This window comes from Rhinolophus sinicus, chromosome 1, assembly GCF_057876585.1.
Source record: "Rhinolophus sinicus isolate RSI-liver-muscle chromosome 1, RSI-T2T, whole genome shotgun sequence".
Taxonomy (NCBI): domain Eukaryota; kingdom Metazoa; phylum Chordata; class Mammalia; order Chiroptera; family Rhinolophidae; genus Rhinolophus; species Rhinolophus sinicus.
Genome location: NC_142501.1, coordinates 60,489,130 through 60,633,308, shown reverse-complemented (window position 1 = coordinate 60,633,308; position 144,179 = coordinate 60,489,130). Strand labels below are relative to the sequence as shown.

Sequence of the window (144,179 nt, the reverse complement as noted above, 5' to 3'; positions counted from 1 at the left end):
TCTTTGTGGGGGCTCATTTGGGTTCATCTTGTTTGGGACTCTGTGTTTTCTAGGCTTGAATATCCATTTCCTTCACCAGGTTACAAAAGTTTTCTGTCCTTATTTCTTCAAATAGGTTTCCAATTCCTTGTTCTCTCTCTTCTCCTTCTGGTACCCCTATAATAAGAATGCTGGTATGCTTGATATTGTTCCATAGGTCCCTTAAATTGTCCTCATTTTTTGGATTCGTTTTACTTTTTGCTGTTCTGTTTGGGTGTTTTCTGCTACCTTATCTTCTAAATTGCTGATTTGATCCTCTGCTTCATCTAATCTACCGTTGATTCCTCTAATATATTCTTCATTTCAGTTATTGTAATCTTCATTTCTGACTGGTTCTTTTTTATATTTTCTATCTCCATTTTTATGTTTCCTGCCTCTTTTTTGAAGTTTACTAAGTTCCTTCAGCATCCGTATAACCAGTGTTTTGAACTTTGCATTTAGTAGATTGCTTGTATTCATTGTGTTATGTCCTTTTTTTGGATCTTTGTTTTGTTCTATTTGGAACATGTTTCTTCGTTACCCCATTTTGGTTGCCTCCCTGTGTTTCTTTCTTTCTTTTTTTAAATTAAAGTTTATTGGGGTGACGATAGTTAGTAAAATTACATAGGTTTCAAGTATACAATTCTGTAATACATCATCTATATATCACATTGTATGTTCACCACCCAGAGTCAGTTACCAGAAGGTAAGGAAGAAGGGGGATGGCAGAAGAGGGTAAACAGGGTTAAATATATGGTGATTGATGGAGAATCTCTGTTTGTTTCTGTGTATTAGGTATGTCTCCTGGTCTTAGTAGAGTGGCCTTATGTAGTAGGTGTCCTGTGGTGACTAGTAGTGCAGTCTCCCTGATCACCAGAGCCCGGTGCTCCAGGTGTGTCCCTTGTGTGGTTTGTGTGTCCTCCTGTTATAGTTAAGCCCCAGTTGCTGTTTGCACATCAATGGGAGAGACTGACCCTCACTGTGATTGGTTTTGATGATTGGCCATGTTTACAGTGGAGGAACTGTTGTGAAGGGGCTTACCGTATGGAGCAGAATTTGCTTTATCAGGGTCCTGGTGCCTTCCCAGTGTACCCTTTGGGCGTGCCATCCTTGGATGTAGCCGGGTGATTCGCCAGCTCAGTTTGAAATGGCAACTCATCATGCTAGCCCTGGGGCCTCCTGGGAGAGGATCCGCTGCAGGCCAACTTCAGCTGCAGCCTGTGCCCTGCCCAGGGCCACCTGGCCTGAGCCAGAAAGCAATCCACAGATGGCCACCACCTGTGCTGGGCTTGTAGGTACCTTGAGAGGCTAAGCTGTGAACCAAGTTCGGCTGCCAGTAGTTCTGGGCTTAAGCCTGCTCAGCCAGAGGTACAGAACATGTCAAAGCCAGATGCTGATTGTTTGGGTTATGTGAACATTTAAGAGACTTTAGGAAAGTCTGCAGCATGAGCCAAGGCAGGTACTTTGTACAAAAAAGCTACTGGAAGTGCCTTGGGTGGGCCCAAAAGTTGGGTGAGGCAGGGTCTTAGAGTCACCAGGGTGGGGAGAATGAAAAGCATTAGCCAGGCTGAGACTCAGACATGGCGGCTGCCTCTGTCTACACTCTCAGAATGGGGAGGGCTCAACAAAGAAACAATGGCTTCTGCTAGCTCTTCCATCTGGAAGAAAGCTACCCCTCCAGCCCTCACTCTGAAGCTAGAAAACTCAGTTCCTCCCTGTATGTCTCTGGCACCTTTCGAGTGGCTGCTCCAGCACTGGAACTGAGTGAGTAAGACCCTCAGTGAGTAAGTGTGTGCATGGGCCCTCCAAAAGGAGTGCCTGAAAGTGTTGCTGCTCTCTGTTCCATTCAACCACAATCTTTGCTGGTTCTGACAACCAGAAATTGTGAGGATTTCTTTCCCACTGGAACCCTGGGAGCCTACTGTGGGATGCCTTGTCCTTGTGGGGTGGACCTCAGCAACTGAGATATCCCTCCCAATTTTTAATGGTCACACATGACCCTAAGACTGACCCTAAGACTGTTTTGTTTAGCCAAAAAAATATTTGAATGTGAATGTCTTGTGGCTGGGCATATATTTTCCAGATCCACAGCTCTTAAATTTCCCAAATATCTTTTGCTATTTAGATTTGTACATGTACGTTACTTGCTGGGCTTGTACGGGCAATAGACTTTGTGACTTCTTAATTAATTATATAAACCAGAGTTTCCTTAGCTAAGCATTTACTGGTCCAGGAGGTAGTCAGTCTCTGAAGTCACACTGCTTGAGTTTAAATCCTGAGTTCAAATCATGATAGACAAATTTACCGTATAGCTATAATAATTTTGTTTGTCAATACTGTGACCTTGGGTAAGTAACTGAATCTTTTTTTTTCAATCTCTTATCAAACAAGTGGGATGATAATGTTACTTACTACAACTGTCACAATGTTATTGATATTTTGCTGCCAAGGAGCTTAACACAGTCCTTGGTCCACAGTAAGTGTTCATTAGACAGCAATTATAATTATTTATTTTTCTATCTTCCCATTTTCAAAGTGGTAAAACTAATCTCTACCCCTTAATCGTTGCAAACACCTTGTGTTCTACCAACACCAGAACACCATTCCTCACACACAAGGATATTTTTCTGCTTATGTTATTCTTGTATCATCATCTGAAATTGCCTTTCCTGCCTTTTCTTTTTGGCGTTCTCTTTACTCTCTAAGTCCCAGATTAAATGTCATCTCTTCTCTGTAGCTTTACCTGAGTCTTCTAGAGAGAATAACTTATCCCATATTCTCATAATATTTTTTGCACATGTCTTATGTCCATTTATCACATTGAAATACAATTAATTATTTATAATAATAAGTGACATTTGTTGAACACTTACAAGGTGCCAAATATTATGCTAAGTACTTTACATGTACTATTTCAATTTAAGTTTCAAAGTAATCCTCAATGACATTTATTTTTGTCCTCATTTCTCAGTTTCATACATTTAATTCAATCACATTTTTATTACATGTGACAGAAAGAAATAAATTTCTCAAGGACATACTCTTTGTAAGTGGCTGACCTGGGATTTAACTTGGGATCATATGACACCAGAGTGCATCTCTTAATCACTATAATATATGATTAGTATGCATCACATTTATCCCAAAACCCCAGAGCAAGGATCATGTCTTATTCACCACGTTTAAACTTCAGCATCTAGATGAGCTTCTGATCAGACTAGGCACTCAAATATGTGGTAGATGTGTGAATCACTTGATTATCTTGTCCTTAGAGAAGTTGAAGAACCAGAAAATTTAATACAAGATTTAGCATATGAAGGATGTTCAGCATCCCTGGAAGAAACTTGCTAAAACCCAGCGAGATAGGCGATTATCAAAGAGACCGAAGTTTCAGCTCTGAGTACTCTTTGTCTCTAATAGAAATAACTTGGGATGCCAAAGACAGAATGTCAAGAGAAATAGTCCTGAGGGTATACTATGGTAACTTTCGGGACACATGAAATAAAACCAATTTGACTCATTAGAATGAATAGAGCTTATAAAGGCAATCAACTGCTATAGCAGTTAGCTGTTATTGGAAACGAAGCCATCACAAAATCTTACATCTTAAATCAATAACCATTTGTTTTTTCTCATTTGTCTATAAATTAGCTGAGTGGTTTGGCTGACCTGTATTGGACTCTGATAATCTTGGTTGGGCTAATTCATGCATATGTTAACAGCTGGTGAGTTGGGTAGAGGCTGGTTTAAGATGGCTTTGGCTAAGACAAGGTATGAAGGTGCAAACATCTGCCTTCAAAGAACTTACCAAATAGTAGAATATATACTATGTAAAGAACCAATTCTAGTTCAATACATTATATGATATATGGTTCAAAAGTATACATGATGTTATTGGAATTAGAACCAATATTTTTATTACGATGATTAGAGATGATTTCATGAAAGTCAGATTACTATTGGGGCTTAAAGAAAAGGCGCGAGTCTTGGCAAATGATATTTTAATGGAATGACAATTATAAGTATGTTGAGGTTACATAGTGCAAGATACGTTCAGGTAATGACAAACTGCCCAAAGAGAGCAGAACATAGACAGGTAATGGAGAGAGCTCAGCGGGGAGTAAGTTAGGGATTTATTTTCTGCTGAGTTTATGCTGAGTTATTGTGGATACATTTTATATCCTTTATGTAGTCTCTTCCTCAGGTATTTTATATTTACTTTTGTAGCAAAAAAAAAAAAGTTAAAGGAAGAAACAATTACTCTTTTGCTAGTAGAGAGACTCCTCATTAGCAGAATCATGCATAATAAATGAGGCCAAATTTCAAAGTAACAGTAAAACTGTGCCTAACCTTTTTAAAGTTCTGGATAAAAATGTCTGAACCAAACAAAGCTAAGACTGCTAAGCACTAACATACATATAAGTGCTCTTTTTTCATGATTTGTCCCTGGTACAAAACATGGGTAATAATATTATAAAAATGCCATGTACTTTCTCCTTTCAGCTTTTCCTTACTGCTGCAAAGTGATTAGTGTTGGCATGTCAGGAACAAGGACTTCTTGCTGATGGAGCAATTAAATGATGTGGAGCCTGTTTCCACTAGCGAAGGTGATAATTGCCTGGAGGAGAGTGACAAAAGCATTAGAACATGTCCATGGAACTCTCTCCAGAATAAAAACATGACAGGCAGGGTGCTTTCATAGACACTAGATTTCTCTTCATTACTGCCCCATCAGACTTCTGAAATTAATCCCTTTCATCAACTATAATGAAATGTAACAACAGAGAATAAAAGTTGTCTGGGAATTTTAATGTAACTGACTCATTGCAGTCTTGCCTTATCTCGCAGTGTTGAAATTAGCCACTTGAGGTACCATTAAATTCAGCTAATATTTGAATATAAATATTTTTATTCCAAAAACTTCCAATAAGAAGGTATGCTCTATATTTATTTTATATTTGATTTATATTTTATGAGGTAGATTCAAACCCACTTCAATGAATGTGACATACTAAAAGACTGTGTGTTATTATATCTAAAATACATATTACTTTTTAATTTTAGGGGGGGTTCACTAATCATAACTTGACCTTAACTTTGTTCTTCATTTAAACAAACTGAGGAAGATTTAACAAAGTCCCTGGCTATACATAACTATTCAAAGCAGAAACATTTAATGTACTCTTTATATTTTCTTCTAAATTTTTTTCAATTTTACTTACAGAAAAGAAAATAAAGATATTCTTCTTATCCCATTTTACATATTAAGGCACCATTATAATATTTACTTTAGCCCAGCTGACAGTATTTTGAGGCCTATAAGCTTTTTCCAATGGTTAGATTATCAATGAGCTTTGTCTGAATGACAATCAGAAATTCTGAATATCGTCAGTAAAACAGTTTTACTATTTCAGCATTTCTTCCCTTCCAGGGACCATTGCCTAAGTACTACAACCTGATTCCCACACTAGACTTTTGTGATTACATTCTTCTAGGCTTTCAACATCTTTAGAAATGTGTATGTTTACATATATATACATTGCTTGAGCTTTTGTCATTGCAAATTTGAATAAATCTAATTACTGATTTCAGTAGCATAAACGGTTGTTAAACAAAAATTATTATCTTGCGTTTCAGGTTTATCATCCTTATGCAACACAGTGCTAATCAGGCATTTCTCCTATATTATACACACATATCTATTTACATAAACATTTCCTAATTATGTGCCAGTGAATAATGAATTCTACATCCTCATGATGTTTAACTAGAGTTTTAAGAACCAAATAAATGCTAAAAAAATTCCCAGTATTTCAAACTATAAATATATTTCTGTTTGTTGCTAGCACTAAAAATTACATTAATGCACTTAACTCATCTGTGTTTGGTTCAAAAAATTTCTGCATGGCAGAAAGATATAATTTGTGTGAATTTTGATAACTTAATGTATTTGTCAAATAGCACTTGCAATCTGTTTGTATTGTGAATATGTTAATCTCATATGATGGAAATGGTCCAGAACCATTCTTTTGTAAAAGAAAAATAACCTAGTTAAAATCATAGACACTAGAACCAGATTTCCTGGGTGTGTTTCCTTGCTCTGCCACTTATTAGTTGTGTGACGTAAGACAAGTTATTTTAACCTCTCTGTCCTTCAACATATACTATTTGTGTAAAAAAATATCTTGTTACGTTGTGAGAATTAAATGAATATGTGTGTATGTATGGTGTGTGTATCTGTGTGTGTTTATAAACAGTGATATCTAGAATATCTAGTTTCTTAAGCCATAGTTTCAATGATTATTATTATTCATGATTGTTTTTCTTTCCTGCTTTAACCCAAAATCAAAGACCAATCAGAAGTACTACTAATTCCACAAAGAGCCCACATTAGAGCTCTGGGGAGAAATCTCTGAAAATTTTAAACTTTGACATAATTATTTGAACAAAAAAATTGTTCTATCTAGATGTGAATTAATGATTGTTGGATCGTTGATAAAAATAATTTTCTTTGGGGCTTGGAGTCCAGGGTTGGGTATTAAGAGAGCAGTGTACTGAGAGGTCTTTCAACCAAGGCAATGGGAAGCAACTCTTACTCAAACCTTAGAGGTATGCATTATGTCTTCTGAGACTTACATGAAGAGAATAAGGCTTAGTATATATATATATATATATATATATATATATATATATATATATATATATATATGTTTTTCATGACAATACATTGCATTTCCTTTTCTGCAATAAGAATCACAAAATTAAAACTTAAACTCTTGGCTATAGTGTTATTTTCCATTTCCAAAGATGCTGTCATTTCTAATGTACCTCTGCTCAGCTCTGCATCTCTTTTCCACAACAATATTTGAAAGTTTCTCTACTCTTCTCAAAACACTGAATCACCTTCTTCTCACTCAGACTCCATGGTTGGCCTTATAATCTACCTCACAAGGAAATGGAAAGGTAACAAATAATCCTTATCTTAGCTTTCCAACACCAAATCCTACCCAAACCCTCTTTTATAGATAGAAATGTAACTTCTCTTTCCTGGAACATAGACATGTGTTCTAGATTGATTTCTATTCATTTACCACTTAAGCCTGTTTAAAAATTAAGCAAAACAAAATTACAACACAACGAAAAAAATTAATACCCTCAAACTACTACTTGATCCCACTCTCCTTCCATCATTTGTTTTTTCTTGCATAATAAACTACTCAGAAACTACTTAGTGGCCTAAAGGGGTAAACACTTATTATTTTCATAATTCTATATGTGGGCTGGGTAGCTTTTCTTATCTGGGTTGGCTTCTCTGTGGCTGGATGATCTAGGATGACCTCACCCAAATGTCTGAAAGCTTGCATCCTGATTGGTCTGATGGTTGAGTAGCTCAGTTGACATGGCTTATATATGTTCTCTCATCTTCCATTAGCTTTGCAGGACTCTTATAAACTATTCATAGAACTATCTTGGGGCCTTGATTTCTGCCCTCTCCAAGAGATATTTGATAGGAAGTACTGTATCATTTTGTGGTTATGTCAGAGTCATAATGCAATACTGGTATTTGCACAAATAAAATTTAAACACTCGTGCATGATTTTACACCAGATCTCACTCTCAAGAAAGACATATGACAAACCAAAAGTTAAACTTCACAAAAAAAAGTTAGACAAAGGGTAGAGAATTGAACCTAACATTGAGCCACAGGATAGCTACTACTGAACATTCCAAGACCTAGAAATATTTATGACTGATTAACATTTTTACAACTTAAGATAAACTCTTTATGGTAGAAAAATTAATGCCAGTTATAGAATACCTTAAGAAAGACTTTGCTTTAATTTCTGAAACAAATAAAAGCATTAATAATATCTGAGGTATAGTAATCCCAAATGTACACATAATGCCTAAATCATACAGTCCGATCACAAGCATAATTTAGGAAGTTCAGTTAAATGCAACTAATGCTTTGGGAGATACAGGTCAATTAATTTTTCTCAAATAGATTGGCTAAAGTTTAGCAATCCAGAGAGAATAGCTTTTCCCTTTAAAATTAGCATAAAAATCTGTGATCCTCGGGTATACAGAGAAATATAATGGCAATATAGTATTTTTATTACAATAGAAAGTAATACCAAGGGAGAAAAATAGAATTGCTAAAATATACATCCATTTTCTCCTGTTTTTAAACATTCCTCTTATGACTTCTTTCTGGGACCCGAATCCCTACTAAGTCATTCTCTTTGGTGGGCCTGCCTCTCAAGAAATGCATTCTTGTAATTTGAATCTCTCCTTACCTATCCCTATCTAAACCTCTCCATTCCTCTTAGCTCAGTGTTAATCTGGAACGTAGATATATAATCATATTTAAAGCAATGATGGAATTGTCAAATAGAAATCCAACATTTTGCAGTAGAAAAGAAGCTTAGAAGTATGAATTGTACACTTCCAAGTTAAGACCAAATCAAGACTTACAGACTAGTGTTCTTCCCATTCAATCACACATAAACTTTGCTCAAGTCCTAATACAACCACTGAAATGTACTTCTCTTCTGGATCTTTGGGCTATTTTTATCCCACAAAGGTCCTCTGGAGTCTTGCACATTTTTAGCAAAAAGCATCTGTTGTTCATATCATACCTCACCAGGCTTTGCTTACTCCAACCATACATAACAGCAGTAGTGGCCACGTGAAGTCTATAAAAGTATCCTCAGAAAATAATTTTAAATACATAAAATATTATAAATTTGGCTGAAAATACAATAAATTATATTGAAATGCAGTAATCAAAATATTAAAAAATGTGATATGGTGAAATTGCTGTTATATGAACTAAGAAGAAAATATGTTTAAAATATTGGCTAAGTGTGAAGTCTGTTGGTTAGTTTGAATTGGAATATCATACTGTGGAAGAATCTTTGACTTCCCTTCTTCCACATATTGGTCAAACAACAATGGAAGTTAAGGAACACTAGAAAGCTACATAAGAAAATGAGATTTTATTTCAAGTTTGGGGACTGAATAGCGACTCGGTACAGAGTTACTCATTGTTGGCCAGCTATGTCACATGAGTCCTACAGACAAGAAGATTGTGATCATGTAATTAATTTCAAAGTAGAAATGAGAGTAAATGTTCTTTTGAGATAGCTACAACAAATGCGTTTTTGGGATTTATGTTGATAGCAAGTTTGCAAGATTTCTATTATTACTGTAGTTTGCTGCCCACATTCACATAAAAGTAAATGCTAAACTGTAGTTGAAACATTAAAAATAATGTGTAATTTATTTTCCATTTCACATTTATAGTCTTCCTGAATTCTGATATAATTCTAGATGCAAGATGTAGAATAATAGAATCTGGAAATACAATGTACAAGGGTAGTGACTACACATTAAGAATATATTTTTAAAACAGAAGATTAAGAGAACTAAGAAATTGGGTCCTTTTAATAAATCAAAGGATCATTCCAGGCTTAAGAGCTAGGGTGGCACTTTGAATAACACCAGAGTGTTATTATGTTATTTTATGAGTTAAATTGAGGCAGGAGGGAATGAAAAAATGATTTAGAATCAAAACTACATATTAAAATTTCAAAGAATGTAATAACATACTTTTTGTGTTTTGAATCTAGTTGGCCCTTTTAAAATTTGTCTCTTCTACTTGCTTGTGCATGAGCCATTTCTTCACCTAATTCCCCTGCTCAATTCATAATTGCTCTTCTTCCGATTTACAAATAATGTCAGAACAGTGTTGCCTGTCACACTTTGCGGCATCCTTTCAACTGACTGCAATTGCAACAGCATACATGTTCCACTCCACACGTTTACTCTTTTTGCCCCAGTCTGATTCAGGAACCTATTGCCTCTAACCTGCTCTAATGAAATCATCTCTTGATTTATTGTCATCCTCTAATTAGACACTTAGTAATTAGAATGAATTCTAATTTCTCCCCATTTCAATATAGCCTACAAGGTGCTTATAAATCCTCCTAAAACACAAATAAGGCTATGTTACTTACTATAAACTAACAAAAGCTAAGCACTTCCAATCCTCAAGTAAAATTCCTTCATTATATGGCTTGAATTTAGTTCCCCTAATTTCTTGAAGCACCATATAATTCCCCCAACTGATGTTTTCTCTATTTTGATAATGTTCTATGCTTTCTTCAGTTAAAACTTTTCAGTATGATGACTGCACTGGTTCAAAACCAGTTTACTTATAATCACTTGAAACAAATGACCAGATGGTACAAAATCCAATTGTCTTTGAATATTTTTTACATACATGTAGCAGTCCAAAACGAAGATATTTAAATTTAATTGCTTCAAATTTTTTTAGACAAACTTAAATTTCACTTAAATCGTTCTATCTAATAATCAATTTGATGGCTGCTTTTCCTAAAAACATCTACCTTTTAAATGTTTGGAACTTAAAAAAAAAATCATCATTCATTAGAAAATATTTTTAGAAAACAACTAAAATTTAAATAATTAAACTTTCACTACAATATCATATAAATTGCACACACATACTTAATGATTAAAAGCAAATACAAGTCGGCAAAACATAACTCTCCTCCAAGTACATAATAATCTTCTTATTCTTAAACTAGTAAAATATTTGAAATATATAAAAAATGTTTCAAATTATTCTCAAAACAGTTTTTACAAAAGGTCCCAAAGGATAGCTGAACAGATATTAAAACACTAAAAGTTGACTGTGATTGAATATAGGTGAAATGTCAGGAGGTATCCTAGTCAAACAAACATGTCAGCAGGATAAATAATAGTTGAGTACCTCAGTATCAGGTGACCATTTTCTGTCAGCTGGCTTTGGGTGATTATACTACAAATAATTTATGGACTATGATACCTTGGTTTTCTCTGTTAACATCTAAATTCTACTTCAACTTCTTGGTCAGGTGCATCTCCTGTATACAAGTGGCCCTGATTCCATCAGGCTGAAGTAATGACTTTTTCCTTCCTCTGCAGTCAATTTCACTTTAGATATATAAGGTTGTCAGATAAATCGTATTAAATAAGTGAGATACTGTCTAGTATATAAATATGTGTATATGTGAAGGTCTCTCAATTTGTGAATCAACAGATTTTAATCTTTCAAAGTGTATCTAATTTGAATGAAGCTGTGACACAATTACAAATTATCAACTACATTGTTAGGAGGAGGAAGAGGATGATGACACTTTGAATTTCATTCTGATGATGTCACCGTGATCCTTTCTTTCAATCCTATTCTATACCTGTAATATACAGTGCATGCTATAAAACACTAAAAAGAAAAGACTGCAGCAGTGTTCATGATTATTGCCATAGATCAGTTTACCCATTTACCATTTACAAAAAACTTAACTATCATTTTAGGCAATTCCTTCTGTTGGTAATTCTTAAATGTAGGCATTTATCCAGATGATGAATTCTGCTCTATAAATGACTTGGGGACAGCTGGATAGCACTGTTAAATGATAATTAATGCCTAGCTTTTAAGAATCTTTCTTTCCTATACATGTCAATGGGCTATTGATGTGTCTGGAAATAAAATCAACATAAATCATTAGATTTCATCTATAGACAATATTGTCAACTTGCTTCAGAATCTTTAGAAATATCTCTTCTCCCATGCATGGAAAGCACTAGGAACACCTAGTTCTAAGATTTGAAACTCAAGCTACTATGATATTTTCACTTACAGGCCAAAGACCAGCATTTTTGATCTAATAAATCTTCCATTTATTAATTCTTCAAGCAATTTGAAGAATGCTGGTCTTTGGCCTGTAAGTGAAAACATTATAGTAGCTTGAGTTTCAAATCTTAGAACTAGGGGTTCCTAATGCTTTCCATGCATGGGAGAAGAGATATTTCCTAATGCTTTCCATGCATGGGAGAAGAGATATTTCCTAATGCTTTCCATGCATGGGAGAAGAGATATTTCCTAATGCTTTCCATGCATGGGAGAAGAGATATTTCTAAAGATTCTGAAGCAAGTTGACAATATTGTTCTATTTGAACCACCCATATGCCTGTTCTTTTTGTTTACTTAATGTCTTGCATTTGTAAACTTTCTTGAAGTTTTGTGGTAGGTATAATTCTAAGACTTTTAATATTCTGCTGACCTTTAAATAAAGATCAGTGTTTAGAGAATAAGTTTCTTTAGCTAAAAACCACCAAAAAAGGGAGAAGATTTTTCTATTACTAAATATGATTGAAATAAAGATAGCTGAGGAAAGGACATTGGCTAACAGATTGATTTACATCTCAAACACAAGTGGAGCAACCACTAAACTTTTTGACTCTCTCTTTAAAATGAGGATGTCAACTCAAATAACCTTTAAATTTCTTGTCAAATTTAACATTTTACCAGGACCTTCATGAAAGAGAAATTCTATCTGTGACTATATCTGAAAGAATTTATGAGATCTAAATAAAATAAATTTATTCAAGTTTTTATACACATTTCCTACTCTTCTCCTCATTGAATGTCTCTCTTGATCATTGGCATCAGTGACCCAAATAAAAAGATCTTTGTTAGTTGCATTTTGATGAACAAACTGCTTTTTAATTGTAATGATCACTGCTTTCTGGTCAAATAATTTTTAATCATCTCTTTTCATTGATGTTTGCAGTATACCAAATTAAGAACGTATACATACTTACACACATATATACACACATATATACACATATATTTCTTTGGAACTTTAATATAAAGGCATATCTCTACTTTATCCCTTCTCCTTCATGGGGCAGTCATTGAAATTTGGCGTCTGTAACTTGCTGTAAATGCCTGTTAACCTTGCCTGTGAAGTATTCAATAGGAAAAAGGTACAGTGGCTCCCAATAGAGAAACTTGGGAAATCCACCAGCAATACATTTTTTACTCAGATCTCAACTAAAACAACAATAGTCAGCACTTAATAAATTGATATCACATTTTATGTCTTTCCAGACATCACTTGATATTTCTTTGTTTGCTCATGCTTTTAAAGATTTCCCTCATTGATAATGTTTTTGTGTTCCTACCAAGCCTAATTTGGCTTTTAGCAGAGCCTTTGAATTTTTTATAATAAAGCCCTTTACAGATGCCAGTAGAAAAATTAACACCACAAATGCAGCTAAATTGCATAATAGCACCAATTGATTTTGTGTTAGCCTTCAAGATGTATTGATACCTGGTGGCATCTCTGTCAAAGGAAGGCAGTTAAAGCCAAAGCCCTTCAATTCCCAGAAAACAGGGAAAAACATACCAAGGGACCAGAGAAAAACACAGTTCTCCAAATGAAATTCCTGTTTACAGATTCTCAACAGAATCTTATCACTTTGACATAGCATTTACCATATGTGAAGGCACACACACACACACACACACACACACACACACCAAAACACACATTCTTTTTTTTTTTTTAATTTTTTTTTTAAATTTATTGGGGTGACAATTGTTAGTAAAATTACATAGATTTCAGGTGTACAATTCTGTATTACATCATCTATAACAAACACACATTCTGAAGAGACTACTTAACTGTACAAGATTCTACTACTTGCCATAATTGACCATGACTTCTTTGTCTTTTAATTATCAGGGTAAAAATTAATTTATATTATAATTACTTCTTTTTTTCTCTCCCCAAAAGATCTATGCTTCTCGGTATAAATAGAATATTAGGGAATTAATATTGTAGACTCTCCTCAAATGAAGTAAAAGTAAACAGTGATTTTTCTTTTTCATTTTATATCTTGATTCCAGACACCTGGGCAACTCTATACTATATACTATCAGATTGTACCTGTGGAATGGTTTGGCTGGCCATTGGAAATGATCACATTTGAAATCTCTCGAGAATAAAGAAAAATCAAATTCATGGTCCCTGGTATATAGGGAAAATCACATTATTAGATATCATTAGTACATCTCATATTGGCTTGCCTTTGGGACTACCTGCACCAAATAATCCTAAAGTGCTTTTGAATATAGCTGCAAGAGTGCTTTTAAGTCAAAATCACTTTCCCTCAGACTAAAATGAAACTGTTTATAAAATTAAAGTGTCATTTGTTCAGAAATGAATACCACAGAAAGATGATGTAGATGGAAATAAACTAAAAAATAAGCTCTATACTTAATGTTTAAATATATAATTTTGTCATCAAATCCCTCTTAAAGTTAATTTAATTCCTCACTAGTCTGGAAATAGCAAATTTAGAAATAGCATAGAGGAAAGATCAAAAGCTTGGGAGTCACATCAACTTAGGTTTGATTTCTAGCTCTAATATTTTCTTGCTAGCTTTCCTTTCAGAATCTCAATTTTCTCATCTATAATAATGTGATAAGAATACTCACCTCATATGATTTTTGTTAGAATTAGAGTCACAAGTGATTTAGCATAGTTTGAACAAATAAGCACATACAAGTGGTGCCATTTTTCTATTATTCTATTCCTAATCAAACAATGCATGTGTAGTTGACTCTGTGCTGTCCTTCTTAGGTCCCTTTCAGGACTGAAAGATTTAGTATCCTTGCTATTAGATGTGCTCCTGATGGGCATTCCTCAACTTTCAGCCTTTGTCTAAGCAAGCCGCCTCACCCAGTGTCAAGCTCCCTTCCCAATGACAGCCTACATTCAGTGATTAGTTGATGAAAGTTTGTAAAGATTTAGCCACCTTAGTCTAAATCCAGCAACTCTAAAAAGTTTTCTCAGCTTCATTCCACATACAGAGTTGCCTGAGTCCTCATTCTAACTGTGGTGCCCCTTCCCCATGTCTGTTTTTATCCTGCCTACATGTGCTCATCCCAAGAGTATTCCCCTCAAAAACTCCTGCAGCTAATTTCCATCTGAGTCAGCTGTCCAGAGAATGTAAAATCTACATCTTCTTGAAAAGTCTACTTCTTATTTTATATTAGATTTCATCTGGCTAGAGTTTTCATGGTATTTTTTTTATAACTTTACATTTAATCTTTCTATATTATTATATTTAACAAGTGTCTCTTATAAATAGCATATAATTATTTTTTGTTTTTATCCAGTCTGACAATCTTTGTTTATCCATTAATTAGTCAGTCCATTGATATTTAAGGTAATTATTGACATATTTATTTTGAGAACTATTCTTTTACTATTTGTTTTTATTTAGTTATTATTTATTTGTTTTTTATTTTAATTAAAGTTTATTGGAGTGGCAATTCTTAGTAAAGTTAGATAGATTTCAAGTGTATGAGTCTGTAACACATCATCTATATATATCACATTGTGTGTTTGGTTCTTCCAAATTTTGTTTGTTTTTGTAATTTATTTTTTTCTGTTAAGTACTATTTACTATTTATTTTTCTACTGTGAACTTATTAAGTAAATATTGTTTTCTTATTTTTACATTTCTGACTTTTAATCATATAAATTAGTCTTTTACCACATCCTATGCAATGCAAGGCACTTACAATATTTTAACTAATCATCAGAGAAATGCAAATAACAACCATAATGAGATATCACCTCACAACTGTCAGAATGACCATTATTAATAAGTTAACAAACAACAATTATTGGTGAAGATGTGGAGAAAAGGAAACCCTTGTTGGTGGAATTGCTTGCTAATTGGTGCAGCCACTACGGAAAATTGTATGGCGGTTCCTCAAAAAATTAAAAATAGAACTACCTTATGACCCAGCAATTCCACTCCTGGGTATCTATCCAAAGAAATCCAAAACACTAATTTGAAAAAATATATGCACCCCTATGTTTATGCAGTGCTATTCACAATAGCCAAGATACGGAATTAAACGAAATGCCCATTAATAGATTTTTGGATAAAGAAGAAGTGGTACATATATACTATAGATTATTACTCTGCCATACAAAAAGAAAAAGAATGAAATCTTATCATTTAGAACAACATAGATGGACCTAAAGGATATTATGCTCAATGAAATAAGTCAGACTGAGAAAGACGTATACCATATAATCTCATTTATATGTGGAATCTAAAGAACTAAATAAATGAACAAACAAAAATAGACTCAGAGATACAGAGAACAAACAGATAGTTACAAGATGGAAGGGAGGTTAGAGTAATGAATGAGAAAGATGAAGGGGTTAGGAAGAAGGGATTAGGAAGTACAAATTGGTAGTTATCAAATAGTCACAGGGATGTGAAATACAATATGGAAAATATAGTCGATAATATTGTAAAAACGATGTATTGTGTCAGATGGGTACTAGACTTATCAGGGGAATCACTTCATAAATTGTATAAATGTCTAACCAATACACTGTACCCCTGAAACTAACATAAAATCATATTGAATGTCAAATATAATTTAAAATGTATATTCACATATATATATATATATATATATATATATATATATATATATATATATCAAATATAATTATATATATGGTTACAGGTTGTAAAGCACAGCATAGGGAATATAATCAATGATATTGTAATAGCTATGTATGTTGTCAGATGGGTAGATTGGGGGGCGATTATCAGTTTGTGAGGTGTGTAAATGTCTAACCACTATGTTGTTATGGACACATGAAACTAACAAAAAAATGTATGAAAGAGAAAAATCTTTCTCTTTAAAATTTATGTCCTTCAGCTGTACAAAAAATTATGCCGATTACTGTGACATTGCAGAGATGTTCTTTGGAGCATTTGAGACTTTTTGTGGGTTTATGCATGTTTGTGTTCTTATTCACTAGACTGTCACTTAAGACAGTATGGGCTTAATTTTTCTTTGAATAACACAAATAAAGCTAACAGTTTAGTCTCTGGGTCAAATAGACTTTGGATTAAATCCTGTATCAGCCATTGCCTAGTTATTAATCCTAGTGAAATCACTCAACTCTGAAGCTTAGTTTCTTCTACTCTAAAAGGGGAATAACAGTATCTATCTAAGAGGTTTGTGTAAAAATGGAGAAAATACTGAAAGTAAATTAGTTGTATTCAATTAAGTCCATAATTACTTTATTAGGACTTTCCTTTTTTAAAATTTTCATTCTTCTCTACGTGTTCCATATATGTGTCTATTTCTCGGAACATTGGTGATTCCTTTGGTCAATGTCTTAAGGAAAACAGGAGAAATACCTGCTCAGTGTTGTTAAAAGATAGTATTTCTGACCAAATTTATAGCTTTGGTTAAGGCCAAAATAGGAAGGAGATGCACTTTATTTTCCTGTAAGTAAATAATCTTTCACCTTCTTGATTTTCATGCCCAGCTCAATCATTAATTACCTAGCCCATGACTTCTCGTAGCTGCTTTAGTTTAGCCATCTTTGGATACTGAATACAAAAGACTTTATTTAAGCCACACATTCAAGTACGACTACACTGGCCACCTCTACTGAAGAGTGAGAAGGAGTTTTCCTCAACAGGTGCATTCAAACACATATAACATGTATGGGCTCCTGAACACTTAAGGGCAGCCCATGGGAGGGAGTGCTTTGATTTTACCTTTTCTGTGCTCTAGATTACTCTTAGTTTTTGCACTGAAGAGAGGTTTCAGTGGGACTATCAAGGAGTAGATACCAAAACACTTCTCTAAACCATAAATTCATTAAGAGGGTAGCTAGATCTTGATAATCTCTGTAAAATTCAAGAAGTGATTGTTGAATAAACATGTGGATGTGGTATCTCCTGTGGGGAGTGCTCAGCCTTAAGGATTTCCATGTATCAGAAAAATTATTAAAGAGTATGTGATAATATTAAATAACTAACCATTTAATAAAAATCAGGGCTATCCATCATATCAGATTTAGATCTCTTTCAGGGAGTGTCTTGATCTTCAAATATTCCCACACACATTTTATTTCTTTCTTTCTGACCCAGATATGGGGATTCTCTGGAACTTCTTGGCTTTGTGAGGTTTCAGGGTTCATATGCCAAAATGATTTATTCTGTCATATGGGGAAGCTCTTGGATGCTTGTGTTAAATCCTCCAGGTTACAGTCACTTGGTAAAGAGATTTTTAGTATTAAGTGAAAAGAGTGAATTATCTAGAACTTTCAGATACCTTTTCAAATTGTAGGGGAAGGAGGTTTTTAAAGTCTTTCAAAACGTAGACTATAAATAATAACCAAATAGTAATATAACTATTGCTAAAGGGCTTCATAAATAAATACATTGAAATAATGACGAACATTTATACATTTAGAGTATTAAAGCCTAGAAAATTTAAAAAATATTAACACTAAAAAATAGCTAAAGACACCTTTTACTGTAAAATCATCTGTCCATTCATTTATTTACACATTCTTACATTCAATAAACTTTGTTTTCTAGTGAGGAAATGCAAGAAATTAGACCACTTCTCTTCATAAGAAGCTTGTAGTATAGCTTCAGAGATTGCCTATAAACAAATAGATGTGATTAATTATTAAAAGCAATAAAATAATACTGTATAGGAAGTTCTCTGAGGCCATTGGAAAAGGAAGTGTTGACACATGAATATTTGAATTAAATTAAGGCTATTTTAAGAGCATTAAGAATATCTGAGTGTCTGGGACCTAGATAAAAAGTCTGAATGGCAAGGAATGAGATTGTAAAAATTGCTTGATACCACGTAATGAATTTTGCTAGTAGACAATGAGTAACCATTGTGAATCTTAAACTATCACTGTGGTGAACACACTTGAAGGTGGCCCCCAGGGTCCCCACATCTTGATATTCACAGCCTTGTATGATCCCCGCCCTTTGAGAATGGGTAGAATTAGTGACTTGCTTCTAACCAGAATATGGCAAATAAAACAGGATGTGATTGATTATGTTATATAAGATGACAATGCCTGTCTTGGGAAAAGCCTCTCCCTTACAGGCTTTAAAGAAGCAAGCTGCCATGTACTAAAGAACAGGGCCATGTGGCAAAGGCAGGAAGGCAGCCTGCAGCCCCAGCTTCTAGACAGCAAGAAACTGACGTATTTGGTTCAACGGTTCACGAGGAACTGAATGTAACCAGCAACCATGTGAGCTTGGAAGCAAATCCTTCCCCATTTGAGCCTTTAGATGAGAAGTACAGCCTGGTCAACACCTTGATTGATGCCTCGCACAGAACAAAATTATGATTCCTTATCTACAGTAATTGTGAGACACTGTTGTTTTAAGCCTCTAAAATTGTGGTAATTTGCTACATTCTGTATTTCCCTGAAAATAAGACCTAACCGGAAAATAAGGCCTAGCATGATTTTTCAGGGTGATCTAATATAAGCCCTACCCCCAAAATAAGCCCCAGTTAAGATTGTCAGCCAGTATGTCCGTTGTGACACATGACGTACATATTGAATTATAAAATAATAATATTAATACATAATTAAATATAAATAAATAATATAATTGACATTAATACTTAAAATAAATGATAACATAAATTATAATTAAGTATTTTTAGACATCCAAGCGGGTGACTTTGGATGAGAGGTTAACACCTATGTAAACAGATGTACTCGAGACTTATTGATGAATGACCAATCGGAGTATAGACACAATGCACAAATAATGTGCTCACTTGATAACGAACTGATGTGGTTGTGTCTAACAGGAATCTGCATAATTCAATACGTTGTGTGTTATAACGGATGTACTTAATGCACTCATGTGAAATAAAGAAACGTTTTCTGAATATTGGTGCCTGCAATTTTTCCTGACTTTTGTGTGGACCTTCATTCTTAACTGTCATCATTTTTGATGCCACTCCTGTCTCATAAGTCTTCAATTCACACTTGATTTAATGGTAGATTTAAAGGGAATAATATTTTGACCCCCCAGACAAGATGAGTGCAAAAAGAAAGAGCTATTCTGTCGAGTACAAGAAAGGAATCGTGAAGGACTCCTGGGGCAAGAATCTTACAGCTTTCTGCAAAAAGAGGTTGGATCTCCGAAAGGTCCGAAAATGGCGAGCAGAGTATGATAACCTCAGTCAACCGGTGGACGAGGGAAATACTAAGAAACGCTAGTGTATATCAGGTCAGTAACCTTTATTTCTTGAGCTGGAAGACATTGTCTGTGAATGGGTTGCTGACAGGAGAGCAAAGGCTTTGGTTGTACGCAGGGCTGATATTCAAGTATTTGCCCTTGTGATGGCACCGCAGTTAGAAATATCCCCAGAAGAATTCAAAGCCTCACAACACTGGCTGGATGGCTTCCTTGAGGGATATGAACTGTCTCTAAGATCGACAACACTGTTCAAGCTGGAAGATACTGAAGTTATTAAGCGCTCACTTTCATTCAAGTCCTTTGTTGTTGGCATCAACTGTTCTAAATACCAGCTATCCAACATGATTGCTGTGGATGAAACTGCAGTGTTTATGGGCCAAGGATCTCAAACGACAATTGATCCAAGGGGTGCCTCGTCAATCTACATTCCCTCCACTAGTTATGAAAAGGCACATTACCTTTATTTTGGCAATTCATATAGATGGAAAGAAAGCCCCACCTCTAATCATCACTAAGGGCAAGAAAGATAGTGTTGAACATGTTTCAGGAATTTATGTTCTTGAAACTGAAAAAGCCTGGTGCACATAAGCAGTTATAAGGAAGTGGGTCGATTTATAATGATTCCCACAGGAATGACTGCCTATCTCCAGACTCTTGATATTGCAATAAACAAGCCATTCAAGGACCATTTGTGCATGGAAATCAATGACTACATTGAAAATAGAATGGAGAGAAATCAGTGTGGAAACTTTGTGAAGCCTAGCCTACAAGAGGTCGTGACTTGGGTGAAGAATTCATGGGATAAAACCACTGACAGCTGTGCTGCCAATGCACTACGAGCAGGCTACATGGACAAGAAGTGCTCATTTAAGGAGAGCTCTATTGCTGGACATGAGAGATTGGGGCCAATGGTTCTATAGGAAATGGAGATGTGAGAAATTCAAGCCAGAATTCAGGGTTTGGAGAGTTATGACAATGTTCTAGAAGAAGATGACATGACTGTATTTGAGTAAATGTAGGTTTTTGTATATGAATAAATGAATAAATGTGGATTGTTGTACACGAATAAATGTAGATTAGTGTACACGAAGAAATAAGACATCCCCTGAAAATAAGCCCTAATGCGTCTTTTGGAGCAGAAATTAATATAAGACCCAGTCTTATTTTCAGGGAAATACAGTAGTAATAGATAATTCTTCTAGGATGTCAGTCTATTTTGATTTTTGTAGGAACATATATGACAGCAGTAAAGTAGATGCCCTAGTGCTCATCAAATTTAAACACGTTAGTTCTCCTTTCGTATCTAGTGTCTGTTCTTTAGCTTAGTTTGAAATATTCGCCAGTGAATTATATATAATTTAGGTCAAATAGAGCCAAATAACATTTTAACGGTTAGCCACAAAACTGAGAAAAATCATTGAGTATTGGAAGGGAAATACTATATTTATGAGGCAATATTTTACTAAATGTCATGGGTTTTTGAAAAATATTAGTTAAACATTGTCAGTTAGTAATCGTGCGTGATATTACTATGTACCATTGTGCTTGTTACTGTGCTATATTTATGGGAAATTCTTGTAGAACATTCAAGGCAAAATGCTCTTTGTTTTCACCTGAGCATTTTATTAAATTAGTTTTTCTTTCTCATGTTTGATTTATGTTTAAATATGTCTGGGATGCTGGCAGGAAAAGCAAGAGTTTTGTGGCAGTATATTATAAGCAGTACATGTTTGACAGCATACGTCATGCTTCATCTGAAATGAAAGTTATTAGATTCTTGTAGTCAGTAATCAAAGTTCAATTGTATTTTTCCTAGGAAAAACTCCCAGTAATAATACAAATTGTTTAGAAATAAACATATCAAAGAAATAAATTCTTTATTTAAACATAGTTTGGAAATACAGTCCATATTATGATAGCATTATTAAACTCTGAAGTTTAATCATTTTATTGTTCAAGCCAGTTAACACTTGCGTCTTGAAGTCATACTATTAAATTATTTTTTCCCAACTTAGGGAAATGTAATTTAAAAAATACAACAAAGGAAGCAAGGCATTTTCTAGAGTCATACATATGTTTGTATGAAGCTAATTTTAATAATCTCCTTAACTGTCATAGAAAACTGCTTCCCCACCTTCCACTTTGGAGGTTTAATTCCAGAGGTCCAGCAGTGGTCTGTTTCATCTTTCTCTTTTGAAAAGTTCTGGTGTTCAAGCCCTCAGAAAACTATTTCTTACTGAAATAATGTTTAATGCTGAATAGAAATGTTATAAGTCTTTAATGATATAATTTTAAGTAATTAATACTCAAAATTAAATACTAAGTTATGGTTCTGAATTTTTATTTTAATACAAGCATTATAATGCTCCTTTAAGAAAAGTTTGAAACTTTAAAAGCTTTCTTCTTATGACATGAATAAATACTCTTGGAAAACTTACTTCATGAACCTCAACTGAAGTGTGTCCTCTTTTCCCTGAATATGATTTCCTCTCCCTAACTTAACCATTTCTTCCCCACCCCCATATTCTATTCCTTCTAAAACTCCACTCTTAGGAAAAAGTCTAAATTGCTTTCCCTCTCTGAGAGAGAAGCTGGAAATCTGATCCTAACTTCTCCGAACTGCTCTCTTTTCTAGCTGTGATAATCTCCAGGGCAATCTTGGTTCTACACATTGAAACACAAATTTATCTAGCCCTACTTAAGAACAAACAAGTCCTCAAAGCAAATGTATTTTTCCTGATTATAACATCTGAGAAGCTTAAGGGTCTTTCCTTTCACTCTAATTTATCGTTTGAACAAGACTTAGTACAGAGAGAGAGAGAGAGAGAGAGAGAGAGAGAGAGAGAGAGAGAGAGAGAGAGAGAGAAAGATAATTGATTGCCTTCATTTTTAGTAAATTTCCTGAGAAATCCTTGGTCTCTTTTTTCGTTCACCTCTTTGAATGTATAATAATTTATGTCCATAATTCCTCTCTAACCCAAACTCTTTTCCTTTACGCATGGAGAATTAGTCTTATAGATTATATTCCTAGACATATAAATGTGTTAGCTATCCATATTATACTTGTAATAATTTTTACATGAAATGTAAAAAGATTTTCCCCTCATAAAAAAAAAAAAATGATACTCTTAACATAACCCCTGGAAGATGAAATTAGAATAAAAGTCTTATTTTTCTTCTACCACCTAAAACTATATACTATATTCTGGATCCCCCCACCATGTTTCTCTTTCCAAGTAAAGAATAAACTAAGTGTAAATGTGTGATAGTTGAGAGTTTCCACTTCTAAAACTCTAATTTTCTTGACAGAGATGTCCTATAGTCAGAAACTTGTTTGCAATATATTTAATAAATTGAAATAGCAATTGCTTTCTTCTTGATGTTCTGCCCAAAGCTTAACATGTAGATATACATAATTCACTGCTAGCAGGAGCTAAATTTTGGAACTACAAGAATAAGATGAGCAAACCTAAATGTCTAACTGTAGTGAACAGGAAGATTGTTTTGGAAGAAAACATAGTAAGGAAAAATAAAACTCAAGCAAATATATTGCAAAAAAATACGTATGCTGGCTAAGTTTTGATAAATTGTTTTGTTTTTTTACCTCTATAGAGTTTTTATCCTTTCCTCCTGCATATGAGGACATAGTTGTAAATTTTAAAGTTTCCTTATTTGTTAAGAAATAAATTTTTCATCCTTTTCTTCCTTCGCTTAATCTCTTTGAAATAGTTTCAACCTTCATAAACATTGACCAGCCATAATAGCTCATAAGTCTCCTCTTTATATGTGTTAAACTTCATACTTCTTTCTTTAGTCATTTTACTCTTTTAATATGGACATGCACATATGTACACATGAACACACATAGAAACACATACATTTATCCATAGGGGGAAAGAGTGCTACTAATATAACTTTAAACATAAATGGTCATGATGAAGGATAAAAGTCCTTGAAATCTTCAAAGACCTATGATCTTCCAGAGTTGTTGCCATAAGAATGATAATGTTGTCTTTCCCAGAATGTTTAGATAGTTTTAAGCCTTGCCTATATATGCTAATTACATGACCAGTAGGGACTGTCAAATGCCCCTAGACAATGCTGCAAATTAATATAAAGGGCCACGCCATACTTTTTTCTATTTTTTTACTTATTTTAAAGTTGGAAAACATAAAAGACAGAAAGATGTTAGAAAGGAAGCCTAGACTAAAATCTTGATGAGGAAATAAGAAAAAGGAAGAGAACGTGTATCTCTGACTATGATTTTGTTCACTTTATCATATTACATACCTTTCCTCTAAGTTGGAAAGCTTGCTGTCCTCAGGTAATGAAGCAGGCAGATCTGTAAGTGGTCCATCAGGATATGGGAAGAAAGCTTAAGCTGATCATAGCGATGGGAGCATTCTAAAGTTTTATAACTATGCTGTCAATGTGATACCACTGGCCACATGTAGCTATTTAAAACTAAATTTAATCAAGTCAAATCAAATAAAAAATCCAGTTATCCTGTCACACAAGACAAATTTCAAGCGCTCAATAATACTCTCTGTGACTACTGGCTATGCTATTGGAGAATGCAGATACAAAAATTTTCCATCGTTGAATAATGTTCTATTAATCAGCATTGATTTAGAGACATAATCTGTATGTAACTGGATGCAAGTAGTGGTGATTTATAAATGCATGCAGAGAAACCAAGCTATCTCCCTATGGATTGTCGGTTGGTATGGTAAAAACTGTTAGCTGTCCCTAATATCTATTTTTCATTTTCCAACAATTTTTAGCTGGGTGTATAATTGTCCCGAATGAAGGCCACATCTCCCAACCTCACTTAGAGCTAATCAAAGATAGATATAAATGGAAGTGTTTATATGATGTCAAATTCTTGGAGCTTTCCCTGAAAGAGTGGACACTCATTTTTGTTCATTTTCCTAGGCTTTTTCTGTCAATCTGCTACCTGAATGTGGATAATGTGTTCCAAACCCTAATTGCCATATTCAACCAACAGAACAATGCTACCCACTAGGGTTGATGAAGCAATAAATGGAGCAAAGCCTGTATTTCTGGGAACCTCATGGAGCGGGGCCACAATACTAGCCTGGAATTGCCTACATTCTGACTTTTATATAGAAAAAGAAATGCATTTTATTTGATTTAAGCTTTTGTATATGTATGTCACCAGCAGTTAAATCCAAACCTAAGAAATAACTCTGATTGCATTGCCAATTACTGACAAATTAGTTTTTGTTTTTGAACTTTTTTATTCCTTTTTTTATTTTTTGCATGGATGGGAAACCTTTTTTGAAATGGTCTTTTTGCAGAGTTAATAGAAAAATAGACAATAGAAAATAGACATAAACCATTGTATTTTCTTCTTTTTATAAAGTAATCTTTCTGGATAGCCTTTTAATATTTTCCTCTTTGGTATGCTGGGGTAATGTACAGCAAATTCTTTTGTGTAGCCTTTCTCTATGTTGTATATTTTTCTATCATTGAACTTTCTGACTTCAATGTACCTCCTCTTAGCAGATTGTAAGCTTCAAAAGGATAGGTCTAACATTTACTTGTCTTATTTTCTGCTTTATGGTAGCTATAATACTTGTTGCCTGTAGTCAGGCAAGAAGGAAGGAAGAAAGGAAGGCAGAGAGGGGGGGAGGGAGAGAAAGACGGAGGGAGGGAGGACAAGATGCAATGAGAGGAGTGGGTCATGATCTGCCATGAGGAAATATGGTTATGAACAAATCTGTGGATTATGATGTCTTAAATGAAGTAGAAATCAGACAGTAACTAGATAGAACTTACATGGGGAATTACTAAAAATGCCCTTATCCTTCAGAATCACAGTTTGATAAGATCACACATGAGAATTTTTCATTTGGTTTTCACACAACTACTCATAAGAAGATAGTCTTAGAGTAGTTTTTAAATAACATAATGAGAATTCCTGGCCCTTTACAGTTCATGCACATAGCTCTTTAAATATTGGTATGAGTTCCAAGTAAGCACAGTCATGTAATTGACAGCCTCAGAGAACTCCCATGAGGACTTGGAACAGGTACAGGGATAAAAAATTTATATATATATATATATATATATATATATATATATATATGAATTCTCATTATATATACATATATATATATATATATATATATATATATATATATATATATATATATATATTCAAAATATAAAGTAAGTATCCATAAGTCCATAATAATTTTAAGTAAACGTTTGTTTTAAAAAGTTAAATATTTAAAAAATAATTTTAAATAAAGTTTTTATTTAAGAACAATTTTAAATTTACAGAAGTATAGAAAGTTCTCATATATGCCACATCCAATTTCTCTTATTATTAACAGCTTATGATATAATGGTATATTTGTCACAATTAATGAACCAATATTGGTGCATTACCATTAAGGTTCATAGTTCTTTCAGATTTCCTTAGGTTCTACCTAATGTCTTTTTGTTCCAGGATACATCCAGAACATCACATTACATTTAGGAGTCATGTCACTTTCTGCTCCTTCTGGCTATGACAGTTTTTCAGATTGTTCTTGTTTTTGATGAATTTGACAATTTTGAAGAGTACTGCTCAGGTATTTTTAGGATATATATTTATTGGGATTATTATCTTTTTCTTATGATTAGACTGAGGTTATGTGTTTTTGGAAGAATACATAGAGTTAGCATGCCATTTTTATCACATCATATCAAGTGTATACACTACAATTTTAACTTGTCACTGTTGATGTTGATTGTGGTCACATGGCTGAGGTAGTGATTGTCAGGTTTCTACATTGTAAAGCTAAACTTCTTCCCACATTTCCATACTGTGCTCTTTGGAAGGAAGTCACTATGAGCAGACTGTACTTAAGGAGTATGAATTTATGCTCCTGATCCTGGAGGGCAGAGTACCTCCTTAAACTGCTTGAAATTATTCTGCATAGGAGGTTTGTCTCTTCTCTCCCATTTATTTATTATTCAATCATTCATTTATATCACTGTAGACTCATGGATAATTATTTTATATTTTGGGCTATCATCTATAACTACTTTAGATTTTGTTCAAATTTTCTAGTTGTGGACATTGTGAGCTCTTGCAGTTGGCTTCTGTGGTCTTTAGACATATCCCCATCATTGTGGCTATTTGTTGTTGTTGTTGTTGTTGCTGTTGTTTCTTTGAGCACTTCCCTACTTTCTGGAACTATAAGAGGCTTATCTTGTATATTCCCTATATATTACCTGTCCCAGTCCTAAAAACAGCTATATCTCCTTTCACTAGTTTCTTTATTAGAAATCAGTATGAGTGCTAAATATAATCATCGTTACTGGGGTAGACTTGTTTCTAGCTCCTCTCAACTGACAGAGTAAGGAAATATGTGTGTGTATTCACTTGTGTATACACACATGACTATGAATATTTCTATTGGTAAGCCTCTCTATGTATATTAAACTAAACATGAGCGGGAGACTCATGTCTTCATCTCTAATTCATTACCACAAGGATCATCACAGTTTCTTCCCCTTGCTTATCTCTAATCTCTCACTCTAACAGTGAAAACAAGTGGCTCCCATCAGCCATCAGCCATTTACTTAAATGTTTAATTCCAGTATATATGTATAGCAGTATAAAAATTGTTAATCTGTACTCTCTTGGGAAATAATTTTATCAACTAGAGTAAAATGTGTATATATAGTTCCTTTCCCCTTTAGTCTTACAGACTTCACTCATTTCCAAAGTTACTACAGTAATCAGCTTTTCTCCCCATGCCACATCAGTGAGGCTATCTCGTGTATTTGCAATACTTTAAAATTTTTTATCATATTCTTCATTTCATTCGGGAATCCCCCAGCCTCCTAAATATATTTTTTAAATTTCTATACATTAAGGGTCACGCTTCATGCTATAAAGTTCTATGGCTTTTGACAAATGCATAGTATCATGCGTACACTATTACAACATTGAACAGATAGTTTCATTGCCCTAAAAAATTCCAATGTGCTCCTATCTATTCAGTCCTCAACCTTCCTATTGAACCCCTGGCAGCCACTAATCAATTTACTATAGCTATAGTAGTGCCTTTTCCAAATTTCCAATAACTGGAATAACACAGTATATAGTCTTTTTATAGTCATTTTCACTTATTAATATGTATTCAGCATTCATCAATGCCTTTTCTTGACTTGATAGCTCATTTTCTGACAATATTAAATAGTATTCTATTTATTTGTTTACCCCCTGAAGGACTACATGTTGCTTCCAGTTGTTAGAGATTATAAGTAAAGCTGCTTTAAACATCTGAGTGCAAGTTTTTATGTGCACATAATTTTCCAATCAGTTGGGTAAATATCCAGGATTGTGATTGCTAGATCTCATTGTAATGTTGCATTTAGCTAAGAAACTCCCAAACTGTGGTCAAAATGGTTGTACCATTTCGCATTCCCAACCACAGTGAATGGTAGTTCATATTGTTCTTCACTTTCACCAACAATTGGTATTGCCAGGTTTCTGTTTTTTTTTTTAATTTTAGCCACTCTAATAGATGTGTAGTGGTATTTAATCACTATCTTAATATATAACTCACTAATGAAAAATAATGTTAAGCATCAACATTATATTTATTTTCAATCTGTAATGTAACATCTTCTTTGGTGAGGTGTCTCTTTAGATATTTTGCTCATTTTTAAATCGAATTTTTTTTTATAGATTCTTTAAATATTTAAGAATTATTTAAATATTTAAAGATTGTGCTTTTGGTGCTTTACTTGTAAACTCTTTACCAAACCTAAAATCAAATATATTTTCTTTTATATATTCTTCTAGAAATTTTACAGTTTTGCATTTATCATGTCTGTCTGTAATCAACTTAGAGTAAGTGTTACATCATTTAGAATGGCTTGAATCTAAACTTTTTTTTTTTTGCATATGGATGTCCAGTTATTCCATTACCATTTGTAGAAAAGACTATCCTTTCTCTACTGAATTGTCTTTGCTCCTTTATCAAAGATCACTTGAATATATTCGCATTGGTCTATTTCTGGACTCTACTATATTCCATTGATTATCTGTCTATTGTTACATCAGTAATACACTGTCTTTATTACTGTAACTTTATAGTATATCTTGGTGCATAATCTTTTTATACAGTTTATACATTGTAGGATTGATTTGCTAATATACTCATATATTTGGGAAATTTTTCATCTATGTTCAAAAGCAATATTTGTGTTTTTCCTTTCTTGTAATGTCTTCATCTGTTTTTTCAAAAACATTTTTATTATGGTAAAATATACATAATATTTATCACTTTAACTACATGTAAGTGTACAATTCAGTGGCATTAAATACATTCACAATGTTGTGTAATCATCACCACTATATCCAAAACTTTTTCATCATCCCCTACATAAACTCTGTTTATGACAACTCTCTCTTCCCCCATTTCCAGGCCCTGGTAACCTCTACTCTGCTTTGTGTTTCTAAGAATATGCCTATTCTACCTATTTCATGTAAGTGGAGCCACACAATACTTATCTTTTTGTGTTTTGGCATATCTCACTAAGCATAATGTTTTAAGGTCCATCATGTTGAAGCATATATCAAAATGTCATTCCTTTTTTATGGCTGAACACTATGTACAGGCCACATTTGTTTAATCTATTCATCTGTCAATGGACACTTGGTATTTTTTAAAAATTATATCATCCTAGTAGATGTGAAGTGATATCTCATTGTGATTTTGATTTTCATTTCTATAATGATTAATGATGTTCAATATCTTTTCATGATCTTATTGGCCATTTGTATCTCACTTGGAGAAATCCCTATTCAAGTCCTGTGCCATTTTTGAATTGAATTTTTGTTGTTGAGTTATAGGAGTTCTTTTTATATTCTGGATATAAATTTCTTTTCGAATATGTGATTTGCAAGTATTTTCTATCATTGTGTGTGTTGTCTTTTTGCTTTCTTTTGTGCCTTTGGTGCACAAAAGTTCTTAATTTTGGTGAAGTACAATTTTTTTTTCTTTAATTGTCTGTGCTTTTGAGTCTTGTTCAAGAAATCATAGCCAAATCCAATGTCATGGACTTTCCCTAATATTTTCTTGTAAGAATTTTATAGTTTTAGCTCTATGTTTAGCTCAAATGGTCTTTGACCCATTTTTAGTTAACTTTTGCATTTAATGTAAGGTAAAGGTCCAACTTCATTCTCCTGTATGTGGATATCCAGGTTTCCCATCACCATTTGTTGCAAGTACTGTCCTTTCCCTATTGAATGATCTTGACATTTTGTTAAAAATCATTTGACCATATATGTGAGTTTATTTCTGGACTCTCCACTCTACTCCGTTGATTTATGTCTGTCCGTATGCCAGTACCATACTGTTTAATTACTATAGCTTTGTAGTAATTTTTTTATCTGATATTTTTATTTTTATTTATTTTTATTAAATTTATTGGGGTGATATTGGTTAATAAAATTATACAGGATTCAAGTGTACAATTCTGCAACACATCATCTATGCATTGCGTTGTGTGTTCACCACCCAAACTCAAATCTCCTTTTGTCACTATATGTTGGACCCCTTTACCCTCTTCCACCTACCGCCATTCCCGTTACACTCTGGTAACCACTAAACTGTTGTCTGTGTGTTTCATCTGGTTTTAATATTAGGAAAATGTTTGCTTAAAGAATGAGTTTGGAAGTGGTCCCTCTATTTATACTTTCTAGAAGAGATTACAGAGAATTAGTACAATTTCTTCCTTAAATATTGGGTAAATTTTGCCACTGAGACAAACTGGTAATTTTTTTTTGGAAGTTTTTTTCATTTTTTAAAAATATTCTATAATAGATGTACACATTTTTATATTATATATTTCTCCTAAATGGGTTTTGGTAACTTTTGTTTTTCAAAGAAACAGTACACTTTATCTAAGATAAATTTTTGGGCATATACTTTTATAGTATTTCTTTATTATCATAAATGTCTATTGGATTTGTAATAAAAACTCCTACTTTATATCTGATATTGGTAATTTCTGGTTCTTTTTTCCCTCTTGGTTAGTGGTGTTAGAGGTTTATCAATCTTACTGAACTGTACAAATAACCAGTTTTTCATTTCACTGATTTTTCTCTATTTTTTTCCTCTTTTTAAACTAATTATTTTCTACTCTGAATTTAGTATTTTCTCTTCTTCTACTTCTTTTAGGCTTTCATTGCTTTTCATTCTTTACTTTCCTAAGGGGGAAGCTTAGATTATCAATTTTAGATCTTTCTTTGTTTCTAACATGCTTATTCAATGTTATAAATGTCCCTCTAAGTATACCACAAATTTTGATAAGCTGCATTTTTATTTTTATTTATTTAAAAATATTTTACAATTTCTGTTGAGACGTCTTCTTTGACCTTGTGTAATTAAGATTAGACTTTTTAATCTCTAAATATTTGAGGATTTTTCAGTTATTAAGTTCTCTTTTAACTCCATTGTTTTCTGAAAATATACTTTATATGTCCTTTCTTCCTTTAAATTTGTTGAGACATCTTTCTGCCCCGAATCTTAACAACTATTACGCAAATACTCCTTCTGCTCTATTTTCTCTTTCTGCTGGTATTCTAATTATGCATGTTACATTGGTAGTTTGCTTGGCAACTTCAAATATGTGTGGGTCCACAGAAAACTTTAGATGTCACAATTCTGTAAGAATCAGAACTAATCTTTAGAATCAGAAGTAATCACTGATCTCCTTTGGGAATGATGAGCTAGCACACATCTTTTTATTAATGTAGCAAGTGAGCCCAAAAATCTCCAACCAATTAGGTTGTTTCATTGACAGAGACTTTCTTGAAGGCTTTTAGAGAGCATTTGGTTATATTTTATCCCATTACAAGTATGTGTTAAATCACCTTCTAATGAACAATGACTGACTCACTGGTCTCATTTGAGAGGGAGTGTTCTGAAGCATGGTTCATCTAGTTGAGAGATGTTTGTTATTAGACAACTGTGTTTTCTTCAAGACTAATGGTAGGTAAGATAAGGGGTTTAAAATTCCAGGAATCATTGGTATCTAAGCCTAGATCTGACTTCCTTAGACAAGCCCTCATGTAACCCCAAACTAAATCAGGATCCTGAGTTATAATCTCTATTGCACCTTTCACTTTCCTTTCTACCAGTTATCACAGCTTGCAATTATGTCACAAGATCAGGTTTTTAATTCTCTTATAGATTAAATACAGTGCATACTCCCACCACTTTAAGACCTAATCTTGTAAGGGGTAGAGAAAAGTAGTTACACAAGTAGACACCAAAATATTAGCTGCTTTGGTAAGGCTTTAGTGAGTTTATGACTTTCTTGTAAGCAATAGGAGTGGCAGAAATTATGCTGTGTGACTTTTGAGGCTACTTCAGAAATGGTGATGCAGTTTCCATCTTAGTTTACACAAACACTCACAGCTGGAGCTCTGAGCATCCTGTGGCCACCATACTATAAGGAAGCCAACCACACAGAAAAGCCACAGATAGGTCCTCTAGTCAGCATACCTGGTTTTTAGCTTCTGAACTTAGGAGTCAAACATGTAAGTGGATGAGACTTGAGGCTTCCAGCCCCCAGTCATGCGAGTCACCCCCAGCCTTGGAGTCTTTGCAGTCAAGGATACAGATATTGTGGAACAGAGTTAAGCTGTCCCTACTATATCCTTTCTCAATTCTTGATTCTCAGAATCCATGAACATAATATGGTTGTTGTTTGAAGTCACTAAGTTTGGAGATAATTTGTTATACAGCAAGAGTAACTGGAAGATAATGGAGATATCATGAGAACCCTTACAATAGAGTATACAGATGGCTTACTATGAAGTTGTATACCTGAAATATATGTAAGGTTATTAACCAATGTTACCCCATTGATTTAATGAAAGAAAATCTTTAAGATAAAATTTGGACAATGAAATAATTCCATAGGAATTTAGGATGTAAATGATGGACTTTGAATACAGAACCTAATTATATACAATAGGAATCATGTAATAAGTGCTTACTATACCCCCTAAGCATTATAGTAAAGACTTTATATGTATAATATCATATAATTCTCATAACTCTATATTTATGTACTAAAACTATATTAAAAGGAAACAAAACAAAGCAGAAGCTCAGAAAGGTAACTATCACAGACACAACAAGGCCTTACAGGTGCCTGCCAGTGAAATGTTCTGAAGCTGGAATGGCCCTTCAGAATAGTCCAAATGTGAGCAGGGAGGGAGTTTAGCCTTTTATATCCTGTGTCAACCAGTCATTGGATGCAGGGTGCTCCAAAGATTCCCTTTGATTCATATGAAGTCCAAAAATTACATATAATATGATATGGAGATAGCAATCAAGAGAGGGCTTCCAATTAGTGAACATAATGACTAGAAGGGGAGACTAAGAATACTTCTGGGGGAGTTTATACTGGTCTGTTTAGTAATCTGGGTTTTGGCTACAGGACTATGTTTGGTTTTTGAATATTCACTGAGCTATATACACTAACAACTTTTAATGCTTTTCTATGTATATTGGACCTCAAAATTAAATATATATATATTATATATATATGCATATATATATATATGCATATATATATATATATTCCCACCACTTTAAGACCTACTCTAATATGCTATACCAATCTTGATTACCCATCAAGACAAAGTTGACTTACTCCAAGAATGCAAGGTTAGTTTAAAATCTAAAAATGAAGGGTAGCAGAATGGAAAAAAAAACCTGTATGTTCATTTGAAAAAGAATTAGATAAGTACTATTAATTGGGGAAAAAAGGCATTTGGTAAGTATTATCTTCTCACTAATAAGAACTCGTGGGACATCTCTTAGATATATCTTTCTGCAAGACATATCTTTGCCTTTCACCCCTGTTTGTCTTCAGTCAAGATGCAAAACCCCCAAAAGAAAAATCTGATTGGCCTTATATTGGTTATGCTCACTCTCCTCCAATGAGGGTAAGGTAATTACTCTGGTTCCTGCTGTACAAAAAGTAGTACTAAACATAAAAAAGTAGTCAAAAATAAGAAATGATCACTTTGATATTTAATAAATGTTTATTTGAGTAAACCAAAGGGCCACCAGTTTCAGAGGCACAGATACAGTAAATTTCATGTAGTCTGAGTTATAAATGGTTCATTATGATTGGAAAGAAGAATATAAGTGAGAAAATTACTGGATATAAAACAGCAGAGGTAGATAAGAACCAGATCTCAAATGACCTGTTAGCCCATGTAATATGAATTTAATTATAAAGCAATAGGAAATTGTTAAAGCATTTAAAGCAGAATGGACATGAGGTAATGTGTGCTTTAGTTAAGGAAGAGCATGCTGGCATCTGTGATGAGAATGAATATGAGGAGAGTGAACCTCAAGCACAGAGATTAATTGTAATAATCCAGATAAGAAATGAAGAACTGAATTAATTTATAATGGAATAAAGAGAAAGGAATAGACTTAATTGCAACTTATAAGGCACCATCTGTACAGCTTAATATATAGCTGAGTACACAGAAGGGAGGTAGGGAGAAAGAAGAATCAAGGTTGAAGGGTGACAGTGTGGAGGGTAAAGCTAATTACCAATATAGGGGATATAAGAGAAGGACCAGTGAATGGGAAAAGATAGTGAATCCATTTGATCTATTTTGGCTTTAAGTTGCCTGTTGGTCATCCTGCTGGAGATGTCCCATAGGCATTTGGATATAAAGGTCTGAATTTAGGTATAAACTATCAGAAAGTGATGAACAACTATTGAAACTGTTCCTTTAGTTTAGATCTCCTTTCCCTAATTCTCTTCTCTTTGAATACACCTATTCCTTCTTAAAGAATATATTCAAGTGTCACTTCTAAGAAGCTTTATCTATCACGATTTCCCATATCATTAGAGAAAAAAGAGTGATTTCTATTATTTTCTACTGTATTTTCCTTAGTATATCCAGAGCTGTCCATCTGTAAAATGGGACTTAGTACAATGATTATTCATCTAGAGTTTAAATTCTATAAGGGTAAGAATTTGGTATATCTTCTCCAAACTATATCTTTAAGGCTTAGAACTCTTCTTCATAGATGATGAGTATATGGTTAATATTTGGTGAAACAAATAATACAACAATGAATGAATGAATCTACAAACAAAAACAGGAACTCTATAGTAACCCCATTATCCCTAGTATTTCTAGTGCCTGGTCTATGATAGATATACATAAAATAATTTTAATTATGAAAGTCCAAAGAACTACAAAATGCCTCACACCCCATAATAAATTCATAAATATCTGTAAACTACATAGATTTTATTTTATTATTATTTCCAACATTGTCTCTTTTGCTAGAAACACTATGTATATTTATGTTTTAAATAGATGAATACACTGAAGTTTGTGCATCATATTTTAATAATACACATTATATTAGGAGTATGTTTATGTAATTTCTACTTTTATGTGTAACTTGACCCTTCTTTCAGGGTACTATAATTTTGCAACATTCTTTTGCATTCATCACTGCAACACTGACCACTAATAGATACTCTACTCTTTTCTTCATTATTTTACACATTAGCAATCAATAATATTGAGAAAAAAAATAATATTGAGAAATAATGACAAGTAAAAAGCTAAATGACATTCTAATTCACTCTGGAAGTGGCTTTTTAAACACTCATATCTGGCTAATGCACCGTAAGAGGAAATGTGCAGCAGGTGTTGTATTTCCTAGACATCATCTAGCCATTTAATCTTGCTATATTTACTTGAACAATCCTGATTTTATATTCCAAATTCTAGCTGTGGTTGAAGACTGTTCACATATAGGATTATATGAGAGTATGTGTGTATTTGTGGGTATAGCAATGCTGAGAAAAAATATACTGAGCATAAGGAATTTTCCAAGTAAAATAAAGCTAAGTTCTAGCAGTAATACTTTTGAAATGGTAATTCATTGTGATTTTCATCAAATGCATTCTAAATGTAATGGTCTTTAAAAGTAGAGGACACTGCATTCACATTTTTTTTTTTTTTTTTTTTTTTTTTTTTTTGCTTTAATGCCTGAACTAATGTTGGGCATATTTTGTACCACATGTTTCTTCATGAATTTGATTTTTTCTAAATTTTCATGTTCTTTGTGTCAATCATTGAAAATTCAACAGTAATGAAACTTATTTCAAATAACCTTTATACCTTTTCTGTTGTCTTTAGTCTGTTGGTGGTTAGTACAGTATATATCAAAGCTTCTTATGCATTATATTTTATGTAAGAATCAGTATAGCTCAAAATGAAGCCATATGGATAGAATTCAAGGCTTTAGTTGAGGAGTTTTAAATTAAAAATAAAATTGTTCCTAAACATTTTTTTTCATGTATTTTCAGAATCATGTAATTTGTTCTGTGGAACTGATATTTGTAGAAATCAATCTCTGTAAAAATGTGGTATTTCTCCATTGAAGAGAAGATTTGCATGGGAATCATTATATCCAATTATTCTGTGGCTGAAATTTTGTTTCTTTTCCTTAAATAGGAGCAAAAATAATCTAATGATATTGTACCTGCTTTGGAATCAGAAATATGAATTTAAACCACAGAAGAGATACTTTATTAATTATGTTAATTTATGGAAGTTAATTAACATGTGAACCTCAATTACTTATCTATGAAATGGGGCGCGATTACTTATGTCACATTGTAAGAATTCAGTGAAATATCAGTTTTAAAAATGCTACTATGGAACCACCTGAGCCACCATGTTGGCCCCCTGTTTTCATCTTCATGTCCCATTCTGTGGCATTTCCAGGTCCAGGGGCAGATGATTCCCTTTTGGGCTCAGTTCCCTCCCTTGTCTCTGCTCACTGTTTGGTCAGTCACTACTCAGCCACTGATTGATTCATTAGATCATTCAGTATTTTTGAGCATCTGCTATGTGCCAGGCACTATTCTAAGCTCTGAAATATAGCAGTGAATAAAACAGACAAAATCCCTGTGCTAGTGGGATGGAGTAAATATGAAAAATAAGTAAACGATGTATGTTCGGGTGTTATATGTCTTGTGGAAAAACATAAAAGTAGGGCAGAGGACTCAGCATGGGTCCCACTGAGGTGACATGGGAGCAAAGACTTGATCCCTGTCCATAAAAAAAAAAAAATGCTACTATAGTGCTTATTATGTGACAGGGTATGTTCTAAACTCTTTACACGTATTAATTTATGTAAATCATATATATATATATATATATATATATATATACACACACATATATATATACATATACACACACATATATATATAATACATTTATATGATTTTTAGGACAATCTGGTATACATAATCAGGATCTATCCAGTTAGACTAATAATGAAATTTTATGACATTTTGAGAATGCAAATCACATGAGAAGGAAAAATCACCAATAGTGTTTGGAACACCAAATCAAATAGTTCTTTTTCAATATTAGGAAGGTATATAACACATAGTTCTTGTTATTCATAATCCTTAGGTAACATGAAAATCAATAATTATTGATTCTTGGACATAAAGTTCATCTAGAGAGCCAAAAAATCCCAGAATGACTCAGAATGCCCAGGACTGGGCAAAATTATTAATGCTGGATGAGGTCTGCAAGTAATTTTAAGGTAAATTTCCCAAAGACCTCTAATATTCACCCTGTGCATAGCCATGAAAAGCCAGAATGTATCTGCAAGAACAAAACAAACCAAAAAGCTAGCAGGTTTGTGAACAGTGTCTGGAAAAAGAAAGATTCCTATCATAATTCCAAGATGGGACCAGAGAAGATAATGGTACAATTGTGAAAAGTTCAGAATATCATCTTTTTTTTTCTGAGAGATAGACCCAAAAAATATATGTGAGCTTGGAAAATGTTGCACCCAAATATTAAAAAACAGGGTTTGGTTATCAAAATGTCACAACTGTAAGAATTAGAAATCATCTTTTACTCTTCTCTTCCTGAAGAATTTCAAGATCTATCTAACACAATAAGAATTGTTCTAATATCATTTTTATACAGCCTATACCTTATTCATTATTAGAGATTTATATCGGCCCTTGGCTCCTGTTTGAGAATTTCTTTGAATACTTGTTAAACAATTACCTTCTTTAGCAGTGGAGAATAAATGATAGGAATGAGAGGTATAACATTATTTTTCCTTTTTACTAATTTTTAACACTTTCAACAATTTCTGTTACTAAATGGCCTGAGATTCCATTTAATGCTGCAAATGAGTGCTATCTAGTAAAAGTTAACAGAGATGGTAACAGTGAAACTAATGTAAATATAATGTTTCCATGTGCCCAGAATCTTATTCCTGTATAAATTGTATAAAGCATATAAAGGGAGGAGCAGTTTTTTTTTCTATTTTCAAATAGAATGGAAGCATAGAATTTTAAGATTGAAGAATGAAGGTCCTAGTCCAACTTGATGTGCCAGCGCTGTGGAACCTGAAGGTGGTGTTGTGGGAAGTATGAGCAATCCACTCGAGGTGACCAGTGATTCTGTGCACTTCCTGTGCACAGTGATCGCTTTCCAAAATGTCTTGCTACTTCCAACACAGAAGAGACCATGAATTGACAGGTAAAAGCAATAATCCTAGGAGGTGATGAGAAAAATAACTAAAATTATCCTAGGTTGAGTCAGAATCAAACTATTGTCAAGAACTTTAACTAGAGAAATGTAACAGAGAAAAACAAGCAAACAAAAACTCTGCAGCTTGGTAGTTATCCAATGCAATAAGATTTAGCCTTTTGGTGGAAACTTATCAACTCCCTGACTAAGCATCAGTAAAAGAGAATGAAGCATATGTGCAGATGACAAAACGCAAGAGGAAATCTGTAATAATTCCGAGGAGGCTGTACCTCCCTGAGATTGTGAGGTAGGTGAACGTTTAGGTAGTACAGAGAGAGAGTCTTACCTGAATAAACTTTAGATAATTTGGATAGAAAGTATCTGTCTGGTGTATATATTCTAGTTTTTTTAACTTTAGTTTCTTCACCTGTAAAATGGTGTAGATAACAACACATATTCCCTTAATTTTTGTGTGTAATGGACAACTTAGATCATACATAAGAAACAACACCAAAAAAAAAAAAAAAAAGAGGCAGCAGTTATGGGATGGGGGCAGATGTATAGTGTCTGTTTTAGTGAGAATGATATGTAATGAGATATATAATGTCTATGTTCTAGTGAGAATGTTGTAATGTAGGAAAACACAATTAAATCCCAATACAACTAAATCATAATAAAATGAAATACTATAAAATATTGCCCTAAATTTTGTTTTTCATTTACTGAAATTGTGAATAAAATCTGATTATTAAATCTCTACTATTTTATTGATCTGTAAGCAAACATGTTTTTATATTTCAAATTTTTTACTAAAATATGAAAACATCATCACTACTTAAAAAAAAAAAAAAATTCTAATGGTAAAGCCGGATCTACCGTTATTGAAGGATGCCACATATTTACTACTAAAAAGAAAACTAAACATGGATGAATAAACAACACTAAAATTAACTGCCAATTAAACAGCTAAAGTCATCACAAAATCAAGGATTTCACCCATACTTTTTTTGTATTTAACAGTCCTGTGTGTGTGTGTGTGTGTGTGTGTGTGTGTGTGTGTGTGTGTGTGTGTGTGACAGAGAGAGGGGGGGTAGAGAGAGGAGAGAGCAGGCTTGGCTTCCTTACTCAGTTGCAACCAACTGCTTTCCATCTGTCATGCCCCAGTTTATTTTTTATGAGCTGAATCAGTCAATTAGTTCATAGAACAGTATTTAATGCCTAGCATAGTTTTATTTCTTTACACACCCTCTTGAAAGGAATATTATTTTACATGAACAAACCCCATTTCCTAAGCAAATACCAAAATGTACACTTTTGTTTTTAACAATGTAGGGAAAAAGCACACACACAGCACACCATTACTTATTTGTGTTTGGTGTTTTGTTTGCCACAAAGCAGCCATCATAAATAATAGCCGGTAGAGGACAGAGACTCAGCCTTTAATAACATTGTTTTGAAAATACATCACCTAACTCTGAAAATGTCATATAAAATTCATATCCATTGCTGTTTACAGAGGGGAAAAAAAAAACACCAAAAACAGTTGCGCTTTGCAATGCTAGCACAATTCTCCAAAACACTGAGAAAGATGCTGCGTGCTCTCTCTTTTTTCACACTTATTTTTGGTATACAGAGCTATGTTTAAGGGTTATATTGATTTTCATTCCGGCTGTGGTTGATTAATGTTTCAGGAAGCATTCACGTGCATTAGTGCAGAGCCGAATACAAATATCTGTGCATTTTCTTAAGTCAGAGTGGGGTGAGGTGAGACAAAACCAATCCCCCTACTGGTTTTATCTGGTAATGTGTACACACAATAAAATGAATCTCTGAAATTGACAGCCACATGGACTGCCTAACAAGAAGCTTGACACTCTTCTCTATACTTGCTATTGTTATTAATGACCTGTCAGTAACTTCTGGCAACCAATAAAATGTTAGTGTTTTGTGAGAACTTAGTGATCTTTTGATTTTTTTTTTTTTAAGATTTAATCTCTAGGTTAAGTGTGTTCACCTTATAAATTTGCTTCCCAGAAGGTGTATTCTTTAGTAATTGCTTTTCCTTGATAAGGATTTCTCACTCATTACAGGAAAACTGCAAATGTAACAGTTAAGGGACAATTCTATTCCATAGTAATGGAATTTGTCATCCTGACCCTATTCTGAAGGTTGAGACATTACTCATAAGTTTAATGTTTTCTATTTGCTTCTTTGCCAGCTGAGTTTTTCTATTTTAATGGCTCATTTCCACGATCCACAATTCCCTTCTTCATATCAGCTTGGCTTTTTCATTATATGACTGTTACATGATGCTCACAGATTTCTCTGAACCTATTGAAATGTCCAACATATTGTCATCCAGATAAGCAATCACAATTAATGTGACTTGCAAGCTCCCATTCATTTCTAAGAAATAAATACATTTTGTAGAAATAACACATAACCATTTAGACACACTGGCTATTACTGGGTTTTAAATATTGCATTTTATTTAAGGAAATGTTAATGATTACAGTGAATGAAAATATGTTTAATAAAACAGACTTTTAGTAATTCTATTTAGCTATAAGCAGTTATCTTAATTAGAACTTTGGAAGAAATCAACACTTTTGTTATGTTTTTTCTCACAATTACTAAAATTATACAGCTTATAGAGAACATGATTAAAAATTCAACTTAAAGATGTCTTTAATACTGTCAAAGATGAAGAAACTTCAGAAAGCTCAGCATCCATATAAGGAGGAACTGATTATGAATGAAAAACTCTGCTTGGAATAATGTCCCTATCATCAAGGTTAAATGCATTAGCTTATGGTACACTTCAGTTCTTTAGATAAAATAATAACAGACATTAGTTTGCTTCAAATGTGAACCAGGTTTTTTGTTTTCCTGAATTACTGAAAAAGTTTCATTTCTTAATGTTTACGCCTTTGCAAAAACAAACAAAAAAAAACAAGCAATGTAAGTTTTTATTCAAGTTATTTTTATCCAGCCTTAAAATTATATTTCTTATTGCATGAAGTTCACTTATTTTCATTGAAATATCTCTTCTGGGGCCTTCAAGTTTTCATCTGGTCTGATTGCTTTCTTGACATGTTCCCAATTTCTTCACTTGAATGTGTTTTGGGTTTACTGGAATCTCAATTTCCTCTTTTTTTTAGCATCGCTTTGTTGTGCTTTGTTGTCAACTATCTTTCTCTGAAAACGATTGAAGAAAGAAAAAGCTGGAGTTCTTGTATGTCTGAAGTTATATTTCTTTTGACATCGTGCTTGATGATTATTTGGACAAGAATAAAATAAGTAACTTATTTTAATAAATAACTTTATTAAAAAGTCATTTAATCTCAGAGATTTGAGTGGTGTCTCTTGTGTTCCATTGGTCTTTTTTTAGTGGTTCTAGATTTTCTATTACTATTTTATTGAGATAATTAGAGAGTCACATGAGGTTGTAAGAAATAATGCATAGAAACCCTCTGTGAACTTTACCTAGTTTCCCCAATTGTAACATTTTGCAAAACTATGCTGTAATATTGCAACCAGAATATGGACATTGATAGATTCCAGTAATATTCAGGTTTCTCTAGTTTTTACTTGTACTAATGCTTGTGTGTGTGTTTGTGTGTGTGTGTGTGTGTGTGTGCATGTGTGTATACCTGTGTCACCTGTGTAAGTTCTTCCTTCTCCCACCACAGTCAACATACTGAATAATTCCAATATCACAAGTATCCCTCCTGTTGTGATTTTATAACCACAACCAGCTTTCTCTTATCTCCTAATCCTCCCCTCCCCAATTTCTGGACACTACTAATCTGTATTACACTTCTAAAATTTCATCATTACAAAAACATTGTGTAAATAGCATGTATATAGAATTATACAGCATATAACATTTTAGGATTGACTTTTTCACTAAACACAGAAAATTCCCTGAAGATTTATCCGAGTTATTTGTGTATCAATAGATTGTTCGTTTATATTGCTGAATAGCATTCCATGATGTATATGTAGCACAGTGTGTTTAACTATTCACTTGCTGAAGGTCATTGGAACTGGTTCCTTTCTTGCCATTACAAATCAAGCTGCTTTTAACATTTGCATACAGATTTTTTGTGTGAGCATCAGTTTTTATTCTCTGAGATAAATGCCTCTGGATGCAAGTGCTGGGTCTTACAGTAGCTGCATGCTTAGTTTTTTCAGACTCTACAAAACTGTGTTCAATAGTTGCTATCCCATTTTGCATTTGCACTAGCCATGTATGAGCAATTCAGTGTTCACATCCTCACCAGCATTTGGTGGTGTCATTTTCTGACTATGGCCACCCCAATAGATATGTGATGTCTCATCGTGGTTTTTATTTGCATTTCCAAAATGAAGTATTGATTGGGAGCATCTTTTCACATGCTATTTGTCATTTATATATTGTCTTCAATAACATGTTCATTTCTTTTGTCAATCTTCATACCGGATTTTTTTATGTTGAGTTCTGGGATTTTATATATTCTAGATACTAGTGCTCAGTGAGACACATTGTTTGTAAATATATTTTCCCAGTCTGAAGCTTTTCTTTTCACTCTCTTCACATGGGCATTCACAGAACAATTTTTTTTTTTTTAAATTTTGATGATGCCTAATTTTTTTAATCAATTTTTCTTTTATGGATTATGCTTTTATTATGAAACCTAAAAATTATTTGCCAACCCCCAGACCACAAAGATTTTTCATTTTTTAAAAGATCTATATTGTTCTATTTTATGATTAAATCTGTGTTATGTTTTGAGATGCTTTTTGTATAAATATGAGGTTTTAGTTGAGGTTTATTCTTTTGTTTATGGATATCCAATTGTTCCAGAACAATTTGTTTAAAAGGCTATCTTTCCTCAAATGATTTTGTCAAAAACCAGCTGGCTATATAATGTGGGTTTATCTCTTTTCCAATGATCTATGTGACCACCCCTCCACCGATAATTAATACTGCCTTAATTATCACAATTATATATTAAGTCTATATATTGTGTGGCATAATTCTTCTGACTTTCTTCTTCATCATAACATGTTTAAGCTACCCTTCGGCCTGTGCTTTTTCATTTAAATTTTAGAATGAAATTTTCTGTATCTACAAAAATGCTTGCTGGGATTTAGATAGGTGGTGCATTAAATCTATAGGTCCACTAGGGGAGAATTGATATTTTTAGTGTGTTCCATCTTCCAGTTCATGAAGACTAATTACCTTTCCATTCACTTGGGTCTTCTTTGATTTTTTTAACAGCATTTTGTAATTTTCTGCATATGTAACTTGTACACATTTTGTTAAATGAATATCTAAGTGTTTAATTTTTTGGAGTGATTGTAAATGGTATACTGTTTTTAATTTCTGTTTCCACATATCCATTGTTAGTATATAGAAATGTAATTCATATTTGTGTGTTTATCTTTCTTCCTGCAGCCTTGTTAAATTGACTTCTTGGTGGATTGGTCATTAAAATGGTGGCGTGAGGTGAGCCTCTGTAAAGCTCCCCTGGAATTTACAACTAATCGAACAACAATAACTCCACAAAAGACTCCCTGCACAGCAGACAGGCAAGACGAAGAGGCTCATTACTGAATTCACCTAAAGGTAAGAGAATCGCGTGAGCTGGGGAGGAGGGAAGGAAGAAGTGCTGAGACGGAGCTGCGTGAGCACAGGACGCAGGACGTAGACCTAGCTCAGTGCTCCAAGCTCGCTGCATCCCAGAACTACCACAGATACAGGAGAGGGAAGAACTCGGACTGCTAGGACTCCACTTATGGCCCACAGGGCTGAGGGGGCAGCATATAACACGGCTGAATCCAACACTCACAGCAGAGACCTTGGAGCAAAGACTGAGAGAAGAAGGCTGAAAACAGTGGTTTAAGTCCTCACTGCCAAGCAGAGAATGAAAGCATTAGGCACTGAGACTAGCCGCTCCCTCCCTACCCTCCCAAAGCTCTCCCTGCCCCCACCTGCCCGGTGTTAGAAGCAGAACAGTAGCAGTGTCACATCAAAAGAACAGAATATTTGCTATTCTGAGAACTGTGGACCGCAGACACAGATTCGCAGCCCAACTAGTGCCGGTAAAGGGGAGGGAGCTGTGGAAGCAGGACCAGCTATGGTGGTGGTCGCCACCATTGCTCTGGGCCACCTCTCACAAATCACCCCGCCCCTGGCCCCACGTATCTGGGCAGAGCCCTACAGGAGTAAACAGAACTGCTGAGATATATGGCTCTGAATCTGGTGCAGGAAGAGCTTTGGAACTTCAAAAGCTCTCCGCATACCCATACGGATTCTGCACCCTGTGACCCAGGCAAACTATTAACAGAGGAGAAGCCTGTCTTCCAGGGAATCCCCCCATTGTGTGAGAAGCTGGAATAGTGCAGAGAAAACATAGCACTACCGTGTGAGAGAGAGAAAAAAGGCTACAGTCGGAGAGAAAATAAAGCATTCTACCAACAAGTACTGGAAAACAAAAGAAAGAACTCTTCCTATCAACCTGTTGCAGAAGCCACTCCTGTAGATGTCTAGGAAGAGAAATAATAAATCAGTAATTGCCATGAATAACCAAGGCAACAAGACAACTCAGAAAGAAAGTGAAAAGTCTCCAGAAAAGGAACTTAAATATATGGAAATATGTGACTTAAATGACAGAGAATTCAAGATTGCAGTTCTGAAAAAACTCAACAAGATTCAAGAAAACACAGAAAGGCAGTTTAATGAGCTCAGAAACAGAATCAAAGAACAACATGAGCATTTTACAAAAGAGATTGAAATTTTAAAAAAGAACCAAACAGAATTTCTGGAGATTAAGAACTCAATAGAAGAAATTAAGAATGAAATAACCAGCTTAAGTAGTAGAGTTGACCAGATGAAGGAAAGAATCAGTGACATCGAAGATAGAAACCTGGAATTCACACGGATAGAAGAAGAAAGAGACTTGAGACTTAAAAGAAATGAAAGAACTCTACAAGAACTTTCTGACTCCATCAGAAAGAGCAATATATGAATAATGGGCATACCAGAAGGAGAAGAAAGAGAGAAGGGAACAGAGAATATATTCAAACAAATTGTCGATGAGAACTTCCCAAACTTGTGGACAGAACTGGATCCTCAAATCCAAGAAGCAAATAGAACACCTAGTTACCTCAATCCCAACAGGCCTTCTCCAAGGCACATTGTATTGAAGCTGTCTAAAATCAATGACAAAGAAAGAATCCTCAAGGCAGCCAGGGAAAAGAAGACGGTAATTTACAAAGGAAAGCCCATTAGATTATCATCAGATTTTTCAGCAGAAACTCTACAAGCCAGTAGGGAGTGGAACCAAATATTCAAACTATTGAAAGAGATAAATTATGAGCCAAGAATAATATATCCAGCAAAGATATCTTTTAGATACGAGGAGGAATAAAGACCTTTCCAGATATACAGAAGCTGAGGGAATTTTTAAATACACGACCTGCACTACGAGAAATACTAAAGGAAGCTATTCGACCACCATCAACAGGGACAATTTGTGACAACCAAAACATAAAAAGGGGGAGAGTAAAGGCCTGAACCGGAATATGGGAATGGAGAAAGTAAGTGTGCTGAGGAAAATGGAATACTCTAAATATCAAACTTTCTTTTACATAAAGTTAAGGGTAACCACTCAAAAAAAAAAACAACAAAAAATCCAGAACTGAAATATATACTGTAATAAAAGAAGAAACAGAGGGAAACATCATAGAATGCCACCACACAGAAATAATAGACAACAAAAAGGCAAAGAAATGATGGAGACACAGCTTTACCAGAAAACTAAAGACAGAATGACGGGAAATCCTCACATATCAATAATCACCCTAAAAGTAAAATGACTGAACTCACCAATAAAAAGGCACAGAGTAGCAGATTGGATCAAAAAACTAAACCCAACCATATGCTGTCTCCAAGAGACACATCTCAGCTACAAGGACAAGCATAGACTCAAAGTGAAAGGGTGGAAATTGACACTCCATGCAAATGCTACCCAGAGAAAATCAAGTGTAGCCATAATGATATCAGATGAAACAGACTTCAGGGTGAAAAAGATAACAAGAGACAAAAATGAACATTTCATAATGGTAAAGGGGACTATACAACAAGAAGACATAACAGTCATCAATATTTATGCCCCCAATCAGGAAGCTCCGAAGTACACCAAGCAACTACTAACAGAACTAAAGGGAGAAATTGAGCAAAACACAATTATACTAGGGGACTTAAATACATCATTGACAGCTATGGATAGATCATCCAAACAGAAAATAAATAATGAAATAGCAGCCCTAAATGACACATTATATGAAATGGACATAATTGACATATATAGAGCACTTCATCCTAAAACATCGGACTATACATTCTTTTCTAGTGTACATGGAACATTCTCAAGGATAGACCCCATATTGGGACATAAAATAAGCCTCAGCAAATTTAAGAAGATTGAAAATTCAGAGGTTCTAAAATGTGTTGGTGTGGCTGTGTTCATCCTGGAGACTTAAGGGTGGACTCTAGGAAAGAAACTGTTGCCTCGTATTTCCAACTTCTACAGACCGCCTACATTTCTTAGCTCATGGCCTTTTCTGTCTTCAAAATCAGTAGGATAATATCTTTAAACTTCTCTCTCTCTGTCTCTCTGTCTCTCTGTCTCTGTCTCTCTCTGTCTCTGACTCTCTCTCTCTCTCTCTCCTTCTCTCACCTTTGTGTCCACTATCATATCTCATTCTGCAACTCTCACCTTCTTGCTTCCATCTCCTAAAAACTCACGCAATTACTTCGGGCTACCCAATGATCCAGGATAAACTCCCTATCTCAAAAGTATTAACTTAATCACGTCCTCAAAGTCCCTTTGTCATATAAGTAGATATTCACAAGTTTGGGAATTAGGACATGGATATCTTTGTGGGAGGAGGAATTATTCTGTCTAATGCAGATGGTATAATTCCTTTCCCGGAGGTCATTGATATAGTGGATTACACAAACGGATTTCAATTTTCAAATTGATTTTCATTGATTTTCAAAAGGTTGAACTGGCCTTGTATGCCTAGGATAAATCTCACTTGGTCAGTTTGTGTAACTCTTTACAATTGATTGGGTTCTATTTGCATATATATATATATATATATATTTATTAATAAATATATATATATTTATTTTTTTTTTTTCTATTTTGCAAAGGCTTCCTTTCACACTGGAAAAAGTGGAGTTTGGTATTAAGTAAACTGGAGGCCTCTGACAGTAAAATGATTAGAAAGCAATTTGCTCAGATTTTTTTTATTATTAAAATTTATTGGGGTGACAATGGTTAGTAAAATTACACAGGTTTCAAGTGTACAATTCTGTAATACATCATCTATATATCATCTTGTGTGTAAATATTTGGTTGAGGGTTTTTAAGTCTAAGTTCACTAGAGTTATTGGACTATGCTCTGTGTGAGTTGTCTTGGTCTGGTTTTGATATCAGGATAATAATGCCTCATAAAATATACTGGAAAGTGTTTCCTACTTTTCTATTTTTTAAGATATTGTGAAGAATTGGCATTAATTCTTTTAAAGGTCAGTTGAAATCTCCAGTGATACCAAGTTCAAATTACAAAATCAAAGCTTTTGATCGTTATAGGCTGCTCAAGTTTTTAATTAGTCTTGCTTGAAGTTTGGTGGTGTGTGGTTTTTGAGGAATTTGTCTGGTATTTTGGAGGAGGTTTTTTTTGTTTTGTTTTGTTTTGTTTGTTTTTAGTTTCACCTGTACAAAAAAATGTAATAGTTAGACATTTATTATTTATATCCTTCACAAAATGATAACCTCCTCCCCCAATCTACTATAACTCTTACATCGCATACCACCATTACATTTCCACTGTCTCTATTCCTAATGCTGTATTCCACTTCTTGTAACTATATATAAAATTATAGTTGACATTCATTATTGTTCAGCTTTAGTTTCAGGTGTACAGTGCAGTGATCAGGCATCAACATCATCCCTGAGGTGGTCTCCCTAATAAGACAAGTGTCCATTGGATACCCTACAAAATCTTTACGACATTATTGATTACATTCCCCAAATTGACTTTCGTATCTCTGTGGCAATCTTGTGGTTACCGATTGTGCTTTCTAATCCTCTCAACTTCTCCCTTATCCCCACCCTCTCCTCCCATCTAGCAACCCTTAATTTTTCCTCTATGTCTCTGAGACTGTTTCTGATTAGTTCGCTCATTTATTCTTTTCTTTAGATTCCACATATAAGTGAGATCATATGTTATTTGTCTTTCTCTGTCTGACTTATTTTACTTAGCATAATGTTCTCTAGGTCCACTCATATTGTTGCAAATGGTAAGATTTCATTCTTTTTGATGGCTGTGTAATACTCCATTGTATAAATGTACCACAGTTTCTTAATCCAATCATCTACCGATGGGCATTTCGGTTGTTTCCATGTTGGCTATTGTGTATAGTGCTGCAATAAACATAGGGTGCATAAATTTTTTCGAATTAGTGTTTTGGATTTCTCCAGATAGTTACCTAGGAGTGGAATTGCTGGGTCATAAGGTAGTTACATTTTTTTTTGAGATACCTCCATACTGTTTTCCATAGTGCCTGCACCAATCTGCAATCCCACGAACAGTGCATAAGGGTTCCCTTTTTTCCACATCCTCACCAGCACTTGTGTTTGTTGATTTATTGATGATAGCCATTTTGACTGGTGGTATCTTATGGTTTTTATTTGCATTTCTCTAATGATTATTGAGGTTGAGAATTTTTTCATATGTCTGTTTGCCATCCGTATGTCCTCTTTAGAAAAATGTCCCTTCATGTCCTCTGCCCATTTTTTAATTGGGTTGTTTGTCTTTTTGGAGTTGAGTGAGTTCTTTATAAATTTTGGATATTAATCCCTCATTTGATATATCAATAGCAAATATCTTCTCCCTTTCACTAGGATCCCGTTTTGTTTTATTGATGGTTTCCTTTGCTGTGAAAAAATGTAGTTTGATGTAATCCGACATGTTTATTTTTTCTCTTACTCCCCTTGTCCAAGGGGATATATCAGTAAAACTCTTACTCTGGGTAATGTCTGTAAACTGTCTTCCTGTATTTTCTTCTAGGAGTTCTATGGTTTCAAATCTTACATTTAAGTCTTTAATCCATTTTGAATTTAGTCTTGTATATGGTGTAAGGAGGTGGTCCAGCTTCATTTTTTGCATGTGTCTGTCCAAGTTTCACAGCACTGTTTATTGAATAGACTGTCTTTACCCCACCGTAAATTCTTGCTTCCATTGTCATAGATTAAATGACCATATAGGAATGGATTTATTTGGGGCTGTCTATTCTTTTCCATTGATCTATGTGTCTGTTTTTATGCCAGCACCATGCTGTTTTGATTACTGTAGTCTTGTAGTATAACTTGATGTCAGGTATCATTATACCTCCCACTTTGTTCTATTTCTCAAGATTGCTGAGGCTATACAGGATCTTTTACAGTTCCATATAAATTTTAGGATTATATGTTCTATTTTTATGAAAAATGTCCTTGGTAGTTTAATAGGAATTGTGTTGAATCGGTATATTGCCTTAGGCAGTATGGATATTTTAACAACATTAATTCTTCCTATCCATGAGCATGGTATGAGTTTCCATCTATTTGTATCTTCTTTAATTTCTCTCTTCAGTGTCTTATAATTTTCTGAGTACAGATCTTTTACTTCTTTGGTTAAATTTCTTCCTAGATATTTTATAGTCTTTGAAGCAATTGTAAATGGGATTGTTTTCTTAATTTCTCCTTCTGATATTTTATTATTGGTATATACAAATGTAACTGATTTCTGAATATTAATTTTGTATGCTGCTACTTTACTAAATTATCAGTTCTAATAGTTTTTTCGTGGAATCTTTAAGATCTCTATATATAGTATCATGTCATCTGCATATAATGACAATTTTACTTCCTCCTTATCAATTTGGATGCCTTTTATTTCTTTTTCTTCTCTGATTGCTGTGGCTAGAACTTCCAGAACTATGTTGAATAGACGTGGAGAAAGTGGGCATATTTACCTTATTCCTGATCTTAAGGGGAATGGTTTTAGCTTTTCCCCATTGAGTATGATGTTAGCTGTGGGTTTATCATATATGTCCTTTATTATGTTGCAATATGGACCCTCTATTCCCACTTTCTTAAGAGTTTTTATCATAAATGGCTGCTGGATTTTGTCAAATAGATGCTTTTTCTGCATCTATCGATATGATCATGTGATTTTTATTTTTCATTTTGTTAATGTGGTGTATCACATTGATAGATTTGCAGATGTTGAACCACCCTTGCATACCAGGAATGAATCCTACTTGATCATGGTGTATGATGTTTTTCATGTATTGCTGAATTCTGTTCATTAATATTTTGTTGAGGATTTTTGCATCTATGTTTATTAGGGATATTGACCTGCAGTTTTCTTTTTTTGTAATGTCTTTGTCTCATTTTGGGATTGGGGTGATAGTGACCTTGTAAAAAGGGTTTGGAAGCTTTCCTTCCTTCTGGATTTCTTGGACTAGTTTGAGGAGAGTAAGCGATAATTCTTTTTTGAATGTTTGTAAAATTCACCTGTAAAGCCATCTGGTATAGGGCTTTTGTTTGTTGGGAGCTTATTGATTACTGATTCAATTTCCCTGGTAGTAATCAGTCTATTCAGGTTTTCCATTTCTTCTTGAGTTAGCCTTGGAAGGTTGTAGAAAATTGTTCTAGAAAATTGTAGAAACTTCTAGAAAATTGTCCATTTCATCCAGATTGTCTAATTTGTTGGCATATAGTTGCTTATAGTAGTTTCTTAAAATTTTTTGTATTTCTGTGTTGCCCATTGTCACTTCTCTTTCATTTCTGATTTTACTAATTTGGGTCCTCTTGGGAGAGTTTTTAAATTATGAATTTAATTTACTTAATAGTTTTAGGTTAAGCAAAATCATTTATTTGTCGTTAGTGAGTTATAGTTTGTTTTTTTTTTCAGGAATTGATCAATTTCATCTATATTTTCAAATTTATATAGAGAGAGCTGTTTTCATTATCCCCTTGGAATTTTTTTGATGACCGCAGATTCTCCAGAGATATACCTCATTTCATTCCTAATATTTGTGCTTTGTGTCTTCCCTCCTTTTTAAACTTGTTTTGCAAGAAGTTTGTCAATTTCATTGATCTTCTAAAAAAATCAGCCTTTGTCTCTTTGACTTTTTTGTCTATTATTTTAATGTTCTCCATTTCACTGATTTCTGTTGCTTGTTATTTCCTTCCTTCTGCTTCCAATCTTCTCAAACTCCTCCAAAAATTGAACAATAGGGGACACTTCCAAATTTATTTTATGAGGTTAACATTACCTGATACCAACAGGGGCACTGTAACGGGAAAAAATAAAACTAACAAAACAAAACTACAGTCCAATAGCTTTGCTCAACATAGATACAAAAATCCTCAACAAAATACTAGCAAACTGAATTCAGCAACACTTAAATATGATTGTACCTCGTGATCAAGTGAGATTTATCCCTGGGATGCAAGAATGGTTCAAATGACAGAAATCAATAAATGTAATACATCACATTAACAGACTGAAGCACAAAATTATACGATAATTTCTATAGATGCAGAAAAAGCATCTGACAAAATTCAACATCCTTTCATGATAACAGTCCCCAATACATTGGGAGTAACATAGTTCAGCATAATAAAGGTCTTACATGAGAAGTCCGCAGCTAACATCATAATCATGATGAAAAGCTGAAAGCTTGTAATGACGAGCGGGGAAAAGAAGGAGGAGGAACATACTAGAGAGGGGCTAATGAATTTATTTATTTAGTATCTAATCTATTTATTTAGCAATAGGCAATAGCAAAAGACAAAGGCAATTAATAGAATATGATAATGTCAGAAAGTATAGGTGGTTAAGACTAAACTATATACATTGATAACAATGTCATGTCAAAGGAGTGCACATACATATAAGTTTAAGAGATCCCAACATATGTTTACTATTGATCAAAAATCACTGGGCTTAATACACAAATAACATCAGTGAGGGCTATCCAAAAACAGTAATAAATTCTATAGGCTAGTAACTATTATACTAGATGTCAAAAGCTCACCAAACCAGGGGAGAAATACACTGGAAAAGTCATAAATCAAAACCTTGCCAAGTCTGTAGCTGAGAGAAACTCAGGTGTCTCCCACACTGCTGCTTGTTAGTTCCCAAGAATGCTGCTGCTGTTGTCTTTGCTGTTGTTTGTTGTTGTTGTTGTTGTTGTTGTTGTTAGAAGTCAAGGTGTCTTCTGACGCTTTAAGCTAGAAGCTGCATACAAGTTTTCAAGGTGTTAATCTGAAGAATGTTGTTGTTGACGTTGTTGTTGCTGTTAGAAGTTAAGATGTCTTCTGATGTTGTAAGCTGCAAGCTGCATGCAAGTTTTCTAGATGCTAACAAGTTCTCAAGAAGGCTAACCATGGGGAACAACACCGCAGAGGTCAAGAACCAGCCAGCCCTCACCAGATTCACGGCTGAAAGTCATGACATCCCCTGGTGGTGTAAGCTGCATGTTGCTGGAAGTCTTCAAAATGTTACAGTGATGAGAAATCACCAATGACAAATGACCAAATGACAAAATAATATTAATTATTACACTGCAACTGAGGTCTGTCTTATATATTTTTTCAGATGTACCTTAGAGCCAAGTTACTTTGTTCTTGCCTCCCGATCCGGGAATAGCCAGTTCCGGGAGGGTCCAACAGTTACTGATATAAATGTTGTCCATCCGTCCAAAGGGTCAATTTAAGCAATACCTGCTGTCCTTGTTTGGGATCCTCAGCCCAGTTCTTTCAAAGTCTGGCAATGTGCCTGTCATATTGTCCTGATATAACTTAGCTACTTTTTCACTTTATCTGTTGATGTGGACGAAATAGACAGAACAAAGAGGGAATTCTCTCAACCCCTGATGAAGAATTTCTTTAACCCTAAGCTAACCATCACCTCACAACACAGACAGAACAACAAGCATCATCTCATACTACTCTCCCCTACTTGAGAGAATGAGACCAAACAGAAAAACAACCTCATCTCATGTCTCTCCTGCTCAGGAGAATGAGACCCAAAAAACAACATCATCTCATATCTCCCCTGCTCGGGAGAATGAGACCAAAGGGGGAATTTACTCAACCCCTGATCACAGCACAGAAATCCCCTCACATGAAGGAACAGATAAAAGCTAATAGACAAAAGCTCACATAAACCAATGAAGGCAAATTTTCCTCAATATCTACCCTACAATCTGCCTCAAAATTTGTATTCATTGGTAATCACATGTAGTCTTTTATATGAGAGAAAAAAGAGTCAACAGACGAAACTTAACCATCACCTCCAATGCGGTCTCTCATGTGAGGGAAAAAAGAAACAGATAAAAGCTAATCATCACCACACATGCAGTCTCTCATATGAGTGAACAAAAAGCAAACCAAAAAGCTAACCATCACCTCACATGGAGTCTCTCATGTGAGGGAACAAAAAGCAAACCGACAAAAGCTCACATTAACCCATGAAGACAAACGTTCCTTAACATCTACCCTACAAAGCTTTTCCTCTAAGATAAACAAGAGAAGGACACCAACTTGCCACTTCTATTCAGCATAATACTGAAAGAACTATGAAGATAAATCAGGTAAGAAAAAAGAAATTGAAAGGTATCCAAATTGGAAAGGAAGAAGTAAAATTATCTCTCTTTAGGTCTCAGCCTATTTGTATAGGCTGTGGATCCAATGACAGTTTGATTTTCTGGCTTTTGTAGCTTTTTCTGTTCTGTTTTGTTTTGTTTTGTTTTTAACTGCTTCATTTATTTGGTACCATTGTGGCTTCCACCAGTTCTTTCTGGTGATGCCTGAGTGGCCAGAAGGGATTACTCAAGGTCTGGATACCAGCTGTCGCTCAGTAAGGGAGAAATGTAGTGGGATCCTCCTACCACTTAATACCCCCACCCACACACTCCCACCACCATCTGTCCTGGCATCTCCAAGCAGGAGAGAAGAATCTCTGGTAAGAGGACAAAGAAGCTTTATATATACACAATGGAATACTATTCGGCGGTAAGAAAGGATGATATAGGAACATTTGTGACAACATGGATGGATCTTGAGAGAGTAATGCTGAGCGAAATAAGTCAGACAGAAAAAGCAGAGAACCGTATGATTTCACTGATATGTGGTATATAAACCAAAAACAACTAAAGAACCAGACAAACAAATGAGAAACAAAAACTCATAGACACAGACAATAGTTTAGTGGTTACCAGAGGGTAAGGGGGGCGGGGGGTGGGAGATGAGGGTAAGGGGGATCAAATATATGGTGATGGAAGGAGAACTGACTCTGGGTGGTGAACACACAATGGGATTTATAGATGATGTAATACAGAATTGTACACCTGAAATCTATGTAATTTTACTAACAATTGTCACCCCAATAAATTAATAAAATAAAAAAAATAAAAAAAGAAGCTTTCTAGTCAGTAGTGGAACCATTACGGTAGTGGATCTCTTCTGGTAACACTTGCTACCATTCTTGGTATCTCTTAGAGGTATCTCAAGGCTGATAGGGGAGAGTACATCCCCTGGCTGACTGATTTCTGGTCCAGCTCCCAACCTTTGCCATTACATTGGTATCAGGATGGCCTGCTGTTGTCAGGAGAACACTCGTTACATCAAGGGGAAGCATGAGTCTACCTGAATAACTTCTGCTCCTAGGGGTGGAGGGAAGCAGTCAGGAAACATCAGGTCTGGGTGGTCCTCTTCTGCTAAGTGGGAGTATACAAGACTCCCAGGTCAGAGATCTCAAACCAGCTCACCTTCTGAACACTGGTTGTCTGTTGCGCCTTTTCCAAGAATTATGTAGTTGTACTTAGCAGGGAAGTTTAGGGAAAAACAGGTCTATACCATCTTGTCCAGTCTGGAAGTCTTTAATTTTCATTTACCATTCTCTCCCCTTGTTACTTTGAAATTTTTGTATTGAGTGTCTAGGTGACAATTTTTAAAATTATCTTCATATACACTGGGTAGACACTCAATTTGAAGGCTCATGTTTCTTCACAACAATGGGAGTTTTTCCTTCCATAATTTCTTTGTTAACTTCATCCCATACATTTGACTTATTCTGTTATCCTGGAACTCTTAATACTTGAAAATCGGCCGGCTCTACTGATAATTTATAGTTTTTAAAATGTTTTCCTCTGAGGCTTACATCTTTATCATATTGCTGTATTTCTAGGAATGTTACCTTTATATTAAAGCATTTGTATACATTTTTTTCAATTTAGCAACTGTATTTTTAATCTCTGAGAATACTCTCTTTTCCCCCATTTTTCATAATATTATTATTTTGTTTCTGCAATCAATAGCAATATCTTTTTGAAAAGCTCTAAAAAACAACTAATAGATTTTGTTTTTAAGTTCTTTTTGGAACCTTGAATTATGTCTGATTTTTTTCATGATTTAATTTTTTTGTTTATTTTGTTTTCTTAGTCTTTCATTTTTACTCTGTTGCTGTTTTGAATCTCCTCTGATAATGTGTAATACTTGGCTATTTACCGTGAAGCTTGCTAATTGTTACCTTGATATGTGAGAGGCTTTTCTGCCATTAACAGTGGGTTAGGTTTGTTGTCTACTGATATGATTGTTTTATTGCTGAAATAATGAGAACAATAGCAACTCTTCACAGGTTTGCTCAATTTTTCAGAGACTATTTCTATCATTTTTTCTCCTGGGGCTGAATGCTAGACTGCATGGTATTTTTCACTTAAAGAGTGGATGAAAAGGTACAGGTGTTTTCTTTATTAAACTTCAATCAATTTCTCATTTTCAGCACCCCTTCTCTCCTTGGCCCTACAACAAACTACCAAAGAGAAGCCTAGATCCTTTATTGAGTTTGGCCAGCCAATCTACATTCATGACATACTGGCATCTTTCTCGCTGCTTCATCCATTAGCATTCTCCAGAGTCCAGCCACAGAAAATTTTTAAAACTCTCACCCACTTATGAAGACTCCCTCATTTCTCTTTGCCATTGTTGTTCTAGTTCTATTATTTCTATAGTGCAGTTGAGGGGTAATGGGATGTAAATATTTGTGTTAAGTCTTCCATCTTAAGTTGCAAGTTTATACATATATGTAAGTGCTAAATTACATTTGTTATAAAGATACATTTGCCAACAGAGAACCTCTCTTGAGCATAATATTTACCAATAATTTCTAAAAAAGAGAACAAAAATGCTGTTATACGAGTATTATTCTTTCCATGACAACCAAATTACAATAACAATTTCCCTAAAGGGTTAAAAAGGGAAAGTACATGCTGGATTCTCTTAAATTGCTGTAGATATTACAATACTTTTAAAAAACCTCCTTGTGATCTATCTTGCATCAATACAGAATAAAATATTCTAGAATTTTTGAACATTGCTTCTTTACCTGATTTATTAGGGTACTTACACATTTGTTATAGAAAAGAAACTGAAACATGTGAAAGAGTGTCACATTCAATAACTTAAATATTTGCTTGAATACCATACCTATCTACATGTGAAGATTTATGAGTTAGAATTATATTTATATGTATATATTTTAAAACTAGATCCAGAATGTTTCTATTTTACCTGTCATTGACTAGAAGTGTGATTCAGAGAAGTTATTTTATTTCCCTGGGTTCAATTTTCCACCTGAGAAAAGAGGGGATTTCACTAGATAAATGTGTATTTTTCTTAGGATTTTGTATTTTATAAAGTTTATATTTTGGTCTGTATATGCAGCTTATGTTGGAAACATCAGCAGCTGAGGAATTTGTAGATTTTTAGAACAAATAGTCCTAAAATTTATATGGAACCATAAAAGACCCCGAATAGCCATGACAATCAAGAGAAATAAGAACAAAGTGGGAGGTATCACAATACCTGACATCAAATCATACTATAAGTCTATAGTAATCAAAACAGCACGGTACTGGCATAAAAACAGATGCATAAATCAATGGAACAGAATAAAGAGCCCAGAAATAAATCCATGCCTATGTGGTCATTTAATCTATGACAAACTAAGCAAGAATTTACACTGGGGTAAAGACAGTCTATTTACTAAATGGAAAAACTGGACAGATATATGCAAAAAAAAAAAAAAAAAAAAAGAAACTGGACCACCTTCTTAGACCACATACAAGAACAAACTTAAAATAAATTAAAGACTTAAATGTAAGACCACAAACCAGAAAACTCCTAGAAGAAAATATAGAAAGTAAACTCACAGACATTACCCTTAGCAATATTTTTACTGATATATCCCCTCAGGCAAAGGAAACAAAAGAAACAATAAACATATGGGACTACATCAAACTAAAGTTTTTTCACAGCAAAGAAAACCATCAACAAAACAAAAAGACATTCTACTGAATGGGAGAAGATAATTGCCAATGATTCATCTGATAAGGGATTAATATCCAAAATTTATTAAAAAAAAACCTCATAGAACTCAACACCAAAAAAACAAACAACCCAATTTAAAAATGGGCAGAAGACATGAAAAGACATTTCTCTAAAAAGAATATACAGATGGCCAATAAATCCATGAAAAAATGCTCAACATCACTAATCATTAGAGAAATGCAAATAAAAACCACAATGAGATATCACCTCATTTCTGTCAGAATGGCTGTCATCAATAAATCAACAAACAATTAGTGTTGGAGGATGTGGAAAAAAGGGAACCCTTATGTGCTCTGTTGGTGGAATTGCCAATTGGTGCAGCCACTGTGAAAAACAGTATGGAGTTTCCTCAAATAAATTAAAAATAGAACTATCTTATGACCCAGCAATTCCACTCCTGGGTATTTAATCCAAAGAACTCTAAAACACTAATTCAAATCCTAATGTTTATTGCAGTGATATTCACAATAGCTGAGATATGGAAAGAAAGAGCCGAAATGCCCATCAATATACGATTGGATAAAGAAAATGTGGTACGTTTATGCAATGGAATATTACTCTGCCATAAAAAAGAATGAAATCTTACCATTTGCAACAAAATGGATGGACCTAGAGAATATTGTGCTAAGGGAAATAAGTCAGACGGAGAAAAGACAACTACCATATGATCTCACTTATATGTGGAATCTAAAGAACAGAACAAATGAGCAGAATAAAAAACAGAATAAACAGAAATAGACTCAGAGATACAGAGAAAAAAACTGATGGTTGCTAGATGGGACGGGGTGTTGAGTGATGGGGATAAGGTGAAGGGATTAGGAAGTACAAATTGACAGTCACAAAACAGCCATGGGGATGTGAAATACAGTATGGGGAATATAATCAATAATGCTGTAAAGATTATGTAGCGTGCCAGATGGTACTGGACTTATCAGGGGGATCACTTCATAGACTGTGTAGATACCTGAGCACTGCACTGTACACCTGAAGCTGAAGTAGAATAATATTGAATGTCAACTATATGTATACACACATTCATATAATATAGTCACAGGGTGTAAAGTACAGTATAGCAAATATAGTCAATGGTATTGTAACAGCTATATATGATGTTAGAGGGGTAATAGACTTGGGGGGTTATCACTTTGTGAGGGGTGTAAATGTCTAATCATTATGTTGTTTTGTTCATCTGAAACTAATATAAAAAATGGAATTAAAAAAATAATTTCTAGTTTTAGCATTCTACCTTATTTGCTAATATTTAAACATCAATGAAATATTTTGGCCATTCTGGAAAGTTATTAAAATATTATTCAACTATTTAATTAACTTCAATAAATGTTATTGAGTTTTTATTTCTGTCAAGGCACTTAACTTATTTTACCAACTGAGCTAAATACAGTTTAGAGACCAATATATTGATCAAATAAACATTGGAAACACACATATTAAGAAGATACATACATGTGATGAAATCATTTTGAAATTTATATACAAGGAAATATTAAAATTAGTGTATTTATTTTGCAGGATTACATGTGATAGTTACTTTACAGTACCTTCTACATATCCATTTTTATTTTTTTCTTTCTAATTAAAATCTGATATTTTTAGAATGCTAATGTACCATGCAAAAATTATTCAGCCTTCTAGACTCCCATAAAGTTAAATTTGTATAACGGATCCATATATGACCAATTATATATGTTATATAGCACTTCCTGGGTAGCACTTCCAAAAAGCTGTTTATATTCTAAAAAAAAAAAAAAGTATCAAACTTGACTAGTACTCTTCATTTGCTCTTCAATTTCAGGAGAATATGTGTAACAGCCATCTTTCAAGCATAGACAACAAGCAACATAGTAAGCATATCAGAAAAGAAAGATAAAACCACCTTTGGAAACTTATTATATCAGAGAAGTATCTATACCAATTCTCCTTTATGTCTGAGGTTTCCTGATCTATAAGAAAAATGGATCTCCATTTAGATAAGTCTCTGTAGGTGTATCACCATATGTGAAGCTGAGCATTCTAATTTTGCAGTTTCTTCATTTTCCAATTAAATAAACATTTGCTGACTTAATAACATATGAATAGTATAATGTAATATTAAAATCATCTGTTTTTATTGTTAATAAGGGCAGTCAGATGATACATCTGTCATGCAAATTCAAGTAACAGCATATTTTAAACCTTCTCAGGAGGTATTATTTCTTGCTAGGAGGTAGTATTTCTAAATATAGTTAACAGTATTACCAAATTAGTTAAATTCACAGACAGCTTTAAAAAAAAGAAAGCTAGACATCTGATCACCATAGAACTTGACCTGAAGGATAAAGAGTAATTCATTAGGTGGTCTAAATATGGCATAATATATAAAGCACAAGGATCAACATGTCCAAATATACAGAAACATAGAATTGCATAATGTGTTTAAAGAATGTCAAATAATTCAATAACTGTCTTTCCTGGTAATCTATAAACTCTGAGGACAGTGGAGTTCATCTGTAGCACTTAGAACTGTGCCTGCTACATAGTTAACACCCCAAAATATTTATGAAGTAAATAAGTAGATAAATGCTTTTATGAAAAATCCCACATGGTTTAGTGGTGGTAGGGATGCAAAAGACAGGGAGTATATTCATTCTTGTTTATTGGTTACTTTTTCCCCCTAATTTTTTCTTTCACAACCAGGTTCTTAGTATTTAATAGCATGGAAATAATTATGTTGGGAAGGCTATCTTTCTGTGAAAGCTAAAACTATATGTCTACATACATTCAACATTAATGAATGGGTACAATTTATAGGCGTTTGCTAAACATTTAATATTGACCATGTTAGGCATTATATAATTTGGAAAACAAATGTCAGATAACAGGTTAATTCACTAAATTAATTACATGAGTAAGATTTCAGTATTCTACATGACGTCTTAATAATTTGGGTGTACTAGTAATAAAAGATAAAAAATTTGAAATATTACAAGGAGAAGTTGCTTAATGAAGTTATATTTGAGAAATATATGACTAGTACATGGCAGATGAATTATTTAAAACAAATAATTTAGAGGTTTGACTTTTTTAATTTATAAAAATATTTCCTGCAAGATAATATATATTCTTAAAAATTAAATCTCTGTCTAGCCAATCTCCATTTCATCCTGAATTATAGCTTACTTTTACATAAAGCCATAAAAATTGCATTCTTCCAATTTCTGTTGGTAATCAACTGTGACATTAAATGGCATAAATCTTTGTTCAATTCATTTCCTGCTTCTTCAAAGAAATAAAAATAAAGTACATCTAAAAATGGTGATTATAGTAAGCACTAGAGATTCTAACTTTTTTGCTAAGTTCTTGAAAGTTTCAATTTAGATTTAAACATTTCCTGTCATTCATCTGTAGCAACAGAAGAAAACTTGCTTTATTCTTAAACTAAAGATGACAGCTTAAAACTTAAACTTTTTTACAATTTCAGATCAGTTTAAAAACATCACTCTTTAAAAAACATAGTCCTGTGTTTTCTAGTTCAAACCTCAGGCAAAGATAGTAAACATAACAGCCTAGTGTAAGGGTACTGAGCAACCAGAGCAGATGTGTCCAGCACCTGAAACTGACTCATTCTGTTGCATTGGGTGCATTTCTAGACCAATCTATACCTAAAGTTTCTTATGAGAGTTAAATTATCGGTAATATCCATGATGGGGAGATGATCTGTAGATTTGTGATTTAATTTACAGATAATTTTTGAATTTGAAAGATTTTTAAAATTACAGAGTAGTTTTTTTAAGAAGAAAAATTTCAAGCACATGAAATTAGATAAAGGAGTATAATTAAATCCCCCCAAAATCAAATGTTCAAATATTATCAATATTTCTCTTGCTCCATTTATTGTCATTAAATTTATTTACTAAAATGTTAAGAGAAATCTCAGACTTCATATAATTTTATTTTTATATACTTCAGTTTGCATTTTTAAAATATAGACATTTATTACTAAACGATTCTACTCATATAACATGTAACAAAAACAAATCTTTGTAATCATCAAACACTTGGCTTATTCTAGGAAACTCACTAAAAAAGAAAAAAAAAAGAAAAAAACATAACTGATGCTAAGAAAGAAAGGACAAAAAATGAAATTTTAAAATGCTCAATTAAATCCGCAAAAGGCAGAAGAGTGGAATACAAAATAAGAACATCTATGAACCTAAAAATAGAATGTCAAAATATGTAAGGCAAAAACAGAGAGAAAGGCACAAAGAAATAGGTGAATCCACTAATGTACTTTAAAACTTCAACACTTCTCTCTCAGAAATGAACAGATTCAGAAGGCAGGAAATCAGTAAGAACATAGTGAAACTCAAAAATACAATCAATCAACTGGAAATTATTGACATCTATGGACTACATCATCCAACAACAACAGAGTTGACATTCTTCTAAAGCTCACATGGAACATTCACCAAGATAGATCACATTCTGGGCCATAAAACAAACCTTGACAAATTTGAAAGAATGAAATTCATACAATGTCATGCTCTCAGACCACCATGGAATTAAACAAGAAATCAATAACAGAAAGATAACTGGAAAATCCTAAATTACATGGAGATTAAACAACATACTTTTATATAATACATGAGCCAAGGAAGAAATTTGAAGAGAAATTTAAAAATATTTTGAACTAAATGAAAATAAAAACACAAACTATCAAAATTTGTGGAATGCAGAGAAAACAGTGTTTAAAAATAAGTTTATAGCATTGAATATACACATACTGGAAAAGGAAAAAATCCAAAATCAATAATGTATGTTTCTATCTTAAGAAACTATTAAAAGAAGAGCAAATTAAATCTAAAGTTAGCAGAAAAAATAAATACTAGAATAATAAGAATTAAAGAAGAAATGAAATTGAAACAGAAAGTCAATAGAGAAAAAACATCAAACTCAAAAGCTGCTTTTTTGAAAAGATCAATAAAATCAATAAATCTTATAACCTGGTTACCTAAAGACAAAAAGATAGAGGACACAGATTTCTAATATTTCAAAAGAAGAAGAAGACATCACTACAGATCCTATCAACATCAAAAAGACAGGAAAGGAATACTATAAAGAACTCTATGCTCAGAAATTTGATTACCTAGAATAAATAGACCAATTTCTTGAAGGATGCAATCTGCAAAAATTCACACAAGAAAAAATACACAACCTCAATAGGCCTATATCTATCAAATAAAGCAAATAATTAACCTTCAAACAGAAAGCTCTAGACCCCGATGGGTTCAAGGCTGAATTTATCAAACATTTAATAAGAAATTATACCGATTCTCTACACTCTCTTCCAGAGGATAGAAACAGAAGAAATTCTTCCTAACTCAGTCTATGAAGCCAGCATTGCCCTAATATCAAAGTCAGAAAAAGGTATTACAAGAATAAAAACTAGAGACCAGTATCGCTCATGAACATAGATGTAAAAATTCTCAACAGAATATTAGCAAGTCAAATCCAAAAATGTTAAAAAAAAATTACATCATGAATAAGTGGGCTTTATCCCAGATACGGTGCCAGTGCAGAGCCTGAAGCTATTCAGCAAAAGTCTTGGAGCACACCAAGGCCAGTCACAACCCTCCTGGGGTCTGTCAGACTCTGATAGTTTTCCAAGAAAGAGAGCAATGAAGACAGGACTTGCTGCTCTTGGAGAAAGAGCCTCCAGGTGTTGGGAGAGTTGGGTGGAGCTGGGTCTCCAGTGACTCAGCAAGGCAGATCTGCAGAGCTCATCGGACCAATCAGATTTAGACTTGGCTGTGTGAGGGCGGGCACAACACAAAAAAGGTGATGCCTGTTTGCCGGCTATAGGAGAGGAAGACCTCACACTGGGAAATAGCGAATGTCCTCCAGCACTCAACCCAGAGCAACACAACTCAGTCTGTTCCCTGTATGTCTCCGAAACCCCCAAGTTATTGTCCCTCCGCTGGAGCCCAAGGTGAGTGCCTTTGAGTGAGAGAGTCTATATGTGGGTCCTTTAAGAGAATGCCTGGGCTTCCCACCATCTTCTGTCCCACCCAGATGGTTGGAATCCCCACTATTTTTCACAGCCAGATGTTGTGGGGGCTCTTCTTCCTGGCACCAGTACTCTGGGCTGTGGAGGCCGGTGTGAGGATGGGGTGTCTTGCTCCTCTGGGGGGATCCTCTGTGGCTGAGGTATCAGTCCTGATTCTCAAGTGCCAAATGAATGTTTGGAATTAGCCAGTTCCACATCCCCACCCCTCCCACCAGTCTCAACTCAGCTTCTTCTTCATATCCTTAGTTATAAAATTTCTGTTCAGCCAAGCTTCAGATGGTTCTTCAGGTTGATTGTTCTATAATTTAGTTGTGATTTTTATTTGTTCATGGAGAGAATCAGGTACAGTGTTTATCTACTCCACCATCTGGGAACTCCTTAAAAATTTTTAATTAGTAAATTTTTTTTAAAACCTCAAAATACCATGATTAAAATGAGTAATTATAAAATAATCTGTTATAGGAGAAATGCCGATTTAGTATGCAAAAATAATTACTGTATCACCTTCCTAATACATTAATCAACCTCTTCGTTATTTAAATATAATTAAAATAAGATCCTCTGATATAATAGCAATAGGAAATTGAATAAAGCCTACTGTTTTTAGAGAAATGCTGATTTCATTTATTTAAATCTTCTCCTTAAAGCGTTTTTCATTAAATTATTAATATTTCTTTTGTATCCTAATTTCCTCCTTTGGATTGGATCCTACAGTCCAGTTCATTCCTGGTAAATTTTATTAGGTTTATCCCACAGTAAATCCTTGTGAATGAAATCAGTATATACTTCAAATGAGGAAAAGAAAAATGAACCTAAAGAAAATTGATCTATACCCTTCAATTGACTTTGAAATAACCACAGAGCATTTTAAAAATCAAATTTAGAACTCTTTATCCTGGTGGGAAACCTAGAAAGAGAATGCTCTTTACACTAAAAGAAAAAAAAAAAAAAAAAGCTGGCTCCAAAGAAACACACAAATTAAAAGCTTCTTATCAATAAAAAAGATCTAATTACTATTGCCAGGACCATCTTTTATGTAACACCTCAACACTCAAGAGAGGATACCATCTGGGTGGATTTCAGTTAGATGGTGAAGGTAACCTAGCAGAAATGTCAGCAATAAAAATTGCTTTCTCAAATCTTTCTGTTAAATACTCTAGCATAAATTAATGCAGAGTTGTTAGGGAAACCATTGGAATTCCTTTGTTAATCCTTGAAAAATTTCATCCTGAAACACACAAATTATTTGAATTCTATTCTGTAATCCAATTTACTACACAACCTTAATTGAACTATAATTTCTGTCTTTTCTGGTAATGTAATTAAATCAGAATGATTCAACTCTATGATGATTGAAGGAGCATGTGGCTTTAGTTCTTTCTTCCTGTTTAAAAGGCAGCTGGTTTGTCAATGAACTGAAATCAGTACACAGGATTGAGGCAGTTAAATAGATCTGCCTTCCAAAAGGAAATGTGTTGTGGAATAAACTGGTTGTCCTTGCAAAATCTTCCTCTAGTATACAAATAGTCTGAGCTATTTCTACCATATGAAGTTCACTGATTTTATTAACAATAAAAAAAATCTCATTTATGGAATTATTCCAGCTTCTTTCCTTCCAGAATCAGAGTTTGAGTTGAAATAATATCAGTAATGGTTTATAAACTCAAGTAAAGATTATAATAGGATTTGTGAACATGCAGGAATGCCTACCAGACAGCATTAGCAATAGTATTCTAACCTAATGCATGTGCATTGAAAGAGTGAGAGAATTTTCCTTTTACTATCCATTTGGGAAAGACATATTTTTCAAGCTTTGACTTCTTAATTTTCTATCTCAAAAAAAAAAAAAAAAAAAAAAAAAAATCACTCCAGTCCTTATTAATATATGTTTTTCAAAAAGATTGACTTTTCCTAAATTGAATTATTGAGCAGGCTGTTATCGAACTTGATAATGGTCCTTAAGGTGTGTTTATCAAGAAGAATAGTCCAAACACAGATTTCAAAATTGATCTCCATATAAAATAATTTACTGTATTTCATAAACTAAAATCGCAGTGGCCTGTCTGCCTGTCTTGGCTTCCTTTACCCTTATTCTGCCATTTCCTTTTCCTTCAAGTTGAGTTTCATCATAGCTTTGGATCAACTGTGTTCTTAGTATATATAAAGGAGATCTTTTCAATAATATTGAGCAGACTTGAAAAACAAAGTAAAAATCAACATAAGTCATCTCTTAGTACTAAAGCTCAGCTTCTGCCCTGCCCCTACATTGTACTTCAAAGTCTGGGAGGCAGGGTCCATAATTACCAGGCCTCCTCACAAAAGCCCCACCCTGAAAACCCCCATCTGTGGTCTGGCGTGCCACTCACTGCTTCATTTCTCCCTAGAATTATATGCTCCAGGCACTGTACATCTCTGGTTAACCCAGGCTTCTTTGTCTTTTTTGTGCTATTTTGCTTCTAGGACGTCTACCCTGTTCCTTATTATTAAACCCTAACACAATGACTGCAAGTATGAATCACCAAATCATCTGTCACATCACTCTGGATATCAGCAGCCAAACTGAACTTCATACCTGGCTCACCCTAATAAACACCACTATTTTCCCAATATCTGACTCCCCTTTCCTGATTTATGCCATCCCTTACAGAGCTTTCAAGCACATTTCTGGGAAACATTGAATCAAGTGTTTTCATTGAATTTTTCAGATAATTGACTAGCTTTTCAATTTTAATATATAAATCTATTGATGAGAACACGGATGTTATGAACAACCTCTAGAAGGTGTATCAAGGGATAAGTTTCATCCAATATTTATTCAGAACTACTTAACGAGTGCCATCATGTACTCATTACTGGAGTTACACAAGAGATACGACAATGTCCCTGATTTTAGGGAAGTTTGTGAAGTAATTCAGATAATGTGCCAGCAAAATTAATTAACATGATAATTTGGGGATAAATTTTAATATTATGAAGTAACAAACCAGGGAAAGATGAGAGCAACCGCTAAATTGTAGCAGTTTACAAAGGTCCTATTGATGAGTTGGCACTAGCTACCTGCAGGACAATCTAGGAATAGTGTTCAAAGGGTGAGAACAGCAATTGCAACATTTCTGAAGGAAAGATTTTAAAAAGATATATATATATATATATATATATATATATATATATATATATATATATATATATAAAAGTTATATTTCAAAATGAGAAAGCTAACATTGAAATAGATTATTTGATAGAACATAATTCTAGAATGGAGTGTAAGATTATGTTAATATTAAAATATCATTAATGATGCTAAATAACAATTTCCTCGAATAAGAACAAAGAAATTTGGAAGTTCACAGACTCAATCAGAATAATTATTGTTCTCGGGATGATATTCAGACCTCTAAAAGTCCCCGGAAAAACAGTTTATTGCTGTGGTTGTTGTCTTTCCTGTCTGCTTTTTTTTTTTTCCTTCTCTGTTTGCTCTGCAAATAATTTTTTCTCTAGGAAAATGTGCACAACTATTCTGAAGTGTCCGTATCAACTTCCATCTCAGCAATTCCACATTAAATGTTGTACACCTGAGGATAAACATAAATAAAGAGAAAACACTTAATCCACGTCTCTGCTTTACTTGGTCTGAGTAACCACAGAAGTTTAGAGAACGACTTAAGTTTGTGGTGAATACACATGGCTCATAGTCTTTTTATTCTGAACTACCACCTGGGAGCTATTGTACATTCATACTAAATGAACAAGATACACCAATATTGTCTTTTTTTTGTATGATCCCTGTGAGAAATGTTTCATCTAAACTAAACCCTCTGTCACAGGGAAAATAATTCATGATCAGTGATGGCAGCTGGACTATTTAAAAATGTAGATTGCTAACAACAAATTGCCTGTCTTTGATTACAGCTAACTTAAATTTACAAGTAGCATTAAAAGCAGTTATACTAGCTTTAACACTGGGGGTTAGGCAAACAAACCTTAAGTCCAATTCCAATATTTGTCACTTCTATATATCTATATCTATCTATCTATTTATCTATCTATCTATCAACTATCTACCAATTTTCTATCTATTTATCTACGTGTATCTATCATCTATCTATCTACCATCTGGCTATCACCTATCTATTCTATCTATCCGTCTATCTATCTATATTTCACTCTACTGTATATGTTCAATGCTGATCATGACAATCACAACCAGAAAATCTAGTTTAAACCCTTTGTTTCACAAATGAGAAGAGTTCAATGATCTGACCAAGGTCATAAGCCTCGTTCATTAGTGACAATCCATAACCCTATTCGCTCCCCCCAAATCTATCAAGCTAACTGATGACTACTCCCATTCATCCATCAAGAGCATGCTAAAAAAATTTTCTTTTTTCCATTAATTCATTTCTTTTTTGGATATTATTTTTTTTACATTTGCCTTATTAATAACTTATTATAAAACAAAGAGTCCTTTTAGTACATATAATATTATCATTATTTTCAGGTAAATTCTTGAGTTGGAGCAATATAGTAATTTGGTTTCAAAAAAATCTGATTTCTCTCTATATAGAGCAGGTAGAAATTATGTAAAATATTTGAATATATGAAAATAACTGTCATACACTATTATCATATAATACATAGACGAACATGTTGAGACTTAACAAAGTAAAGTGATTAATTTCAAATTATATAAAAAATTTCAAACTTATGCAAAAGTATATTATAGTGAACCTCTATGTGTCCATCACCTTGATTCAACAATCACTAAATTATGGACAAACTTTTTATATCATATCCTTCAACCCCCTCCAGATTATTCTGAAGCATATCCTAAGCATATCATTAAATAATAATAAGTATTCACATTTTACTGGTTGTATTATAGACATACATTATGTAAAAAACACACATTTTTATATTCTTATCTCTACAGTTTATACATAAGGTATTAGGTTGGTACAAAAAATAATTGCGGATTTTGCAATTTTTAACCTTTTAAACTGCAATTACCTTTGCACCAACCTAATAGATACATTGTAATTTTTTGATATGTTGTTTGTATTTATTGGTCTATAGACTACAGTTCTTTGTTCTAGCTCTTCTTTTTCACTTTCTTCCAAGCTTTTGTGGAAGAAATCAGGTTGTTTCTGCCCTTATATGAATTTTACTTCCATAAGCCTCATGGTATCCTTTAGTATTTCTCCCATGTATTTCCCTCTTGTCAGTTAAAAAAAGAAACTTGCTAAGAATTTTAGTGAGACTATTTCCAATGTCTGTCTGCCTTTCTTTTCCTAATGTTAGTGCCCACAGATTATCAATGCTTAAATCCATGAATTATTAGAGGCTGAAAAGGTTAGTACTCTAAATCTATCATTATTTCTTCATTTATTGGCTAGAACACTTTCATAAACTTCATTTCACCAAGTATTGCATTATCCTAATGTAAATATTATGTAAAAAAAAGAAGGTAAATACCCAACTTCTCCTATTAATTCACCAGTTTTATTTGTTTATTTTTTTCCAATGTGCAACCCACTTCAGTGCCTGCAGCCTATGAGTCCAAACAATGGTTCAGAGCCACAGTTTGCTCTGGCATGGGGCACTATGAGAGGCCCAGGGGGACGGGCCTGTCATAAATCCAAACCTCTGCTGCATTCACCAGTTTTTAATAATGAATTGTTCTGTAGCATCCTCAAAGGTTAAATTAAGTTCTTTTTTTTTTTTTTTTTTTTTGGTTATAATTGTGATCTATGACTCTAATGTACTTTATTCATTTTAACTTCTTGCAGTAATTGTTCTTATGAACTCACAAATGTTGCTATCATAGCTTATTCTCGCTGTCACCGGAGTTCTTTTGTCAGAAGCTAATAGTCTTCAAGAGCTTTCTTGTTTTGTAGCAGTTCAAGATATTCTAAGCTCTTCCTGAACATTTCTGGCTCCAGACATTTTATCAGCCATTTCTTTAAGGAGCTCTGGTTTCTTTTAATAAAAAATAGTATTTAAAGACCATAATTTATTTGACAAAGGGTGCTCATTGCTACTCAGTTGGTCATTGTTTCCAGGTTTTTTTTTTGGGTAACGAAAGCTGGGAATACGTGCTTTTTAAAAAGAAAAATAATAATAATAATAATAAAGTATAATTTGAGTTGACAGTTTTTCTAATTTCAAATCAGGACTTTAGGAGTTTTACTTAGCAGGTACTGTATATGTTTTTGGTTACAGTTGCTATCACTGTTTTCAACCATTTAAACCACTCACTATTTACTAAAAACTTCTCAGTGTTTACTTATCCTGTCTTTGTTATAGAACTCTAAAGTGGGATCCATATTGTGGTAAAATTCTTTCAACCATTGCATGTACTATAATAAATGCCACAAAATCCTATGTTCTCATTTCTTATTAGGGAACGTTTGGGAAATTCTCCATAATATGCCTGAAAGTGCTTACAATAAAGTCTAGTAAATCTTAATAATTGAATTAGAAGCTAGATGTGGTCAAGCAGAATGATTTCACTGAAGATTTTACTAAAAATCTTCTGTTGGAACACTCTGGGTTATAAAGACTATGATTCCAGGATGGGGGAGGATATTATCCAAGATACCTTAGCTGTAACTTGTCTTCGGCAGTTATCCTATTCCCAATATGAAATAGCTTTTCCGGACATGGTTTACCTGGGTTTGTAGCCATGGAGTCATATGCATATGAAGAAGCCAAATATTTACTTACAAAACTTGTGGCTAAAATAATATCTATCTTATGTGTCTTACTCTTCAATATATAAAGAGGGTACTTATGTCAAGAAGTGAAGAGGATGGGGGAAAGTGGGAGAGGTGGAGCTTTCCTAGAAAGCATGGAAAATTAAATGTGGAAGAGACTAATGTTAGTATACAGTTTCTTTTTTTTTTCTTTTTTTTCTTTTTATCATTTTTTAAAATTTACTGGGGTGACGATTGTTAGTTTTGTGTGTGTTTTTCTTTTATGTTTCTCTTTTTCTTTAGAGTATACAGTTTCTAATGCCTGGTATTACATAGAATCACCTAGGGAGCTTAATAAATACAAATCCATGCCTGGGTTATACTTTCAGAGCCTCTGACTTACTTGATTTGAAATAAGATATGGACAAATTTTAATCCTCTTCAAATAAATCTAGTGTACAGCGAGAGGTACTCCAAGCTCTTCATCAGATAATTGAAGCCTAAAGAAGTATAATGTGAAGAACACAAACCTGCAAATAAGAGCCAGCTTTATGCACAGGCCCATAAATATCCTATGCCTGCATGACATGTCACAACTTGGTATTTTTTTCATTTTGCAGCTGGGAAAACTACTCTTTTTTTCCCCTCTTTTGTGTTACTGTTTCTGTACAGTCATCATGTGTACTAGATACACATGCAATGAGTAAGGAGACATTTCCATCAGGAAACACTGGACTGAACTTGGTGGCAGTTCATTGGCTGATTTCCACTGGCATCCCTTCCTCTCATGCTCTGTGTTGGCAAGGTTGTACATGGAAGGAACTTCAGAGATAACTAGCTTCTACTAATCAGGCAGTTACCTACATCTTACAGTGTAGGTAACTTACTTTGATAAAAGGCTTTGTATTTTTCAATCTTCTCTGCATCTCCTGGAAATATATTAGCTCCTGTTAATTTACTATATGTAATGATAACCAAAGGAAATGACAGTCCATAAGAAATCATGGCATTCTCAGCAGGAGTTTTTACAGCTTACAAGAAAAAAAAAAATAGCCTAAACCTGCGCACTTCTTGGGGGCTTTTTAATTTTTGTTTTTCCTTTTTCTTGTTCTACTTAAATATTTGCATACTGGATGTTATAAAGCGTAGGCCATGTATTTCTCATCTTGCTAAACTGAAATGTATATGCTGTAAATATTGGAATAGTTTTCACTAAATCACTTAATTTCACCAAACCTTTACCCCGACAGTTTTCCAAAATTATCTGGATAATTTTTGAACATATTATATCTAACTGAATCTCCACAGCTTAAGTCCATGACTGTAATTTTCATTTAATTAAAGTAAAGAGCTGCCAAGTCTGTTTTAAAACCAATATTGGTCTTTTCACAAGCTGTTATGATCCTGGAGAGCAAAATTCAAATTTTATGTGTAATTGCACTAAGAATGATTATGATTTAAGATCATCTTGTACAATAGGCAAGAGTAAACAGTTTACTAAAACCGAACTTGAACCAAACTTAATGATTTATCTATCTTTTCTAGAAATCACTGTGTTCTATGGCAATAGTTTTTATAATCTCTAAGTGTCTATATCCGAGGATATTACTTAAAATCTTCTTCTAATTCAGTAGTTTTAGCGAATCTTGAGATTCTGTACTTCTAGAAATTTCCCAGGTGCTACTTATATATGACAATTTCAGAAACATGGACCTTCTTGAGTAAGAAGTTACTAGGTTACTAAGAGGAAGTCACAAATCAAAGATAAATCATTTTCACTGTCAAGGGAATACAGTCAAATTTTCCAGCTTGTCTTTCCTTAATACTCTCTCAAGCCACTTATACTTTTGGGGAGCTTTCCACCTCTCTATGTAGAAAATTAAATATACTGTATAATTGATACCTGAAAGAAGTGGCAAAACTGGAATGACAGTTTAATAACTATGGGTTTTTCTTTTTCTTATTTTTATTGAGATATAATTGACATATAACATTATAGTACTTTCAGAGGCACAGCATAATGATTTGATATATGCATATGTTGTGAAATGACAACCACAATAAGTCTAGTTACCATCCATCACCACACAGAATTTTTTTTTCTTGTGATAAGAACTAAGATTTATCTTAGCAAATTTCAAATATACAATACAGTGTTATAAACTATAGTCACCATGCTGTACCTTACATTCCCATAACTTATTTATTTTATAACTGAGAGTTTGTATCTTTGACCCTCCGCACCAATTTTTGCCCCACTCTCATTCCCTACATCTGGCAACCACCAATCTGTTCTCTGCATCTATGAGTTCAGTTTTTCTTTTTTCTTTGTTTTTTGGATTCCACATATAAATGAAATCATACAGTGTTTGTCTTTCTCTGTCTGCCATGGGCTTTCAAAAGACAGGAAACAGCCTACAGTTAACCTCCTCCTCTTCTTCATCCTTATGATTAGAAACTTCTTTATGTTATAATTATTTATAAATTTGCTAACTGAAAAAAAAAATCAATATTTATATGTATTTACTCCACAGTGCATTATAAAGGTAGTATAGACCATACCTATACATATGAGGTTTGACAATTAAGTTCACGAACTCATCCTAGAAAAAGTACTACATACCTCATTGCTGAATATCACTAAAGTCACCTTTGAACTACTCCCCTTGAGAAGCTATGCACCAACACCAGTGCCTACTCCACCCTTCAAAGCAATTTTGGAACTCTTTTTCTGGAATGGCCATATGAACTGTCGTTGTATTACTGTTGATGTCCTAAATGTCATCAAAGTGTCTTCCTTTCAATATTTCCTTTATCTTTGGTAAAGAAAGAAGTCATTGGGGGCCAGATCAGGTGAGTAGGGAGGGCATCCAATACAGTTATTTGTTTACTGGCTAAAAGCTTTCTCACAGACAGTGCCATGTGAGCTGGTGCATTGTCGTGATGCAAGAGCCATGAATTGTTGGCGAAAAGTTCAGGTTGTCTAACTTTTTCACATAGTTTTTTCAGTACTTCCAAGTTGTAAACTTGGTTAACTGTTTGTCCAGTTGGTACAAATTCATAATGAATAATCCCTCCGGTATCAAAAAAAGTTAGCAACATCATTGCAACAAGTTCGCGAACTTAATTGTCACACCGCATATAACTCATGTACAATGGGTTAGCCTACACTGCTTTTCCAAATAAAAAAGGGAAAATAACATTTGACATTTTTTTAAGACTATAAACCAGTGTCTCTCTAAAATCATATCCATTTTCCCTACTCCAGCACTATTTTAGAATATTTAACACCTAAAAGTGTTTCTAGAAACAAATCCTGTATAGGGAAGTGGCGGAGTAAGAGATTCACCTAATTGGGATTCTTTTCTCCCTGCCTCCACCACACATGCATCTCTTTCTCTCTCTCTCTCTCCCTCTCTCTCTCTCTCAAACACACACACTTTAAATGTACATGACTTGTTCTGGGCCAGTTTCTGTTCACTTCAATTATATCTTTTCCTAAATAATCCCTAAACATTTTGAAAGAAGGATATTTAGAAATCCCTGAAATTCCCTATGGAAAAAATCATGTACTATGGATGATGCTCTAGATAATTTGAAAGTATTTTCAGTGAGGAAGCTAGTAACAATAAACATGTTCCAATAGTCTCTTGTGATTGTTGAATTAAAATCCAAAAAAGGGGGAGGAGGAATCAATCTATGTGCAAGACCTTTATATAATAATAAATTCTGCAGAAGTAATTTGATTTTACAATTTCTTAATAAATATAAAGAACATTGCACTTGAGATTATGCTCCAATTACATTTAGTTGGATCTAATTAGAATAGTGATCATCTATCAATGTGAAACTAGGAACTTTCTATTAGATTCACAGATTTATTTTTCTAAGCAAAATGCTATGAGATTTGATGCAAACCAGTGTTATATGTACCAATAAAGCCTGAAGAAACTGATTTCCTAAAATAATGTTCAATATCTTCTGGTTTACTTTAAAAAAAATTATGAATGTATTTGCTGTATTGGGGAAATCAAAAGGAAGACAAAGAATGAGGAAAGTCATTCATAGTGTTAATCTCTGAAAATATCTGTCAAGTTTTACAACATGATAAGCCCTGCTTGACTGAAATACAAAACGTGAAAATTCTCAGGCTTCATTCAGGACTTGGGCTCCTCTATAGTAACAAGAATAGAATTTTAACGTGATAATTATAATCATCAATTTAAAATAATCAGTATAACTTGATAACCACCACATTAGCCTATCTTAATATCTGAGGGTATAATTCTTGTTTTAAAATATAAATTTCCCAGATACGTAAAGATTCCTTATTATAAATATCCTAACATAAACAAATATTTTGTTTTTCCCAATGGCAGAGCACTACCTCCATTCCCCATTCTAGTGTGAGATGCATACCGATTTTGCAGTGCATGGGAATTTGAAAGACTAAACACCAGATAAATGATCAAAAATATAGATTACTTACTTTAGACTTCATTTTGAATGACTATCATGGGTTTCACATTTAAGACAGCAGGTAATTGTATTCTAAACAGAAAGTATAAGGAATGAGATTACTTCCTTTAAAACATTTGATATTTAAGGAAAATGAAAATCAATGTGTTTTATCACAAAAATTTGAATGGAAACAATATGATACAAAAGAAAATCATAAGCATAAGACATATGTTGATTACCATTGCACTTTTTTTGGTTCCTTATTTTTCATTATTTTATATCAAAGGGAACTGCCACATATACTAGCAACACAAATGCACAGACAAAAAGAGAACACTATATTTCCAAATAAGCAACTATGAATGAGAGGAGATATTTAGTTGGCTTTGTAAAGATTCTTATAGGAACTCAATGCTAAGAATTATAAAACCATAAACAAAAATTGAGAAGTGTCTCTTCTTCAAAAAATAAAACTTGTGTAGTTATGCATGCTACAAACTTAAAAGTTTTATAAAATATATATTTGAGCTATTACAATTTTATGTTTAAAATAGATAACAATTATAATAACAAAGCATTTGTAAAGGTAATGTAGAGGTTAACTAAAATGAAAATAACTGGCTGATCTCCATTTATTATTTGACATATAAAATGAAATAGAATGGATGAACTGAATATGTAATTGTGTTCATGGATATTCAACACATGTTTGTTACCCACAGGAGAATTGAAACTGTAAAGTAGGGAGAATAATTTTTAAGCTTAAACACTAGCATTATGCATCTAAATTAGTGTTTCCTCCTTTAAACTAGTCATCTTGCTTTTCCAAAATATTTTAAATTATTCTATTAAAATTGTTTTCTATATCAGAAAGACAATTCTATGAATAGACTGAAGGACAGAAAAACTGTATCCTTTGAGACTGAACTCAATTTTATGATAATAGTTGAACATAATGAAGATAGTGCTAAGCTCAAGCACAGTATTATCATTGAGGGCCAAAAATAAGGTATAACTGAAAAGATTGAGGGAATTTTAAAATGTGGAGTAGAAACTAATCCTGAAATCACTTCCAAACACTGTCAGGAAACTCATCAGAAGAAGCAATATAGGAATATTAAATTGCATTCCAAATGTCTTCCTTAGTATATGGACATATAAATGTGCTGGACATTACATTTTAAAAAGGAGAATCACTTGTATTGTTTAGAATCTCATAGAAGCATGTGCATTTAGAATAATTAACATTTTAATCTTTGGTGGAGAGAAGAAAACTATTTTTATGCAAATTATAGGAATAAAATGAAAAAAAAAATACTGAATGGTGACAGACAATTATGGCTAGCCTTGCTACCTACTTCCTAATATTTCCTCTCAGAACAATACAAACAACATGAGAGAAAAGTAATTCTATATGGAAAAATATATTTTCAGTATAAATTGAAGAGAATAACAAGTTTAAATTAATTCTTAGTAAAGAAAAAAACACCAAATCCCAGCCCAACCTTTTGGTTCACACTCTTGGGATTTCCCTCAGTGACATTTGAAATTGTCCCCACCCCCAACATGGAATGCAGGAGAGACTGAGAAGAGACTTCTGACTAGTAGGCGGCAGTTTCAACAAGCAAGGGATCTTAGGAGGCTCCTGTCAGGTGCTGCAAGATAAGTAGTAGCTCTCCCCTCTTCTCCCCCCCACCCATTCCACCTACACCTACTCCTCCATCCCCATCCCCCGTCCACCAGGATCTTAAACGTTTATATAGAGGCTTAAACAACTTTCAGTGATGTATTCTGTCCAGATGGTCTCAACAACACATTGCTTTCTCAAGGTTCTGTCCTTGAAATGGCTCCCACTGTGGGAACAGTGGGCTGAACGTTCGAAGACCAGGGAGGGGTGAGGAGCCTCTGATATTTGGGTCCAGCTTGTTAGTCAAACTGCAGTCAGGTTCTCTCCATTACCAACCCTAAACAACTTCATGCCACCAGAAACCTTTATTCCATCAAAGGAAGAAGAAAAAAATGGGGGAGGGAGGCAGAAAACAAAAGTTATTGAAAGGGCCCAAGTTTGACCAGAAACTGCTACCAGAAAGATTCAGGTCCACCCGAAGTCTGAAAATACTAAAAATAGATCTATGATGATTAGAATATACGCTACAGGGAATAAAACCCAAAGTACAGTTGATTCAAAGGGGCCATTATGGTTTAAAGGGAAGGGCACAATTTAAAGAGTCAGGTGCAATGGCAAGTTTAGACTTCAAAACATAGATTGTAGGGAAGAAAAGGATAAAAATAAAGGGATAAGCACCTTTTGGAATTAGGATAGGAAAGGAACAAGAAGAAATCAGGAAATTGTCACCCAGTACCCCAAGGCTCCTCCCATCTGGCTACCATCAGTTTGTTCTCTACATCTATGAGTCTGTTTTGTTTGTTCATCATTTTGTTTTTTAGATTCCACATATAAGTGAAATCATATCATATGGTATTTTTCTTTCTCTGTTTGACTTATTTTATTTAACTTAATACCTTCTAGGTCTATCCATGTTATTGCAAATGGTAAGATTTCATTCTTTTTTATGGCTAATATTCCATTGTATATGCTCGTATGTACCACGTCTTCTTTATTCATTCACCTATTAATGGATACTTAGGTTGCTTCAATATCTTGGCTGTTGTACATAATGCTGCAATGAACATATATCTTTTCAAATTAGTGTTTTGGATTTCTTCGGATAAATATGCAGAAGTAGAATTGCTGGGTCTTAAAGTAGTTCTAGTTTTAATTTTTGAGGAACCTCCATTCTGTTTTCTATAGTGGCTGCACCAATTTACAATCCCACCAATCGTGCTCGAGGGGTCCCTTTTCTCCACTTCCTCACCAACACTCATTTGTTGATTTATTGTTGATAGGTGAGGAGATTAAGAAGTACAAATTGGCAGTTACAAAATAGTCACAGGAAGGAAAAGTATAGCATCGGGGTATATTACAACATAGTCATTTTGTAATGACTATGTATGGTGCCAGGTGGGTACTAGATACATAAAGTTCACTTTGTAAATTATGTAAATGTCCAAACACTATGCTGTACATCTGAAACTAATGTATATTGAATGCCTACTAGAATTGAAAAAAAATAAGGAAAATTTTTAAGTTCCTTCAAAAATAAATAAATAAATAAATGAATAAATCCATAAAATAAAATGACTTACAACTATGCCATTGCCAGAACAAACAAACAGTAAAAACCACAAAAGTAACTGACTTGCTATTATGACAGAAAGGGTACCATTAAACTCTACACCTTGTAAAATGTCTGAAAATTTTAAAAATGAACATTAGGAAAAATATTTCATGCAAAGTTATTGTAGAAATTCAGGAAACAGAATTTAACACAACTGTGGAATTTCAACATAGGAAAATCCACATGTGTAAGCAAAAACATTGATGAAAAAAAAAAGTAAGTCAAAAGTCCAAAGAGCATTAAGTGTACTCAAACAAGCATTTAATGATATAAGATCATCTTGAATCTGAAATTTACAAAATACAAACAGAAATGGACAGAAATCAGGAAGAAAAAAAATTATTTGAATGAACTCAGTAAAGAAATATAAAAAAGGCAAAATTATCTCAGAAATAAATAATAAATTAGAAGGTGCTCAAGGAAGAGAAGACTTGAATGATAATTTAATAAAAGACACTAAAGAAAAGCATAAAAATAACAAAGGAAAGAAAGTGGCATAAAGAAAAAACTAAAAATGACAAGAAAGAAAGGAGTAGAAATGGAAGTGAGAATAACATTGGAAATAGTGAAAATACAAGGAAGAGTAATATTTGTAGTATGAGAGTCTTTTGAAGAAGTAAAGTAAAATAATGTAATAGAGCTATTATTTAAAACTATAATCTAAGAAAACTTTCTAGTAGCAGAAAGGAGCTGAATCTAACACTATACAGGCTCACTGGATAGCTAAAAAGAAAAAAAAGAAATTAACCCAAAATGATCAACAACGTGTAAAACCTTTAGATTCCAAAAGTAAAAAATAAATTTTCTAAACCTGAAGGAATAAAGTTCAAATAATTAACAAAGGTAAAATAATTCAAATATCTTAGGCTTTTCAATTTAACTTACCTTTGTAGGACAAGTGGTCCTGTCCAAAACATCCACAGAGACATTTGGTCCTCACCAAAAGGTTCTTGATAGCTGGTTCTGTCAAAAAGGTCCATACTTAGAAAATGCCCCATGGATTCAAATAGCCCATAACTTTTATTTATATTTTTGGTTTACAGGATTAATATATAAAAATACTATCATATTTTATTGGTCCAATAATGTATTGTGGCTAAATTGCCAATAATAACCCTTTTTGTCTTGGTAGCTTACCCAAGGTCATAGCACAAGGGGTTAGGTAGATGGGTTGGTGTGGATGGAATGTCCACTAATCCAATTTAGAGAACTTCTTGCTTCACCACCAACATGTAAAGGGCTTGAAGTCATCCTTTTAGAAATGCTTTACAGAAATCTGGAGCCTACACTAATTTTAATCCCTTTTAAGGGAAAAAGTTTATAAGACCTTTCATAACAATGTGCTACCTTGCAGATTTTTTGTTTAATGTTGTTATCCAAGGATACATACAGATTCCTAAAGTATATGGGTGATTGTACTCAATCTTCTAGCCTACAATTTGGAATTACGATTTTTCACTTTAAGTGTAACTATAATAATGTGGAAAAACATTTTTCATTAGAAAGCAGAACTTAGAATACACCCTGGTTTTCCACATTTTATACATAAGAGCTCTGTGCTTTTAAATTATACAAATTTATAACACAATTGTATGCAGGAGTTAAGATTCTGCGATAATATACAATCAGGGAACATTCTTGACAACAAAAAATAAAATTTAAACATATTACCTTTACTGTTAGGCATTTGAAAAATTGTAAATCATTGCCATTAGTAATCCACATAAGCTATCTTTGGTAAATATTTATTTTTGAAAGTATTTTTAACAATATAAACTATTTTATCTTTGAATGATAATAGCAAATAGCATGTTTAGCTTTCAACTTACTTTCTGATTTATGGTGAAAGAATCAGACCCTGAATGCTTCAGGAACCCACAGGGTTCAGGCAGTCTACTGGAAACTACCATCTCCTCTTCCTTTTGTTCAGTACTTGATATATCTGTATTTGATCACTAGCATCTTCTTTCCTTTCCCACACCTACAGTGCACACTTAAACTTGGCCATTCTTGCTTATCCCTGTCTGACATACCATTATCACATTTCTAGGGTAATTAAATGGAGCTTACAAAATTTCGGGGACTCAGTTAAGATAATTAGCGATATAAATTAAACTTCAGCAATAGGAACAATACATATTTTTTAGGATATATAATTATTTGATTTTGTTTTTTAACCTCTATTTCCATTCTCTAAAATGTTAATATGTCTTGGGCCAAGCAGAGTAAGGCACGTACACAAAAGGTAATCTCCCTCTCCTGTAAGGATTCACGAGAGTTAAGAGATATGGGCATTGGCTCTATGTCCTTTGATGTTTTTGGTATCTGTTTTCTGATTCTGCAGTTTCACCCATAACATGCTATAGCATTCCAGTTATGTTTGAGTTATTACTAGGTTTTCTCATTCAGTGTTCTTGGCTAAATCTCAACAGGCAGCCTAAACTGTGGCTAAGATTTACTATGGCACTGAGAATATTAAATAAGGCTATGCTACACAAAGCAGAACATAATTAGTGCCAACGCCTAGTTCTGCCTCACATTTACAGTCTGTTTGAACTACCGAAAAGTGCTAGAGTGGTTCATAATCAAGTCCTGCTTGAAATTTCAGTGACCTAATTTCGTGGAACAGAATTGTGCTCCAACTGCTGTCAGCAATATGTCTTCAATTGATTTACAAAATATTAATATAGCAAATGTTATAACTGTTATTGGGAGTGCTCTGGGACATTTTTTATGAATATATCCATTCTTTATCTTGTCATTTATACTCATTGAGGACAGAAATAGACACAGTTTCAGCGATGCTGTAGAGAAACATTCAATTTCCATGGTTAAACCAAGTTAGAAGCATATCATTTAAACCAAGTTTGAATTTCTTTAGGGTGGTTTAAAAAATTCAAAATTGCTTTGAAAAATTCAAAGAAAATCTTTAATTCTTATTCTGTGCCAACTGATTTTCACTATTTTAAAATGTACACAAGTAATCCATCTTTATTTTATTAAAATTCAACAAATACAGATAGCCAAATGGGGAAAAAAATGTACTTTATTTCTCACTTCTAAGAGGTAAAAAGTATTAGAATTTACGTACATCCAACCAGAATTGTCTAAAACTATGTTACTTAAAAACATTAAACATGGTTTTTTATTGGCTACATGTTGTTCTGTTATACACTTTATCATTATAAATAGCCTTTCATTAAGCTTCCTTATATATACTTACTTGTCTATTTGTCTTATTATTACCTTAGGATAGATTCATAAAATTAGAAAACTTGGTCAGAGGGAAAACATATTCTGAGAGTTTTTATGAAGATTAATCCAACTCCTTAAAAATTATTTAATGTATTTTTTTATTCTCAAATACTCATTATAAGTGTCTGAAAATATTTTTATTAATAAAGGTGTTTGCTAAGATATCTCCATCATTCATCTGGAGGAAATTTATGCATATATATATATATATATATATATATATATATATGAGCATATGGTTTAAAAAACTGTAGTAAATTATTAAAAATAGAATTTTCATGAATAGGAAAATATGAAAAACATATTTCATAAAAGGGTAAAATAAAAAACAATAGCATTGATTGAATGACTGTTGTGAGATAGAAACAAAAATAAGTGCTTTCATATATATTATTTCATTTAATCCTCACAATGTCTGTGCGATACACCCATTACTATGTTTTTTTCCTCTTTTCCAGAAGAGGACAACATGGAACAGTGATTTTAAATAATGACCTTTGTTGACTTAATGAGTTTGCAGTAGAGAAAAAATGAGAACTCAAATTTCTATGACCCCCAATTTCTGGTTCTTTTATATTATTCCAAAAATGTAACTTTAAGCAGCCTTTTTTTTTTTTTTTTTTCACTATAGTAATGAAATATTTAAAGATCTTTTAATACAAGGAAATTGGAACTTGAAGCCGGCAGGTTAGAATGTAATAATAATAGTAAAACTTTTCCCAAACAAGCAAAGAGCTATTCTAAGCAAAGCAGAATGATTAAGACAGAATTTTTCAAAGTATGTTGGATAAGATGTGAAATTTTATCCTACTACAAGTAAAATAAATAAATGAACACTTAGTTAAAAAATTTGGGAAGGTCTGAGTTATACATTGTCATCAGATTTATTTTCAGCGGGCCTTTCAATTGCCAGTATTACTGGAAGATTTCAGAGTGAGGGTAATAATGTGCAAAATATCATGAATTTTATAAATGTGCATTTATAAGAATGGTTGTAGGTCAAGTACTTGAAGGGACATGCATTGCTAAAAGATTTGGTTGTTTGAGTAAATGGGGATTGCCTAATATTACCAGGTCAAATTTAACAATTCATTACAATTATTCCCATGAGGTTAAGGCAAACGATAACCACAGATCCACACCAGCTCGCATTAGAAACTCCTACTGACCTTGCTGTTGTACTTATCTGCCTCTGCAGCCACAGTTCAAGTTGCCTGTACTCAAGATATATCTAGCTGCTTTTACTCAACCTGTCCTTTTATTTTAATCTATCCATTAATTTGTTTTGGGCGTGATATATCTGATAACATTTTACTTACTCCCTGCTTATTGTCTCTCCTGCCCTTATTTCCATCCTAATCTAGAAAACTCTGTGTCTCTACTCTCTCGGCTTCTAATTTATAGTTTCCATCCACCTCTGAACCAAATCTCAGTTTATTACTGATCCTTCTTAGCTCCCCTGCTATCCTCCTGAAGTCCTTCAGAATCCTGTATTCTCTCTTCCTGTTTTAGCAGACAGTTTAATTAAAGTTATGTCAATTTCTATGTATTTACATCTTTACGGATTAACATAGAACATTGCACTCCTTTCATTTGGCTTTAAAATATCCCAAATAGCATGTAAAAAATTGAATATAATCTTATTAAATCTGTCTAAAATAAGATTAAAACCTTTAAATGTTAATTTTTTTATTTTTAACATATAACATTACATTTGTAAATATATATTGTCTTCCTTAGCCATAAGACGTCAAAAACAGGTAAAAAGATGAGTGCCACAAGTGCTAGTTTACTTTATTTGCAGAAGCTGAAAGCATCAAGAAGCATTCATGATTTCTATTCTTGAAGGATAAGCATAATTCTTACATACTGTTCTTGATTGAACAACATTATAGTTTGCTACCAGAGCAGTTTTAAAAGTGTCTGGATAAGTACTCTCCTGGCCTAAGAATATGGACTAGGCCCACAGCTAATTAAGTGAACAGTAAGCTAGGAGTCTAAAGCAAAGAAAGCCAAAGTATAGATTTAGGGAAGAATAAAAGTTGCATGACTCCACTTGAACACTAAGATTGTTCATTATACCCCTCTGATTAGAACTATAGATACACAATAATTTCTGTTTCCTGGGAGGGAGCAGTCTTCTGCTGCAGAACCAAGACTCCAAAGATTGAAAAACATCTCATTAATACCAAGGGGATCTGAAAAGGAATATACTTTTACATGTTTTGAGTAGGCTTTGGCTGCATGTGAGGCATATAAATGGAAACCCAGCAGACAGTAACATTAAAATTGTATAATGTGAATTTTTATCTGGTTCTACTACCATTCCTCATAACAGATTATGCTCTGATTTTTCTTTTCTTCTTTTGTCTTATTTACACAACCTTAAAAAACAAACACAACTCTTTAAAAACTTTTTATGTTACAAATATTAGATCCTAGTACAGATAGTTTATTGCAATTTTTATGTGCCCTGAGTTTATTATCCAGATACTCTGCTGTATGTGATATTTCTTTTCCTTTTACATGAACATACATCTTCTCTACTACATGGAAATGAGATATTTAGTTCAGTTATTAGATATTACAAGCAAGTGTTTATGAACAAACACATTCAAATTACATTTAATATAAGTAAGTTTTTATTTTTTGGTTAAATTGCACATGTAAAATGGGTTGCTGGTACCTTGAAAATGTAAGACATGTTTTGTTGTGTGTTGCTTTCTTTTAATTCAGAATGAATTATTTGTTTATATTTTAGGAAAAATATGGAAGATTTTTTTTAATTTGAAAAGTTTTGTTTGTGTGTTTAGAAAAAATAGGTAATATCTCCCATTCATAAATCAGAAAAGCTACAGAACTTAGCCATAAGGCTAAGTGCATTTCCACCCAATTAAGAAATCAGTGTATACACTGTTGGAACTTAAATGCTAGATACTTTAAAGTGGGAAATGGTAGAGTGAATAGTGTAGTTTAATACATGGTTGAAAGGTTTCTTGATTAGAAGAGCTATGAAGAAATAAACCATTTATATTAACAAAATAAAAAATATTGAGTTAAAAAAATTCTGTACAATAGGAGCTATAGACAACAAATCCAAATTTAGGGATTAAAAAAGTTTTACTAAAGTTTAATAAATGAATATATGGTGAGGATGTAAAGAAATTAGCTGAATATCATATTCTCAACAGACCTCTAAGGAATTTTAGGTATGGACTCATTCAATTTTTATGACAACCAAACTTTCCAATGAATAAAATGCTATGATTTGACACATAACTACAGTCTTCATGTGAAATGCATACAAATGTTAGATGATGGTAATAATGATAACATAAGTAAATTCTTTTAGAATTTTTTTCTCAGTTTTTGACGTACACTACTACATTTTCCAAACAAAGAAATTACACCAAAGATTCAAAAACAACTAGTAGGAAAGAAAGGTCTCATATATATGGATTCTGCTACTATACTATGGTTTTGTTTACTGAGAAAACAATCTCTAAATGTCAAAGAAAATTATATTCAGACCATATACCACTATGGAATGAAAAATGAAGATTTCCTAAATAAATAAATAAATAAATACATAAGTAAATAAGTAAATAATTTTAAAGGTCAATGCCACATTATATTAAAAGTCCAATTTTAAACAACAAAAATATGAGACATGCAAAGACATTGGTAAATATGACCTATACAGGAAAAAAAATCCATAGACAAAATCTGCCCCTGAGGAAACTCAGATGTTAGATTTACTAGACGAAGACTTTAAATAAACTATTAAAAATATGTATAAGGAGCTAAAAGAATGTATGAAAACAATGTGTTATTAATACAGAAGATCAGTAAAGACATAGATCATATTTTAAAAGAACCGAGTAGAAATTATAAGTTGAAAATCACAATAACTAAAAACAAAAATTTGTGACAGAGGCTCAAACAATTTCAGCTGGAAGAAGAAAACAATCAGTGAACTTGAAAATTAGTCCATATAGATTATCCAGTCTATATGTTTTTATGTTTAGTTTTTTTTTTTTTTAACAGAAAGAAAAAAAGCAATGAAGAAAACTGAACAGATCTTTAGTAATCTTTTGGAGACCATCCAATTTATCAACATATACAGAATAGGAATCAGAGAAGGAGAGAGACATGAAGTATATTTGAATATATGTTGTCAGAATTAATGGTTAGTAGAATTCCCAAACTTTGGAAGAATTCACCAGTGAAAGAATATAGGCCTGGGGCTTATATTTTTGGAATATTTTTAACCATAAGTCAATATATGTAGTATATATAGAACTGTTCAGGTTATTTATTTCTTCTTGAGTGAGAGTTGTTTTACAGTTAATGCTAGGAATGCAAGTCTCATTAATACTCAAAAATAAATCAATAAAACTAACCATATGAGACTAAAACAAAAAATATGCTTATCTCAATAAATGCAGAAATAAACATTGACATTTTAATATCCATTCATGATAAAACTCTCATCAAGCTAGGAATAGGAGGGAAATTCCTTAAACTAATAAAGCGTGTTTATAAAAACCAGAGTTAACTACTTAATGACAAAACACGGAATGCTTTCCCCTAAGGATGTTGAACAAGGCAAAAGTGTTCTCTATTAAGTTCTACTTAATTTTGTATGAGACGTCCTAGTGAAGGTAAGAGAGAAAGAAAAGGAATAAAAAAAATGCAGATTGGAATAGATGAAAGAAAGCTGACTCTATTCACAGATAAATTATTGTTTATATACAAAATCATAAAATTTTAAAAATAGCTCCTAGAAGCAATGAGTTTAACAAGTGCTCAGGATAGAAGAGTCAATTGTATTACTATATACCAGCAGTTAACAATTCAAATTGGAAATTACCAAAACATTAACATTTACAATAGAAACAAAAAAGTCAAATACTTGGGAATACACAAACTATGTGCAGTGTCTGTACGCTGAAGACAATAAGACACCTGTGAAAGAATTTTTTAAATGTAAAATGATGGCGAAATATACTGTGTTTGTGAATTAGAAGACTCAATATTATTAAGATGTCATCTCTCCCCGAATAGACCTATTGATTCAATGCATTTGCAATCGAAATCCCAGAAAAAAATTTTGAAGACATCAACAAATATTTTCTAAAATGTATATGGAAAGGAATAGAGTAGCCAAAGTAATTGTGAAAATGAACCAAACTGGAAGACCCACATGACTTGTTTAAAAGATGTACTTTAAAGTGATAGTGTAATGTCCTTCAGATTAGCTAGACACAGAAAGAAAATTACTGCATGATCTCAATTATACATATGTGGAATCTAAAAAAGTTGAATACATAGAAGCAAAGAGAAGAAAGATGTTTACCAGGTCTGGGGAAGTAGGGAGAATGGGGAGATGTTTGTCAAAAGGTACAAAGTTGAAGTTATGTAGGATGGATACGTATAGATATCTAATACACTACATGATGACTATATTTTAATAATAACGTATTGAATACTGGCAATTTGCTGAAAGAGTATATTTCAGATGCTTTTACTACGTGCACACACACACGGAAACTATATGAAGAGATGAATATGTTAATTAGCTTCACTGTAGTAATAATTTCACTATAAATATATAAACATAAGGTTGTGTGCCTTAAAAATATACAATTTTATTTTAAAAAGCAGTAGTACACAAAACAATGTAATATTTACAAAAGAATAGATATATAGATCAATAGAATAGAATAGAAAGCCCAGAAATAGATACACACAGGCATAAACACCTGCTTTTTTACAAAGAAACAGAAATAATTTAATGCAGAAAGGACAGTCTTTTCAGTTAATAGTGCTGGAATATTAAACATCCATATATTTAAAAAATCTCAGGACATACCTCACATACATAAATTAACTCAAAATGGGTAATAAACTTAAAAGTAATATTAAAAATAATTTTTTTAAGAGTTAAGCATAGGAGGAAAGATATGGGAGTGTAGGTATAGCAAAGGAGTTTTACATACCGTACCAAAAGAATGATCCATTAAAAAATTGATAAATGGCACTTTTCAATACTGAAAACATTTACTCTTCAAGAGATATTGTTAAGGGAATGAAAAGACAAGCCACAGTTTGTTATAAAATAACTGCATATTACATATGATAAAGTACTTTTTTTCCCTGCAGAATATATGGAAAACTCTTAAAACTCACAATAGGAAAAGAAATAACCCAATTTTTTAAAAAATAAGAAAAAATATTTTAAAGAGACTTCACTAAAGAAGAAATACATGTAAAAATGCTCAATTTCATTAGTCACTATGGAAATGCAAATTAAAAACACAAGCTACTACTACATGCCTATTAAAATGACTAAAATAAAATAAAAAAAACTGACAATACTAAGAGCTGGTGGGAATGTGGAACAGTTGGAACTCTCATCCACTTCTGGTAGTAAGCAAAATCATACAACCACTTTGGAAATCTATTTGGCAGTAAACACAATTAGCATAAGAGTTAGCAATCTCACTTGAGGTATTTACTCAAATGGATTGAAAACTTATGCACACACACACACACATACACACAATCTGTACACAAAATTTCATAGCATTCTTATTTATATCACCAAAATCTGAAGCCGATCTTGATGTTCCTCCGTAGGTGAATGGATAAACAATAAATAGTACACCCATGCAATGGCATACTTCTCAGCAATAAAAATGAATGAAATACTAATCCACGCAAAAACATGGATGAAACATATTTACATTTTGTTAAGTGAGAGAAGTTAGTCTCACAAGTTTCAATACTGTAGTATTTTTTACAAATACCAAAGTGAACTCAGAAAACTGAGACCATTTAATCCAGGGAACATACATTTAAAAATCTGCAAGGGATGCCAATTCACATAGATGAAGCAGGACAAGTAAAATGGTAGGTGCTAACCTGATGGTATTGCCACCCACTTCTTATAAGTATTATTATGCCCTTTTAAAACACGAACTAGACATGAGCAATAATAAAAAAAGTATATTTGATGTAAGAGTCCCCATACACAAATCGGGCCTCAAGTTTGACTCCTAATGTAGCCTAGACAAATAAAGACATCTATACCTCCTACAAGAAGAGACGCTAACTTCAGAACACAGTTCTTCATTTCCTCTCAGGTCAAGATTTATTATTCTTTTTTCAAATGAGAATATTTATGGGGAAATATTTCTCTAAAAATTTTAACCACCAGGGTGAGTTTTCGAAGGAGATGACAAACCATTTTCCCTAAAATGTTTACAGCCATTTTAACACACAGTTCCTAAACCTAACTGAGAAATCTCTATATGCCCATTTTCACCTTCAAGTTCTATGAATCTGACAAGTAATAGCGATGGTCTAGTACCCATACTCTGTTGTTTAACTTAAATCAATTCCCATATTGAATGTCTTTAAATATGCAACATGCAAGTCAGCATCAGAATCAATAGCTCTGGCTCTTCATTGGCACCTGCCAGGAAAACATCTATGAAATACAGCACAGCTCTCCTCCTCTCCTTATTCAGCCGCCAGCATTCTGCACAGAACATTTACCCTAACACTCTAAATAAATGTGTGCTATTCAAGTGATAATTTTTCAAGTGTAAGATCAGTTTGGATTTGACAATTAAAGGAACGAGCACTCCTTCAGGAAATAAAGCAATAAAGACAAACTTCCCTGTTTTTCTTTTTGTTTTGTTTTTGTTTTTTCTATTTATCAACAAATGGATCACGGATTAGGGTATTTCAGATGAAAGAGCATCTTTCATAAAACAGATTTTATCCAAACCATAAAATATTTTAATGCATTGCATCAAAAATATCAAAGTAACAAATACTAGGCAAGGTTTCTAAAAATATGTAACTTTCAGGGGAAAGCCTGGATATCTAGAATAATTATACAAACACTGTATAGCAATACACTATTAACTCTCTGTTTATCCTCTCTTCACTGTGACGGCTGAAGCAATTGATGGAGAGATTCACCATGCAGCATTCAGATTCTTTGCATAAGGCTGAAATAACAAGCTCAATGGTCCTTTTGGAGTTATTTTAGTTAAAAGTTAGAATCATTGATTCTTTGAATAATAACTATCCAGAAAGGAAATAGTCTTTCATTTTAAATATCTTATACATACAACTGTGTAATTTTTCTAAATGACATTGCTCACGCTGCAACCTTTTTATTTTTCTTTTATAACCTTATATTATATTTCTTTTTTCTCTGGTTCAAGATAAACATCAAACTTGAAACCTGACAATAATTATACTTGATGATAGTGTGGTGAATTTGTATTATCTGAGAGTAAGTTCCTTCACGAAGAAAATTCAATGAAATTCAATAAAATACAATGCAATTCCTGTATTAACTTTAATGAAGCTCTCCCAGAGGGCAGATGCTTGGACAGGTTTTAGAAGCAGATAGCTTGCATGCCAGCTGGGGTTTTCTCGGCACAGTCAGATTAAGCAAAGAACACTTGTGTAGCTTTATTAACACACACAATTTAGCAGAGTAACAGTCAGGTTTCTCTATTTCATGGGTTGGTTGCTTACTGGTAATATTCCTGGGAGAATTCAGGACTTTTAATTATGCTATGAATAGTTTACAGTATTGAGCTACAGAATGAAAATTAAACTGGGGACATTTTATTTGTGCACTGGTTAATTAAATTGCAGACAACAGCAAGCTAGACTTATAGAAACCTCAGCTAATTTGGTTTGCCTACCATGTGTGAATTTCCCCCCCCAATTTCTATTAGTAGCCCACTGTAAAATAAAACTGAGTCAAAAGTGGGTTTTGAAGTTTTACATAGACATATAAAATGACACAAGCACTTTTAAACATTCGGTAGATATTCACAACTCCCAGTTAATGCACTCTACCTTTTCAAGTGTATATTAAAAAAAATGGATAAATCATGACTCCTGAAAAATACAACTCGTTGCCAACTCACAATACATCTAATATAAAATAAAAAGAAGAGGATGTTTACATGAAGCAATACAATTTTACACAGCTGATGAAAAAACTACTTTCGAGTATTAGAAAGTAATGAATTCTTTAAAACTTGATTATTAACAACTGATGTAATTCTGAATAATCTCACATTTGAATTTGAGCTCTTCTGCATGCCATGTGTCTTGCTAAATGCTAGATGAGTACAATTCAATTTGTTTTCTTAATAATTTTTTCCAAATCAAAATCTGAATGTTTAGTGACCCTGCTTATTTTTTTAAATCACTTCTCATTGTTATTTAGGTAAAAATCAAAATCTTTAAAAAGGTATAAAGGGCTGTGGAGGATCCTGGCCCTACCCATTTATTGAACTTTATTTGCAATGCTTTCTTGTAGTGTGCTCACATAGGACCATAACATCCTTTGTTCAATTCATCAAAGATGCTAGTCTCCTTTCTGACTCAACGCCTTTGCTGAATCTATTTCTTTACCCTTGAAAATCCCCTGCTCCCAGCCCAACTTGAACTTTACACTGTATTCATTTTTCAAAATTCACTGCAAATGTCACTGTCTCAACGAAACATTCATTGTCCACCCAGATTATAATCCCATTAACTCTTCTAATAATGAATCCTCTGATTTATTGTTGTTGAGCAGGTAATTGGGTATATGAGTCTAGAGTTCTGAGAAAAAGTCTAGGTTGGCAATATTAATCTGGAGTCATCGCTATTTAAATGGTATTTAAAGCCAGGAGGCTAAATGATGTACTCACACAGGAATAAGTATAGACAGAAAAATAAGAGTACTGGTATACTCCAAGCTTTTATTATTGCATTTGTCAATCCTTGTCTTTCAACTGTTGAGTTTAGTCCACTTTTATTAGTTGTTAATATCATTATCATTACATGTGTTTCAATAACATACTTTATCATGTTTGTCTTGATTTTCTATATTGTTTTTCATCCTTCCTTACTTACTTTAAAATAATAGATATCCTTATTTTCAGTCTAAGAATAAAACAGTTTTTCCAAGTTTTTAAAACTCTTGATCTTCTTCCAACTTCATCATATTATTATGTAGGTTTCTAAGTAAGATAGATGATAGATTACATAGATAGACAGACAGATAGATGACAGATCGATAGATATAAATATATATATATATATATATATATATATATATATATATATTTTTTTTTTTTTTTTTAAGACAGTAACAAATGTTATTCAAGTATCTCTTCATCTTTTCTTCAGATTATCTTCTGGATGTGTCTACTATTATACACAATTCTGTTCTGTTTTGCTACTCAAAATTCAATTCTGTGGTTTTTGAGTAGCAAAGATTATGAAACCTTATATATTCAAGGCCATATTTTCATGCCTTCTTTTTAAATAACAATTTGCTGGAATAAAATTCTAAATTATTTTTCTTTAAACTCTGGAAATATAATTTCATTATATTCTCTCATTCATGTTTTTTTAAGCTATTGTCTATATCTTTCGTCTTGCCCTTTTATCTAAGATCTTCTTTTTTCCCTATAATTTTTTTCTTTGTCTTTGATATTTAAATTTCACTATATATGTAGTACTGAAGTTTTCTCTATCTCTCCTCTTTGGCAATGATTGAGCCTTTTCATTAGAATAAGTCTTAAAATTTTCTTTCTTTTTTTTTCTTTATTACAATGTATTACATCTCCGTTTTTTAAAAAATAAAAATTTACTTCTTCATTTTTATCTCCCAATATTTGAGACTCCTATGATCTGGTATTACATTTCCATTTTTATTCTTTATATCGCTTATGTTTTCCTCTTGGAGTGTCTTCTTCTTAAATGAGATTTGTGATTCCAATTTTATAGTTTTTCTATCCCGTCTATTGAATCATGTGTTTCAGTTCTTACATTTTTTATATTTAATATTTCACTTGGTTCTTTTTGATGTTCTCATGATACTATATTCCCTTGTGTAATTTAGTAGTATTATTAAGTTACTATGAAATTCCAATTCTTTTTATATTGATATTTCTGCTCATGATACAATTTGTAATGCAGTGTACATTTTCTTTTATTCCCATTCTTTTTTGAGATATAATTGACAAGTTGTATATATTGAAAGTATACAACATGATGACTTGATATATGTATACATTGTGAAATAATTACTACAATTAACATATCAATCTACAGATTCAATGCAATTTTTATCATAATGCAAAAACACTTTTGACAGAAACAGAAAAAGCAATCCTAAAATTTGTATGGCACTACAAAAGACCCTGAATAGTCAAAACAATTCTGAGAAAGAACGAAGCTGGAGGTATCATACTTCCTGATTTCAAACTATATGACAAAGCTATAGTAATTAAAACAGCATGGTACTGACATAAAAACAGGCACATAGATCAATGGAACAGAATAGAGAGCCCAGAAATAAACCCACACATATACAGTCAATTAATCTTTGACAAGGGTGCCAAGACACATGGGGAAAGATAGTCTCTTCAATAAATGGTATTGAAGAAGCTAGATATCCACATGCAAAATAATGAAACTCCTGAGGAGGGGCATTGGTGCTTGCTTACGTTAGCTTGGGTCTGAAAGCTTCTTATAGCAACGTCATACCCAGGCCTGGATAGGCAACTCCCACTTGACTGCATTTACCCTGGATTCCACAAAGAGGGTTAGGGTCCCATACCCTGATCTTTAGCATTTATCTCTATCTTTATCAAATACTTATATAGTACTTACTTTTACTATATGCCAGTGACTGTTCTAAGTGTTTTACCTAAATCCTCAAAACAACCTATGAGACAGGGGCTACAGTTACAATTTCCATTTTATAGAGAAGGAAACTAAGTAAAACACAGAGAAGTTAAATCACATGCCCAAAGTCACCGAGCTGGTAAGAAGTAGAGCCAGATTCAAACTGAGCAGTCTGGCTCCAGAGACCTCCATCTTCTTGACTGCTGTGCTATGCCGCCTCTACTGTATCTCCCTGTTTTCTTGTCTGGTCCCCTCAGACTGTAAGATTTGTGGGGACAGGGCCTGTGTCGATTTTTCACCTTTACCTTCATAGTAATTGGCATGGTGCCCAGGTCCTTCATAAGGAAAATATAAAGAAGATATACTAAAGGCCAACAGTTACATGAAAGGTACTCAATATTACTAATCATCAGGGACACACAAATCAAAACCCCAATGATATATCACCTCATATCTCTTAAGATGTCTATTATTAAAAAGATAAGCGATAACAAATGCTGGCAAGGATGTGGCAAAAGAGAACCTCCACACAATGTTGGTGGGAATGTAAACTAGCACAGCAGAACGGAAGTTCTACCAAAAAATTAAAAATAGAACTACCATATATTCCAGCAATCCCACCTCTGGATGTTTATTCAAAGAAATCAAAGAGATAGATATCTGTACTACCATGTTCATAGTAACATTATTCACAATAGCCAAGGGACAAACAGATGAATGGATAAAGAAAATTATATATATATATATATATATATATATATATATATATATATATATATATATATATATATACCCTGTCATTTCCAAAAACATGGCTGGAACTTGAGAGGATTATGCTAAGTGAAATAAGCCAGATGGAGAAAGACAGATACTGCATGGTATCACTTATACATGGAATCTTTAAAAAAAAAGTGAACTTAAAACAGAAAGTAGAAAAGTGGTTTCCAGAGGTGGGTGGATTAGGGAGAGGTTGGTAAAGGGTACACATTTCTAATTATAAGATAATTAAGATTTGAGGATCTAATGAAAAAGGAAATGAGTAAAACTGGAACTCTATTTTATACTGCTCATGAAAATTAACTCAAAATGGATTAGACTTAAATATAAGAACCTGAAACCATACAACTTCTAGAGAAAAAAAACCATAGAGAGATTCCTTTTTTTTTTTTTTTTCTTTAGAAATAGAGGTGCTCTGCAAATGCCTTGTTATTTTGTTTTGTTAGCTCATTGTTTTCCGGGATGAGTGGCTTCTCGTTCAAATAATGTGAATGCGGAAGGCCAGCCTTTGTGAGTTTAAGAGGTAGTGGCAGATGAGTTTCAGTCTATCTTGGTAGAGGGAGCCAGGAGTCCTGTTGTTAGCATCTTTTCCCAGGGCACTCTGAGTTTTAAACAGCTCAGAGTTGGAGGGGTGGGGAATCAGACTGTTGAGGAGCAATGTGCAGGGAAGAGAGTTTCTTTTTTTTTTTTTTTTATTGGGGTGACAATTATTAGTAAAATTACATAGATTTCAGGTGTACAATTATGTATTACATCATCTATAAATCCCATTGTGTGTTCACCACCCAGAGTCAGCTCTCCTTCCAACACCATATATTTGATCCCCCTTACCCTCATCTCCCACCACCCAACCCTCTTACCCTCTGGTAACCACTAAACTATTGTCTGTGTCTATGAGTTTTTCTTTCTCATTTGTTTGTCTTGTTCTTTTGTTGTTTTTGGTTTATATACCACATATCAGTGAAATCACATGGTTCTCTGCTTTTTCTGTCTGACTTATTTCGCTTAGCATCATACTCTCAAGATCCATCCATGTTGTCACAAATGTTCCTATATCATCTTTTCTTACCGCCGAATAGTATTCCATTGTGTATATACACCACAACTTCTTTATCCATTCATCTATTGAAGGATATTTTGGTTGTTTCCATGTCTTGGCCACCATAAATAAAGTTGCAAAGAACATTGGAGTACATGTATCTTTATGTATCAATGTATTCAGATTTTTTGGGGTAGATACCCAGGAGAGGGATTGTTGGGTCATGTGGTAATTCTATTCGTAATTTTTTGAGGAACCTCCACACTGCCTTCCATAATGGCTACACCAGGCTGCGTTCCCACCAACAGTGTATGAGGGTTCCTTTTTCTCCACAGCCTCTCCAACACTTGTTACTATTTGTCTTGTTGATGATAGCCATTCTGACTGGGGTAAGGTGATATCTCATTGTGGTTTTTATTTGCATTTCTCTGATGATTAGTGATGTTGAGCATTTTTTCATATGTCTATTTGCCATTTGTATGTCCTCTTTGGAGAAATGTCTCTTCAGGTCCTCTGCCCATTTTTCAGTTGGGTTGTTTGTTTTTTTGTTGTTGAGTTGTATGAGTTCCTTGTATACTTTGGATATTAGCCCCTTATTGGAGACACTGTTTGCAAAAATCTTCTCCCATTCAGTTGGTTGCCTCTTTATTTTGTCGATGGTTTCTTTTGCTGTGCAGAAGCTTTTAAGTTTCATATAGTCCCATTCGTTTGTTTTAGCTTTTATTTCCATTGCCTTTGGAGTCAAATTAAAAAAATGCATTTGAACCCAAGGTCCATAAGTTTAGTACCTATGTTTTCTTCTATGCAGTTTATTGTATCAGGTCTTAGGTTTAAGTCTTTGATCCATTTTGAATTAATTTTGGTACATGGTGACAAATAGCAGTCCAGTTTCATTCTTTTGCACGTGGCTATCCAATTCTCCCAGCATCATTTATTGAAGAGGCTGTCTTTTCTCCATTGTATGTTTTTTGCTTCTTTGCCAAAAATTGTCTGTCCATATTTATGTGGTTTTATTTCTGGGTTCTCAATTCTATTCCATTGGTCTATGTGTCTGTTTTTCTGCCAATACGATGCTGCTTTGATTACTGTAGCCCTGTAGTACAAGCTAAAGTCAGGGAGTGTGATACCACCAGTATTGTTCTTTTTCTTAAGATTGCTTTGGCTATTCGGGGTCTTCTGTGGTTCCAAACAAATCTGATGATTTTTTTGTTCTATTTCTTTAAAAAATTCCATTGGGATTTTTATGGGGATTGCATTAAATCTGTATATTGCTTTAGGTAATATGGTCATTTTAACTATGTTGATTCTTCCAAACCATGAGCATGGAATGTCTTTCCATTTCTTTTTGTCTACTTCAATCTTTTAAAAATGTCTTATAGTTTTCAGCATATAGGTTTTTCACACCCTTGGTTAAGTTTATTCCTAGGTATTTTATTATTTTTGCTGCAATTGCAAAAGGAATTGTTTTTTGTATTTCTTTTTCTGAGATTTCATTGTTAGTATATAGGAATGCAATGGACTTTTCTACATTGATTTTGTAGCCGGCAACTTTACTGTATTCGTTGATTGTTTTTAATAGCTTTTTGGTGGAGTCTTTAGGGTTTTCTGCATATAGCATCATGTCATCTGCAAAGAGTGACAATTTAACTTCTTCATTCCCAATTTGGATGCCTTTTATTTGTTTTCTTGCCTGAATGCTCTGGCAAGGACTTCCAACACTATGTTGAAAAGCAGAGGTGATAGGGGACAGCCCTGTCCTGTTCCTGAAGAGCAAAGGGCTTCAGTTTTTCACCATTAATTATGAGATTAGCTGAGGGTTTGTCATATATGACCTTTATTATGTTAAGGTATTTTCCTTCTATACCTATTTTATTAAGTGTTTTAATCATAAATGGATGTTGTATCTTGTCAAATGCTTTTTCTGCATCAATTGATATAATCATATGATTTTTGCCCTTTATTTTATGTGATGTATCACATTGATGGATTTGCGGATGTTGAACCATCCTTGTGCCCCAGGGATGAACCCCACTTGGTCGTGATGTATAATCTTTTTAATGCATTGTTGTATTTGATTTGCTAGAATTTTATTTAGGATTTTTGCATCTGTATTCATCAGAGATATTGGTCTGTAGTTTTCTTTTTTTGTGCTGTCCTTACCAGGTTTTGCTATCAGGGTAATGTTGGCCTCATAAAATGAGTTAGAGAGTACTGTCTCTTCTTCAATTTTTTGGAAGAGTGTGAGAAGGATTGGTATTAGATCGTCTTTGAAGGTTTGGTAGAATTCACTAGTGAAGCCGTCTGGTCCTGGACTTTTGCTTTTGGGAAGGTTTTGGATGACTGATTCAATTTCATTACTGGTGATTGGTCTGTTTAGATTTTCCAGTTCTTCATGGTTCAGCCTTGGAAGGCTATATGTTGTTAAGAACTTGTCCATTTCTTCTAGGTTATTGAATTTGGTGGCATATAGTCCTTCATAGTATTCTTGGATGATCCTTTGTATTTCTGTGTTGTCCGTGATAACTTCCCCGTTTTCGTTTCTGATTTTGTTAATTAGTGTCTTCTCTCTTTTTATCTTAGTGAGTCTAGCCAAGGGTTCGTCAATTTTGTTAATCTTTTCAAAGAACCAGCACTTTGTCACATTAATTTTTTCTATTGTCTTTTTGTTCTCTATTTCATTTAGTTCTGCTCTGATTTTTGTTATTTCCTTTCTTCTGCTGACTTTGGGTTTCATTTGTTCTTCTTTTTCTAATTCTTTAAGGTGTAACATGAGGTTATTTATTTGGGATTTTTCTTGTTTCTTGAGATAGGCCTATAATGATATAAATTTCCCTCTTAAAACTGCTTTTGCTGCATCCCAAAAATTTTGGTAGGATGTATTTTCGTTGTCATTTGTTTCTATATATCTTTTGATCTCTCCTCTAATGTCTTCTTTGACCTGGTCGTTCTTTAATAGTATGTAGTTTAATCTCCATGATTTGTGTTTTTTCCTGCTTTCTTGTTGCAGTTGATATCCAATTTCAAAGTCTTGTGATCAGAGAATATGCTTGGTGTTATTTCAATCTTCTTACACTTGCTGAGGCTGATTTTATGTCCCAATATATGGTCTATCCTTGAGAATGTTCCATGTACACTAGAAAAGAATGTATAGTCTGATGTTTTAGGATGAAGTGCTCTATCTATGTCAATTATGTCCATTTCATCTAATGTGTCATTTAGGACTGCTATTTCGTTATTTATTTTCTGTTTGGATGCTCTATCCATAGCTGTCAATGTAGTGTTTAAGTCCCCTAGTATAACTGTGTGCTGGTCAATTTCTCCCTTTAGTTCTGTTAGTAGTTGCTTGGTATATTTCAGAGCTCCCTGATTGGGGGCATAAATATTGATGACTGTTATGTCTTCTTGTTGTATAGTCCCCTTTACCATTATGAAATGTCCATTTTTGTCTCTTGTTACCTTTTTCACCCTGAAGTCTGTTTCATCTGATATCAGTATGGCTACACCTGATTTTCACTGGATACCATTTGTTTGGAGTGTCAATTTCCACCCTTTCACTTTGAGTCTATGCTTGTCCTTGTAGCTGAGATGTGTCTCTTGGAGACAGCGTATGGTTGGGTTTAGTTTTTTGATCCAATCTGCTACTCTGTGCCTTTTTATTGGTGAGTTCAGTCATTTTACTTTTAGGGTGATTATTGATATGTGAGGATTTCCTGTCATTCTATCTTTAGTTTTCTGGTAAAGCTGTGTCTCCATTCTTTCTTTGCCTTTTTGTTGTTGTCTATTATTTCTGTGTGGTGGTAGTCTATGATGTTTCCCTCTGTTTCTCCTTTTAATACAGTATGTATTTCAGTTCTGGATTTTTTTTTTGAGTGGTTACCCTTAAGTTTATGTAAAAGAAAGTTTGATGTTTAGAGTATTCCATTTTCTTCAGCACCCTTACTTTCTCCATTCCTGTATTCCGGTTCAGGCCTTTACTCTCCCCCTTTTTATGTTTTGGTTGCCACAAATTGTCCGTGTTGATGGTGGTCGAATAGCCTCCTTTAGTATTTCTTCTAGTGCAGGTCGTGTATTAAAAAATTCCCTCAGCTTCTATATGTCTGGAAAGGTCTTTATTCCTCCTTCATATCTAAAGGATATCTTTGCTGGATTCTTGGCTCATAATTTCTTTCTTTCAATAGTTTGAATATTTGGTTCCACTCCCTCCTGGCTTGTAGAGTTTCTGCTGAAAAATCTGATGATAATCTAATGGACTTTCCTTTGTAGGTTACCGTCTTCTTTTCCCTGGCTGCCTTGAGGATTCTTTCTTTGTCGTTGATTTTAGACAGCTTCAATACAATGTGCCTTGGAGAAGGCCTGTTGGGATTGAGGTAACTAGGTGTTCTATTTGCTTCTTGAATTCGAGGATCCAGTTCTGTCCACAAGTTTGGGAAGTTCTCATCAACAACTTGTTTGAATATACTCTCTGTTCCCTTCTCTCTTTCTTCTCCTTCTGGTATGCCCATTATTCTTATATTGCTCTTTCTGATGGAGTCAGAAAGTTCTTGTAGAGTTCTTTCATTTCTTTTAAGTCTCAAGTCTCTTTCTTCCTCCATCCATGTCATTTCCAGGTTTCTATCTTCGATGTCACTGATTCTTTCCTCCATCTGGTCAACTCTACTCCCTAAGCTGGCTATTTCATTCTTAGTTTCTTCTTTTGAGTTCTTAATCTCCAGAAATTCTATTTGGTTCTTTTTTAAAATTTCAATCTCTTTCGTAAAATGCTCATGTTGTTCTTTGATTGTGTTTCTGAGTTCATTAAACTGCTTTTCTGTGTTTTCTTGCATCTCGTTGAGTTTTTTCAGAACTGCAATCTTGAATTCTCTGTCATTTAAGTCACATATTTCCATATACTTAAGTTCCTTTTCTGGAGACTTTTCACTTTCTTTCTGAGCTGTCTTGTTGCCTTGGTTATTCATGGAAATTACTGATTTATTATTTCTCTTCCTAGACATCTACAGGAGTGGCTTCTGCAACAGGTTGATAGGAAGAGGTCTTTCTTTTGTTTTCCAGTACTTGTTGGTAGAATGTTTTATCTTCTCTCAGACTGAAGCCTTTTTTTCTCTCTCACAAGGTAGTGCTATGTTTTGTCTGCACTATTCCAGCTTCTCACACAATTGGTTGATTCCATGGGAGATGGGCTTCTCCTCTGTTAATAGTTTGCCTGGGTCACAGGGTGCAGTGTCTGTGTGGGTATGCGGAGAGCTTTTGACGTTCCAAAGCTCTTCCTGCACCAGATTCAGAGCCCATATGTTTCTGCAGTTCTGTTTACTCCTGCAGGGATCCGCCCAGATAGGTGGGGCCAGGGGCAGGGTGAGTTGTGAGAGGTGGCCCAGAGCAATGGCGGTGACCACCACCACAGCCGGTCCTGCTTTCACAGCTCCCTCCCCTTTGCTGAAACTAGTTGGGCTGCGAATCTGTGTCTGTGGTCCATAGTTCTCAGAACAGCAAATATTCTGTTCTTTTGATCTGACACTGCTACTGTTCCGCTTCTAGCACCAGGCAGGTGGGGGCAGGGCGAGCTCTGGGAGGGTAGGGAGGGGGCGGCTAGTCTCAGTGCCTAAGGCTTCCGTTCTCTGCTTGGCAGTGTGGGTTTAAACCACCGTTTTCAGCCTTTTTCCCTCAGTCTTTGCTCCGAGGTCTTTACCGTGAGCGTTGGGTTCAGCTGTGTTATATGCTGTCCCCTCAGCCCTGTGAGCCATAAGCGGAGCCCTAGCCGTCCGAGCTCTTCCCTCTCCCGCAGCTGCGGTAGTTCCGGGATGCAGGGAGCTCGGAGCACTGAGCTATGTCTGAGTCCTGCGCCCATGTGGCTCCTTCTCCTCACTTATCCTTTCCCTCCTCTGCTCGCTCGATTCACCTACCTTTAGGTGAATTCAATAGTGGGCCTCTTCGTCTTGCCTGTCTGCTGTGCAAGGAGTCCTTTGTGGAGTTATAGTTGTTCGATTAGTTGTAAATTCCAGGGGAGATTTACAGAGGCTCACCTCACACTGCCATTTTGATGACCCACGGAAGAGAGTTTTAAAGAGACAATGGTATTCCATCTGAAGGAAGTGTTTCAAGAAGATGGTGTTAATCAAAAATAAGAACAATAACTAGATAAGGAAGTGGGATACAAAATGTTATTTGTAAGTTCTGAGAAATTAAACACTTTATATGCCAAATTCAAAATCTCTTTCCAGAATATTGAGTCAGTCATGTTAAATTTCATTAACTGATTATTTTATTTGAATTTGTTGTCATAGTATACTCCTTAAAAGTTAGCATTAAAGATGTAGACTTTATTTCTGGAAAATTATATAAATTTTTATTTCAACAATTCACATTTTGTAAAAAAAAAAGTTAAGCAATCTCAAAAATGCATAATTTTGTTTTCCTTTCTGATTATAAAGTTTTTAATTAGCTACCCATATAAATTTTATAAATACTAATATCTTTTGGAGCTTTATTCTTAGTGCTCTTTCTGACTCTCATGGTTTTTAACAAATACTAATTTTGAGAAAGCAAATCAGAAAATGTGTCAGTGCTTATTTAATTGCCATTTAATTTTAATACATGCTGATACATGCCTGTTTTGATTCTAGTTTAGCATGGCATTAGAAAATAATGTGCTTGTACATATTCATTGTTACAACTATCCTGTTACAACTGGCGAGCAGTCATGCCAAAACTAAGATTCATTACAAATAGGCTAATTTATTTTACTAAGTATCTCTCTGTGTGACCCCATAATCATTCACTTTGACACACCAGCTGAAAATGCCAAATAACTCTCCCACTGCACTGCTTATTTTTTTAAATGAATAGTGAGTATGAGCAGTCTTGCCTTCTATGCCTTTACCTGACAATTCATTGGGCACAGTCTATGGATAAGTGGGTGTTTGCATGTCTCCAGAATGGCTCTCAAGGCATATATTGGCAGAAGCACTAAGTAGTCAAGCATATTATAAGGTAAATCATTTAGTGTAGAGAGCTTCAGCAAGCCTTGTTCACGGAACCACACATATAATTGACCATATAGGTCACCAGGTGTTGCTGTTGTCTTCCCAAAGATATGGCATGGGCAGTTCTAAACAACCAATTCTGAACTGCTACAGGATGCATATTTTTCTTTGAAATAAATAAGAAAACTTTACCAAACTAGTTTCACACTATCAAGTAAAAGGGAAAAAAAAGAGACAAATTTGGCAGTTTAGTGAAGTTAAATTTTGCCTTTGGATTCATAAAGACGAGTCCTCTTTATGAATTTGCCTCTGGCAACAATTAAACTTGTGGTCTTAGGCAAATTGTTTATCTTCTCTGAGCCTGATTTTTTATCTTTTAAAATATCTTTTAAAATATTTTATATCTCTTCAAGTTGCATACTTCAAAGAATAGTGATAATGTATGAAATCAAGTAAAGAAGACTTTTAAGAGAGGCCATCTAGTACAGTTCTTGTCCCTCAAGAATTGTTCATGTTTTAAAAAGTTCTTATTATACTTATGTTTGGTGAGTGGAATGACATAGAGACCAGGTAGAATTTGTAAATTTGTAGTAATCATTTAACTTTGTCTTCCCCCTTCCCTCCTCTTCCTCTTCCATTTTCTCCTTCTTCTCCTACCTCTCCTGCCCAGGATCTGCAAACTTTTCCTAAATTTGGTGAAATTCTCTTATTTTCATGATATCTATTATGTGTAACAATCTCAAAATATAGTGGCTAAATAATAATGTATTTTGATCGCTCAGATTTTTGTGGATTTTGTGAACTTTCCCTGCTCAGTTGACCAGTTCCTGCTTGTGATCCCTCTTGCAGTCATGCGTCAGCTGGGACTACAATGATCTTAACGTTTGACTGGAATGGAATTCTCAGATGATGCACTCACATGGCTGACGATTGAATTGGCTGTCAGCTGGAAGTTCAACTGAGGCTTTTGATCAGAACGTGTATACATGGCCTCTCTTGTGTTTCAGACTTATCACTGTATGATAGTTGGGTTTCAAAGTGAGCAACTCAGCAGTAAATAGCTCAGAAGACTCAGGTAGAAGCTATTAAAAAAAAAAAAATTGCCCTCACTTCATTACATCCTATTGGTCAAGAACTAGTTACAGGGTCAACCAGATTCTACAGAAAGATAGATAAATGGAGAATGCTGAATTTTTCTTACCTTATGCTTTTACATGACCAATCTCTAGATTCTCTGTTCAGAATATTTTACATCAGATGAGTGTGTGTGTGTGTGTGTGTGTATGTGTGTCTGTGTTTAGAAAGGAGAAGAAGAGGAAAGTAGGAAAAAGAGTTAAGAGTGTAAAATATTATGAAGAACCAAAATAAATAATGCAGAATTTACTCATGTCAATCCCTTACTATTTTCAGCAGCAGGCCATTACCAAAGCATGAATATCAAGGCATGTATAAAGTTCCAGTCAGAGCACAATACTTTCCCCAATAAGCTTATAAACTGATGGTTTTTCCCAATGAGGCTGCTCATTCAGTTTCGTGAAAGAGTTCCTCAGTTTTAGTAAGACATCTGAAAATTCATTAGTAAATGAGAATAAATATAAAAATGCAACATTAATAATATTAACTGAGTTAACATATGCCTGACTTCTGAAAAATAAATTATATTCTGAACACTCTTCTATCCCTTATGGGACGATGACTATGTTAGACATTTTTATGTCCTTTATTACTTCCTTCCCAACACTTCTCTGATTATTAAGCATGAAGTATGATTAGTAAATATTTACAATGGTCATGTCGATATCACTATAGAAATATGCTGCAGAGTAGTTAAAGGCCAGTGTGCCTTATCAAAAATAGTGATAACTCATGACTCTCATATTAACAGTCTTTGAAAATTAACTCTTAGTAGTAATGCTTATGTAGATATTTATTTTAATGAATTTGATTATTATTATATAGAAATATTTCAAATTAACTAGCTAACATAAATGATGAAAACAACTTAATAGTCTCCAAATAATTGGCAAATCCCATAGAGATAATAACAACTATATATATTAAATAATAAAAGAACACTTTCTGTATGCTTATAATGAGCCAGATGTTCTATGCACTTAGTTCTTAAGACAAGCTCAGTGTCTGGGTATTATTATTATTATTATTATTATTAATGCCTGTCTAATTTATAAGGAAATTAAGGCAGAAGGAGTTAAGTAACTTGTTCAACATTACACAGTTAATAAGTGGTTGAGCCAAGATTCGAATGTGGGTAATCTGGCTCCAAAGTCAATCGCTTCAAGTCTGAGTATCTTATCTTGACATGATCACAGCATGTGGCACCTCGGTGAATGCATTTCTGAGGATTCACTGGCTTGAAGTTTTCTTTATTTTCATTCATTACTAAAAGTTGTTCCATTATTTAAAATTTCAAAGACTGAAGAGTGCTTTAGTTACTGAAACAGGTTCTCCATTGGAAATAGAACGAAAAGAACATACTTAGAAACAAAAGCTCTATTTTGATCTGAGAATGTGGTGAATCAGTGGAATAATTTTTATAATTATATTTCTATACTTGAGATTTTCTGATTATGATACTATTATTTGTTTCAGAAAGTCAAGAGAGCTCTTTAGGAGAGGTGATCTCAAAGGCTTTGCTATTTATGGTGTATTCCCTCAGAGATAAATATTACATGTTTTGTTCTACAGAGAGACCATAAAATATGAATATTCAGGAGTAGCTATTTGGGCATTAGCATTTTTCAGTTTGTTTGCCCGCTCACACAATTTAACTGGAAGACAAAATAAGAAATATTATTGTATTGACATAAACCAAAATATAGTTATCCTGTCTTTCAACTCAGGAAATATTTGGTCATCAGATTATCAGAACAGTACTTAAGATTGAGGTCAGGTGAAATGCCATTTTCCCTTTTATTTCTAAATTAATTCATCTTCTTTAAACTAGGACAAAATTATTCTTCAGTTTTTAGAACAAATTTTAATATTTATTTTACTGATGCTTACATCTCCTCTCTTCAGTTGTTCCATAATTCATCAATATACCCAGCTCAATATTCCCTTAGGAAGAGTTTGTAAATATTTGAAAGTGCTAGTAATTGTACTGCAACTTTTTAAAGTAAATATGTTTAGTTGATGTTATCTGTACAAGATACCAGTTTACCTAGTTAAAATTTACATAGATCAAGACTGTTTGCATAGAAATTTCATCTGGCTTTAAATAAAATTTGCTGGTCATATTCATTCAGGCATTTAACACATTAAATAATAATTGACTAGTCTTATATTCTAGGAGCAACTGATATAAAAGTGAGCAAACAGATAGAGGTCCCATTTCAGTAGAATTGTATTCTAGTAGGGGAAGACAAAAATTCACAATTAAGTAGATACATGTTTATGATAAATGCTATGTTGAAAAATAAACAAATCAGAGAGTGATGGGATGGTGATGCTCTTTTAATACATGAAATTGCTGGAACCCAATCTAATGTGGTGACATTTAAGCAGATCTGAATGAAATGAGGACATTGTCCCTCTGGCAAGCCAGACAGTGTAGGATAAAAAGTCCTGTAATGGGAGAAGCTTCGTGCGTCCAAAGGACAGCATGGAGATGCAGGTAACAGAGTAGCATGAGGTGTAAAAGATAAGGAGAGTGATTTGACATTGTGATGTGATGTGTGTGTGTGTGTGTGTGTGTGTGTGTGTGTGTATAAAACTAAAAGGAAAAGCAACCTTTCCAGTGACAGGTAGGTAAGAGGCTAACGTTGCAGTCATAAAATCTCTAAATTGTGAACTTATATCTCTTCCCATCAAAAGACATATAAAACTCTATAAAAATCTTATTATTAGAACATTGTAAAATGATATGCAGACATCATAATATAAGTATGACAGGGAGCAAAAGGACCAAATGGTAATAGATGGATACATTTGGTGTCTATGTAGTTTTCAAACAGGGATGAGACATGACTGAATGTTCTAATATGACCTCATTCCAGTACTGCAGTATATTTTTTAACTGGTCACCATACCATCATTTTCCTCCCTCTCAAAAGCCACCATGCATACACCAATTCATCTTTTTAAAGTTTACTGTTGGTAATAGCTTTCCTTTGCTATTATAGAGGTTAAAATTTAGGCACTGGTAAATGTGAACATATACTTATAAAATGCCACTTTGTATGAGGAACTGAAAATGAAAATTAAAAGTCTCTTAATATGGTCTGAACACAATTTAAACATTTTACCTGGGACCACATCATTTAATTCTTACAATGATCCTGTGAAAATAGTTTTTGAAAACTGTTTCCATACCGATTTTCCAGATAAGGGAACTGAAACAGACAGATTTTCCTTTTGCAAGGTGCTATAGTGAGTGATTGGGTTAGAATCAAAACCTGAGTTTATCAGGTATCAGAATCTGTGTTTTAACCATGATATGTATGTACACACACACACACACACACACACACACACACACAACCATACATATTAATAATTCTAACTGGAATGCTCTACAATTTTCTATTTTCAAAATTCATTAAAAATGTCAATGTTATTAGGTGGGTGCAAACGTAATTGTGGTTTAAAAGGTTGAAAATAATTGCAAAAAACACAATCTAATAGTATCATAATCAAAATGATTATTTGAATATCTCTGTAATACTGCATTCAGTAGTCACTACTCTTAATTATTTATGATGATTTCAAAATTGCAAAATTCTTCTTTTTTTTTTTTCATGAAGTTTTCTGTACTCTTTCAGGCCATTATCTTGAGGAGATTGTAGGCAACAGGATTATTGTAAGGATTCAAACACCTTTAAGGCACTTAATATATGTGCTATTTCTAAAGTATTTTTGTCTGGCATCTATTGTATGTAAAGCCAGACGATAATCAGTAACTATATATCCTAATCATTCCAATAATATATTCTGTATGCTAAGAGTCATTTTCAGAAGCTGGCCCACTGTCTCAGTATTTTGCCAAAGGAAAACAGCAGTGCAGTGAGCAACACATGAAGTCAGCATTTAGGAATGAGTAAAATATTAAGAGCTTGGAAGAGAGAAGTGAATAGTATTCCACATTGATAAAGTGGTACCTCTTTTCTGATTGTTCTCAGTTTAGAAAACATCCAAAGGCATACTACCTGTTATTCAATTAGATACCCTCTGTATGTATTTTCAAACTAGCTAGATTACAATTTACAGATTAACACAACTCAAAATTATAATACTTTAAACAACCTTATTTTTCTTGGAATGATCAACATAACAATTAGCTGAGACTACTGGATGTGTTGCCAGAATTGTTGTGCGTCGCTCAGACTAAATATTGTGGTCTGTATATCCTGGCACAAATATGACAAAACATGTGCATTTCCAGAATGTCAGAGCAAATTAATCTGTTTATAATTTTTAATATCTAATGTCCAGTGACTCATGTTGACTGATTTTTGTCATGATACATTATAATATGTGTTAAAAATTAAGAGTGGTGTTGTCAGGAAACTTCAGGAGACATTTCATGTATCAGCTAATGTTTTTCATAAATATTTCTATGTATTCAACATTCACATCTTTACTTATCTCACATGAAAGTCTATGTAAAAGGCTTTATTAAAGCATTATAAAAAAGATATTTACTGAGAGAAAGACAAGATGATTAATACACAGAGATCATGTAACACATTAGAGTACATGGCCTTGCCATTAAAAGGACAAACACTGCTTGGAATGTTGATCTTCATTAATGTAATAGCGCCCTCTATGTTCAAGAGTCTGTAACAGAGAGAAGAATAATAATCCTTGAATAGTTAATGAAACCTGATTTTTCCATATCAGTTTTTATACATAGGGGTGAAATCAACTTCTTAACTTGTTTATCAGTCAATTTTATAGCCCACTTTCATAAAGCCAAAAGGATACTGTTAAGATTTTATAAGCAGGAAAATTGAATAGAATTTTAAAATCCACAGTTGTTAATTTCTTTGGAGACTAGCCAATCACCTATTGTGCTTGCATATTAAAAGCAGAAACCATTTTGAGTGGGAAATAATACACTTTTAATACACACAATTAAGATTTAAAAGACTTCAAAGTAATAGAAAAATATTTGACTTTAACATAAACCATAAGCAGAAATTACACGTTTTATTCATAGGTCAACTTCTTGCAAATTTAAGGAAAGCCTGGCTGAATTATGTAGAAACCTTCTACAAGGGAGATTTCATCATAGAACAAGTGCCAGAGAAACAGATTAAATGTACTGTTTTAGAAACTACTATCCAGAAGAAAAGCCTTATTTCCTCCCCACCTTTTAATATCTATAATGTATCCATCAATTTCTGGATGTAAATCTTCAGATTATTTCACAAACTTTGCCCTCAAAGTGTAAAGGAAAGATGAAAGTTAGAATAGGGAAGCCCAGTTTTGTTAAGAGCTTACTTAAATAAGAATAGTTCCAAATGCTTATTTCTTTTTAATAGTAATTCAAAATGTTTGTTCTTTTAAGGTACCTGTTAGCTTACTTTAATTGTCGCAGTCTATAAGCACTTATAAATATTGAATTATCTTATATGGGATGACATGTACAAAATGGAGGTTTTGATTGAGGATTTTTTTCCCTAAATTTTCCATTTCTGCAATGATGGTGCTAAACATATTGCTAAAAATATGACGAAAAGGAAGATAGAAAAAAGTGGATAGGGAAATAAAGTTGAAATTTTTTATAAAGGTGTTTGTCAAATTAGAAATTGGAGTAGGCATAGGATGTCTAAGAAATATTCAACACTTCTTTCATACACTTTAATTTTCACACAGTTCAAAACTACCAAAGTGCTATGACAATTTGAAGAAATACTTCTATACATTTTTCTCCCAAACTGTCAAACTTATTCTACACGATTTATAATATAATGCTACTGAAGTTTGAATGTGTAACACTTGAGATTGAAGAATAGCTAGCCAAATGAAAACAAATAAACTTTAGCAAAAGAAAAGTTCAATACAAATATATTCAAATTCAACCCTGTGACTTTCATCAAATGTACAAATAAGCTATAACATGACTAATAAAAATTAAGCATAAACATGTTAAAAATTGTCAGGGAGCTAAGAATGAAATACATTCTGAAGTTCATTCCTATCAGATCTAAATATAAACCTAAAACGTTTTAAATCTCCAAATATCATTTTTTCCAAGAGAATTAGGGGCTGCAAACAGGGAGTACATATAAAAAGCCATGTTTTTTTTTCATGAATGTGGTAGAAGAATAAACTGTCTTGTAAATTACAATTCTAGTCTACCTTTAATATTTAGAAAATTATTAATTGTTAAATATATTTGCTTTTCTATAAACCAAAACTGTAATTTTAAAAACATGCAGTTTATAAACATAATATAATTTTAAAAACTAAGAAAAACAGAAAAGGAGCAAAATTATTTACTTTTTCTTTAAATGGCAGGGAAGAAAATTCAAATAATTATTTCAACATTTTTGTTTTAAATACTGTGAGGGAGAAACAACATTTATATGCGAGATACATTATAGAACAAAAATATCTGTACAAGAACCAACTGCACAGAACAACAACAACAACAAAAAATGCACAAATAGTTACAAATAGTTACAAAAAGTAGGTAATCAAGTTGGGAAGGGACCATCTTGTAAATTTTTGAGTAGATTACTAAATATTTGGGGGGAAAGAGAGATTTATCAACCACTCATCACCGTACTACGAGCTATTTAATTGAATGTGACTGTATCTCTATGATTCTGAAAAGAAAACTATTCTAAAAGTAAAGATATTCATTACCCAGAGAATAGTACATTTTGGGAAATTTAAAAAGTCAGGAAGAAGGACCCAAAGTCATTAAATTCAGTCCCAATCAGTAGGTTAAGCAGATGCTGGGCACCCTCTAAAGTCAAGAATGCTGGTAACTGATGATCTGGCAATGATGATGATTTTAGACTCCAGGTTAAATTAGTAGATAAGGACTGTAAATACAATGATGAGGACATACAGTATCTGCCCTCCATTTGCTCCTAACTTTACAAAAAAAAAGTGGGGTTCTAAATGCCTCCATCTAATATATCCCCATCTTTGTCACCAATGACTTCCTTATGGCTTGATCCTGACCCCGTAGCTCAGACAACCGTCTCCGTTTGCTTCTTGCTCCAACTCCCTCTATCTGCTCCTTCCTTGCTACAATTCATTATTTATGCTGAGGCAGAGTGACCTTTGAAAACCATCAATCTAGATAATAAGCTCTATGAGGGAAAGGACCCTCACAGTGACAAATTCACTGCAGTCTGTAGCTCCTAACCCATGAGCCAGCACCTGGCACACCGTACACATAGCAAGCCTTTAATGAATATTGTTGAATGAATGAATTAACAAATTAAAAAGCCTACTCATTGCATTCCCTTCACTGGCATTACATAAATTTCAACTTTATTAATGTGACCCAGAAGGCACTGCACACACAAATCTCACCCTTTTTTAATCTCTGTCTTCTGTGCTTCTTTCTCATGCGATGGACTCTATTAACCAAACATGCCTCAGCAAAAAGCAAGTTTTCCTTCATCTTCAGTCCCTTTCACTTGCTTTCTCTCATTTGGAATATTCCCACACTCTTCCTCTCTTTTTCCTTCTAAACTGCCCTACTTAAAGCTAACATCTACTCATCTTTCAGCTTCAACTCTCTCTCAAAGCTCCCAAAATACCAAGGACAACTCTCATGTTGAATTTAGCCTATAGTACAATGCCAGGCACATGATGAACCCTCAATAAACGTGTGTTGGAAAAAAGAAAGAAAAAGAAATGTCAATTAATTGATAATTGGTCACTTTAAGGTTGTTCAGTCTGTTTGTAGATCAAAGTCAACTCACTTTGTACTTGTTTTGCAAATGTGACTATTTCCCACATGACTAAATTTTATGCAACCCTGTCTTTCTGACAGTTTCCAAGATGAAATCACTTAGGAAAATAATAATAGTATCTTGTTTATGTTCAATAAATTTCTGTTACAAATACTGTGCAAATAGTCATACATGGATATAATTTTACATATACATATATTTGTAACAATTATGGATGCATTTAATAAATAAAACATCACGGATTGACAGTGTGGTAGAGTAGAACAAACATGGAATTTCAGTTATGCATCCACCTGGGCTGGAATCTTAGGCTTACCAATTCAATTTTTCTGACCTTGAGTTTGTTACCTAATATCTCTGAGGCTCTCTTTCTTCATGTATAAAATGAGATAAAAGCACCTTGTAGTGTAATTGTAAGGAATATACAGAGCTTGAAAGGTTGGAGGTGTTTGAAAATGGGTATCATTATTTCAAAGTCCTTGAGTTAAAATCTATATCATAGGATTTTTTATTTTAGTGGAAAGTGTTATTAACAAATAAAAGAAAGTACCACTGAAGAATACCATAGTAGATATCTTTATAAGCCTGTTGTTTTCCCATTTAAGAAGATAATTAAGATTTGACCATGACTAATTACCTTAGAGATAGGTTTCCTGCCTCTATTGCAAATTAATTTATGTCACATAAAGTGCACTAAAACATGCATTAAATTAAGTATTCAGTGTCTGGTAATCAATTCATCTTTAAAAAAAATTAAACACTTGTAATTGTATCATTGGTGCCTTTTATAATTTCAATAAAATTTCATCAGAGATTATGTAAGATTTTTGGATGGACTCTTCAAACTTTTAACCATTAATCCTTTACTCAGCTGGATTTACAGTGAAATATCTATAGTGAGTCTACAAGATTAAAACAGTCTCAAACTATTCATTGTGTTTTAGTTTGGTAGGTTAATTGGATTTCTGAAATGTTTCTTGTGTGTCAGGCAAAATTCTAGGCACTAAGGAGATAACAGTGAACAAAATGGGGAAAAAAATTATTCTCATAACAGCTGAATGCATCACCCATTTATAATCTACGTACTGTAGGTAGGAAGTCTGACTGATGTTAGCTGGGTCCTCTGCTTAGGTTCTCACAAGGATGAAACAACCAAGATATTGGAAGAGGTAGGCTCTTCACCAGGAGTCTAGGGAAAACTCTGCTTCCAAGATCATTATGTTGTTAACAGAGTTAATTTCCTTGTTATTGTGACACTAAGAGCCCCATTTCTTTATTAACTGTTAGCAAAGGACCACTCTTAGCTCCTTGTGGCTGCTCCTTGCACATGACCCATTTCATCTCCAAAATCAGCAATCACACATCAAATTATTCTCTTAATTCAAATATCTCTCTCTCTCTTTTTTTTTCCCTTTCTGCTACCAGCCAGAGCTTAGTTTGATTGAGTCAATTCCACCTGGATGAATGGATTATCTGTGTTATCATAAGGTCAACTGTGTGGGGAATTTTACTACATCTGCAAAATCCCTTCACAGCAGTACCGATATTAGCATTTGATTAAATAAACAGCAGACAAGAAACTTGGGAAGAAGGCATCTTTAGAATTCTGCCTACCACAAAAGGGAACACCAATATTAAAAAAAAAAAGTGAAATATGTACATATTATATCAGATGATGATAAGGGCTATAAAAAAATAAAGCAAACAGAGTATAAAAAATACTCATGTGGAAATGGATTGTAAGCTCACAATCTATCGTCTGAAACACAAGACATACCCAGAGAGACCTGGGCTTTTGGAGGTGACATACTAAAAAAAACATTGAGGATTCCCCCAGAGTTTAAAGCAGAAAATAGTGGGATAAAGCAGAATATGTCGGGGGATGGGGGGAAAGGAGAGATCTTGGCAGGAGCATTTAGCGTTTGGGGACTCCATTCTTCACTCTTATCAGTGATTGTTTCTAGGTGAAAGGAGGGAGGAGTGGGCATCTTATAAACTAGGCTGGACCAGTTTAAGAAAAGTGCAAATAGCAGCTGTACCCATCCTCAACTGCATCTTCTTCCCACAAACCTGAATGTACTGTTTATGATTCCAGTGTACGAGCATATATTCTTATACTGAAACTTGAAACAAACAAACAAAAAAGAATTGTTTCAAAACTGTATTAGGACTTACAAAACTCTATCTATGAGAGCATGACATGCAAGATACACTTATCTAAGTTCAAGTTTTTAACATCAATTTATTCAGACATGTACATGCCAGACTAAAACAGACCAACTGATCTCATAGTAATCCTATCGAGACATGTATTTTTACGGGTGAGACCACTGATCTTCCAGCAACTCCCTATTTTGCAAAATCCATTCATTCCCTGTGCATACCATTCTGTGACTAATTTCAACACCCAAAATACTATAAATAACCTTCCCTGATTCCCCATTTTGAAAATCCTCACGGTTCCTCGTGGTTTGCCTTTTCCTTTGCTGTAGCAAGCTAATAAACCTAACGCTAGATTATTACTGATACTCTTGGGCTGGTGAAGCTTAGCAAGTAGAGTTCCCAGCAAGATTCGGCCAATCCCTCTGAGGCTGACAGGAAACTCAACTCTATAACCGTGTGCATATATGAGGTACCTGGAGCCTTCCCCTGCTGAAGCCGCCCTGCCCTTGAGTATTAAGTAAGTCATACGCTTAATCTGAGCTTCAATGTTTCACAATCTTCAGTATTAAGTTTTCATCTTCATCCTGAGAAAAGACTTTTTGGTATTGGTCAACTTTGTACACTTTTGTGTGTGTGTATGTGTGTGTGTGTGTGTGTGAATCCTCCAAAGCATTCATTTGTCATTAACTGTCCTCTCTACTTGTCTATTGTCTATAAGACTTTATATCTCTAACAAGGTTCAACAAATGTCTTTCTGCATAAGGCCAGATAGTAAATATTTTACGCTCTGTAGACCAGTCTTTGCTCAAATCTGTATTGTAGCATGAAAACAACTATAGACAACATGTAATGCATGCACGAGACTGTGTTCCAACAAAACCTGATTTACACAAATAAATGTTGGTCTGGATTTAGACTGCTGGCTGTAGCTTGCTGACCTCTAGTTTATAAGATGAAGTTCAAAGGGCAGGTGACGGATAGTGGTCAGAAAAACTCCATTAGAAGCTGACAACTTCAAAATACCCTGTCACACCGGTGTCCTTTGGGCAAATGTTACATCAGTTCACCTTTTCAAAATCTTACAAGGACATTCCTCAGTATTATCTTTGTGTTCCTGAGAATATTTTATTCAATTCCCTCTGACAGGGCCACTAGTCTTTGGTGATGACCAGGTTGTGAAGATATGTGGTTTCACAGCTATAATCCTTACTGACTACTGCTAAGTTTTTAAGTTTCTTAAATCTGTGTTCCCTCCAGACTAAAAGCCTGTTTCCTTCATGTCTCATGTTACAATCCTAATTTATGTGCAAATCTCTTTAATTGGCATAATTTCATCAAGGGCAATTTGGACTTGCAATGACAGTTTGAGGAACTTTTTATATGAATGAGATTTTTCACTTGAGAGGCTCTATAAAACAAATAATCAATAAATCACATTTTAAGGGCTCTTATAATCTACTGGAGGTCGGGTTCTAATTAAAACATATTTAGGATTTAATTATAAATTTAAAATGAAAAAAATTCAGGAAAACTTTTAAAAAACACAATTTGCCATGCTTTAAATATTTTGACTCTTCTGAAGAAAACTCCTCCTCCGCCCCCCCAAAAAAACACAACTCTATGAAAAGCTAGATAGTAAATATGTTTTTCTGCAAAAAATATTCTAAAATTAACTGAATTAAGCCAATAGCCATGGTTTTGGTTAGAGATAAGAAAAATGTGATACTCAGAACTTCGAAACATAATTCAAAGTCTTTTAAAATATAATTTGTAAATACAGAGGTTTATAATTTTTTTAAGTTAATTTATTATTTCTAATAGATATAAGGCTCTTTTTAAAAATTAGAGTTACTAATATTGGTTTTAAAACAATTATTTATGTCTTCTTCCTAATTATATTACGGTGTAAATAATCTACTTTAAGACTAAGAACTCTATGAGTTCCTTATATATTTTGGATATTAACCTCTCATCAGATATGTAGTTTACAAATATTTCCTCCTATTCTGTATGTTGCCTTTATATTTTGTTTGTCATTTCTTTTGCTATGCAGAAGCTTTTTGGTTTGATATAGTCTCACTTGTTTGCTTTTATTTTTTTGCTTGTGCTTTTGCTATTATATCCATGAAATCATTGTCAAGATGAACATCAATGAACTTTTTCTTTTTGTTTTATTCTAGGAATTTTATGGTTTCAGGTCTTATATTTAAGACTTTAATCATTCCAAAGTAATTTTTGTGAATGGTATTAAGATATGGGTCTAGCTTCATTCTTTTGCCTGTGAACATCCAATTTTCCCAACATCATTTTATTTAATAGACTATCTTTTCTCTATTGAGTTTATTGTTCCCTTTTCAAATACCAGTCAAAAATCAGTGTCTGTTTTTTTTTTTTTTTGTTTTTTTAAACCACTACCACACTTTTTTGATTACTAGAGCTTTGAAATATGCTTTGAAATCAGGAAATGTGACGTCTGCATCTTTGTTCGTCCTCAGGATTGTTTTGACTATTTGGATCTTTTGTGTTACCATACAAATTTTAAAGTGATTTTTTTCAATTTCTGTAAAAAAATGTCATTATACTCAATAGCAAAAAATCAAATAACTTGGTTTAAAAATGGGCAATGGATCTGAGTAGATTTTTCCAAAGATATCCAAATGGCCAACAGATACATGAAAAGTTGCCCAACATCAGTAATCACCATGAAAATGCAAATCAAAACTACAATGTGATATCACCTTCTGCCTGTTAAAATGGTTATTATGAAAAAGACAGGAGATAACAAGTGCTGGTGAGGATATGGAGAATAGGGAATACTTGTGCACTGTTCATGACAATGTAAATTGGTGCAGCCACTATGGAAAATAGTATGGAGATTCCTCAAAATATTAAAAATAGAACTGCCATATGATCCACTGGATATCTATCTGAAGGAAATTAAATCACTACCTCAAAGAAATATCTGCACTCCCATGTTTATTGCAACATTATTTACAATGGCCAAGACAAGGAACAAATCTAAGCATCCATCGATGGATGAATGGATAAAGAAAATGTGATATATAAAAAATGAAATACTCTCCAGCCTTAAAAAAGGACATCCTGCCACTTGCAACAATATGGATGGATGTTGAGGGCATGCTACGTGAAATAAGCCAGAAAAAGACAAATACTATATGATCTCACTTATACGTGAAATCTAAATAAACCAATCTCCTAGAAACTGATAGCAAATTGGTGCTTGCCAGGAGTGGTGGTAGGTGGTAGAGAAAATATGTGAAGGTGGTCCAAAGGATGCAAGCTTCCAGTTACAAGAAGAATGGGTTCTTGGTATTTAATGTACAACATAGTGACTATAGTTAACAATGCTGTATTTTATATTTGAAAACTGCAAGAGAATAGATCTTAAAAGTTTTCACACACACACACAAACACAAAGACATTTTAACATGATTGGAACTCTAAATTTTCATATTGATTTTATGGATGAAGCAAAATATGTTTTTCTAGAAAACTGTTTATAAAAAATATTGTGTCATCTAAAAGAAATTGTAATAAAGGATGTCTTTTAAAAGAACTCATTCTTATAAAGTTCCTACCTTGTTCAAGCCATAAAAATAAAGATAGATAGATAAATTTAAATAGTAGTTTCCAGATTCTTTTTAGCTATAAGACCTTAATCTAAAATTGACTGATAAATTACATTTATAGAAAGTATAATGTGTGATCATATGTAATATATTATAGAGTAGCCTTCAGCTAAAGAGGACATACTTATGGATTTGGATCATGTTCCATACCTGTTTATTTTGAACAAATGTAAAAAAAAAAAGTGTGTAATCTAGTAGGTGTATATGAAGATAAATGGATATTTATTGTTTATCTAGGAAAAAAGAGAGATAAAAGGAATTTTTTTTTTTTTTTAAAGAAAGAAGGGTTTGGTTGTATCAAGATATAAAAGTAATAATGAAATATACTTGAAGATATATAATAAATGTAGAAGGTACACATAAAATAAATTTTGTGTTACTGGGTTTATAATGAGTACAAATAATGAGTTAGATAGAAGCAATGAAATGTACTTAAAATTTAACAAAATTGGCTAAATGTGATAGGTTTATTCACAAGGGAAAAAAAAAGTCTTGTGACTCCTTTACTGCAAATTGTTAAATGTATGATATGTCGACAACAACAATAAAAAAAAGAGTACCTAGAATTTGAGTTGTCTCTGTTAAATATGAGGTGTGATCACAAAATATGGTGAATGTTTAAAAGAAAAAAATTATTACAGTAAAAGACACATTGCTATTAATCCCCCACAAAATACTCTCTCTTGCTTCAAATACACTTATCCCATCATTCTTGCCACTTTCTGAAGCAGTTTTGGAAGTTCTCTTTCGTGAGTATCTTTAGCTGTGCTGTCGTGGCTTCCTTGATGTCCTGGATCGATTCAAAACATTTACCTTTCATGGTTATTTTGACTTTGGGGAAGAGCCAGAAGTTGCACGGTGCTACTCGTAGATCCAGTGAATAAGGTAGACGAGGACACACCATAATGTTTTTATTTGACAGAAATTGCCACACCAAGAGATGTGTGACACAGAGCATTGTCATGATGGAGGATGAAGTAAAAACACTCACGAAAGAGAACTTCCAGAACTCCTCCAGAAAGTGACTAGAATAATGGGAAAAGTGTGTTTGAAGCAAAGGGAAGTATTTTAAGGGGGATTAATAGCAATGTGTCTTTTACTGTGATCATTTTTTTTTAATTTAAACATTCACCATATTTTGTGATCACACCTCATAATAGTTATTCTGTGCCCAAGTAACAGTTTCCTCTTATTACAAATATAATTTTAATTCTCTGGACTTTTTAAATTATTTGTAAATTATCCTTGAAAAATACTATTGATTTTTCTAAAAGTTAAAAGTTCCTAATATTTTTGTCACTTAGTGCCAAGTGTATATGTGCATGTGTGTGTTTGTGTTTTAGAATATTATGTGTAACTATTTCCTGTATAATTGAATATTATAATTTATATTTGGATGCCTACAACTTACTTTTATCTTTTTCTTCTAACAGTTTTTTTTGATTTTCACATTTCACAAATTTAGATCCCAAATTCAAAATAATGAAACTTCTGTCTTATAAATAAAATAGCTATGTGTTTCCTAAATGACCAGTTTTAACATAAAGCTATTCTCTAGTTTATTAAAAAATGGAACATTAAAATAATTAGATTTGTTTTGGCATGCTCTAAATATTAATTAACCAAACACTAAGATGAGCCTTTGACCAAACTGAGAAACATGCCTGGAGCTTCCAAATACATGGTTAAGTCTTTGTTCTGGACATCATTACAATGAGAAAACCAGTGGGTAATGGCCACCCATTGACACCTGTGATAACAACCAAGGAAACTGCAGAAGCCTTCAGCAGCTATGGGATGGAGTATTTCAATATTCTGTGAAGGAACCCCACTATCTTATACTGTTGGTTTGGTCATCCTTGATGTAACTGAGAACTAAGACCATCAAGGAAATGTCACAAGAGTAGCGAATTATCTTACTGAATTACCAAATAAAAGGAAGGCTAAACACAGTTTGATAGGAGATATTAGTGGTGTTGGCCTTTTTATTGGAATTGACGTAATTAAGAGACATCAGAAAAAGACTGCCACAAAGGAAACATGACACGTCATCTACAAGATGAAAGAAAAGTGAGTGGTGCTCAGTGCTGTTGAACCTCATAAAAATGTGATTAAAATAAAAACACCTGTGTACGTCACTGAGGAAGATTCAAAGTTTATGGTGGACCAACTTGATGGGATTTTAATAGTTTTGGAAGAAGCCAAGGTAGCCAAAACTGAAAATGTAATCTCTGAGAATACTCCACACAGAACAAAGATACCTACAAAGCACATTCAGGACTTCTCAGTGGTAGCACCACTGACTCCAAAGAAAATTCCAACAGAAACAGAAATGAATTTTACACAGATAAACATTCACTGCTCAGTAAGAGGCTCAAAGTATGAAAAAATCAGTATTTTAAAGCAAGATAAGTGTCCAGGGTTATAGGAAGTGAGTGAATGTGTCTCTTCTGTTTACAGCTCTGTTGTACTGTCTAAAGGTAAAATTTTCATTCAGTTTAGATTTATAAAAAAAATGAAAACAAGTAATAAGAATAAACCAAGTGATGATCAAACCATGTCAAGATTATTATTTAGCTCAACCTTTAGAACCTGTTAATTCCGTACTTGAGATTTCTGAAAATAATTAATTTATTCTATAAATTTAACCTCAAATTTAATATTAAGTTGGCAGTTTCACTTCTTATGTTTTAAAGTTTGAAATTAGAGAGCAAAATACAATAAGTTCCTTAATTTTGGAGACTTAGTGACTTAAAATATGAATTCTATAATAATTTAAATACACCATATGTATATTTATAGACTGTAATTGAGGGGGCTGAATAAAAGGAAAACTAACAAAGCACTGTAAAGTATGAAGTGAGTCACTGTCACTGAAGGAAAATGTACTCAGTATAAAGGAAAACACAAATAATGATCAAATTATATCCAGTTTAACTGATTTAAGATCAACTTTTCATTCTAATCTTTGACTTTTAGAAATACTTACTTTGCTACTTATTGAGTATAAAATAGGAACCGAATATATATATATTTTTATTTAAAGGTCATATAAAATGCAAGATAATGTATAAAATGCCTAATAACTATAAAGTTATTGAATTCATGAGAACTTTAATCCAAGAAACTCAAAGGATTCACAGTTTTAAATCCTTTCTGTTTAATTACTATGGAAATAAAACACTACTTTTATTTACAAATGTACAAGCTACAATGAGGTAGATGACAACATAGAAAAAGACCTCAGCTCTATTAATTTTGTTGAGGCTTCCTTCCTGTCATCAGGGCTGACTACCTAAGTCTAATGACTTCATAAATAATGACAATCAATAGTAATGTTCTTTGAAATTTAGACTATGCAGATTCATTAACCTTTTATTTATTCTTAAAAAATCAAAATCCATTTTCATGAAAAATAATTTGTCTCCAAAAATAAAAATAAAGAGCGAATATGATTAGAATAGAGATATATAAAGAAACAAGCATGCCATAACAGGATTTTTGAGGTTTCGTTTATGGATAAAATAGCTTATAAATTAATTGTTAGAGGCCATGACAAAGAGCTTGAAAATATGAGAACAAAACCTCAACATGTTTTGTATAAATGATAGTGTTATAATAAAGCATTTCAAAAAACGAGCCAAATATGGTATCTATTATAGAAGATAAACACATCAAAAGATGAGTGAAAGGAGAATAAATAAAACAGAATGTAACTGTGTAAAAACATCTGATGACAGGGAAACTATAAATATAGATTGATTAATGAAAGCAACTTTACAAAAACTAAATTTGAAGTAATAATTTCACTAATATAGGATACTCATAAATTAAGTGAAAAGGATAAACAGTATACATACATAAAAAAGAAAAAAAAATATATATATATATATATACTTGTATAAAAATACACCTCAAAAACACCACAAAGAAAATCAAGAAAGGGTGAATAAAGAATGATTATTAAAATAAAATTTTCTTATGATTTACAAAGGACCTCCAGTGATACTTTGTAAAATTCCCCAGTATGAGCTGCTCTAAAAGTGACCTGAGATGTTACATTAATTTTTCTCTCCTTCAGTATGTCTTGTGTATTTCAGATACAGTTTATCTTCACCCTGTACTTCATAGAATATTTACTACACATGAGCAAAGTGGTCACATGGCTCACAAAGTTGCTTTTTCTTGTAGCCACTCTAGAGAGGCAGCCTACAAAGAAACTGATTTTACAGTTGTTCAAGGTGACATCAGGGATTCTAACTCAGTTTTATATTATATATGATGCTGTTTTCTTTTGTCCCACATTTATGTTGAAGTTTATCACAAGTGCTCAATGCAAAGTGACAAAAGTCTTGCCGTGGAAAACAGTGGGTGCTATCATTTTATGTATTCATTTATTTGTACTGACGTAGCCCATGATAATAATATTGACTAACCTTTTCCAAGAATTTGATATGTATTCTGGTATTAGTCTAAGTTTCATGCGGGGATGTTCTGATTCTATCAACGACAAATCTATGAGGGAAATATCATAATCCTCATTTTACAAATGATGAAACTGAAGCATTGACAGTTAAGTTAGATAGTAAGACATAAAATTAGAATTAGAGAACACAGACAATCCTACTCCAGGGCACAAGTTCCTAACCACTACCTTAAATTGCTTCTTGGTAGACATTTCAAAAGGTCCTAGAATACTTTCTCTTTGGAAGTCATACAATCAGTGAAACAAGACTAGCTTCATTCTATGTGACTCTGTCTGGTGACATTATTGTTTACTCTTCTCTTCTGTGCCATCGCCCAAACCTCAAACCTCGAGTACAGGTTTAATGTGCATCAGAGATACAGTCCCAGTAAAAATAACTAAAAGTTAAATTTCTGTATAATACACGTAAGGAATATAAAGCTATGATAAAGTAACCCAAGGAAATGTCATTTCACTCAAAAATAAGAGAATACTCTAAAGGTCAGAGTATTTTATTTCTTTGCTCTAATTCAAGGGATTCAATTTCTGATACATCCTCACAGCATAGATTTTTAACGGGTAGAAGAAAGAAAATATAATAGTACATATCCCCTTTTTTTCTGACAATGAATAAGCAGACAGAAAAGGTAATTAACTCTTAGTGCTCCCAAGTTAGTCTTTTCCTCAGCACGATTTGCTTGGAAATAATGCTAGATAAAAATTTGTTCCCTTCTATCATTTCACATATTAGTAAAAAGGTAAATATGAGCATATACATAATTCCTTTGTGGAACATTTATTTTTATCTCTCTGTTTACATATTTACCTGAATTATGTGTGTGAAATAGTTTTAATTTCTTAGTCATCATTTGTTAGGAAAGCTTGTGAGAGTTTCCATTCCTCCTTGTGCCTTTAATTCCTTAGATCTGTGCGTATAACCAGCCTTCCTTCCTCCTGTCCTTCTTTCCTCCCTCCCTCCCTCCCTTCCTTCCTTCCTTCTTTCCTTTCTTCCTCCTCTCTCTCTTCCCTCCTCTTTTCTTTCCTTTGTTCTTCTCCTTCTCCTTCTCTTTGTCCATCTTCTTTCCCTCTCCTCCTTCTCTCTCTCTCTGTTCCTTTCTTCCTCCTTTTTATCCCTTGAGAAAACTTTTTTTAATAATATACTTTGCCCACAACTCCAATATATTTAATAAATAAAGTAATGCTTCTGTTAGTTAGCTGATGGGATGAGGTGCTGGAAACCTTCTGCTCCTTGTGAATCACACCAGGTCCTTCAACTCCACAGTAATAATTTAAAAACCACTATTCCAGATGATTGGAAAAAGCAATCCGTGGACAATCCACATAAATATAATCAGAGATTTAAGCATTTCTGAGGTGCTCATATTTTGGTATCTAGGGTATTAATAATCTAGTAGAAAAATATGTCTTCTTAAATGGCACTTCTGCTTACTTCACAAAGTTGTCATGAAGATCAAACTGTAGACTGTCAGGGGAGATGAGATGCCTTAGAAGTCAGTTAACCCAATTCTGCCTAATGATTGGATTCTCTATGCACGCCATTTTAGATACAGGCCCTATCAGTTTGGAAAATTCTAATTTTGATAAAATTATTCTTTATATCATCAGGAACTTTTTGAACATATTTAAACCACATCGGACTCTAAAACCATAAAATATTATTACTCTATTGTGCCAGATTTCACAGTAGATAGAATAATGGGCAATGCATATAATTCCTGTCGTCTAGAAGGTTATGGTTTTTTGGTGGAGGAGGGGAGGAAACATAGGAAGATAGAAATAACTAAAGGGTAAATAGGTTATGATCTGGACCATAGGAGAATAGAAATTTATTTTGCATGTTCAAGGAAAATATTTTACATCTAACTGAGAAAATCAGGAAAGATCTTTTAAAACTCAGGTGGACATTAGATGTTGAGTGAGGTTCTTCTAGAAATTGAGATTCCTGGAGGTAAAAGTCACTTCAGTAAGGGTATGGAGATGAGGAATGGTAAAATATTTGATTAATAATAGGTCCAAAATGTCCAAATTGGGACATGTTGAGAAATTAGATGTAAGGTATTCAATGCGAGTCAGAATAAATCATTTTTAGTGCAGCTCTAAAACCACAGGTGTTGTAGAAACATAAAGATGGGTTCAAGTCTCAGCCTAGCCAATTACTACATAACATTGACAAAAACTTACCAGTACTTTTTTCCTTTGAAAAATAGGGAACAGGCTACTTTAATAATAGGCCACAACTAACCCACTGGGAATTAGGAAATTAGTATGAGCAAACTAAATGTTAGTTATTACCATCAACTTTATGATTATAATGACATGAATTATTGTTAATAATATTCTGTCTTTGGATAGATAAAAACTTAGTGAAGTAACAGTTTTTACTTTTTGTGTTGATTTTTGTCTATATAACTAATGATAATTTTACTTTTAAAGGTTTATGAAACACTAGTTGCAAATCCCTCTTTCAATTTGTTCGAGAAGCATTTATCAGAATAAAGATGACAGTTTTAACTCAACATCTAGCAAACCAAATCGTTACTATCATAACCCTGCAAATGCTTATAAACTAACTCTTTTATTTATACTCTTAATCATGTCTTCAAAAGTTAAATTTATCAAAAGTCCTATTTTTCATTTGTAATAGATTTAAAGTTTTTTTAAAGTCACATGTAATGGCAAAATTTATCAAGGGGTAGCATGAATCCTACAGTCGCAACTGACAGTCTTGCAATTCAAATAAGACTATAAATTCATTCTACAAATATGTACTGAGTATATACTCATGTGTTCTTATGTTTATGAGACTCCCCATTTGGAAGTCGATGAACATGCAATGGCCCCTTCGCCATCAATGCTGCTTACCTTTATTCAAGTTTAAGACATTGTTAAGACATTTGTACCATTGCTGTGATTTCAACTCAACTATTAGGAACTATGTAGAAGGGCAGGGAGCTGGTATATTGATTGATGTGAAGAATTCAAAGCTGAAAAAACCATAGTCCATGGTTCACAGTGTAATTTATGGGCATGTCCACAGCAAGAAAGAATACAATATTCTACAATAAAGCTGAAGATGTTCTAGGATATGTTTAAAGACAGGAGATGGTTTATTCCAAATAAAGAGCTTGGGGAAATTTTCATGGAGAAGCAGACCTTGAAATAGAATTTCCACAGGTGCAAATAGGCTATGCACACAGCATGAATAAAGATACAAATATTAAGATCTTATTAATAGAAATCTAGCAGAAGAAAACTGTAAATAGAACAACTTTAGCAAATGGTTTTTATTTTACTACTAATAATACATTTTCACTTTACATAAATCTATACTTTTATTGGTAAAAGAAAAATATATAAATACACTCACACACACACACACACACACACACACACACACACAATAACACTTATAATACTAAGAATGCTACCAAAAATATAAGCCGAAATGTATAACATCTTATTACATACAATCACAACAGCAAAAACGACATTTATTCTCTAAGAAAGTAGGAATAAGTTAAATATAGAGTAGATATTAGGCATGGGTAACTTAGTAAAGAAACAGCCATAATTGAATATAATTCATTAAGTGTTTCTTTCTGATCAACTAAAAATTATATGATTATTCTGGGTTGGAGACATCACCTAATCCAGTGGTGGACAGACTTTACTCTGAAAACGAGAGTGTGAGTAAATGCAAAGTTTGTTTTTAATATTGGGAATTTTGGTCATCCTCAGCATGGGGTGCCATTTGGCTGAACTTTATCCTGACGTGGGGAAAATCATATTATTTCACATCCTGAAAAATTCCTGTAGTCTGAGCATCTTTTCACACAGTGGTGGAGGAAATGGCTGAACTGGAAGCTGACCCAAGGACGTCATCTTGCACACATGGTTCCAGGTCCAACTGATGCTGTAGTGTAAGAGCATGTCCAGCAGTTGCGCAGCAAACAGATTTCTTAAGTTTGTGTAGGTTTCAGTTCTCTAGAACTTGGCTGTAGTACAAGAAGTTCAATGACTCCTTAAAGAAGGGGTTCATTCTAGAAAAAGCTGCTTCTAGGACAAACTGAGTTCCTTTCTCATCATGGTGAGGCAAAAAAAGCCCAGCAGAACTATCTTTTGGGACACTGTTAGCACCACACATTCCTGGACGTATTAGGGGAAGTGATATACAACTGAAAGTGGTACTAATCAGTGCACTTTGAAATTCTGTGGAGGGGGAGGGGGCATTATTCTTACCCTGATTTGGGAGTCAAAATGTTCTAGTTACTACTAAAACACAGTTTTAATCTTACAGGTTTCACTGTATTCTCCACTGTTAAAAGCAAATTTCATTTGGCTTATTTTTTTTTTTTCTCTCTTTTTATTTTATTTTTTGCTATCAAGCTCCCATGGGTACTAGTTGATTAGTGATTAACTGGTAGGTGGAAATGACTTCTAAAAATAGACATGCAAATGATATGCTTATTTCTAAGGGTCAGAAATTCAATAGAAGTTGTGCAAATTGTACAATATCATATTTGTATTGAATACAATAATTATAAAGAAAAAAAATGAATGATTCCAAACTTTTTTATAATGCACTTAGAACCAAAGTAAGCAATACAATAAAAATCAATTGACTTTAGTAATGTAGAACAGGACACCAGGAAACTGTTTCTTCTCTTCCAAGCATATTGTTTGTGGTTATTCACAAGGACAGTAACACTCTTTCGTGTTGTTATTAAACATCTTATTTTATCCCTTTGTTTAAAAATACTCTTCTATAACAGCAATAGTGTTTCAGTTATGAGGGAATCTCGGTAATTGTTAGGATGATCAGATAACCATTGTGGTTTCAGCCTTAGATATTTTTGACGAAATAAATTTTTGTTTCTCTGAGTTCTGTAATAGAAAGCATGACATCTGGTGCACGATGTTTTTATTGTAGCCACATCATAAAAGCAGGATAGATAGAGCACCCTAATCAAAATTTGGTTCAGACGTGACGTTACCATCAGATGCCACATATTCCCCAACAGGGTATGAAAAGGTTTTCTTGGAAAAACAGAGTGGCTTCCAAACCTGGTCCGAAAATGACTTTAGAGAGTGAGGAAAGGGGATGAGCTCATCTTTTCTATTGGTGAGGCGGGTGGGCCTGGAGCAAGGTTTCCCACACACCTGGCATGGCTTGATCTTGACACTAAAGGAGAGAGCACCCAGGCTGTCTTACAAAATTGACCCAATGTGGAGCAGAGGGTGAAGCAGGAGTCAGGGAGCTTGAAAGCTGTCAGCCGTCAAACATCAAAAATCGAGGTAGATTCAATTACAATTCACCTTGATGTCTGATGACTAACATGTGCCAGGTTTCATTTAATTGAACTTGAACCTGTTTAAAACATTGTGTTGCCTATGAGACCTGTAGTCCAGTGCTGACAAGGGAGGTAAAAGATTCATTGCATGTCTTGTTTAAGAGCCCAAGAAAATGTATTTTGAGAAGTAAAAGGAGTGCCCTATTCAGTGTCAATAGTAATGTCTAAATTCAGAAGGGTTGAGGAGTAGATCCATGAGGCCTTGTGGGTGGTTTTAGTATGGGTAGACTTTGAATTATACGTGTGACTTGGAATTATATTTTCAGTATCTGTGAGGCAAGAGTTTCCAAAAACTCTTTATCCCAAGTGCAGTAATATTGAATAAGGAACTGTTGTTGCCTGCCCTTGGCTGGACCAGATAGCCAGACTATTGACAATGGCCAAAGAATCTATAAAAATATACAATCTAGTTGTAAAGATCACTGCCTAAAATTCAGCCAATTGTACGAGCCCTTGGATTCTATTATTGATCAGAGAGATTCTGTTTAAGGGATGAGAAGCAGTCATTCTCCAACAAGCTCCATCATGTATGAGGATGTTGCTACCATATGTAAGGTGTAAAAATTCCCTTTACTATTCATTCAGTTAATCCCAAGAAGTTCTGCAGGTGATACAATGGGGTGAAAGGGAGAGTGACCCTCTATATAGCACCATGCATCTGACAATGGGCTGGAGATGAAGGAGGCCATTGGCCCTGCAGTGAGGATGAATCAGAGGATCCAGATCTAACACTTATATATGTATATACATGTGTATATACATATGTATGTATATATGTGTGTGTGTGTATATATGTATATTTGTATATATATATATACATACACATACACACACACACACACACACACACACACACACAAATTTTATTGAGGAGAACTTGGTGGTTGAACCAAGCTTGCAAGGTGCTGCTTTCATGATTCAAGCCATGATAAGCAGCTGGCTATGGAGGAGCATAGGCTTAGAGCCTATGTGAGCCTAGCATACAGCCAGCAACTGATGCTCTAATGGAGTGAAGTGCGGAAGTTTATGCTGCAAAAGTCCAAGAGAAATGCACTGTCATCAAGTTTGATGCAGAGAGTCCAGGAGTGTGAGAGGAGGTTGCTTAAAAGCTTCTATAGTGAAAGAGTGTCTGGGAGACATTAAGGGAAGTGCCTATTGTCTTGCAATATGGATAAATTCTAGTCTTTTGTAGTTAGGTACCCCACCAAAGTGGGCCAATTTGCAAGTAGAAACACAAATGGATTTAAGTTGAATTTATAAGTCACGAAGGTGTTTCCTTCACAACACAAAAAGGCCTAAGAGATGTTTGGCTCGTGTAAACATTGATGATAATAAGTAGACAAGTTTTTGTTTCTCAATAGTGTCAGTGACAGAACAACCCTTGACTGATCAAATAATTTTTAGGAATTTAACTGAGATGGTGGGGCTTTTCAATAATATTGGAAAGAAGTCCCTTCATGGGGACAACCACAGTATAAAGGTTGCTATAATCTGCAGTCTCAATTCATTCTTTTCAAGTTTAAGATCAAGCCAAATTATGCTGTTAAATGGAGAAATGGTGGGGAAAACCACTTCTTATCAAAATATGTTTTATATAATGGGTTTCAATCCTTGAAAGCCTGTTTTAATTTACACTAGATCAAAGCAACTATTTTATTTGGGGTTGGGGAAGTACCAGGGGTGAGTTTATGGCAGATCCTATTTTGCAAGCTGGTTAACTGCCAAGACTTAAAATGTATATGTGTTACTCATTGAGTCAGAATGGCCATGCCCACTATGGGATATTTTAGGGCAATGGGTTCTGTGATCACGGGGAGTTTCAGGCAAGGCAACAGTTCCAATGGTTAAGGTAAGACTTTTATATTTGGTAACTCTCCCAAAAGCATAGGAAGTACTTCATTTAAATTTAGTAAAGTCATAGGTATGACTAATTTGAACCCCAGTTTCAATGAAAGCTATTAAGGTTTGCCAATTGGGACATTCCAAAGATGTTAAAGTTAATTCAGACCTATGCTGTAGAGGCATAAAAGCTAATCGAAGCTATATTAGATTTTCTTGTATAAATTATTTTAGTAAATTTTGGATTTCCAAATATGTCAAATTGTGGACCTCTGTGTTACTTTTTGGATCTTCTATAGCTAAGCAATGACTACTATTTCCCTTTCTCCTTCTCCTCCTCATCCTTCATTTTTCTTTTCTCCTTCTTCTTAGTCTTATGGTTACTGGGTCCACTCAAGGGAGATTCTCTCTACCTTGTCCATATTTATTAGTTTCTTCTTCCAGAGAGCCTTTAATCAATATCATCAGTGTTAGCAGCAAAGCTATTATTTTCATCGAAGGACAGATAAGGAGTTCCCAGATAAGAAAAAGCTAAAAGAGTTCATCACCATCAAACCACTATTACAAGAAATGTTAAAGGGACTTCTTTAAGAAAAAGAAAACACATATAAAAAAATATAAATAATAAGTTGTTGCCACGCAGCAGCCTACCCGTCTGTCTCCTTGTACCTGTCCCTAAAGCAAGGAGAGTCTGTGAGACGGATCCTATCAGGGATTTTGCTTCACCTTTGTGCTTGCACCTTATGTCTCCCTGTTTAGCCCCAGAAAGATGGCTGGTCAGCCAATGATGGATACGACTCCTCACGGGGCGGGCAACCCAAGCCAGGTGAAGCCACATGGGGACCATCAGGAGAATCCACAGGGTCATAGACGTTGGCACAGCCCCCCACCTCCCCCCAGTTAAGGAGAGCCTTTGCCTCTGTTCCTTCCCACAACCTGCAAGGGAAGAGATTAAATGGTGTGCTCTCCATCTATTCATATGCATAAAGGTTTTGTCCCTTGGGGAAGTACAAACATCCTGAGACTTACGGTTCAGCTGCCTGCAGGCAAGGGTGATTGGCTTGAATCAGTTTCCTATTATAATGTATGGGATTCACAGATCTTGAGATTGACAAGCTTTATCTCGTTTACTTCCCCACCTAACTAATAAAAACTATGTGTAGGCCCAATTCAGGGCTCAGTCCTTGAGGCTGCAGTCCCTTGGCCCTGCTTGCACTCTATTCATGGCTACTGTCTTTTTTAACCCTGTGCCACCCTCCTCGCTCCCCACAACCCTCTTTGTGACAATAAGTGGCAATAACCACATATCTATCAACAATTACTTTCAATATAAATGGATTAAATGCTACAATCAAAAGATAGGATAGCTGAATGGATAAGAAAGCAAGACCTTTACATATGCTGCCTACAGGAGACTTACTTCAGATCAAAAGATACACAGACTGAAAGTAAAGGGATGGAAAGTGATATTTTATGAAAATAGAAACAAACAAACAAAAACTTGGGTAGCAATATATACCAGACAAAATAGACTTTAAAACAAAGGTTATAACAAGAGACAAAGGAGGATCCAACACTTCTGGGTATTTATCCAAAGAAATCCAAAACACTGCTTCAAAAGGCATACATGTATCCATATGTTCTTTGCAGCATTGTTTACAATAACCAAGATGTGGAGGCAACCTGGGTGTCCATCAGTGGATGAATATATAAAGAAGAGGTGGTACAGATATACAATGGAATATTACTCAATCATAAAAAAGAATGAAATCTTGCCATCTGCAACAACGTGATGGACATAGTGCATATTGTGCTGAGTGGAGAAAGTCAGACAGAGAAAGGCAAATGTCATATGATTTCACTTATATGTGGAATCTAAAGAACAAAATGAACAAACAAAACAGAAATAAATTCATAGATAGTGGGAGCATTTTGATGGTTGCCAGATGGGAGGTGGGTTGGGGGAATAAGTGAAGTGGGGGAAGGGATTAAGTGGAACAAATCGATAGTTACAAAACAGTCACAAGGATATAAACTATAGCATTGGGAGTATAGTCAATAATATTGTAATAGCTATGTATGGTGTCAGATGGGTACTAGATTTATCAAAGTGATCAATTTGTAAGTCATATAAACATTTAATCACTATGTTGTACACCTGAAACTAGTATAATACTTTATGTCAACTATAATTTAAAAATGTATTTATTTAAAAAAAAACAATAATGGGAGAGAAGCCATGTTTGGAGGATTTTTTTTCTCTCATTTCCCTAAAAAATATACATATATATATATACATGTATGTGTATATTTTTTCTCTCATATATATGTATATGTATATATGTATATATATGTATATATGTACATATGTATACATATATACGTACACACACACACACACACACACACACACATATGGTTAAGGGCCTTCCTCATAGTGGTGGTTGCTTGATAGTAGGGCTTAACGAACCTGTATTCACGTCAAGTTTGGACTAAACCTTTGGTTATGCCACAGTGGTGCCATGGATATTTTTTCCTGAAATGCTGAGGGTCATGATCTTTTCTTTAGCCACAGAAACACAGGCAGCAGAAACACCAGAAGCATTTTATAGGGTTCTAGCAAGACATCTGCTTTTAGGGATGTGACCTCAGTGTGTCACAGGGTGACCATTCTTCACACAATATGAGCCCACATATTTCAAAGAATATCAGCTTTTCCTCTGAGCAATCTAGAAAATAGCGTCCTAGGTCTGGATTGGACACATACCCAGCAGTCACAGGATAAGAGTTGTTTTCCTGAGCCTAACACCATCATGGCTTATACTGTCATTGAAACATATGATTCAACTAAGACACAAAGATAGTCTGGGGCAAGACACTGAAATCAGGACCACTGTAAGGAGAGCCCAGTATGATACTCCTGGCTTTAAATGTCAATGATCAAAACTTCCTACTTAGGTTTACAAACCTATAAGAGGCTCAGTTCAACTCAATCAATGCAGCGCAGAGAAGCAGAGCTCAAAAGCATGCTTTCCAGAAGGCGGCCAACCAAAGCAAGAGAATAGTGATAACCAGTGCTGGTGATCATCACCTGGGCAAACTGCTTACAGTTAACCAACTCACAATAATAGATGGTCACCCATTCAGCATTTGTTTTGTGCATTGAGACTAGTGTTCACACACACACACACACACACACACACACACACACACACACACACACCAAGAGGGTATGGAAAAGTTTATTACTTACATAGTGAGGATTCATGGACCGACTTTCCAAGATGGTCCAAAAAGAGACTGGTCTGCTTTTATGGTTAGGGAGTGGAGCTGGGTTCTTCTGCATGGGATAGAAATCACATGCTTTGAACTTCTTACCAGCATTAAGAGTGAGCACCCAGGTTTACTTTTATTAGCTTGCCCAAATGTGGGTCAGAAGGGAAGGGAAATTGTAGGTCTTAAAAGCTGTCAGGAATCAAACATCAAAAATGGAATCGGTCTTCATTACAGTTCCAAATGATTCCTCTGATGTGTTATTGTTAATCAATTTCTTTGCAAAAGAACATTATGGTAATATTACATACCTTTGGAGAATAAAGTGGGTAAAAAAAAATATGTGCTTATATAACATTAAATATGTGCTTATACAATATATGACAAAGGACCAACTTTAAATTGACGAATATGAAAAAATGAATGTGGGAAATGTTACATGAGACTGAAACTAAATTAAAATAATATGTGAAGGACAGTGTAACAATTTAGATAATATTATGAAATGATATGAACACATAATTAAAATTTCAGTTCCTTTATTAAGAATTATTTTATGGGTTGTATCAATCTGCATATGATATTACCTTTCAATGATCATGTAATCAGATTTAATTCTGACTAGTCTAATTTGTCTGCTTAAGTTATCAAGCATTAAAATTGAATTTAAATAATTTAGTAGTGAATATATATAAACATTAAGAGAGGAAAGAGTAGCTACTTATTTCACCACCAAGAAACTGAAGCCAGTTGAAATTCTAAATACCAAGAAAATTCTAGGTAGACAAAAATGACAATATTCAAGATAGAAATAGAAATGTATTTTTTAATGTCACTAAGATTTACACATTAATTTCATAAAAAGCCTGTTAGACCCCAGTAAACCTCAGACGTACATGAGTCACGCTTTGCACTAAGTAGCCTAAACATTAGTTTCATAAAAAGCCTGTTAGACCCCAGTAAATCTCAGATGTACATGAGTCATGCTTTGCACTAAGTAGCCTAAATAATGTGATCATTTGTAACTCTAGTACCAGCAAGCTTATGTTTTCAAGGCCATTTATTGTGGATTATATTGTCTGAAAACATGCATTACAGAGTTCCCTCTTTTTAAAGAGGAAAGTAAGTATTAAAGTAACCAAACATCTGTATGACTGTCTTTCTGGGATATATTGAGGGAAGTAGAGGGAAGACTCGTATTTTGCATAAATTATGTGATATGTCTTCACTGTCACTCAAAAGAACTTCCAAATAGAATTTTAAATAAATTAATTTTGACAATATTCATTGCAATTTTTAAAAAATGTTTCATTTTAGTGGGTACTCTTTTAAATGTTTTCTTGTTTCTAAAGAGAAAATCATGGAAGCAAGAGTCTAAAATCTATGAGAAAATTAAAAAATTGTGAACTGTTGAAATAGGGTGCTTTTATGTTGGAGGGAGCCTAGGATATTGCAGTGTGAGAGAAGATGTATATATACATATATATGTGTATGTATATATATATAATATATATTATATAATTATATAAAATGTATAATTTACACTATATATGACATGTTTTATATATATTATATATTATATAGACGTATACATATATAATATATATGTATATGTATATTATGTATAATATATATAAAATATGTCATATATAGTGTAAATTTTATTTGTAGGTCTTTCTCTGATAAAAATAAACATATATAGAAAACAGAAAATCCGTATTTTATACTTCAGGACTATGCACCACATGGAATAACACTTTCAATGAGGACCTGTCTATATGCATCCTTTCCCTGAGTTAAAAACCAGAACTCTTTGACTTCATTGTTTAGAGAAAAGTGTATTGGGTTTTGGGGTGTATTAATTATTATCACTCTTCCCTTCAAATAGGTTCTGAATAAAGTTAGAAATAGCTATAGGTTTCAAATTAAGGTATTTGTATCAGCTTTGTTAATGGTAACCCTGGACTGAGTAGTGTAACTTTCATCAGCTGAATTGTGGTCTTCCTACTATGTCTCTTCTCCAGTTATAATCCACTCATATTCATGGAGGTTCATAGTTTTATTAAAACTCATTGTAATTAAAGTGACAGAGTTAGGGTTACAGAGAGGGAGGAAAAGAAAGAGAAGAGACAGAGAGAGAAATAGAGACATATGAGAGAGAGAGAGAGAGAGAGAGAGAGAGAGACAGAGACAGAGACAGAGACAGAGACAGAGACAGAGACAGAGACAGAGAGCGAGACAGAGAAACAGAGAGAGAGAGAGAGAACTCAACCCGTCTTAATTGGGATATTTGATGTCTTGGAGATTCAGGTGATGAGATCCTCCTTTGTTATTTGAACAATTCTTCAGTATGAGTGTTGATAAGAACAACATTCTCCTACCACACACCCTGAAAAGCCCAGATATGTACTTTTCTAGATAATATTTGTGACTGAGACAAAAGTACTAGTCCTAGACTCCAATAATTAGGTGTTTCTCTCCTAGGTAATAAATCAGGAACTAAAGAAACATGACCTTTGTAAAGTCCATTTTTTCAGTGGCTGCAGCAACAGCAAATTCTGTTTCTGGGACAATGATGGCAGTGGTGCCAGGCTTGGGATTCAGCATTGAGTAATGATAGTGGCAGCAGTACCAGCTGTCAAATTCATCTTTCCTTGGAGAAACAAACAGTATCTTCATTGAACTGACATTGTACACAATTTTGGATGTGGTTCTGTTTGCTTCTGAGTGTGCTTTAAATGAGTCAGTTTAAGCCTGAGTATGTTACTTAAAAAGCAACAAAAAAATCTCAGGGTTTAAATAAGCATTTACTTTTTAGGACTCATACCTTAGGAACAGTCTCTATGCTGTTAAAGAGAGAAAAGAGAGACGATGGTAGAATCACGCAATGCCTCTTAAAACGTTTTCTCAGAAGTGGTGTAAAAAAATCACCGTTTGTATTTCATTGTCCAAAGAAAGACACAGAACAAAGCTTAGTATTAATGGAGTGGGGAACCATGTGCTTGTTCTTATATCTTTTGTGCTTTTTTTTTTAAAATCTTAGTTCTTATAAACATCTTTGGCAATATTGTGAACTAGACGATATCTTTACAGTAAAATATTATTCTGCAAGAGTTAGTTTCTGTTGCTTGTGCTCTGACAGATGAATACCCCTAGACGATGGAGACTCAGCCCTGACGCAGGTCATCTGGTTACATGCAAATTAGAGCAGAGAAAGAGCCTGGTGTGAGCAGGGGAGAACAAGTTGGTAGAGTCACTGGCAGAAAAAATATTTCCACATTCTTCAGTATAACACAGTGGTTAAGAACTGGACTTTGGAGTCCATAATGCTTTGAGTAGAATCTCAGTTGTTGTGCTTATCATCTTTATGACCTTGTGCAAACTATTAAACTGTGTCCCAGTTTCCTTGTCTGCGAGAAGGTAATAAGTACCCACTTCCAAGAGCTGTTGTGGGGATTAAATGGATTCATACAAGTATAGGGACACAGACTAGTTTGTGAACCATAATAAACACTTAATTTTAGATATTATTGCAATTATTATTATTATTATTGTTATTGTTATTCCTAGAAGATGACTAAAGATTATTATGCCCTTGTTTATGAGATGTGGTAGTAACCCAGGAAAATGCAGAAAATCTCTCTCCTCTCCAGAGTGAAACAAAAAGAGCAGGGGCAGGATGAGGGCAATGTGAGCCTGAGTAATTACTTTGAATCACATCTCACAGAAGAAGTTAATCTTAAGTTTATACTCTGGCTGTATTTGCTTAGCAGTCCCTCCAGTGCTTTGGAAAACCAACCAACCAAAAATACAGCATGGTATTCATGATAAGCTTCCACATACATTTATGCGTAGAAATATCCTATGGCTGTAGATTTATTGGAGAAATTATTTCACTGGATGGAACTTAGGGTCACTCCATTCTAAAAGAATGACTGATAACGCAGTGCCTCATATAGATGTATATGTATATGAGCTTAATGACAATCCAGCAAAGGAAACACTGATATTCTGAATCTTTCCGGTTCGTTGACTTGTGCCTATGCACCAAGCAATGACGCTTGCACTGGGACGCAGTGTGGTCAGTTGGCCCTAACATATTAAACTCCATTTTACACAACTACTAGTCATGGACACAAAATAGAAAGAAAGGAAACTTGCTGTCATTAGGGACACATTTGATAGTTCTTTGTATTGTTTTGTGTTTGTTTTGCATTTTAATACTGAATTCGCAATGGAGAGCTTCAGGAGTTAAAGGAGAAAGGTGGGTGGTAGTCTGCACCCAAAATTCCTACACAGGAAAACATCAGCTTATGGATTTTTTTTTTAGATCTGTTTAATTGATGTGTCTGCTTATTCCTGAATTTTTAAAAAAGAAAATGAGATAACTGCACAAAAGAGAAAAGTAAGTATATATGTTTCCATGTTTCTTCACTTTTCTTGGGAATGCAAAGAAGTTGTATTATTCAATAGAAGAGGAAAAGCTAACGATAAAATAGTTTTGATGGTTTAAAATTGAAAGTTAGAGAAATATGGGAAGTACAAATGTCATAAATGTATTCAAACACAGCACATAACTATTATTATAAGTTATTAGCTAGACTGCTAAATGAACTGTCAATTATGCAGTTTGTGTAATTTTAGAAAAGTAGTTTTATAAGAAATAGCACTTGCATTTTTCTGGCTTATTTGGAAATTTCAGATAGTATTGTGAATTAGTTTTTTTGAATCAGCTTCCTAGGTTTTAAGAGAAAGAAGACAAAAAAATGACATAAAACAAAGAAAATACATATGTATATTTTAGGATAGTTCACAAATTTGTAATTATACTGCATTAGTATGTTTTGTTATAAGAAACTTAAATGTTTATAAAACAGTCTTTAGATCATGCTTACTTTCCAGCGGCTACATTTCTAGAACTAGCACAGTCCAAATTGTCTTTGATGGCAAAGTGGTAGCCATGACAACAGAGCTTTGAGAAGCTAAAGAGCATATATGACATGCCATGTATTGTTAATCTGTAACGTGATGGAAAAAAGTTATCTGATTGGTTTGAAATCTTTATAAATATTCAAGTCTTTTCAACTAAAATTTAATGTATATGGGGTATTTGACAGAAAATATAAGTAATAAGAAAGAAGGGATGACAATGTGAATTATTTACACTGAATTAATGAAATCAACAAGGCACATTCCTCGATGCTTTAAATGTGTTATATACCCACACAAAAATCCTGTGAGAGGAGTAAAAACCTGTTTTTGCAGTTGGGAAACCTCATGTTCAGAGAGATAAAGTAATTTGCCTAAGGTCACATGATTGGCAAAGGGCAGAGCCAGACTAGAAGGCATTCAGCATCATCCGTTAGAGTAGAACTTTAAAACCAATGACAAATCTACAGATAGAGACTTTGAAAGAAAAAAAAAAAAAAAAAGAATTGCTATCAAATAAATTAGATGTTCCACAGGTAAGTGTTCTGAGTCAAGAAGGAGAAAAGGCAAATAATCACCTGAACTTGAAGTTCCTCCAAAAACCCCTGCACACCTCATTAGACGTATGCAGCAACGTAGTCAGTTGTTTGCTAAAGGTCAGTCATCCCAGTTTATTCATTTGGATGCACATACAGCATTTATATCTATGGCTATACTTACAACTTAAAACAAAACTTAGAAAAGACAAGGAAGACTAATGAAAGCACATTTTATATTTGAAATGTATTTACATTTATATTAACAGCTTTATTAACATATCATTGATATCCAAAGAACTGTAAATATTTAATGTGTACTATTTGATGAGTTCGGTCATATATAAATGTAATTCCTGTGATACTAGCACCATAATCAAGGTAATAAATATACCCTCACACCTTCCAGAATTTCCTTCGTTGTAGAATATTCAACCTGAGATCTATCCTCTTAGCAAGTGTTGAATGCACAGTACCACACTATAGACACGTTGTTGTACCACAGATATCTAGAACTTATTCATCTAGCATAACTGAAACTTTATACTCTTTCAATAACAACTCACCATTTCCCCCACCCCCCAGCCCCTGGCAACCATTTTTACATTCTCTGCTTCTGTGAATTAATTTTGAAATACTTCATCAAAGTAGAATCATATAATATTTAAAATATAACACTTGATATGTGAATTCTTGGCTACAAAGAATACTTCTCTTTTTCAATGACCTTGCTCTAAGAGTTACATAAAAACAATATACTCTTACAATCCAGCCCAGTATTTATAATTTTCAAAGTTTTAAATTACATTAAAACATACTTGAAATCAATCTGGAATATTCAGGTACTTTCAAGATCATATTGTCCAGCAAGCATATTATTTTAATTTTACAAATGACACCTTAACATTTTTTTGTGAAAACTTCAAACAATACAGGCCAAGCAAAAATAGCCCCTACTATTATCACCACACCACACTCCTTTTCAGTGGTAATGACTGTTATTTACTGCTATCATTTTAGCATATTTCTTCCAGAACTCTATGTTCATTATATGTACTTCTATATATATGTGATCTATGAATGTGTGGGTATATAAAAACATATATATATATATATCTTTGAACATACAGTTATACATGAATACCTACATACTTACAGTTTCTATTTTAAGTTTTTGAAAGTGGAAATGAAACCACATTGTATGTATTTTACCATTAGCCTTTTACTCAGGATAGAGATTTTCCATGCCAATTATACAGATCTTACTCTTTCAACTGCTGCATCACATTTAAATTATTAGAGGCTTTCACTATTACAAAACACTGTGGGAACATCTCTGTGATAATGCTTCAATAGATTAATTCCTGAAACTGGAGTTATTTGTTATGCCACTGATAAGTTATGCTTCAAAATATAGTACATAGGTACACTGACAACTAATAATGGTGAGTACCCATTCACTCTAAAATTATTCAATGTGCGTATTGTCATACACACAAGAGAAAGTGTCAATGTATTAATTCTCCATACACTGGGTACTTATGAAGTTGAATTTATTTTCATATTTTATTGTCTAGATAGCATTTCTTTTTCTGTAAAATAGTTTTTAATATTATTTGGCCATTTAAAAGTTGGAGTGGTTTTCTTTTTTTTTATGGTGTGTGAGCCTCATTAGTACTATCATATAAATATTAATACTTTCCTCTTCGAATATTTTTCTCCCAAACTGTCACTACCTTTTTGAAAAAGTAGTAATGAACAGACTGCATTTGACCTTCTATATGCACAGTTGATAGCAAGTGCACTTTTTTCCTTAAGTTTAATTCAGATGTTCCTTGTTATTATGCATCTCCAAATCTATCTATATTAATAAGTGACTTATTTATACTAGTTCAATCAATCAACGGAAATTTTGTTTGTAGTGATATTTAAAAATTACATAAGTATTTTAAAACCCTACTTAAATCATTTGGTAGCCTTCAGCCTTCTAAAGCTCTCTCTCTCTCTCTCTCTCTCTCTCTCTCTCTCTCTCTCTCTCTCTCTCTCTCTCTCATTTCCAAGCTAATCACTTAATGCCAGATACATTGACAGTAGGAGATTCTGAGTCTCCGTCTACTAAAGACTACTTAATTACCTTTGTAATCTCAAAATTTATCTACAATTTTCTTTTCAATAACATACTTAAATAAAGAGAATTTTTCTTTTAATTTGACTAGCAGGTGGCAGGATAAGGGAAAATGCAGTATTACTGGAAATCATCATATCAAATAGACAGGATGATGAAGGAAAAGGATTTTATTTTGTAATTTCCTTGTGTCACTTTAAATCCTGTTACCAGGTTAGCTTTCACGAATCACTGTTTTTCATGGTATTCCCTACTAAAATCCTCATCATTCTCTGTTGTCTATGGATACTGAAAGACATATCAAAATTCAAGACTCTGCATATTCTGGTTTTACTCTGTCTCACCTTACTTCTTCTTTTTCACTCCCTTTTGACTTAATAATGAATCTTTTTTTAAAAACATTTTAATATGCCTCAGTTTATTTTTTAACACTAACAAATCTCCACACATTTAGTAGCTTAACTAGTGTCCACAACTACATGTGTATGTACAACTGTGTCATTTTACTGCTTCTCTAGGTTGGAAATCTGGAAACTGATTCTCTAGATTTTCTGCTTTAGGGTCTCACCAGGTTATATTGTAGGCGTTGGCTGTGGTTGCAGTCTCATCAGAGGTTCAGCTGGGGAAGAGCCACTTCCAAGGGCCCTCAGGTTGTGCAGAATTTGTTTCCTTGTGGTCATAGGACTGAGGGTGTTAGTTTCTTGCTGGAGACAGCCCTTGGGACCTAGAGGACACCCAGAGTTTCTTGTTAAGTGGGGTACTCCCACGTGCCCTCTTACTTCATGATAGCTTGCCTCTTCAAAGTTAGCAATGGACATAAAGTGAATCTGCCAGCAAGACAGAATCTTGTAGGATTAAACATAATTACGGGGGTTGTAGGATTGTAGGGAATCTTGTAGGATTAAATATAATCCCATCATCACCTGTGCCATATTTTACTGGTTAGAAGCAAGGTGCAGGTTGAGCCACACACACAGGGAGAGGATTACACAAAGGCATGAACACCAGGAGGTAGGGATGATGGGGGCCACCTGTATGTGCCATATCTTAGAATTTGGAAAGAGCCCCATGGGCACATAGTCCAGACTGAGAGTTTAGGGAGTTTCCTAGAAGAAACTAAAGACACATGAGTGAAGGGTAAAAAAAAAAGAACAAAAATGCTGATGCACATACAAGAGCGTGCCATGGAGCTCCCGGTGAATGGTGAGATGTGGCTCAGGAGGAAGCTAGGCATCAGGCAATGGAGCTGAGGGATGGTGTGCTGAAGAACTGGAAGGAGGGGAAGGATTTTACATGGGGACATGGGGTTGCCTTGAGATTGGCTTTTTAGCTAGAAGACTGACAAGATTTGCAAAGTGATTTGTTTGTAAAAATTAGAGTCAATAAGACCAGTTAGGAAGATAGTTCAGTGGTACTGTCAGAGACAATATCCTAAATTAGGATAAGGGCAGTGGAAATGGTAGGAGAAGAGAGTAGAATAACCTGTAGAAAGCAATAACAACAAATCAAAGGGTGGTGATTCATAGCATTTAGAATTAAGGGAAAACAAGGTGTCTAAGACTTCTCTCCAGGTTCCTGGCTTGTATCTAAGTAGAATTGAAGAGGCAGGCTTAGAATAGGAATACCTTTTAAGTTTATTTTGCTATGTTTTCTTAAACCCAATTTATGTTACTATAGTTTTGTTTTAGAATTGTTTTCTGTAATTAGGATTGGCGAAAATCTGTGTTGTAGCAACTTGCTTAATATGATGCTTTAATTGTCAACACAGAAGACATACATATTAAAAATTAATGTGGAAGAAGCATCTTGCTTTTCTTTGCATTGGTATGGGTACCTAAAGGGAAATTTCTTGGCTACTTTCACTTAAAAAGCAATATTTTCTATAGTGCTTTATAATGATTAAATTGGATAATAGCAGACTGAAAATACTTTTGATATAGCTCTTAGGTAATACACTTCCAGCATTTATGTATTCACAGATGCTTTCTTTAACATATACTTTGTAAATTTTTAGTTGTGAAGCATCTAAAATTTTACAAACGATAACATCACTGACACATAAATACCCATAAGTAAGATTAAGCAGATGTTAAGGTTATGCTTTATTTACTTCTCATCGTATCTTTATTGAAAGAAAAAAACAACAACCCTATACTCATCTTAATACCCTCATCCCTCTTCTATTGCTTGCTCCCTAAAATTAATGTTTATGCTAAAATTGCTGCATATCATACCTAATTATTTTTTAAAGATTTTTATTTAAAATGTAGTGAATATACACCATTATATTAGTTTAATGGGTACCATAGTCATTCGACTTTTATAGAACTAAAGAAGTAACACCGTGATAAGTCCAGCAACCATCTGACATCATACCACGCTATCACAACATTATTGACTATACGCCCTATGCTGTACCTTACATCCCATGACTTACTGTTCGTGTTATACCTGGAAATTTGGACCTCTTATTCTCCTTCACCTTTTCCCCTCTTCTTAAATTTTTCAAATACAGTTGACATTCAATATTATTTTATATTAATTTCAGGTTTACAGCACATTGGTTAGACATTTATGTAATTTGAAAAATGATCCCCCTGACTAGTCTACCTGGCATTATACATAGTTTTTGCCATTATTATTGATTATATTCCAAATGCTTTACTTTACACCCCCGTGACTATTTTATCAGTTTGTACTTCTTAATCCCTTTACTTTTTTCACACTTTCCCCCAAACCCCTCCCATCTATCACTCCAACAAATGTAGTACCCATCTGATACCATGCATAGTTATTACAATAGTATTGACTATATTCCTTATGCTATACCTTCATCCACATGACTACTGTATAACAACCAATTTGTACTTCTTTATCCCTTTCTCTTTGTTACCCATCTCCAACCCCCCTCCTATATGGCAACCATAAAAATTTTCTCTGTATCTATGAGTTTGTTTTCTGTTTTGTTTGTTTGTTTTGTACTTTAGATTCCACATATAAGTGAAATCACATTGCATCTGTCTTTCTCCGTCTGACATACAGCTCTCAGCACAATACCCTCCAGGTCCATCCATGCTGTTACAGATGACAAGAACCCATTCGCCTCCATGGATGAGCAATATTCCATTGTATATATGCACCACCTCCTCTTTATCCATTCATTCTCCATTAATAGGCACCCAGGCTGCTTCCATGCCTTGGCCCCTGTAAACAATGTTGCAATGAATATATGGATGCACACGTCTCCTGGAAGTAGCATTTTGGCTTTTTGAGATAAATACTCGGAAGTGGGATTGTTGGGTCCTTCTTTATCTCATGCTATAGGCTTTGTTTTAAAGTCTATTGTGTCTGGTATCAGTATTGCTACCCCAGATTCCTTTTTTTGTTTGTTTGTTTCCATTTTCATGGAATATCTTTTTCTATTCCTTTGCTTACCATCTGTGCGTCTTTCAATCTGAACTGATTCTCTTGTAGGCAGCATACATAAGAGTGTGTTTCCATCCAGCCCTCCTATGTCTTTTGAGTGGAACATTTAATTTATTTATATTTAAAGTAATTGTTGATAGATATGTAGGTATTTCCATTTTATTATTCATAATTTTGATCTATTTTTTTATTTTTTTTATTTTCCTATCTCAAAGAAGTCCCTCTAAGACTCTTTGTAATATTGGTTTGGATGTGATGAATTCCTTTAGCTTTTTCTTGCCTGGGATGCTCTTTATCTATCCTTTGATTTTAAATGATAGCCTTGCAAGGTAGAGTAATCTTGGTTGTAGAGCCTTGATTTTCATCATGTTGAATATTTTGAGCCAATCCCTTCTGGCCTACAAAGTTTTTGTTGAAAAATCAGCTGACAATTGTATGGGAGTTCCCTTATAAGTTACTGGTTGTCTTTCTCTTGCTGTGTTTAGGATTCTCTCTTTGTCTTTAAACTTTGCCATTCTAATTATAACGTGTTTTGATGTGGGCCTGTTTGGATTCATCTTGTTTGGGACTTTCTGTGATTTCTGGACTTGTATGTCTGTTTCCTTTGTCAGGTTAGGAAAGTTTTCAGTCATTATTTCCTCAAATAGGTTCTCAATCCCTTGCTTTCTGTCTTCTCCTTCTGGTGCCCCTATGATATAAATGTTGTTATGCTTCATGTTGTCCCAGAGGTCTCGTAAATAATTCTCTTTTTCTTTTTTTCTTTTTGCTGTTCTGAATGGGTGTTTTCTACTACCTTGTTTTCCAAATTGCTGATTTGATTTTCTGCTTCATCTAGTCTGCTGGTGATTCCTTCTAGTGCATTCTTCATTTCAGTTATTGTATTCTTCACTTCTGACTGGTTCTTTTTTATGGTTTCTATGTCTTTTATTAGGCTTGCTAACTATTTGTTGAAGTTCCTTGAGCATCCTTAGAATCATTGTTTTGAACTCTGTCTCTGATAGGTTGCTTGCCTCTATTTTATTTAGTTCTTTTTCTGGAGTTTCTCTTCTTCTTTTATTTGGGATGTATTTCTTTGTTTTCTCATTTTGACTCTCTCCCTGTGTTTGTTAATATGTAGGAGGTAGATCTGCTATGTCTCCTAGTCTTGGCTGGGTGGTCTTATGTAGTAGATGCTCTGTGGGGGCCTGGCATAGTCTCCC

General features: G+C 33.8%; 1 non-coding gene and 1 pseudogene across 1 annotated transcript; one reads left to right on the top strand and one right to left on the bottom strand.

The window, feature by feature from the left end:
• Positions 1-63,964: 63,964 nt before the first annotated feature.
• LOC109452922 (ethanolamine-phosphate phospho-lyase pseudogene) lies at positions 63,965-119,400 on the top strand (annotated as a pseudogene).
• LOC141570275 (small nucleolar RNA SNORA42/SNORA80 family) lies at positions 69,657-69,785 on the bottom strand. The gene has a single exon (XR_012494280.2). It is a non-coding gene; the product is annotated as a small nucleolar RNA SNORA42/SNORA80 family (small nucleolar RNA).
• Positions 119,401-144,179: the final 24,779 nt, after the last annotated feature.